The 130,594-nt window shown below is 39.2% G+C and overlaps 2 protein-coding genes across 2 annotated transcripts; both read left to right on the top strand.

Annotated features, from left to right (window-relative positions):
* The first annotated feature begins 37,386 nt into the window (after nucleotides 1-37,386).
* On the top strand, nucleotides 37,387-75,271 carry LOC121453926 (cytochrome P450 2C26-like). Its single transcript, XM_041660978.1, has 9 exons — nucleotides 37,387-37,590; nucleotides 45,702-45,864; nucleotides 46,336-46,485; nucleotides 57,638-57,798; nucleotides 61,089-61,265; nucleotides 65,477-65,618; nucleotides 70,324-70,511; nucleotides 73,738-73,879; nucleotides 74,823-75,271. The coding sequence occupies exons 1-9, from the start codon at nucleotides 37,423-37,425 to the stop codon at nucleotides 75,002-75,004; spliced, it is 1,473 nt and encodes a 490-aa protein (XP_041516912.1). The 5' UTR covers nucleotides 37,387-37,422; the 3' UTR covers nucleotides 75,005-75,271.
* Nucleotides 75,272-78,778: 3,507 nt separating this feature from the next.
* LOC121454106 (cytochrome P450 2C25-like) lies at nucleotides 78,779-105,698 on the top strand. The gene is made up of 7 exons (XM_041661309.1): nucleotides 78,779-78,946; nucleotides 80,478-80,640; nucleotides 81,114-81,176; nucleotides 93,065-93,151; nucleotides 102,351-102,511; nucleotides 103,537-103,713; nucleotides 105,459-105,698. Exons 1-7 carry the CDS (start codon nucleotides 78,779-78,781, stop codon nucleotides 105,696-105,698), a joined length of 1,059 nt encoding a protein of 352 aa, XP_041517243.1.
* Nucleotides 105,699-130,594: the final 24,896 nt, after the last annotated feature.

Raw genomic sequence — 130,594 nt, 5'->3', positions numbered from 1 at the left:
GCTCCAATTTGGATCTCTGTCTATCTCGATCCATCGCCAGATGAAGGTTCTAAGGTGATATGCAAGATTTTTATCAGTATGGCTATAGGATAGGTCATTTCAGGTTCCCTGTCCTCAGTTGCTCAAGGTACTAGCTGGGGACATCTCCCTGGACACCTGCGAGCCACTCTAGAGTCAAGTCTCTTGCCAACCCTAATATGGCTCCCTTAATTAGGATATATATTTCTCTGCTCCCGTGTCCACCCTTCCTTTATCCCAACCATCCCATTCCCCAAGCTTCCCCCATTCTCCCCTTCTCACGTTTCTCACCCCTTTTCCCCTTAGCCCCATTCCACCTCACCCCCAAGTTCCCAGGTTTTGCCCTACAATCTTGTCTACTTCCCATATCCAGGCTGATGACTATATGTTTTTCTTTGGGTTCACCTTCTTATTTAGCTTCTCTAGGATCAGAAATTATATGCTCAATGTCCTTTATTTTGGCTAGAAACCAATTATGAGTGAGTACATCCCATGTTCATCTTTTTGGGTCTGGGATATCTCACTCAGGATAGTGTTTTCTATTTCCATCCATTTGCATGCAAATTTTGAGAAGCCATTGCTTTTTACCGCTGAGGAGTACTCTAATGTGTACATATCCAACACTTTCTTCATCCATTCTTCTATTGAAGGGCATCTAGGTTGTTTCCAGGTTCTGGCTATAAGAAATAATGCTGCTATGAACATAGTTGAACAAATGCTTTTGTCATATGATAGGGTATCTCTTGTGTATATTCCCAAGAGTGGTATTGCTGGGTCCAGGGGTAGGTTGATCCCGAATTTCCTGAGAAACCGAAACACTGCTTTCCAAAGTGGTTGCACAAGTTTGCATTCCCACCAGCAATGGATGAGGGTACCCCTTCTTCCACAGCCTCTCCAGCAAAGGCTATCATTGGTGTTTTTGATTTTAGCCATTGTGACAGGTGTAAGATGATATCTCAACGTTGTTTTGATTTGCATTTCCCTGATTGCTAAGGAGGTAGAGCATGATCTTAAGTGTCTTTTGGCCATTTGAACTTCTTCTGTTGAGAATTCTCTGTTCAGTTCAGTGCCCTTTAAAGTGCATTTTAAAGTCTAGTTTCTTGAGCTCTTTGTATATTTTGGAGATCAGACCTTTGTCTGTTGCGGGGTTGGTGAAGATCTTCTCCCAGTCAGTAGGTTGCCTTTTTGTCTTAGTGACAGTGTCCTTTGCTTTACAGAAGCTTCTCAGCTTCAGGAGGTCCCATTTATTCAATGTTTCCCTTAATTTCTGTGCTGCTGGGGTAATACATAGGAAGCAATCTCCTGTGCCCATCTGTTGTAGTGTACTTCCCATTTTCTCTTCCATCAGGTTCAGTGTGTTCAGATTGATATTGAGGTCTTTAATCCATTTGGACTTGAGTTTTGTGCATGGTGATAGATATGGGTCTATTTTCATTCTTCTACAGGTTAACATCCAGTTGTGCCAGCACCATTTATTGAAGATGCTTTCTTTCTTCAATTGTATGCTTTTAGCTCCTTTATCAAAAATGAGGTGTTCATAGGTTTGTGGGTTAAAATCCGGGTCTTCTATACAATTCCATTGGTCGACTTTTCTGTTTTTATGCCAACACCACACTGTTTTCATTACTGTAGCTCTGTAATAGAGTTTGAAATCAGGGATGGTAATGCCTCCAGAAGTTTCTTTATTGTATAAGATTTTTTTGGCTATCCTGTTTTTTTTGTTTTCCCATATAATGTTGATTATTGTCCTCTCATGAACTGTGAGGAATTTTGATGGGACCTTGATGGGGATTGCATTGAATATAAATTGCCTTTGGTAGAATTGCCATTTTTACTATGTTGATCCTCCCAATCCAAGAGCAAGGGAGATCCTTCCATTTTCTAGTATCCTCTTCAATTTCTTTCTTCAATGCCTTAAAGTTCTTGTCAAATAGATCTTTCACTTCCTTGGTTAGAGTTACCCCAAGATATTTTATGCTGTTTGTGGGTATCGTAAAAGGTGATGCTTCTATGATTTCCCTCTTTGCTTCCATATCCTTTGTGTATAGGAGGGCGACTGATTTTTTGGAGTTGATCTTGTATCCTGCCACATTACTAAAGCTGTTTATCAGCTGTAGGAGTTCTTTGGTGGAGTTTTTGGGGTCACTTATGTACACTATCATATCATCTGCAATTAACGAAAGTTTAACTTCTTCGTTTCCAATTCGAATCCCCTTGATCCCCTTATGTTGTCTTATTGCTATTGCTAAAACTTCAAGCACTATATTGAAGAGGTATGGAGAGAGTGGACAGCCTTGTCGTGTTCCTGATTTTAGTGGGATGGCTTTGAGTTTCTCTCCGTTTAATTTGATGTTAGCTGTCAGCTTGCTGTAAATAGCTTTTATTATATTTAGGTATGACCCTTGTATCCCTAATCTCTCCAAGACTTTTATCATAAAGGGATGTTGAATTTTGTCAAATGCCTTTTCAGCATCTAATGAAATGATCATATGATTTTTTTCTTTCAGTTTATTTATATGCTGGATTACATTGATAGATTTTCGTATGTTGAACCAGCCCTGCATCTCTGGGATGAAGCCTACTTGATCATATTGGGTAATTTTTCTGATGTGTTCTTGGATTCGTTTTGCCAGTATTTTATTGAGGATTTTTGCTCCGAAGTTCATGAGTGAGATTAGCCTGTAATTCTCTTTCTTGTTTGAATCTTTGTGTGGTTTTGGTATCAGAGTAACTGTAGCTTCTTAAAAGGAATTTGGCAATGCCTCTTCTGTTTCTATATTGTGAAATACATTAAGGAGTATAGGTATCAGGTCTTCTTGGAAGTTCTGGTAGAATTCTGCATTGAAACCCTCTGGTCCTGGGCTTTTTTTGGTAGGGAGGTTTTTGATAACAGTTTCTAATTCTTTGCGACTAACAGGTCTATTTAGATTGTTCACCTGGTCGTGGTGTAACTTTGGTATATGGTATTTATCTAAAAAAGTGACCATTTCTTTTGCATTTTCCAGTTTTGTGACATATAGGCTTTTGTAGTAAGATCTAATGATTCTCTGAATTTCCTCTGTGTTTGTGGTTATGTTCCCTTTTCATTTCTGATCTTATTAATTTGCATATTCTCTCTCTGTCGTTTGATTACTTTGGATAGATGTTAACCAATTTTGTTGATTTTCTCCAGGAACCAGCTTTTTGTTTCATTGATTCTTTGGATTGTTTTCTGTGTTTCTATTTTGTTGATTTCTGCCCTCAGTTTGATTATTTCCAGTCTTCTAGGCCTCCTAGGTGAGTCTGCTTCTTCTTTTTCTAGAGCTTTCAGGTGGGCTGTTAAGTCTTCAATGTTTGCCTTCTCCTTTTTCCTTTAGTGGGCACTTAGTGCTATGAACTTTCCTCTCAGGACTGCTTTCATAGTGTCCCATAAGTTTGAGTATGTTGTTTCTTTATTTTCATTGAATTCCAGGAAGACTTTAATTTCTTTCTTTATTTCTTCCTTAATCCAGGTATGGTTCAGTAGTTGACTGTTCAGTTTCCATGACTTTGCAGATTTTCTGGGGGTAGCATTGTTGTTGAATTCTAACTTTAATCCATGGTGATCTGATAAGACACAGGAGGTTACGAATATTTTTTTGTAACTGTGGAAGTTTGCTTTGTTACCGGGTATGTGGTCAATTTTCGAGAAGGTTCCATGAGTTGCAGAGCAGAAGGTATATTCTTTCCTATTTTGTTGGAATGTTTTATAGATGTTTGTTAAGTCCATTTGATTCATTACCTCCATTAATTCTCTAATTTCTCTGTTAGGTTTCTGTCTGATTGACCTGTCCATTGGTGAGAGAGGAGTGTTGAAGTCTCCTACTATTAGTGTGTGCGGTTTGATGACTGGCTTGAGTTTTAGTAATGTTTCTTTTATGTACGTGGGTGCTTTTATATTAGGGGCATAGATATTCACGATTGAGACTTCATCCTGATGAATTGTTCCTGTTATGAGTATAAAATGTCCTTCTCCATCTCTTCTGATTGATTTAAGTTTGAAGTCAACTTTGTTAGAAATTAGTATGGCCACACCTGCTTGTTTCTTAGGTCCCTTTGCTTGATAAACCTGTTCCCATCCCTTTACTCTGAGTAGGTGCCTGTCTTTGTGGTTGAGGTGTGTTTCTTGTAAACAGCAGAATGTTGGATCCTGTTTTCGTATCCAATCTCTTAGTCTGTGCCTTTTTATAGGTGAGTTGAGTCCATTGACATTAAGTGATATTAATGACCAGTGGTTATTAACTCCGGTCACTTTTTCAGTAGTAGAGTTTGTGTGTTTCCTTTCTTTGAGTTGTGCTGGTGAAGGGTCTCTAGATGTCTGAGTTATTGTGGTCATTGTTGGACTCCTGGGTTTGTGATTTTCCTTCTATTACTTTCTGTAAGTCAGGATTTGTGGCTACGTATTGTTTAAATTTGTTTTTATCCTGGAAAATTTTGTTTTCTTTATTTATAGTGAATGAAAGCTTGGCTTGGTATAGTAGTCTGGGCTTGCATCCATGATCTCCCAGTTTCTGCAGTACATCTATCCAGGACCTTCTGGCTTTCATGGCTTCCATAGAGAAGTCAGGTGTAAGTCTGATAGGTTTACCTTTATAAGTAACTTGACCTTTTTCCTTTGCAGCTCTTAATATTCTTTCTTTATTCTGTATGTTTTGTGTTCTGATTATTATATGGCGAGGAGATGGTTTTTTTTTTTTTTTGGTCCAGTCTATTCGGTGTTCTGTATGCTTCTTGAACCTTCAAAGGAATATCTTTCTTTAGGTTGGGAAAGTTTTCTTCTATAATTTTATTAAATATATTTTCTGGACCTTTGACCTGCACTTCTCCTTCTTCTACTCCTATTATTCTTAGGTTTGGTCTTTTTATTGTGTCCCATATTTTCTGAATGTTTTGTGATGAGAGTTTGTTGGACTTATCTTTGATAAGTGCGATTATTTTTCTATGTTATCTTCAGAATCTGAGATTCTTTATTCTATCTCTTTTATTCTGCTTGTTATGCTTGTTTCTGTAGTCTCTATGAGTTTACCTATATTTTCCGTGTCCAGCCAGCCCTCTTTTTCTTGAACTGTTTCCATTATCTGTTTGATTGTTTTTCCTTGGTTTCCTAGGGTGTCGTTCACTGCTTTATTCAGTTCTTCAAACTTTCTGTTATACTTCTAATCCATTTCTATATGGGCATTTTTTTACATGCTGTTTAAGGGTGGCAATCACTTTCATAAAGTCCATTTTTTCTACTTCTTCTTGATTAAGGTGTTCATGTCCTCCTGTTGTGAGGTCGCTGGGTTCTGGTGGTTTCATGTTGTTTTTCAGATTGTTGTGTTAATTCTTGCATTGGCGCCTACCCATCTCTTCCTCCGAATGCTCCCCTAAGGATCTTCTTTTACAGGATCAGGTCTCCTTGCCCACTGACGTACCTTCCCAGTGATGGCACTCTCCTGTGATGGCTCTTTAGGCGCCTCAGTGATGGCTCTCCTGGTGCCGAGATCAGATCTCCGTGCTGGTTGGGTAGCTCATAAACAAAGAGACTACCTTGCTTGCTGCAGGCAGGCTATTGAAACAAAGGAATTCCCGCCCGCCCGGCTGCCCTCTGGATTCCATCCCAGCATTCAGACAGGCTGAGCTGGGTGATATTATGTGCCCAAAAATGGCAGGGAGGCAGAAGTGGGGAGGGCTCTGGATGCATGCTGGGTGAGATAGGAAGAGAGAGGCAGTATGCAGGAGTATAGGCCCTGCAGGAAGTGGTTCCCTGTCCCGGCCTGCTGCCGTGGGTCAGAAACTCACCCACCTTAGAGATGGCTCTCCTGGTGCCCAGATCAGATCTCCATGCTGGTTGGGAAGCTCATAAACAAAGCGCCTACCTTGCTTGCTGCAGGCAGGCTATTGAAACAAAGGAATTCCCGCCTGCCTGGCTGCCTTTCGGATTCGATCCCAGTGCCCAGACAGGCTGAGCTTGGTGCTGTTATGTGCCCAAAGACGGCTGGGCTTATGTGCCCAAAGATGGCAGGGCCCCATTTTTTATTTAGAAAACTCTCTCTTTTAAGAAATTTCTCTTCAGAATTCCCAATTTTCTCTCCAAATGGTCCAATGATGATGATGATGATGTGAGGATGACGATTGCTGTGTCAACCATTAAAACTTGGCTATGTTTTAAAGCAACTTCCTAGTTTGGCAGCAGCCTGAGAAGGGAGAGAAGAAAGGAAAACCTAGCTGGTAGGGTGCTGCCTCTGACCACGTGTAGCTCCAGCTTTGCCAGTGTATGCAAAGCCACAGGCAAATGGCTTTTTTGTGACTTTGTACCCCAAAAGTTGGGCATCAGATGTAGCACCAGTTCTAGTTGGTCTTAATAATAAAATCCCAAAGATAGGAATAGGGGTTAATGAGAAAGAACAGTGAAGCAGAGATGCCAGCCACTAGAGTTCTTTTACCTCTACCAATGCTCAGTCAAATGGGGAAATTCTGTCCTCAGACTGCATCCACTGAATCTCAGACTGAAACAGTCTCTACTAAGCCTCAGACTGCACATAGCTCCTGTCTGCTTCCACCTTATATTCCTTTTTCCATCTAGCCGTATCACTCCTGTTTCTACCTCCCAAGTGCTGGGATTAAAGGTTGGGATCACCTTTGTGTGATCTCTTTCGCTTTCATATAGATTCAGTCTTGTGTAGCACAGTGTAGCCTTGAAGTTACAGAGCTCCCTCTGCTTCTGTCTCCCAAGTCTTTGGATAAAACATGCATGCCACCATTCCCTGGCCTCTAGTGACTTAGCTCTGCACTCTGATCTGCAGGCAAGCTTTATATATTAAAACATAAACAAAATATTGCTACATGCCATTATACATTATTTGGAATTTTCCCTTTGAGTCTCTTAATATTCTTTCTTTATTCAATATATTTAGTGTTTTGGTTATTATGTAATGAGGGGACTTCTTTTTTGATCCAGTCTATTTGGTGTTCTGTATGCTTCTTGTACCATCATAGACATTTCCTTCTTTAGTTTGTGGAACATTTTCTTCTATGATTTTGTTGAATACATTTTCTGTGAGACTGAGCTGGAGTTTTTGTCCTTCTTCTGACCCTATAATTCTTATGTTTGACTTTTTCATAGTGTCCCAGAATTCCTGGACAATTTTTGTTATGACTTTGTTGACTTTAATGTTTTATTTGATCAGTGAATCTATTTTCTCTATTGAATCTTCAATGCCTGTGATTCTGTCTTCTGTCTCTTGTGTTCTATATTCTTGCACTGGTGTCTACCCATCTCTTCCATCTCTTCCAAAGCTGCTGATGTCACAGTGGATGGTGGGGTTTGGAAGGAGAGTGGGGCCTGGAATTTGCAGGTTCAAACGGTAGTTGGTGGAGGAGAAGCCTTCTCGGGGATCCTTCCTTCCTTACTTTCTGGTGGTACTGAGATGGTTGGAGGAGGGGCAGGAGTTGTGCTCTGGGCCTTCAGTATTAGAGACTGGGCTGTCCATCTGGGAGGTCAGCCAGTCACCTGATGTGTGAGGCCCTTCTGTATGGTGTGAATATGTTTTATTACCATTGGTTAATAAAGAAGCTGCTTTGGCCTATGGGAGGGTAAACTATAGAATATAGTAGGAAATCCTAACAGCTACAGAAAGGAAGAAGGGAGAGTCAGTGAGACATTAGCAACTGCAGAAGAAACATGATGTGACGCAACAAATCGTGAACTATGTGGTAAAATGAAGTTGTAAGAGTTACATAATGAGAACCCTGAGCTAATAGGGCAAACAGTTTCTAATTAATGTTAAGCCTTAGAACGGTTATTTGGGAACTAGAAGGCAGGAGAGAAACCTCCAGTTATGCCCACCAATTGGTTTGATCAGTGCAGGCAATGTCTGTCTCAGTAAACCTCTGAGGTTTGCAGATGGAGTGGGACTTGTAGATTACAGGGTCTGATGTGGGTATGGTGGAGCAGCCTGCTGGAGGAGCCTTGCCTGATGACTGGCTAGTGGTGTTGTGATGGTTGGGGGATGGAGATGCAGTGAGCCCATTTCTTAGTGCCTAGGGACTGGGCTGTCCAGCTGGGAGGCCACCTACTCACCCCTTAGTCAGAGTGGTGCAGGCAATATCTGTCTCTTTACCCATTCTTGTATGTCAGATCTCCAATACACAATGTGTTGGCTGAATGTCTGGTATTAGAGCCACCTTCCTCTGTTTTGCGATTTTGAGTATTTGCTTCATATCACATTGTATCACTGTAGAGACCCTGATAAAAAGGGCAAATATCTCTCTTTAGGAACTCATATTTCTACATGACAGAAAATAAACAGAAAATTGTTTCTTCCAGATGATTTGAGCTTCAGTAAAAATATGAACATGATATAGCAGATAACTAGTGAGAGATGATTTTATTGTATAAGAAACTTACAAAAAGTGAAAGGTGGTAAGGATATTTAACCTGTTTTTTAGTGTTTCATTAAATGATGTATATTAGTCAAAAAGGAATAGCATGATATACCCCAACCTTCATAGTCTATTGCAGAATAATTAAAAATATTCTTAGAAAAACTCAGGACATAGCATGCTAAAATAGGAAGAAAAGATTATGGAAACTTGAGCTGGAAATAGAGAACACAAGAAATGTATCAATATTTCTAGAATAACATACAAGCTTGACATTTTAAAATAATATTTTTAATATGAGAATAATTAATAAATTGTTAATGTGAGGCTGGTAATTCTACTGCTCTTTGCTGTTGTATGTATAAGAAGGTAATAAGAAATTTGCCGTGTTTGCCTTTTTGTCTGTCCATGTGTACTGCCTTCCATGCATTCATCTAAAAGCCATCTGATATGTCATTAAGCACTCAAATTGTGTAGGGCCAGTAAAAAAACAGAAAACAAAAGCAAAAGCAAAATTTCTTATATAAAGAGTACTTGCTCTTTTTGTTTGCTGTCTCCAGAAAAAACTGGCTCCCCAGCAGTGTATAAACCATTCTTTAAACCTAACTTTTCCTGTATGGGCAACTGTATACCTTTGCCCACACTCTAAATCCCTGGTGTGCAACTATTCACTCAGCCAAACCCTTAGTTTTCATAGTCAAATCTACATAAAGTTAGGCCCTCACAATTATCCTTATTGACAGTATTCATTGATAAGAAAGGAGCCCCAAGTAGAAGGCACTGAGCTGAGAGACAGTATGTCTACTCTTCCTGAGAAACGGGTCTGGTTGGCCTTGAATTCTCTAGCAGCAGGCTCAGGAAGGTGTAATCTACTGGCCTTTAGCTCAAACATAATAAACTGTTAATATTCTGTGTTTACTCTTCATCTTGGTTTTATTTAACATAAGATCATAGCCCAGAAAACTAACTGCTTATGTGTTTACCCCTAGAGATACAGGACAAAGGCTTGAGTCACTAAACCAACTCCAGAGAAAGAAATTCCTCCTCACTTGTGTGCTGGCAGGCACACAGCTAGAATTGGAATCAGTCTCCAAAGAAATTCACTTTAAACTCAGGTAGCTAGATGCTAATGCAAATCAATTACTTTCATCTTCCGCCAAAGCTTGGGGTTACTATGGCTACCAACACTGTGTTCCCAGCCAGTGGGGATGGAAGTAGAAGTGCTCAGAAAGTGTAAAAGCATTGCTGCAGTTTTATACAATAATTAATCACTAAATTCTATCTTAATGGGTTATAGTTAAGAAATGTAGGTAGTGCACAAAAACTTCTTTTTAGAATTTTGAAATAATTTAAATTTAAAATCCTATCCTTATTCAACCCTCTGAGTGTCTGTTGGGGAGCTACACAGCCATGTCCCTTCTGAGACATAAGGCACCTCCTTGCTGGATTCATCTGGTTTTTGTGATTCTATGAGATGCATGGGATGGGTAGAACAACGTGGAACAATGAAGAGGAATGGTGAGAGAAAAGTAAAGAACAGCGAATTAGGGAACTAACAGGAAGAATCAGTGAGATATGATAGAGACTTATGTGAGCTGTAGCAGGAGGCTGCTTATTCGTTCCCAGCTTTTCAGATCTAAAATAACCACACAGAAACTATATTATTTAAATCACTGCTTGACCAATCACTTAAGCGTATTGCTAGCTAGCTCTTATATCTTTGATTAACCCATTTCTATTTATCTGTGTATTGCCATGGGGCAGTGGCTTACCAGCAAGATTCCAGCATGCCTGTCTCTGGCAAAGGCTACATGACTTCTCTTTGACTCCTCCTTCTTTTGCCCAGCATTCAGTTTAGTTTTCCCCAGTCTAGCTCTATTCTGCCCTATCACAGGCCAAGGTACCATCTTTATTCATTAACAAATAAAAGCAACACATATACAGTAGGACTTCTCACACCAGTGAAAATAAAATATATTTTTTAAATTTATCCTCAGATATCTTAGACAGTTTTCACCTGCTATAGTGATCCTTCTGAATCCTGAGAGGTTTATTGGCTCTAACCTCAACATAAACCTAAATCCAGAATTTTAAGCCAAACTTTTGTTTCACCTTAAGAGCTTTGAGTTTATTTTATTTATTTATTTTTTAATATTTATTTATTTATTTATTTATTATGTATACAATTTTCTGTCTGTGTTTGTGTCTGCAGGCCAGAAGAGGGCATCAAACCTCATTTCAGATGGTTGTGAGCCACCATGTGGTTGCTGGGAATTGAACTCATGACCTTTGGAAGATCAGGCAATGCTCTTAACCACTGAGCCATCTCTCCAGCCCCTTTGAGTTTATTTTAAGTGATCATGTATTAAGAGGCTGCTGGTTTGTTCTCAGCTGCCCAGATTCCTGAAATTAATCACACAAAAACTGTATTAATTACAACACTGTGTGGCCTCTTAACTTATACATCTTTCAAACTCACTCTTATCATTTAAATTAACCCATTTATTATTTTATATTTTACCTCGATGTTCTTGGGCTACCAACAAGATTTTAGCTGGCAGCTTACATCTTTCCCCTCTGGTGGCTAAATGGCATCTCCCTGACTCCTCCTTCTTTTTTCAAAACTGAGTTTAGTTTTCCCTGACTGTCTTTACTCTTGGGCCATTTGCAGGCCCAAGACAGCTTCCTTATTCATTAACCAATAAAAGCAACACATATACAGAAGGACTTCACACATCATGATCATAAAAATACAAAAATTATAAATATTCATGGATGCCATAAATTTTGATATAAGAAATCAGTTTATATGATGGATTGAGTAAAACAAGGAGAAACACATTTAGGCCAGGCATGGCTTTCCCTGTCTCTGATGGGAGGCTTAACTGCACCACAGAGCATAGTGATACCTGGGCCTGGGCTACTGCCAGGGCCCCTGTCTCAGTTCATTGCCCTAATGTATTCATGGTCTGTGTTGATGTCTGCGGCTCCTGACACCACAGAAAGCTGAAAGGGTAGGGCTGTACAGAGTTGGACACATCCCTCACTGGTCGCACCACTAGGAATACCTGGTCCTGCCCCTCACCAGCTGAAACACTCAGGAGAGGGGGTCCTACACCTCACCTGAGCAGGACAATAGAACTGTTGATAGGGGAATGGGAGAGTTGGCTATGAGGGTGTGAGAATGGGAGAGCAGACTGCACCCTTCTCATCTGCCATGTGGTGACGTAGGTGAGGAAAAGATGCCCTCCTCCCCTCATCCCTTGCCACCAGCAGCAATTGGGAGACCTGAACCAATACTCCACCAGATGCAGCTCATGGGAGAATAGGTCCTGTGTCTCATCTGGGCAGCAGAGTAGAGCTGGCCCTGTAGACAGGAGAGTGTATGAACTAGCCCTGAGTGTGTGATGGAGGAAAGCTAATACTATTTCTTAGTCTGCAGTGTGGTGATGGGGGTAAGGGAAAGATGCCCTCCTCCAACCCTTCTATAACTGGCACCAGTAGAAGAGTTGGCCCTGAGGTCATAAGAATGGGACAGTTGACCCTGTCCCTAGCCAGCTGCAGTACTCAGTGTAACAGGCCCTGCTCCTTGCCTTGGCAACACAGTAGAGCAGACCCTGTTGTTGAGTGATGCCATGTAGCTGCCAGAGGGAAAGATGCAAGCCACCAAGTGAAACTTTGCCCATAGGTGTGGTATAACATAAAATAACAGAAGTGGGTTAACCAAAGATTTAAGAGCTAGCTAGAAATACACTTAAGAAATATTCTTAATTGACCAAGCAGTGATTTTAAATAATATAGTTTCTGTGTGATTATTTCATGGTCTGGACAGCTGGGAGTGAAGAAGCGGCCTCCTACTATACGTTGTCCTTTCTATAATAGGGAATATTACTATAAAGAGTTAATATACCTCATTGTGGTTTTGATTAGTTCTTCCTCTATGTGTTTAACATTATTATTTCACAGCAAATGGCACTTTGTTTTTAAGTTTGCTGCAAGACAAACTCTGCAATGGAGTGTTTCTATATCACCACTAGAGGGGGACCTAAAGCTGTTTTGCCTTATACACAGGTCATGTATTTTTCAGAATGAACTGGGATACTTAAAGAGGTAGAGGATCACGAACTAGAGAAAAAATTATTGCTAATGTGGAAATAGTATAGCAAGATGGGAATCCTGTAAGGTATGACTAACATTGAAGATCTAAAGACATCACATATATGAGCTATGAAACATGGAGAAATCAATGTAATATTGATCTAGAAACTTCATCTCCATTGCTGACGGTGGTATCCATGCTACAAGAGGAGAAGGTAATCACTAGACTTTTTCACCTGTGTATGCTGTGAGCTGTAATAAAGACTACTTGCAAGGTATGCCTAGTGGTTCAACAGGGGTACAGACATCATGTAAATATCTGCTCTGCGATTGGATTTTAGGCCTTTTTCCCAGTACAGCTATTATTACCAAGAACCTGTGAAATATTCATTGGCCCTAATAGATGACAACTACTATTACTCTGCTAATGGGAAATAGAATTAAGTTAATTCTTAACAAATAACCATTATACCACAGTTTAGTGAATCTCTCAACCCTCATTATCGATAACACTTTTTTAAACAGTGGATTTCAGTAAATACAGAGAACCATAACTGTTACAAATAGAGAGAGTAAGTGACTGCTGGTTGTTAATTTATAAAGTAGACACCTATGTCACACACACACACACACACACACACACACACACACATCTGCCAAGACTCATAGATCATTGAGCAAGACTGAGTAGAAATAGTGTAAGAGCCAGGGATAGTAGACTATCACAGTGAAACAATGTTGTCCTGACTCACACATAGAAACTCAGAGCAGAGGTAATTATTTTGGGATATTAATTTGAGATGTGTTACATTTGTTTACACTGTGGAATATTTGTTTTTATATGGCAAAGATGTGTTGCATTCTTTTATGTTTCATTTGTTTTACTCCAAAATACCTGATGGTCTAATAAAGAGTTGAATGGCCAATAGTAAGGACTGAGAGGCAGAGAGAATAAGTAGATGGAGAAATATGGGAAGAGAAGGAGGAGCAAGAGAGAACAAGAATGAGGATGCTAGGGGTTGGTCACCAAGCCACCCAGCTTCCCAGGCAGCCACAGAGTGAAAGTAAGATATTCATAAGTAAGAAAAGGGAAAAGCCCAGAGACAAAAGGTAAATGGCATATTTAATTTAAGAAAGACTGTTTAAAATTAAGCCAAGGTAAGGCTAGGCATTTATAAGAAAGAATAATTCTGTGTCATGATTTGGGAACTGTGGTGGGCCCCCTAAAAGGATAAAGAGAAAAGAGTAAAAAACAGTAATAACAACAACATATTGGTGTGCAACATGGGGTTAGACTGAAAAAAAAAACCAACTACAAGTAATAACATAATTAGACCTGCACAAGTTCAAGCCAGTCAAAATCTCAACACGGTGTGGGCAATTGGCAGGAAACCACATACCTATCTGAGAAGCTATTGGTAATTGGTAACTTCTGGAAGAGCTATAGCTTTTTCTAAAGGTGTTGCCACTGGTAAGTGTAACACACTACAGTTGACTGTCACATACCCAAGCATATAGAGACAGCAATAATAGGAGTGAAAGGGTTATAAAAACCAAACAATGTGAATGAAGACACAAAGTTGGATTGTTTGAAATAAAAAGCAGATATGGGAGAATATGAGCAAAAAGGCTGAGCATCATCCAATTTAAAATATTTTTTTTGAAAATGGGCTAGTCTCTTCTCTGGATTGGAGTAGTCACCAAACTATCAGACAGTATGTAATGTTGCATGGTGATAGACATAGTAAATATGATTGTACCAGCAGTAACTCTAATAGGTCGCAGATCATAGCACAGCTGAATTTACAATGGAAATACCATTCAGGTCATAAAACTCAGCACATAGAAAGTACCACCTCCAAAAATGCAAACAGAGACCTAATCCACCAAAAAGACCAGTTCTGAGTAAGTCTGTATATGTATTAACTTTGTTTTTTTTTTTTTGGCTTCTGTAGTTATGTTTCTTCCTGCTTTTGTTAACTGAAGTATGCCAACCCAGAATAACGCTTTTGTGCACATACCTGCTTTGTGGGAGCCTAGGCAGTTTGGATGCTCAACTTACTAGACCTGGATGGAGGTGGGGGGTTCCTTGGACTTCCCACAGGACAGGGAACCCTGATTGCTTTTCAGGCTGAGGGGGGGGGGACTTAATTAGGGGAAGGGGAGGGAAATGGGAGGCGGTGGCTGGGAAGAGACAGAAATCTTTAATAAATAAATAAATTAAAAAAAAAAACAAAAAAAAAGCGCTCCTTGCGAAAGGTTTGGGGCTACCCTGGGATCCCAAACACCCAGTATAGTCACTAATTGGCTAATAAAGACTTTCTATAAGCTCAAACACGTGTCTAAGCAGTCATCTCTGGTTGATAGCCTAAAACAATAATCTTTTATGTTACAGCCTGGCACACACTTCCAATTTTTTCCTCTAAAGACAATTATTCTGTATTGTGCTTCCTACAGTTAGGGAAGGGATCGTGTGGTTAGCATGTTGGAAACCAGTGCTGATGTTCTACCCTATTGTGAACCCAATGCTGAGAACACCTGTGAGACCAGCTCAGCACTGGGGAAGGACCAAGGCCATGCTTCTTGTGTACCAGTTATCTCTAACTTTGATGGCTAGCTCAAGATTTGAACAGTAAGCCACAATAATTCTAGTGGGAAATATGATAAATTTAGAAATATGTCTCTATTTCATAGGCTCTGTCCTCAGCTAGTACTCAGGACATAGAAGCCATTAGCATCTCACCCAGTTAAGACTTATCAACTTTCAACACAGGTTTTAACATACAATCCTGTGCTTTCTAGTCAAGCCTATGTCTAGTAATTGTTTCTTTCTTGTTTATTTGGGATTTATGTCAATACGAATTAGAAAACAAATTCTGCTTACTTTGCTAAAGGTGACAGGGTAATAAGACTTTGTGTCACTAAAGGTCAAAAGACTATTGATATCAAACTTTTCTGACCTCCATGTCAAAATAAAGACCATCTAATTATTAACTAGATTTTAAAGATCATTAAAACCAGACTTTTCTGACCTCCATTTCAAAAATGATCATCTAATTATTAGCTAGATTCTAAAGATCATTAAAATCAAACTTTTCTGACCTGAATGTCAAAACTTGTTTTTAAAAATTATTTTTAATTTAATTACTGCAGTACTTATTAACTAAAGTCATGTTTGCTTTGAATGCCAATGACTAAGGTTGATATTGAGTCATAGTACACAGCTGAGGTTGGTGGATGGAATAGAACTGAATGTCTTTGTTAAGGAAACAGTGCAGTATGAAAGCTCAAACCCTGGTTTTACTATCAGTGGTTTCTGTCTGGCCAAAGCACTGAATCTCCAAGGCTCAGTTTTAAATCCCTAGAGGGAATCATATTGGCTTAGAAAGAGAAAAGAAAAAAGAATCAGAAGAAATACGGGTGTGAGCATTTCAAGAACATTCATATAATCCGTGTAATGTGATTTATGATATATAAATTACACATATAAATGATATATATGATTATATAAAGTGGTCTTACAAGACAATTTCCCATGCAATGAAAGCTTAGGAATATTGGCTTAGTCAGTTTAGAACAAATATAAAGATGTTTATGCATATCAACCTTTTTGCTTGTAGTTTGATGTTATAATTAGAATAATATATATCCTTCCACAAATACAATTATCTTTAGGATAACTCTGTCCTTACATTTCATTCTGTACAACCTCATTATTTTATAGCCTGATTTCAAACATCCCTAAGCTTCCACAATTTAACCAAGTCACAGAAGTTGATTTGTATTCAAACTTCCTCAGTGTATAATAATTTGAGAATTGTGCCAAGTATTTTTTTTGAGAGAGAAGAAAAAGAATATATACAGTTATAAAACGAGTAAAGTCTGTAAAGAGACAGAATACAGACAGTGCATAGATTAAAAGGAGTACAGAAAGAATAAGCCATGTAAAGATGAAATATACACAAAAAGTCTGGATTATGTATATTGTGTTTTCTTTGGGGTTTTTTGACCTCATAGAGACATTTGATTCTGGGATCTGTTAAGCTAAGCCAACATATATACTTTAAAGTTATCTTGACTTCAGAATTTGAGTTTAAGGATATGTTGCTTTGGAAAAGAGCTTCTTCTTTTGTTTCCACAGAGGATGAGAACCTGTGGATTCATTCTAGGCTAATGAGGTTTAATGGACCAAGACCCCTGAAAGGTTGTCTTGAACACCCCTCAAAAAATTACTTCACCTAATATAAAGCAAGAAGCAATTTGGAGAAGAACCACACCAAAATTCCCTAAATGATTGTTTATAAATGTTTCTTTACATTCAAGGGGGGGAATATGCTATAGAGAGGTATGAAACTTGGTTTATTGATAGAAATTTAAGACCAATTTTGTTATACTGGGTATATGTATTTCTCCTCTTGATTAAGGAATTGTGATTGTGCAACTCATTTAATAATGTAATGTATAGATAGCCTGCCTGCACCAAGCAAGGTAGGTGCTTTGTTTGTGAGCTCCCCAACGAGCATGGAGACCAGATCTCTGGGCACCAGGAGAGCCAACATTGGGGTGAGTTTCTGACCCCGTGGTGCCAGTCCCAGTCAGGGAACTCAGAAGTTCCGCAACCCTCTATCCTTCTTGGACTCTCTGCAGGGCCTCTATTCCCTGCATACTGCCTCTTTCTTCCTATCCCACCCAGCTTTCATCCAGAACCCTCCCCACCTTGGCCCCACTGCCCTCTTTCGACACATAACATCACCCAGCCCAGCCTGTCTGGGCACTCGGTCCGAATCCTCAGGGCACCCAAGCGGGCTGGTGTTCCTTTTTTTCTATAGCCTGCCTGCACCAAGCAAGGTAGGCATTTTGTTTAAGAGCCACCCAACCAGCACGGAGACCTGATCTCGGTGCCAGGAGAGCCAGCATTGGGTAGAGCCATCATTGGTCACGGAGATCTGATCTCGGCACTGGGAGAGCCATCACTGAGGAGAGCCATCACTGGGAATGTACATCAGTAGGCAAGGAGACCTGATCTGGTAAAGGAAGATCCATACGGGAGCATTTGGAAGAAGAAATGGGCAGACACCAATGCAAGGATTCGCCCAACAAGCTGAAAAGCAACATGAAGCCACCAGAAACCAGCAACCTCACAATGGGAGGACATGAACACCTTAATCAAGAAGAAGTAGAAAAGATTGATTTCATGAAAGTGATTGATGCCCTAAGTATGTAAAAGATGCCCTTATAGAAATGGATGAGAAATATAACAGAAAGTTTGAAGAATTGAATAAATCAGTGAATGATACCCTAGAAAACCAAGGAAAAACAATCAAATAGAAAATGGAAACAGTTCAAGACTTGAAAACTGAAATGGAGGCAAGGAAGAAATCACAAACAGAGGGTCGGCTGGACATGGAAAATTTAAGTAAACAAACAGAGTCTACAGAAACAAGCATAACCAACAGAATACAAGAGTTAGAAGAAAGAATCTCAGATTCTTAAGATACCATAGAGAAAATAAACACACTGATCAAAGAAAACAGCAAGTCCAACAAACTCTCATCACAAAACATTCAGGAAATATGGGGCACAATAAAAAGACCAAACCTAAGAATAATAGGAGTAGAAGAAGGAGAAGTGCAGCTCAATGGTCCAGAAAATATATTTAATAAAATTATAGAAGAAAACTTTCCCAACCTAAAGAAAGATATACCTATGAAGGTTCAAGAAGCATACAGAACACCGAATAGACTGGATCAAAAAAAAAACCATCCCCTTGATATATAATAATCAAAACACGAAGCATACAGAATAAGGAAAGAATATTAAGAGCTGCAAAGGAAAAAGGCCAAGTCACTTATAAAGGTAAACCTATCAGAATCACACCTGACTTCTCTATGGTAAGCATGAATGCAGAAGGTCCTGGATAGATGTACTGCAGAAACTGAGAGACCATGGATGCAAGCCCAGACTACTATACCCAGCCAAGCTTTCGATCACTATAAATGGAGAAAATAAAATTTTCCAGGATAAAAACAAATTTAAACAATACACAGCCAAAAATCCAGCCTTACAGAAAGTAATAGAAGGAAAATCACTAACCAAGGAGTCCAACAATGACCACAATAACTCAGACATCTAGAGACCCTTCACCAACACAACTCAAAGAAGGGAAACACACAAACTCTACTAATAGAAAAGTGACCAGAGTTAACAACCACTGGTCATTAATATCACTTAATGTCAATGGACTCAACTCACCTATAAAAAGGCACAGGCTAAGAGATTGGATAAGAAAACAGGATCCAACATTCTGCTGTTTACAAGAAACACACCTCAACCACAAAGACAGGCACCTACTCAGAGTAAAGGGCTGGGAAAAGGCACTGGAGTTACTGGCTATTAGGAGGAGAGAGATGTGAATGTTGGGATCTGAACTTGGGTTCCCTGCAAAAGCAAAATGTGCTCGTAACTGCTGAACAACATTTCCAGCCAAGGAATTATGTATTTTTAAACTTAGAGAGACATGCACAGAATATTTTCACTGCAGTTGCAAAAAATTTGAACAAACAAGTTAGAGTATCAAAGAAGGGATTGCAGTTGAGATTGCAATTTGCTCACAGCATTTATTATTTCATTTTCCTTCATGTACAATAACATTAATGTGAATTAATTAAAGGGTTCATTTGTGCAAAGAATCCCACTTGTTTTAAATGTGCGGTGCTCAAATAGGGGTTGAAATTATGCTAGGGATGTATCTCAAAAGCAAAAAGAACAGTTTTGAACAAATACAAATTTAGAACAAATTTGTTTTGCATCATTGGCAAAATAAAACTTCTCTTTAATATATTATTCATAGTGAACTATATCTCAGGAATGTTTATCATCATATAACAAAATCTCTATCAAATTTGATCATAATATAAATTAGACTAGTTAGAAACAGTTATTTACAACAACATATACATTTGAATATTGTAATTATTAATCGCATTCATTACGTGATTTGTTTTTAAGATGTGCATATTTTTGTTCTCTAATTAAGGTACAAAAGAGTGTTCAGTCCTTTGAATGCAGCACAGCTCTATTTACATAAATAGCCAGATGAGTTATCGGTTGCTAGGTAACAGTATTATCATAAACTCCATAGCTTTAAAACGACAAATATCAGCACATAGATTCTGTGTCTTAGGAGCAGGTACACTGCTTTATCTGGGCCATCTTCTGGGCTGGAATTAATGTTTCAGCATGGGATGAGGCGTGATCTGATGCATTTTAACTCATTTGATTATCTGAGCCATACTGACACCCAAAGAGGTAATTCATCTACAGGACCACTGTCAAGGGTTGTGATCATGGATACCACCCTAGAATCTTATCTACTATCAATGATGCCTACAAAACGGAATAAACATTTAGAATAAAGTATAGAACAAACTTCTTTTTTGGTTTATTACATATGAATTTGTCTCACATTAGAGAGATGTTTAAAATATTTTTATATATTCATTGTGGAGCATTACTCTTGATGCTTTCTTTGATCTTATTTATTTAATGGAAAGATGTTTGGTGTACAAAACATTTTAACTTCCAATGGCTTTTTAAAAAATTATTCTTGCGCATGTTTTATTCACTCATAATCATGATCATGAATTTTTGGTTGTTCTGAGAGAACACAATATTAAGCATAGATGTGTAATAATGTTCTTTAATATCCTTATTTATTATAAGCAGCTTATATGCTCATACTTATCTAAGAAAAACAAATGCAATTGCATTTAATAAAATGACATTTCGTTCTTTGGCTATGTCTTCACAAGGAAAGAAAAATATATAAAGATCTATCAAGTACAGCAAAATTTCCTTGGAGAGGTCAAAACTATCTGTTCATACTTCATTTCAGTTTGCTTATGAGATGGCATATGCCGCTCTGTCATCATTTGCATACCCTCATAATTAGCTTTAGTATTAGACAAATTTGAAATAAAATAGTCCATTCCAAAGAGCCCTTCAGTGATTGTATACATACCAAAATATAAATCTTCTACATTGCTCCATTTTCTAACGCAATTAAAAATTGTTCTCTATTAATTCTTAAAAGACTAACTAGCAATCTAGTTTCATACCACCATCTGCAAACCTAAAAGGAGGCTCTAGATTAAGTTTAAAGAAAATATTTTTAGCAGCAAAACTGATTTTGTATCTGCCACAATTGGGAAAATTTCAAAAACCAAAAATGTGAAGCTACTTGTTGAAAATCACTAATACAAGACAATTTCTCTGTCTGCGTTATGCACATACACATATTCATGTGTATTTATTCAGGTACACCTATGAGTATGATATGTTACTTTGAAAGACTTTGGGGCAAACACCATGTCCCTGCCTCTGCATTGCCATGGTAAATGGCTCCACTATTTGTTGTTTACTCAAAGAACGCATTGTGAGCCAGAGAGGAAATGTCTGTAATATTTTTATTAAAAGAAGTTTGTTGTTGAATATTTACATATAAGCCAGGTGAACAAAGAAGGTTGGTCTGTCTTTTGGGGTTGTGGTAGTCCCATACCTTTTCTACAGCCACCAGTCTGTGATCAGGACTTTAAGATTCTGCCTGACTTCAGGGAGGTTAACCATGAAGGTATAACTCTCCAGCATTTTCAATAAGGCCTGTTACCATCTACTGTTTTTTTCCCCACAAAGGATATTTGTGTTAAATTTTGCTTCCTGGCTTTGGATCCTGAATGATGAGGGAAGTCCTAAGGAGAGTCTGCTTTCCACCAAAACAATGTTCAGGTGTATTATGATATAAATAGCGACCTGTTGTTTAGTAATATGATGTTATAATATGTTACTTTTGCTCATGTTTCATTTGTTTAACTTTGTGAAGATGTGATACTTTATCTGTTTAGAAAACCTGAGAGTTTAATCAAGATCTGAGACAGGAGAAAGGATAGACAGGGTTGTCAGGCAGAGAGATTATATAGAAGAAGAAATCTTGGAGAAAGGAAGGAGTGAGAGATGGAGAAGGACATGGGGGGGCAGCCGTCCAGCTACAAACACTTATCTTGGGGTCAGAGTGAAAGTAAGATTTACAGAAGTAAGAGAACAGGGAAAGTCCAGAGGCAAAAGGTAAACAGGATAATATAAGTTAAGAAAAGCTGGTAGGAAACATGCCAAGCTAAAGCTGGACATTTATAACTAACTATAAGCCACCATATGATTTATTTAGGAGCTGGTAGGCAGACTTCCTGCAAAGAGCCAAAAGTGTGAAACATCAAACTGTAGTCAATGGTGTAAGGTGTATCTGTCCCATGGCTGCACAGACTCTATTTTTATTAGCACTATTTGAACACCAATCTGTTCTGTTAACCAGAAATTCAAATGGATACCCTGTAAAGAGGGGAAAGTGTAACGACCATCTTATTTTTATTTCGATCAGAAGGACAAAGTCTGCTTGAGAAAGAGAGAGGTTAAAGGTTATCTGATTGACCAGCCAGTGCTGTTCCAAAGAAGACATATTGATTCAGCAGGTAGTGTTATAAAAGCTCCATGCTGGCTGAGCACAGCTGTGTCAGGCAGAAGGATCTCCATGGATGCAGTTGTGGTCCTGGTGCTCAGCCTCTGCTGTCTGCTTCTCCTCTCACTCTGGAGACAGAGCTCTGAGAGAGCGAAGCTCCCTCCTGGCCCCATCCCTCTCCCAGTTCTTGGCAACTTCCTGCAAATAGATGTGAAGGACATCAGCCAGTGCTTGACCAATGTAAGTATTCTCTGTGCTCCTCCAGCACCTTGACAAAGAAGAGAAACTGACAGTTGCTTTAGATGAAAATCTAGTATCAGAGGCAATATAGTTATAAATAATTACAAAGTCAAAACTCTTGCGAAGTATTGTGTAACTTATGACACTTTTAGGTGACCATTGTCGGGAATTCAGTAATGAGTGAGGTTTCAGGTGAAAGGACATTTACTTCTTCACATTTTATAAAACAAAAAATTCCACAAAATTGCAAAATTTGTGAATATTTCCTATCTTAACAAAACAAAAAAAACACATCTTTTCCATTATTTTTGGATGAAGACCAATAGTGAGTAATGATTTATTCAATAAGTCATTAATAATAATGAAATAATAGAATTTTAGAAAAACATTTTATTCTAATTACATCTATTTGATGTTGCACTCTAACAAAGTAACTGATTCCTAATTTAACTAAATACCAAGGACAAGGAATAACACAAGAAATGCAACAGAGAAGCCAAGATTTCAACATATTTGGTGATGTTTGTATCCAGCCAGAGAAGGAACTATTTTTTTCCATGAAATATTGCATGCCTATGGTGCAGCTCCCTTGGTGCCCACTCTCTGTGTTTGTAGTAGCATTATGCCAAATCTGGTTCCTCAATAGAATCAACTGTAGTGACTTACAGATTTGTATTTTGAAAGTAAGTGGGCCTTTACATTGCTGCTTTATTGTTGCATCATTTTGTCTATTCCACTGGACCACTTGCCTATATTTGTGAGTACCAGACAGTTTCTATCACATAACTCTATAATATAATTTGGTATCAGTTATTGTTATATCTCAAACAGCATTTTTTACACCTTAGGAGTGACTTGACTATTCTTGGTCCTTTAGGTACTGTCATCTCCTCTTTATCTAAACCTGTAAATATGGCACCAGATATCTGATGTATAGCATTAAATTCATAAATATAGTAATATGAGTTTAGTAGTATGTGTGTTTGTTATTCGGTTTCTGTTTCTTCTCTGATCTTCTGACTGCAGTGGCCTGTGGTTGAGGAAAGTGTCTCCACCCCTGTGGGCTGGACTTCTGTAGGTCGGAGTGGAATGGCCTCTGTTCAAAGAGGGAGTTTCTGCCTGAGTTGGAGACTGGGACATGGTGGGAAAGATGGGAGGGTTGATGGTGAGTATGTTGGGCAGGCGCTGAGACAGAGGGGGCAGTCAGCAGGCATGTATATTTCCTGTATGGAGTTCTAGTGGTCAGCGTCCTGCTGAATGTTTTGGTGTGAAAATTCATTGTAATCCTTGTATGAGAACTACCTGAGTATTGAACCATTATATGGTTTTCTTTCTTTCTTTTTTTTTTGATGAAAAACCAGTTAGACATTTTATTTATTTTTTTTTGAGCTTCATTTTTTTTATTGAGAAAAGGAAGAAAAAAAAAACAAGTTTCCACCTCCTCTCAGCCTCCCATTTCCCTCCTCCTCCTCCCACCCTTCTCCCCCTCCTCCCATCCTTCTCCCCCTACTCCCACTCCTCTCCCCCTCCCTCTCCAGTCCAAAGAGCAGTCAGGGTTCCCTGCCCTGTGGTAAGTCCTAGGTACTCCCCCCTCTGTCCATATCTAGGAAGGTGAACATCCAAACTGGCTAGGATCCCACAAAGCCAGAACATGAAGTAGGATCAAAACCCCGTGCCATTGTCCTTGGCTTCTCATGAGCCCTCATTGTTCGCCATGTTCAGAGAGTCCAGTTTTAACCCATGCTTTTTCAGTCACAGTCCTGCTGGCCTTGGTGAGCTCCCAATAGATCAGCACCACTGTCTCAATGGGTGGGTGTACCCCTCGTGGTCCCGACTTCTTTGCTCATGTTCTCCCTCCTTCTGCTCCTCATTGGGGCCTTGGGAGCTCAGTCCAGTGCTCTAGTGTGGGTCTCTGTCTCTATCTCCATCCATCACCAGATGAAGGTTCTATGATGATATGCAAGATATTCGTAATGATTGCTCTAGGATAGGGTCATTTCTGGTTCCCTATCCTCAGCTGCCCAAGGAACTAACTGGGAACCTCATCTTGGGCACTTGGGAGCCCCTCTAGGTTCAAGTCTCTTGCCAACCCTAAGGTGGCGCCCTTAACTAAAAATTGTGCTTCGGTGCTCCCCTATCCAACCTTCCTTTATCCCAATCTTTTTTTCCCCCAAGTTCCCCCCATCCTTCCCTACTCCCTTATCTCTCCCCATTTCCCCTTACCCCCATCCCACCCCACCCCCAAGATCCCAATTTTCTCCCCGGCAATTTGGTCTACTTCCCATAGCCAAGAGGATAACTATATGTTTTTCCTTTGGTTCAACTTCTTACTTAGCTTCTTTAGGATCACCAATTGTTTACTCCGTGACCCTTATTTATGACTAGAAACCAATTATGAGTGAGTACATCCCATATTCATCTTTTTGGGTCTGGGTTACCTCACTCAGAATAGTGTTTTCTATTTCCATCCATTTGCATGCAAAATTAGAGAAGTCATTGTTTTTTACCGCAGCATAGTATTCTAATGGGTAGATATTCCACACTTTCTTCATCCATTCTTCTATTGAGGGGCATCTAGGTTGTTTCCAGGTTTTGGCTATTACAAATAATACTGCTATGAACATGGTTGAACAAATGCTCTTGTCTTATGATAGGGCATCTCTTGGGTATATTCCCAGGAGTGGTATTGCTGGGTCCAGGGGTAGGTTGATCCCGAATTTCCTGAGAAACCGAAACACTGATCTCCAAAGTGGTTGCACAAGATTGCACTCCCACGAGCAATGGATGAGGGTACCCCTTTCTCCACAGCCTCTCCAGCAAAGGCTATCATTGGAGTTTTTTATTTTAGCCATTCTGACAGGTGTAAGATGATATCTCAAAGTTGTTTTGATTTGCATTTCCCTGATGGCTAAGGAGGTTGAGCATGTCCTTAAGTGTCTTTTGGCCATTTGAACTTCTTCTGTTGAGAATTCTCTGTTCAGTTCAGTGCCCCATTTTTTAATTGGGTTAATTAGCATTTTAAAGTCTAGTTTCCTGAGTTCTCTATATATTTTGGAGATCAGACCTTTGTCTGTTGCGGGGTTGGTGAAGATCTTCTCCCAGTCAGTAGGTTGCCTTTTGTCTTAGTGACAATGTCCTTTGCTTTACAGAAGCATCTCAGTTTCAGGAGGTCCCATTTATTCAATGTTGCCCTTAATGTCTGTGCTGTTGGGGTTACACATAGGAAGCGATCTCCTGTGCCCATCTGTTGTAGTGTACTTCCCACTTTCTCCTCTATCAGGTTCACTGTGTTCTGACTGATACTGAGGTCGTTAATCCATCTGGACTTGAGTTTTGTTCATGGTGATAGATATGGGTCTATTTTCATTCTTCTACAGGTTGACATCCAGTTATGAAAACACCATTTGTTGAAGATGCTTTCTTTCTTCCATTGTATACTTTTGGCTCCTTTATCAAAAATGAGGTGTTCATAGGTTTCTGTGTTAAAATTTGGGTCTTCTATATGATTCCATTGGTCGACTTCTCTGTTTTTATGCCAGTACCACACTGTTTTCACCACTGTAGCTCTGTAATAGAGTTTGAAGTCAGGGATTGTAATGCCTCCAGACAATCCTTTATTGTATAGGATTGTTTTTTTTTTTTTGGCTATCCGGGGTTTTTTGTTTTTCCATATATAGTTGATTATTGTCCTCTCAAGATCTGTTAAGAATTTTGATGGGACCTTGATGGGGATTGCATTGAATCTATAAATTGCCTTTGGTGGAATTGCCATTTTTACTATGTTGATCCTCCCAATCCAAGAGAAAGGGAGGTCCTTCCATTTTCTGGTACACTCCTCAATTTCTTTCTTCAATGCCTTAAAGTTCTTGTCAAATAGATCTTTCACTTCCTTGGTTAGAGTTACCCCAAGATATTTTATGCTGTTTGTGGCTATGGTGAAAGGTGAAGCTTCTCTGATTTCCCTCTCTGCTTCCATATCCTTTATGTATAAGAGGGCGACTGATTTTTTGGAGTTGATCTTGTATCCTGCCACATTACTAAAGCTGTTTATCTTACATCTTTCCCCTCTGGTGGCTAAATGGCATCTCCCTGACTCCTCCTTCTTTTTTCAAAACTGAGTTTAGTTTTCCCTGACTGTCTTTACTCTTGGGCCATTTGCAGGCCCAAGACAGCTTCCTTATTCATTAACCAATAAAAGCAACACATATACAGAAGGACTTCACACATCATGATCATAAAAATACAAAAATTATAAATATTCATGGATGCCATAAATTTTGATATAAGAAATCAGTTTATATGATGGATTGAGTAAAACAAGGAGAAACACATTTAGGCCAGGCATGGCTTTCCCTGTCTCTGATGGGAGGCTTAACTGCACCACAGAGCATAGTGATACCTGGGCCTGGGCTACTGCCAGGGCCCCTGTCTCAGTTCATTGCCCTAATGTATTCATGGTCTGTGTTGATGTCTGCGGCTCCTGACACCACAGAAAGCTGAAAGGGTAGGGCTGTACAGAGTTGGACACATCCCTCACTGGTCGCACCACTAGGAATACCTGGTCCTGCCCCTCACCAGCTGAAACACTCAGGAGAGGGGGTCCTACACCTCACCTGAGCAGGACAATAGAACTGTTGATAGGGGAATGGGAGAGTTGGCTATGAGGGTGTGAGAATGGGAGAGCAGACTGCACCCTTCTCATCTGCCATGTGGTGACGTAGGTGAGGAAAAGATGCCCTCCTCCCCTCATCCCTTGCCACCAGCAGCAATTGGGAGACCTGAACCAATACTCCACCAGATGCAGCTCATGGGAGAATAGGTCCTGTGTCTCATCTGGGCAGCAGAGTAGAGCTGGCCCTGTAGACAGGAGAGTGTATGAACTAGCCCTGAGTGTGTGATGGAGGAAAGCTAATACTATTTCTTAGTCTGCAGTGTGGTGATGGGGGTAAGGGAAAGATGCCCTCCTCCAACCCTTCTATAACTGGCACCAGTAGAAGAGTTGGCCCTGAGGTCATAAGAATGGGACAGTTGACCCTGTCCCTAGCCAGCTGCAGTACTCAGTGTAACAGGCCCTGCTCCTTGCCTTGGCAACACAGTAGAGCAGACCCTGTTGTTGAGTGATGCCATGTAGCTGCCAGAGGGAAAGATGCAAGCCACCAAGTGAAACTTTGCCCATAGGTGTGGTATAACATAAAATAACAGAAGTGGGTTAACCAAAGATTTAAGAGCTAGCTAGAAATACACTTAAGAAATATTCTTAATTGACCAAGCAGTGATTTTAAATAATATAGTTTCTGTGTGATTATTTCATGGTCTGGACAGCTGGGAGTGAAGAAGCGGCCTCCTACTATACGTTGTCCTTTCTATAATAGGGAATATTACTATAAAGAGTTAATATACCTCATTGTGGTTTTGATTAGTTCTTCCTCTATGTGTTTAACATTATTATTTCACAGCAAATGGCACTTTGTTTTTAAGTTTGCTGCAAGACAAACTCTGCAATGGAGTGTTTCTATATCACCACTAGAGGGGGACCTAAAGCTGTTTTGCCTTATACACAGGTCATGTATTTTTCAGAATGAACTGGGATACTTAAAGAGGTAGAGGATCACGAACTAGAGAAAAAATTATTGCTAATGTGGAAATAGTATAGCAAGATGGGAATCCTGTAAGGTATGACTAACATTGAAGATCTAAAGACATCACATATATGAGCTATGAAACATGGAGAAATCAATGTAATATTGATCTAGAAACTTCATCTCCATTGCTGACGGTGGTATCCATGCTACAAGAGGAGAAGGTAATCACTAGACTTTTTCACCTGTGTATGCTGTGAGCTGTAATAAAGACTACTTGCAAGGTATGCCTAGTGGTTCAACAGGGGTACAGACATCATGTAAATATCTGCTCTGCGATTGGATTTTAGGCCTTTTTCCCAGTACAGCTATTATTACCAAGAACCTGTGAAATATTCATTGGCCCTAATAGATGACAACTACTATTACTCTGCTAATGGGAAATAGAATTAAGTTAATTCTTAACAAATAACCATTATACCACAGTTTAGTGAATCTCTCAACCCTCATTATCGATAACACTTTTTTAAACAGTGGATTTCAGTAAATACAGAGAACCATAACTGTTACAAATAGAGAGAGTAAGTGACTGCTGGTTGTTAATTTATAAAGTAGACACCTATGTCACACACACACACACACACACACACACACACACACACACACATCTGCCAAGACTCATAGATCATTGAGCAAGACTGAGTAGAAATAGTGTAAGAGCCAGGGATAGTAGACTATCACAGTGAAACAATGTTGTCCTGACTCACACATAGAAACTCAGAGCAGAGGTAATTATTTTGGGATATTAATTTGAGATGTGTTACATTTGTTTACACTGTGGAATATTTGTTTTTATATGGCAAAGATGTGTTGCATTCTTTTATGTTTCATTTGTTTTACTCCAAAATACCTGATGGTCTAATAAAGAGTTGAATGGCCAATAGTAAGGACTGAGAGGCAGAGAGAATAAGTAGATGGAGAAATATGGGAAGAGAAGGAGGAGCAAGAGAGAACAAGAATGAGGATGCTAGGGGTTGGTCACCAAGCCACCCAGCTTCCCAGGCAGCCACAGAGTGAAAGTAAGATATTCATAAGTAAGAAAAGGGAAAAGCCCAGAGACAAAAGGTAAATGGCATATTTAATTTAAGAAAGACTGTTTAAAATTAAGCCAAGGTAAGGCTAGGCATTTATAAGAAAGAATAATTCTGTGTCATGATTTGGGAACTGTGGTGGGCCCCCTAAAAGGATAAAGAGAAAAGAGTAAAAAACAGTAATAACAACAACATATTGGTGTGCAACATGGGGTTAGACTGAAAAAAAAAACCAACTACAAGTAATAACATAATTAGACCTGCACAAGTTCAAGCCAGTCAAAATCTCAACACGGTGTGGGCAATTGGCAGGAAACCACATACCTATCTGAGAAGCTATTGGTAATTGGTAACTTCTGGAAGAGCTATAGCTTTTTCTAAAGGTGTTGCCACTGGTAAGTGTAACACACTACAGTTGACTGTCACATACCCAAGCATATAGAGACAGCAATAATAGGAGTGAAAGGGTTATAAAAACCAAACAATGTGAATGAAGACACAAAGTTGGATTGTTTGAAATAAAAAGCAGATATGGGAGAATATGAGCAAAAAGGCTGAGCATCATCCAATTTAAAATATTTTTTTTGAAAATGGGCTAGTCTCTTCTCTGGATTGGAGTAGTCACCAAACTATCAGACAGTATGTAATGTTGCATGGTGATAGACATAGTAAATATGATTGTACCAGCAGTAACTCTAATAGGTCGCAGATCATAGCACAGCTGAATTTACAATGGAAATACCATTCAGGTCATAAAACTCAGCACATAGAAAGTACCACCTCCAAAAATGCAAACAGAGACCTAATCCACCAAAAAGACCAGTTCTGAGTAAGTCTGTATATGTATTAACTTTGTTTTTTTTTTTTTTGGCTTCTGTAGTTATGTTTCTTCCTGCTTTTGTTAACTGAAGTATGCCAACCCAGAATAACGCTTTTGTGCACATACCTGCTTTGTGGGAGCCTAGGCAGTTTGGATGCTCAACTTACTAGACCTGGATGGAGGTGGGGGGTTCCTTGGACTTCCCACAGGACAGGGAACCCTGATTGCTTTTCAGGCTGAGGGGGGGGGGACTTAATTAGGGGAAGGGGAGGGAAATGGGAGGCGGTGGCTGGGAAGAGACAGAAATCTTTAATAAATAAATAAATTAAAAAAAAAAACAAAAAAAAAGCGCTCCTTGCGAAAGGTTTGGGGCTACCCTGGGATCCCAAACACCCAGTATAGTCACTAATTGGCTAATAAAGACTTTCTATAAGCTCAAACACGTGTCTAAGCAGTCATCTCTGGTTGATAGCCTAAAACAATAATCTTTTATGTTACAGCCTGGCACACACTTCCAATTTTTTCCTCTAAAGACAATTATTCTGTATTGTGCTTCCTACAGTTAGGGAAGGGATCGTGTGGTTAGCATGTTGGAAACCAGTGCTGATGTTCTACCCTATTGTGAACCCAATGCTGAGAACACCTGTGAGACCAGCTCAGCACTGGGGAAGGACCAAGGCCATGCTTCTTGTGTACCAGTTATCTCTAACTTTGATGGCTAGCTCAAGATTTGAACAGTAAGCCACAATAATTCTAGTGGGAAATATGATAAATTTAGAAATATGTCTCTATTTCATAGGCTCTGTCCTCAGCTAGTACTCAGGACATAGAAGCCATTAGCATCTCACCCAGTTAAGACTTATCAACTTTCAACACAGGTTTTAACATACAATCCTGTGCTTTCTAGTCAAGCCTATGTCTAGTAATTGTTTCTTTCTTGTTTATTTGGGATTTATGTCAATACGAATTAGAAAACAAATTCTGCTTACTTTGCTAAAGGTGACAGGGTAATAAGACTTTGTGTCACTAAAGGTCAAAAGACTATTGATATCAAACTTTTCTGACCTCCATGTCAAAATAAAGACCATCTAATTATTAACTAGATTTTAAAGATCATTAAAACCAGACTTTTCTGACCTCCATTTCAAAAATGATCATCTAATTATTAGCTAGATTCTAAAGATCATTAAAATCAAACTTTTCTGACCTGAATGTCAAAACTTGTTTTTAAAAATTATTTTTAATTTAATTACTGCAGTACTTATTAACTAAAGTCATGTTTGCTTTGAATGCCAATGACTAAGGTTGATATTGAGTCATAGTACACAGCTGAGGTTGGTGGATGGAATAGAACTGAATGTCTTTGTTAAGGAAACAGTGCAGTATGAAAGCTCAAACCCTGGTTTTACTATCAGTGGTTTCTGTCTGGCCAAAGCACTGAATCTCCAAGGCTCAGTTTTAAATCCCTAGAGGGAATCATATTGGCTTAGAAAGAGAAAAGAAAAAAGAATCAGAAGAAATACGGGTGTGAGCATTTCAAGAACATTCATATAATCCGTGTAATGTGATTTATGATATATAAATTACACATATAAATGATATATATGATTATATAAAGTGGTCTTACAAGACAATTTCCCATGCTATGAAAGCTTAGGAATATTGGCTTAGTCAGTTTAGAACAAATATAAAGATGTTTATGCATATCAACCTTTTTGCTTGTAGTTTGATGTTATAATTAGAATAATATATATCCTTCCACAAATACAATTATCTTTAGGATAACTCTGTCCTTACATTTCATTCTGTACAACCTCATTATTTTATAGCCTGATTTCAAACATCCCTAAGCTTCCACAATTTAACCAAGTCACAGAAGTTGATTTGTATTCAAACTTCCTCAGTGTATAATAATTTGAGAATTGTGCCAAGTATTTTTTTTGAGAGAGAAGAAAAAGAATATATACAGTTATAAAACGAGTAAAGTCTGTAAAGAGACAGAATACAGACAGTGCATAGATTAAAAGGAGTACAGAAAGAATAAGCCATGTAAAGATGAAATATACACAAAAAGTCTGGATTATGTATATTGTGTTTTCTTTGGGGTTTTTTGACCTCATAGAGACATTTGATTCTGGGATCTGTTAAGCTAAGCCAACATATATACTTTAAAGTTATCTTGACTTCAGAATTTGAGTTTAAGGATATGTTGCTTTGGAAAAGAGCTTCTTCTTTTGTTTCCACAGAGGATGAGAACCTGTGGATTCATTCTAGGCTAATGAGGTTTAATGGACCAAGACCCCTGAAAGGTTGTCTTGAACACCCCTCAAAAAATTACTTCACCTAATATAAAGCAAGAAGCAATTTGGAGAAGAACCACACCAAAATTCCCTAAATGATTGTTTATAAATGTTTCTTTACATTCAAGGGGGGGAATATGCTATAGAGAGGTATGAAACTTGGTTTATTGATAGAAATTTAAGACCAATTTTGTTATACTGGGTATATGTATTTCTCCTCTTGATTAAGGAATTGTGATTGTGCAACTCATTTAATAATGTAATGTATAGATAGCCTGCCTGCACCAAGCAAGGTAGGTGCTTTGTTTGTGAGCTCCCCAACGAGCATGGAGACCAGATCTCTGGGCACCAGGAGAGCCAACATTGGGGTGAGTTTCTGACCCCGTGGTGCCAGTCCCAGTCAGGGAACTCAGAAGTTCCGCAACCCTCTATCCTTCTTGGACTCTCTGCAGGGCCTCTATTCCCTGCATACTGCCTCTTTCTTCCTATCCCACCCAGCTTTCATCCAGAACCCTCCCCACCTTGGCCCCACTGCCCTCTTTCGACACATAACATCACCCAGCCCAGCCTGTCTGGGCACTCGGTCCGAATCCTCAGGGCACCCAAGCGGGCTGGTGTTCCTTTTTTTCTATAGCCTGCCTGCACCAAGCAAGGTAGGCATTTTGTTTAAGAGCCACCCAACCAGCACGGAGACCTGATCTCGGTGCCAGGAGAGCCAGCATTGGGTAGAGCCATCATTGGTCACGGAGATCTGATCTCGGCACTGGGAGAGCCATCACTGAGGAGAGCCATCACTGGGAATGTACATCAGTAGGCAAGGAGACCTGATCTGGTAAAGGAAGATCCATACGGGAGCATTTGGAAGAAGAAATGGGCAGACACCAATGCAAGGATTCGCCCAACAAGCTGAAAAGCAACATGAAGCCACCAGAAACCAGCAACCTCACAATGGGAGGACATGAACACCTTAATCAAGAAGAAGTAGAAAAGATTGATTTCATGAAAGTGATTGATGCCCTAAGTATGTAAAAGATGCCCTTATAGAAATGGATGAGAAATATAACAGAAAGTTTGAAGAATTGAATAAATCAGTGAATGATACCCTAGAAAACCAAGGAAAAACAATCAAATAGAAAATGGAAACAGTTCAAGACTTGAAAACTGAAATGGAGGCAAGGAAGAAATCACAAACAGAGGGTCGGCTGGACATGGAAAATTTAAGTAAACAAACAGAGTCTACAGAAACAAGCATAACCAACAGAATACAAGAGTTAGAAGAAAGAATCTCAGATTCTTAAGATACCATAGAGAAAATAAACACACTGATCAAAGAAAACAGCAAGTCCAACAAACTCTCATCACAAAACATTCAGGAAATATGGGGCACAATAAAAAGACCAAACCTAAGAATAATAGGAGTAGAAGAAGGAGAAGTGCAGCTCAATGGTCCAGAAAATATATTTAATAAAATTATAGAAGAAAACTTTCCCAACCTAAAGAAAGATATACCTATGAAGGTTCAAGAAGCATACAGAACACCGAATAGACTGGATCAAAAAAAAAACCATCCCCTTGATATATAATAATCAAAACACGAAGCATACAGAATAAGGAAAGAATATTAAGAGCTGCAAAGGAAAAAGGCCAAGTCACTTATAAAGGTAAACCTATCAGAATCACACCTGACTTCTCTATGGTAAGCATGAATGCAGAAGGTCCTGGATAGATGTACTGCAGAAACTGAGAGACCATGGATGCAAGCCCAGACTACTATACCCAGCCAAGCTTTCGATCACTATAAATGGAGAAAATAAAATTTTCCAGGATAAAAACAAATTTAAACAATACACAGCCAAAAATCCAGCTTTACAGAAAGTAATAGAAGGAAAATCACTAACCAAGGAGTCCAACAATGACCACAATAACTCAGACATCTAGAGACCCTTCACCAACACAACTCAAAGAAGGGAAACACACAAACTCTACTAATAGAAAAGTGACCAGAGTTAACAACCACTGGTCATTAATATCACTTAATGTCAATGGACTCAACTCACCTATAAAAAGGCACAGGCTAAGAGATTGGATAAGAAAACAGGATCCAACATTCTGCTGTTTACAAGAAACACACCTCAACCACAAAGACAGGCACCTACTCAGAGTAAAGGGCTGGGAAAAGGCACTGGAGTTACTGGCTATTAGGAGGAGAGAGATGTGAATGTTGGGATCTGAACTTGGGTTCCCTGCAAAAGCAAAATGTGCTCGTAACTGCTGAACAACATTTCCAGCCAAGGAATTATGTATTTTTAAACTTAGAGAGACATGCACAGAATATTTTCACTGCAGTTGCAAAAAATTTGAACAAACAAGTTAGAGTATCAAAGAAGGGATTGCAGTTGAGATTGCAATTTGCTCACAGCATTTATTATTTCATTTTCCTTCATGTACAATAACATTAATGTGAATTAATTAAAGGGTTCATTTGTGCAAAGAATCCCACTTGTTTTAAATGTGCGGTGCTCAAATAGGGGTTGAAATTATGCTAGGGATGTATCTCAAAAGCAAAAAGAACAGTTTTGAACAAATACAAATTTAGAACAAATTTGTTTTGCATCATTGGCAAAATAAAACTTCTCTTTAATATATTATTCATAGTGAACTATATCTCAGGAATGTTTATCATCATATAACAAAATCTCTATCAAATTTGATCATAATATAAATTAGACTAGTTAGAAACAGTTATTTACAACAACATATACATTTGAATATTGTAATTATTAATCGCATTCATTACGTGATTTGTTTTTAAGATGTGCATATTTTTGTTCTCTAATTAAGGTACAAAAGAGTGTTCAGTCCTTTGAATGCAGCACAGCTCTATTTACATAAATAGCCAGATGAGTTATCGGTTGCTAGGTAACAGTATTATCATAAACTCCATAGCTTTAAAACGACAAATATCAGCACATAGATTCTGTGTCTTAGGAGCAGGTACACTGCTTTATCTGGGCCATCTTCTGGGCTGGAATTAATGTTTCAGCATGGGATGAGGCGTGATCTGATGCATTTTAACTCATTTGATTATCTGAGCCATACTGACACCCAAAGAGGTAATTCATCTACAGGACCACTGTCAAGGGTTGTGATCATGGATACCACCCTAGAATCTTATCTACTATCAATGATGCCTACAAAACGGAATAAACATTTAGAATAAAGTATAGAACAAACTTCTTTTTTGGTTTATTACATATGAATTTGTCTCACATTAGAGAGATGTTTAAAATATTTTTATATATTCATTGTGGAGCATTACTCTTGATGCTTTCTTTGATCTTATTTATTTAATGGAAAGATGTTTGGTGTACAAAACATTTTAACTTCCAATGGCTTTTTAAAAAATTATTCTTGCGCATGTTTTATTCACTCATAATCATGATCATGAATTTTTGGTTGTTCTGAGAGAACACAATATTAAGCATAGATGTGTAATAATGTTCTTTAATATCCTTATTTATTATAAGCAGCTTATATGCTCATACTTATCTAAGAAAAACAAATGCAATTGCATTTAATAAAATGACATTTCGTTCTTTGGCTATGTCTTCACAAGGAAAGAAAAATATATAAAGATCTATCAAGTACAGCAAAATTTCCTTGGAGAGGTCAAAACTATCTGTTCATACTTCATTTCAGTTTGCTTATGAGATGGCATATGCCGCTCTGTCATCATTTGCATACCCTCATAATTAGCTTTAGTATTAGACAAATTTGAAATAAAATAGTCCATTCCAAAGAGCCCTTCAGTGATTGTATACATACCAAAATATAAATCTTCTACATTGCTCCATTTTCTAACGCAATTAAAAATTGTTCTCTATTAATTCTTAAAAGACTAACTAGCAATCTAGTTTCATACCACCATCTGCAAACCTAAAAGGAGGCTCTAGATTAAGTTTAAAGAAAATATTTTTAGCAGCAAAACTGATTTTGTATCTGCCACAATTGGGAAAATTTCAAAAACCAAAAATGTGAAGCTACTTGTTGAAAATCACTAATACAAGACAATTTCTCTGTCTGCGTTATGCACATACACATATTCATGTGTATTTATTCAGGTACACCTATGAGTATGATATGTTACTTTGAAAGACTTTGGGGCAAACACCATGTCCCTGCCTCTGCATTGCCATGGTAAATGGCTCCACTATTTGTTGTTTACTCAAAGAACGCATTGTGAGCCAGAGAGGAAATGTCTGTAATATTTTTATTAAAAGAAGTTTGTTGTTGAATATTTACATATAAGCCAGGTGAACAAAGAAGGTTGGTCTGTCTTTTGGGGTTGTGGTAGTCCCATACCTTTTCTACAGCCACCAGTCTGTGATCAGGACTTTAAGATTCTGCCTGACTTCAGGGAGGTTAACCATGAAGGTATAACTCTCCAGCATTTTCAATAAGGCCTGTTACCATCTACTGTTTTTTTCCCCACAAAGGATATTTGTGTTAAATTTTGCTTCCTGGCTTTGGATCCTGAATGATGAGGGAAGTCCTAAGGAGAGTCTGCTTTCCACCAAAACAATGTTCAGGTGTATTATGATATAAATAGCGACCTGTTGTTTAGTAATATGATGTTATAATATGTTACTTTTGCTCATGTTTCATTTGTTTAACTTTGTGAAGATGTGATACTTTATCTGTTTAGAAAACCTGAGAGTTTAATCAAGATCTGAGACAGGAGAAAGGATAGACAGGGTTGTCAGGCAGAGAGATTATATAGAAGAAGAAATCTTGGAGAAAGGAAGGAGTGAGAGATGGAGAAGGACATGGGGGGGGCAGCCGTCCAGCTACAAACACTTATCTTGGGGTCAGAGTGAAAGTAAGATTTACAGAAGTAAGAGAACAGGGAAAGTCCAGAGGCAAAAGGTAAACAGGATAATATAAGTTAAGAAAAGCTGGTAGGAAACATGCCAAGCTAAAGCTGGACATTTATAACTAACTATAAGCCACCATATGATTTATTTAGGAGCTGGTAGGCAGACTTCCTGCAAAGAGCCAAAAGTGTGAAACATCAAACTGTAGTCAATGGTGTAAGGTGTATCTGTCCCATGGCTGCACAGACTCTATTTTTATTAGCACTATTTGAACACCAATCTGTTCTGTTAACCAGAAATTCAAATGGATACCCTGTAAAGAGGGGAAAGTGTAACGACCATCTTATTTTTATTTCGATCAGAAGGACAAAGTCTGCTTGAGAAAGAGAGAGGTTAAAGGTTATCTGATTGACCAGCCAGTGCTGTTCCAAAGAAGACATATTGATTCAGCAGGTAGTGTTATAAAAGCTCCATGCTGGCTGAGCACAGCTGTGTCAGGCAGAAGGATCTCCATGGATGCAGTTGTGGTCCTGGTGCTCAGCCTCTGCTGTCTGCTTCTCCTCTCACTCTGGAGACAGAGCTCTGAGAGAGCGAAGCTCCCTCCTGGCCCCATCCCTCTCCCAGTTCTTGGCAACTTCCTGCAAATAGATGTGAAGGACATCAGCCAGTGCTTGACCAATGTAAGTATTCTCTGTGCTCCTCCAGCACCTTGACAAAGAAGAGAAACTGACAGTTGCTTTAGATGAAAATCTAGTATCAGAGGCAATATAGTTATAAATAATTACAAAGTCAAAACTCTTGCGAAGTATTGTGTAACTTATGACACTTTTAGGTGACCATTGTCGGGAATTCAGTAATGAGTGAGGTTTCAGGTGAAAGGACATTTACTTCTTCACATTTTATAAAACAAAAAATTCCACAAAATTGCAAAATTTGTGAATATTTCCTATCTTAACAAAACAAAAAAAACACATCTTTTCCATTATTTTTGGATGAAGACCAATAGTGAGTAATGATTTATTCAATAAGTCATTAATAATAATGAAATAATAGAATTTTAGAAAAACATTTTATTCTAATTACATCTATTTGATGTTGCACTCTAACAAAGTAACTGATTCCTAATTTAACTAAATACCAAGGACAAGGAATAACACAAGAAATGCAACAGAGAAGCCAAGATTTCAACATATTTGGTGATGTTTGTATCCAGCCAGAGAAGGAACTATTTTTTTCCATGAAATATTGCATGCCTATGGTGCAGCTCCCTTGGTGCCCACTCTCTGTGTTTGTAGTAGCATTATGCCAAATCTGGTTCCTCAATAGAATCAACTGTAGTGACTTACAGATTTGTATTTTGAAAGTAAGTGGGCCTTTACATTGCTGCTTTATTGTTGCATCATTTTGTCTATTCCACTGGACCACTTGCCTATATTTGTGAGTACCAGACAGTTTCTATCACATAACTCTATAATATAATTTGGTATCAGTTATTGTTATATCTCAAACAGCATTTTTTACACCTTAGGAGTGACTTGACTATTCTTGGTCCTTTAGGTACTGTCATCTCCTCTTTATCTAAACCTGTAAATATGGCACCAGATATCTGATGTATAGCATTAAATTCATAAATATAGTAATATGAGTTTAGTAGTATGTGTGTTTGTTATTCGGTTTCTGTTTCTTCTCTGATCTTCTGACTGCAGTGGCCTGTGGTTGAGGAAAGTGTCTCCACCCCTGTGGGCTGGACTTCTGTAGGTCGGAGTGGAATGGCCTCTGTTCAAAGAGGGAGTTTCTGCCTGAGTTGGAGACTGGGACATGGTGGGAAAGATGGGAGGGTTGATGGTGAGTATGTTGGGCAGGCGCTGAGACAGAGGGGGCAGTCAGCAGGCATGTATATTTCCTGTATGGAGTTCTAGTGGTCAGCATCCTGCTGAATGTTTTGGTGTGAAAATTCATTGTAATCCTTGTATGAGAACTACCTGAGTATTGAACCATTATATGGTTTTCTTTCTTTCTTTTTTTTTTGATGAAAAACCAGTTAGACATTTTATTTATTTTTTTTTGAGCTTCATTTTTTTTATTGAGAAAAGGAAGAAAAAAAAAACAAGTTTCCACCTCCTCTCAGCCTCCCATTTCCCTCCTCCTCCTCCCACCCTTCTCCCCCTCCTCCCATCCTTCTCCCCCTACTCCCACTCCTCTCCCCCTCCCTCTCCAGTCCAAAGAGCAGTCAGGGTTCCCTGCCCTGTGGTAAGTCCTAGGTACTCCCCCCTCTGTCCATATCTAGGAAGGTGAACATCCAAACTGGCTAGGATCCCACAAAGCCAGAACATGAAGTAGGATCAAAACCCCGTGCCATTGTCCTTGGCTTCTCATGAGCCCTCATTGTTCGCCATGTTCAGAGAGTCCAGTTTTAACCCATGCTTTTTCAGTCACAGTCCTGCTGGCCTTGGTGAGCTCCCAATAGATCAGCACCACTGTCTCAATGGGTGGGTGTACCCCTCGTGGTCCCGACTTCTTTGCTCATGTTCTCCCTCCTTCTGCTCCTCATTGGGGCCTTGGGAGCTCAGTCCAGTGCTCCAGTGTGGGTCTCTGTCTCTATCTCCATCCATCACCAGATGAAGGTTCTATGATGATATGCAAGATATTCGTAATGATTGCTCTAGGATAGGGTCATTTCTGGTTCCCTATCCTCAGCTGCCCAAGGAACTAACTGGGAACCTCATCTTGGGCACTTGGGAGCCCCTCTAGGTTCAAGTCTCTTGCCAACCCTAAGGTGGCGCCCTTAACTAAAAATTGTGCTTCGGTGCTCCCCTATCCAACCTTCCTTTATCCCAATCTTTTTTTCCCCCAAGTTCCCCCCATCCTTCCCTACTCCCTTATCTCTCCCCATTTCCCCTTACCCCCATCCCACCCCACCCCCAAGATCCCAATTTTCTCCCCGGCAATTTGGTCTACTTCCCATAGCCAAGAGGATAACTATATGTTTTTCCTTTGGTTCAACTTCTTACTTAGCTTCTTTAGGATCACCAATTGTTTACTCCGTGACCCTTATTTATGACTAGAAACCAATTATGAGTGAGTACATCCCATATTCATCTTTTTGGGTCTGGGTTACCTCACTCAGAATAGTGTTTTCTATTTCCATCCATTTGCATGCAAAATTAGAGAAGTCATTGTTTTTTACCGCAGCATAGTATTCTAATGGGTAGATATTCCACACTTTCTTCATCCATTCTTCTATTGAGGGGCATCTAGGTTGTTTCCAGGTTTTGGCTATTACAAATAATACTGCTATGAACATGGTTGAACAAATGCTCTTGTCTTATGATAGGGCATCTCTTGGGTATATTCCCAGGAGTGGTATTGCTGGGTCCAGGGGTAGGTTGATCCCGAATTTCCTGAGAAACCGAAACACTGATCTCCAAAGTGGTTGCACAAGATTGCACTCCCACGAGCAATGGATGAGGGTACCCCTTTCTCCACAGCCTCTCCAGCAAAGGCTATCATTGGAGTTTTTTATTTTAGCCATTCTGACAGGTGTAAGATGATATCTCAAAGTTGTTTTGATTTGCATTTCCCTGATGGCTAAGGAGGTTGAGCATGTCCTTAAGTGTCTTTTGGCCATTTGAACTTCTTCTGTTGAGAATTCTCTGTTCAGTTCAGTGCCCCATTTTTTAATTGGGTTAATTAGCATTTTAAAGTCTAGTTTCCTGAGTTCTCTATATATTTTGGAGATCAGACCTTTGTCTGTTGCGGGGTTGGTGAAGATCTTCTCCCAGTCAGTAGGTTGCCTTTTGTCTTAGTGACAATGTCCTTTGCTTTACAGAAGCTTCTCAGTTTCAGGAGGTCCCATTTATTCAATGTTGCCCTTAATGTCTGTGCTGTTGGGGTTACACATAGGAAGCGATCTCCTGTGCCCATCTGTTGTAGTGTACTTCCCACTTTCTCCTCTATCAGGTTCACTGTGTTCTGACTGATACTGAGGTCGTTAATCCATCTGGACTTGAGTTTTGTTCATGGTGATAGATATGGGTCTATTTTCATTCTTCTACAGGTTGACATCCAGTTATGAAAGCACCATTTGTTGAAGATGCTTTCTTTCTTCCATTGTATACTTTTGGCTCCTTTATCAAAAATGAGGTGTTCATAGGTTTCTGTGTTAAAATTTGGGTCTTCTATATGATTCCATTGGTCGACTTCTCTGTTTTTATGCCAGTACCACACTGTTTTCACCACTGTAGCTCTGTAATAGAGTTTGAAGTCAGGGATTGTAATGCCTCCAGACAATCCTTTATTGTATAGGATTGTTTTTTTTTTTTGGCTATCCGGGGTTTTTTGTTTTTCCATATATAGTTGATTATTGTCCTCTCAAGATCTGTTAAGAATTTTGATGGGACCTTGATGGGGATTGCATTGAATCTATAAATTGCCTTTGGTGGAATTGCCATTTTTACTATGTTGATCCTCCCAATCCAAGAGAAAGGGAGGTCCTTCCATTTTCTGGTACACTCCTCAATTTCTTTCTTCAATGCCTTAAAGTTCTTGTCAAATAGATCTTTCACTTCCTTGGTTAGAGTTACCCCAAGATATTTTATGCTGTTTGTGGCTATGGTGAAAGGTGAAGCTTCTCTGATTTCCCTCTCTGCTTCCATATCCTTTATGTATAAGAGGGCGACTGATTTTTTGGAGTTGATCTTGTATCCTGCCACATTACTAAAGCTGTTTATCAGCTGTAGGAGTTCTTTGGTGGAGTTTTGGGGGTCGCTTATGTACACTAGCATATCATCTGCGAATAATGAAAGTTTCACTTCTTCCTTTCCAATTTGAATCCGCTTGATCCCCTTATGTTTTCTTATTGCTATTGCTAGAACTTCAAGCACTATATTGAAGAGGTATGGCGAGAGTGGACAGCCTTGTCGTGTTCCTGAGTTAAGCGGGATGACTTTGAGTTTCTCTCCGTTTAATTTGATGTTAGCTGTTGGCTTGCTGTATATAGCTTTTATTATATTTAGGTATGACCCTTGTATCCCTAATCTCTCCAAGACTTTTATCATAAAGGGATGTTGAATTTTGTCAAATGCTTTTTCAGCATCTAATGAAATGATCATATGATATTTTTCTTTCAGTTTATTTATATGATGGATTACATTGATAGATTTCGTATGTTGAACCAGCCCTGCATCCTTGGGATGAAGCCTACTTGATCATAATGGATAATTTTTCTAATGTGTTCTTGGATTCGGTTTGCCAGTATTTTATTGAGGATTTTTGCGGCGATGTTCATGAGTGAGATTGGTCTATAATTCTCTTTCTTAGTTGAGTCTTTGTGTGGTTTTGGTATCAGAGTAACTGTAGCTTCATAAAAGGAATTTGGCAAGGCCCCTTCTGTTTCTATATTGTGAAATACATTAAGGAGTAATGGTATTAGGTCTTCTTGGAAGTTCTGGTAGAATTCCGCATTGACACCATCTGGTCCTGGGCTTTTTTTGGTAGGGACGTTTTTGATAACCTCTTCTAATTCTTTGCGACTAACAGGTCTATTTAGATTGTTCACCTGGTCCTGGTGTAACTTTGGTATATGGTATTTATCTAAAAAAGTGTACATTTCCTTTACATTTTCCAGTTTTGTGGCATATAGGCATTTGTAGTAAGACCTAATGATTCTCTGAATTTCCTCTATGTCTGTGGTTATGTCCCCTTTTCCATTTCTGATCTTATTAATTTGCAAATTCGCTCTCTGCCGTTTGATTAGTTTGGATAGGGGTTTGTCAATCTTGTTGATTTTCTCCAGGAACCAGCTTTTTGTTTCATTGATCCTTTGTATTGTTTTCTCTGTTTCTATTTTGTTGATTTCAGCCCTCAGTTTGATTATTTCCAGTCTTCTACTCCTCCTAGGTGAGTCTGCTTCTTTTTTTTCTAGAGCTTTCAGGTGGGCTGTTAAGTCTCCAATGTGAGCTTTCTCTGTTTTCTTTAAGTGGGCACTTAGTGCTATGAACTTTCCTCTTAGCACTGCTTTCATAGTGTCCCATAAGTTTGAGTATGTTGTTTCTTTATTTTCATTGAATTCCAGGAAGACTTTAATTTCTTTCTTTTTTCTTCCTTAATCCAGGTATGGTTCAGTAGTTGACTGTTCAGTTTCCATGAATTTGTAGGCTTTCTGGGGTAGCATTGTTGTTGAATTCTAACTTTAATCCCTGATGATCTGATAAGACACAGGTGGTTACTAATATTATTTGTAATTGTTGATGTTTGCTTTGTTACCGACTATGTGGTCGATTTTTGAGATAGTTCTATGGGTTGCCGAGAAGAAGGTATATTCTTTCCTATTTGGTTGGAATGTTCTATAGATGTCTGTTAAGTCCATTTGATTCATTACCTCCATTAATTCTCTAATTTCTCTGTTAGGTTTCTGTCTGATTGACCTGTCAATTGGTGAGAGAGGTGTGTTGAAGTCTCCTACTATTTGTGTGTGAGGTTTGATGGCTGCCTTGAGTTTTAGCAATGTTTCTTTTATGTACGTGGGTGCTTTTATATTACGGGCATATATATTCAGGATTGAGACTTCATCCTGTTGAACTGTTCCTGTTATGAGTATAAAATGCCCCTCTCCATCTCTTCTGATTGATTTAAGTTTTAAGTCAACTTTGTTAGATATTAGTATGGCCACACCTGCTTGTTTCTTAGGTCCATTTGCTTGATAAGCCTTTTCCCAGCCCTTTACTCTGAGTAGGTGCCTGTCTTTGTGGTTGAGGTGTGTTTCTTGTAAACAGCAGAATGTTGGATCCTGTTTTTTTTTTATCCAATCTCTTAGCCTGTGCCTTTTTATAGGTGAGTTGAGTCCATTGACATTAAGTGATATTAATGACCAGTGGTTCTTAACTCCGGTCACTTTTTTAGTCGTAGAGTTTGTGTGTTTCTCTTCTTTGATTTGTGTTGGTGAAGGGTCTCTATATGTCTGAGTTATTGTGGTCATTGTTGGACTCCTTGGTTAGTGATTTTCCTTCTATTACTTTCTGTAAAGCTGGATTTGTGGCTGTGTATTGTTTAAATTTGTTTGTATCCTGGAAAATTTTATTTTCTCCATTTATAGTGATCGAAAGCTTGGCTCGGTATAGTAATCTGGGCTTGCATCCATGGTCTCTCAGTTTCTGCAGTACATCTATCCAGGACCTTCTGGCTTTTATGGTTTCCATGGAGAAGTCAGGTGTAAGTCTGGTAGGTTTGCCTTTATATGTAATTTGGCCTTTTTCCTTTGCAGCTCTTAATATTCTTTCCTTATTCTGTATGCTTCGTGTTTTGATTATTATATGGCGAGGGGATGTTTTTTCTTTGATCCAGCCTATTCGGTGTTCTGTATGTTTCTTGAACCTTCAAAGGAATATCTTTCTTTAGGTTGGGAAAGTTTTCTTCTATAATTTTATTAAATATATTTTCTGGACCATTGAGCTGCACTTCTCCTTCTTCTACTCCTATTATTCTTAGGTTTGGTCTTTTTATTGTGTCCCATATTTCCTGAATGTTTTGTGATGAGAGTTTGTTGGACTTGCTGTTTTCTTTGATCAGTGTGTTTATTTTCTCTATGGTATCTTCAGAATCTGAGATTCTTTCTTCTAACTCTTGTATTCTGTTGGTTATGCTTGTTTCTGTAGACTCTGTTTGTTTACTTAAATTTTCCATGTCCAGCCGGCCCTCTGTTTGTGTTTTCTTCTTTGCCTCCATTTCAGTTTTCAAGTCTTGAACTGTTTCCATTATCTGTTTGATTGTTTTCCCCTGGTTTTCTAGGGTATCATTCACTGATTTATTCAATTCTACAAACTTTCTGTTATATTTCTCATCCATTTGTATAAGGGCATTTTTTACATACTGTTTAAGGGCGTCAATCACTTTCATGAAGTCAATCTTTTCTACTTCTTCTTGATTAAGGTGTTCATGTCCTCCCATTGTGAGGTTGCTCGTTTCTGGTGGCTTCAGGTTGCTTTTCAGCTTGTTGGGCAAATTCTTGCCTTGGCGTCTGCCCATCTCTTCTTCCAAATGCTCCCTTATGGATCTTCTTTTAGTGGATCAGGTCTCCTTGCCTACCCACGCTGGCTCTCCCCAATGTTGGCTTTCCCCAACGCTGGCCCTCCTGGTGCCCCAACGCTGGCTCTCCTGGCGCCGAGAGATCAGGCCTCTGTGCTGATGGAGCAGCTAGCAAACAATGCGCCTACCCTGCTTGGTGCAGGCAGGCCATGGAACCAAAGGAACTCCCACCTGCTTGGGTGCCCTGAGGATTCGGACCCAGTGCCCAGACAGGCTGGGCTGGGTGATGTAATGTGCCGAAAGAGGGTGGTGGGGCTGAAGTGGGGAGGGTTCTGGATGGAAGCTGGGTGGGCTAGGAAGAAAGAGGCGGTATGCCGGTAGTAGAGGCCCTGCAGAGATCCCAAGAAGGATAGGGGAACAAAGAACCTCTGAGCTCCCTGTCCCAGGCTGGCGCTGCTGGGCCAGAATCTCACCCCAATGCTGGCTCTCCTGGCGCCGAGAAATCAGGCCTCCGTGCTGAAGGGGCAGCTCGCAAACAAAGCGCCTACCCTGCTTGGTGCAGGCAGGCCATCATTATATGTTTTTCTGAAGGTGATCGGTAAAACCATTATATGATATAAATAGGCTTCACAACCATTTGAAATTGAGCTTTGCCTGACTAAAAATATTAAAGTACAGTGTGTGATATTATCAATGTGAATGAGGTTGACTCCATGGAGATTAACATGGCTTTTTTGCTAGTATTTACATTTTTCTTTTCTATTTTTAGTTCTCAAAAGTCTATGGCCCAGTGTTCACTCTGTACTTTGGCATGAAACCCACTATAGTGTTGCATGGGTATGAAGCAGTGAAGGAAGCTCTGATTGATCATGGGGAAGAGTTTGCTGGAAGAGGAAGCTTTCCAGTGGGTGAAAGAATTAATAAAGGTCTTGGTAAGTTACTATACATGTTCATATGAGGGATGCAGTGTTTCTGTTGAAAGTGAAGACTGAAAGGAGGGGTGGAACTTCTTCCCCTAGGTACAGGTTGGACCTCTCTGTGGTTTCCACCCATCAAATCTCTCATTTGTTCCTAGAATATTTTTCTAGTGCTTTACCATTTATTTTTTATGATATTTTATTTTTTATAAAAACTATCTTTTTTCAATGTACATACCAATCACAGTTCCCACTTCCTCTCTTCCTCCTACTCCTTCGAACTTCCCCTCCACCACACCCTCATCCACTCCTCAGACAGTGTAAGGCTTCACATGGGGAGTCAACAAAGTCTAGCACATTGCTTCGAAGCAGGACCAAGGCCCTCTCCACTATATGTAGGCTGAGCACGGTATCCCTCTAAAGAGAATATATTTCTGAAAGCCAGTGCAAACAGTAGGGAGAGACCCTGTTTTTCCATTTCTTTAGGCATTATTTTGAGCAATGGAAACAGATGGAAAGAGATAAGGCGCTTCACTCTCACAACTCTGAGGAATTTGGGCATGGGCAAAAGGAACCTTGAAGACCGTGTTCAAGAGGAAGCACAGTGCCTTGTGGAGGAACTGAGGAAAACCAATGGTAAGTGCAGATTTCTGCATTTGCATTTTAGTCAAGGTGTGTGTGTATGTATGTGTGATGTTGATCACACCTATTCTAAAATTTTCTTTGTTTTTAAATCAGAAACGATGAATATATGTTTCATGCTAATTTTCTTTTTAGCTGAATAATTGTGCATTTCCAGGAGCACAAGTGTACTTTGTCTTTGTGGATCGTTCCATCATGGAATAACTGCTATTGATAATAGTGGCAGAGCCCAATCAAAGGATATTTGTTTTCATTTTCTTGGATTACAGAGCTTTGAGGAAGTTAACTAAGCAGTACAGGGACTCTTCTAGGCCAATGTTTACAGTCCTGGGTAACATGCAATTTACACTTTCCTTTTCTTAGCCTAGTATAATAGAATTTTCATCAATTATTTTGTCTGCTGTAGCATGATCTTAAAATTGTATTTTCATTTGTTTAAAAATTATTAACTACATTGAGAATTTTATACAATGTGTTTTTATCATGATCATCCACTATCTCTACTGAGACACACCCTAGTTTTCTATCTATTCTACTTGGTGTTGTCTATTTAATAATCACCTAACATGATTTGTGCTTGACCTATAAGATTTTTTTTTTATTGAGAAAAGGAGAAAAAAAAAACAAGTTTCCACCTCCTCCCAGCCTCCCATTTCCCTCCCCCTCCTCCCCCCCTACGCCTCCTCCTCCCACCCTTCTCCCCCTCCCCCCACTCCTTTCCCCCTCCCTCTCCAGTCCAAAGAGCAGTCAGGGTTTTCTGCCCTGTGGTAAGACCTAGGACCTCCCACCTCCGTCCTTATCTAGGAAGGTGAACATCCAAACTGGCTGGGCTCCCACAAAGCCATCACATTACGTAGGATCAAACACCCGTGCCATTGTCCTTTGTGTCTCATCAGCCCTCATTGTTCGCCATGTTCAGAGAGTCCAGTTTTATCCCATGCTTTTTCAGTCACAGTCCAGCTGGTCTTGGTGAGCTCTCAATAGATCAGCTCCACTGTCTCAGTGGGTGGGTGCATCCCTCGTGGACCCGACTTCTTTGCTCATGTTCTCCCTCCTTGTGCTCCTCATTGGGACTTTGGGAGCTCAGTCCAGTGCTCCATTGTGGGTCTCTGTCTCTATCTCCATCCATCACCAGATGAAGGTTCTATGATGATATGCAAGATATTCATCAGTATTGCTCAAGGATAGGGTCATTTCAGGTTCCCTATTCTCAACTGCCCAAGGAACTAACTGGGGACCTCAGCTTGGGCACCTGGGAGCCCCTCTAGGCTCAGGTCTCTTGCCAACCCTAAAGTGGTTCCCTTAACTAAGAATTGTGGTTCCATGCTCCCCTGTCCAACCTTCCTTTATCCCAATCCTCCCGCTTTCCCAAGGCCCGACCTCCTTCCCTTCTAACTTTTCTCTCCCCATCTCCCTTACCCCCAACCCACCCCACCCCAAGATACCAATTTTCTCCCCGGCAATTTTGTCTACTTCCCTTAGCCAAGAGGATAACTATATGTTTTTCCTTGGGTTCACCTTCTTACTTAGCTTCTTTGGATTCACCTATTGTAGACTCCGTGACCCTTATTTATGGCTAGAAACCAATTATGAGTGAGTACAACCCATGTTCATCTTTTTGGGTCTGGGATACCTCACTCAGGATAGTGTTTTCTATTTCCATCCATTTGCATGCAAAATTCGAGAAGTCATTGTTCTTTACCGCTGAGTAGTACTCTAATGTGTAAATATTCCATACTTTCCTCATCCATTCTTCCATTGAAGGGCATCTAGGTTGTTTCCAGGTTCTGGCTATTACAAATAATACTGCTATGAACATAGTTGAACAAATGCTTTTGTCATATGATAGGGCATCTCTTGGGTATACTCCCAAGAGTGGTATTCCTGGGTCCAGGGGTAGGTTGATCCCGAATTTCCTAAGAAACCAAAACACTGACTTCCATAGTGGTTGCACAAGATTTCATTCCCACCAGCAATGGATGAGGGTACCACTTCCTCCACAACCTCTCCAGCAAAGGTTATCATTGGTGTTTTTTACTTTAGCCATTCTGACAGGTGTAAGATGATATCTCAAAGTTGTTTTGATTTGCATTTCCCTGATTGCTAAGGAAGTTGAGCATGACCTTAAGTGTCTTTTGGCCATTTGAACTTCTTCTGTTGAGAATTCTCTGTTCAGATCAGTGCCCCATTTTTTAATTGGGTTAATTAGCATTTTAAAGTCTAGTTTCTTGAGTTCTCTATATATTTTGGAGATCAGACCTTTGTCTGTTGCAGGGTTGGTGAAGATCTTCTCCCAGTCAGTAGGTTGCCTTTGTGTCTTAGTGACAGTGTCCTTTGCTTTGCAGAAGCTTCTCAGTTTTAGTAGGTCCCATTTATTCAATGTTGCTCTTAATGTCTGTGCTTCTGGGGTTATACATAGGAAGCGATCTCCTGTGCCCATCTGTTGTAGGGTATTTCCCACTTTCTCTTCTATCCTTTTCAGTGTGTTCGGGCTGATATTGAGGTCTTTAATCCATTTGGACTTGAGTTTTGTGCACGGTGAAAGATGTGGGTCTATTTTCATTCTTCTACAGGTTGACATCCAGTTGTGCCAGCACCATTTGTTGAAGATGCTTTCTTTCTTCCATTGTATACTTTTAGCTCCTTTATCAAAAATGAGGTGTTCATAGGTTTCTGTGTTAAAATTTGGGTCTTCTATACGATTCCATTGGTCGACTTCTCTGTTTTTATGCCAGTACCACACTGTTTTCATTACTGTAGCTCTGTAATAGAGTTTGAAGTCAGGGATGGTAATGCCTCCAGAAGATCCTTTATTGTATAGGATTGTTTTGGCTATCCTGGGTTTTTTGTTTTTCCATATAAAGTTGATTATTGTCCTCTCCAGATCTGTGAAGAATTTTGATGGGATCTTGATGGGGATTGCATTGAATCTATAAATTGCCTTAGGTAGAATTGCCATTTTTACTATGTTGATCCTCCCAATCCAAGAGCAAGGTAGATCCATCCATTTTCTGGTATCCTCTTCAATTTCTTTCTTCAATGCCTTAAAGTTCTTGTCAAATAGATCTTTCACTTCCTTGGTTCGATTTACCCCAAGATATTTAATGCTGTTTGTGGCTATCGTGAATGGTGAAGCTTCTCTGATTTCCCTCTCTGCTTCCCTATCCTTTGTGTATAAGAGGGCGACTGATTTTTTGGAGTTGATCTTGTATCCTGCCACATTACTAAAGCTGTTTATCAGCTGTAAAAGTTCTTTGGTGGAGTTTTGGGGGTCGCTTAAGTACACTATCATATCATCTGCGAATAACGAAAGCTTAACTTCTTCCTTTCCAATTCGAATCCCCTTGATCCAATTATGTTGTCTCATTGCTATTGCTAGAACTTCAAGTACTATATTGAAGAGGTATGGAGAGAGTGGACATCCTTGTCATGTTCCTGAGTTAAGCGGGATGACTTTGAGTTTCTCTCCGTTTAATTTGATGTTAGCTGTCGGCTTGCTGTATATAGCTTTTATTATATTTAGGTATGACCCTTGTATCCCTAATCTCTCCAAGACTTTTAACATAAATGGATGTTGAATTTTGTCGAATGCTTTTTCAGCATCTAATGAAATGATCATATGGTTTTTTTCCTTCAGTTTATTTACATGCTGGATTACATTGATAGATTTTCGTATGTTGAACCAGCCCTGCATCTCAGGAATGAAGCCTACTTGATCATAATGGATAATTTTCCTAATGTGTTCTTGGATTCGGTTTGCCAGTATTTTGTTGAGGATTTTTGCGTCATGTTCATGAGTGAGATTGGCCTGTAATTCTCTTTCCTGGTTGAGTCTTTGTGTGGTTTTGGTATCAGAGTAACTGTAGCTTCATAAAAGGAATTAGGTAATGACCCTTCTGTTTCTATATTGTGAAATACATTAAGGAGTATGGGTATTAGCTCTTCTTTGAAGTTCTGGTAGAATTCCGCATTGAAACCATCTGGTCCTGGGCTCTTTTTGGTAGGGAGGTTTTTGATAACAGCTTCTAATTCTTCGCGACCAACAGGTCTGTTTAGATTGTTCACCTGGTCCTGGTGTAACTTTGGTATATGGTATTTATCTAAAAAAGTGTACATTTCTTTTACATTTTCCAGTTTTGTGTTATACAGGCTTTTGTAATATGATCTGATGATTCTCTGAATTTCCTCTGTGTCTGTTGTTATGTCCCCCTTTTCATTTCTGATCTTATTAATTTGCAAATTCTCTCTCTGCCGTTTGATTAGTTTGGATAGGGGTTTGTCAATCTTGTTGATTTTCTCCAGGAACCAGCTTTTTCTTTCATTGATTCTTTGGATTGTTTTCTGTGTTTCTATTTTGTTGATTTCAGCCCTCAGTTTGATTATTTCCAATCTTCTACTCCTCCTAGGTGAGTCTGCTTCTTTTTTTTTCTAGAGCTTTCAGGTGGGCTGTTAAGTCTGCAATATGTGCTTTCTCTGTTTTCTTTAAGTGGGCACTTAGTGCGATGAACTTTCCTCTTAGCACTGCTTTCATAGTGTCCCATAAGTTCGAGTATGTTGTTTCTTTATTTTCATTGAATTCAAGGAAGACTTTAATTTCTTTCTTTATTTCTTCCTTAATCCAGGTATGGTTCAGAAGTTGACTGTTCAGTTTCTATGAGTTTGTAGGCTTTCTGGGGGTAGCATTGTTGTTGAATTCTAACTTTAATCCATGGTGATCTGATAAGACACAGGTGGTTACTTATATTTTTTTGTAACTGTGTAAGTTAGCTTTGTTACCGAGTATGTGGTCAATTTTCGAGAAGGTTCCATGATCTGCAGAGAAGAAGGTATATTCTTTCCTCTTCGGGTGGAATAATCTATAGATGTCTGTTAAGTCCATTTGATTCATTACCTCCATTAATTCTCTAATTTCTCTGTTAGGTTTCTGTTTGATTTACCTGTCCATTGGTGAGAGAGGAGTGTTGAAGTCTCCTACTATTAGTGTGTGTGGTTTGATGGCTGCCTTGAGTTTTAGTAATGTTTCTTTTACATACGTGGGCGCTTTTATATTAGGGGCATAGATATTCAGGATTGAGACTTCATCCTGATGAATTGTTCCTATTATGAGTATAAAATGTCCCTCTCCATCTCTTCTGATTGATTTAAGTTTGAAGTCAACTTTGTTAGAAATTAGTATGGCCACACCTGCTTGTTTCTTAGGACCATTTGCTTGATAAGCCTTTTCCCAGCCCTTTACTCTGAGTAGGTGCCTGTCTTTGTTTTTGTGGTGTGTTTCTTGTAGACAGCAGAACGTTGGATCCTGTTTTCGTATCCAATCCCTTAGCCTGTGCCTTTTTATAGGTGAGTTGAGCCCAGTGACATTAAGTGATATTAATGACCAGTGGTTGTTAACTCCTGTCAATTTTTTAGTAGTAGGGTTTGTGTGTTTCCCTTCTTTGAGTTGTGCTGGTGAAAGGTCTCTAGATGACTGAGTTATTGTGGGCATTGTTGGACTCCTTGGTTAGTGATTTTCCTTCTATAATTTTCTGTAAGGCTGGATTTGTGGCTACGTATTGTTTGAATTTGTTTTTATCCTGGAAAATTTTGTTTTCTCCATTTATAGTGAACGAAACTTGGCTGGATATAGTAGTCTGGGCTTGCATCCATGATCTCTTAGTTTTTGCAGTACATCTATCCAGGACCTTCTGGCTTTCATGGTTTCCATAGAGAAGTCAGGTGTAAGTCTGATAGGTTTACCTTTATAAGTAACTTGGCCTTTTTCCTTTGCGGCTCTTAATATTCTTTCTTTATTCTGTGTATTTTGTGTTTTGATTATTATATGGCGAGGGGACGTTTTTTTTTGATCCAGCCTATTTGGTGTTCTGTATGCTTCTTGAACCTTCATAGGTACCTCTTTCTTCAGGTTGGGAAAGTTTTCTTCTATAATTTTATTAAGTATATTTTCTGTACCGTTGAGCTGCACTTCTTCTCCTTCTTCTACTCCAATTATTCTTAGGTTTGGTCTTTTTATTGTGTCCCAAATTTCCTGAATGTTTTGTGATGAGAATTTGTTGGTTTTGCTGTTTTCTTTGATCAGTGTGTTTATTTTTTCTATGGTATCTTCAGTGTCTGATATTCTCTCTTCTATCTCTTGTAATCTGTTGTTAGTACTTGTTTCTGTCATTCCTGTTCGTTTACCCAGATTTTCCATCTCCATTCTTCCCTCGGTTTGTGCTTTCTTCATTGCTTCCATTTCATTCTTCATGTCTTGAACCGCTTCCCTAACCTGTTTGATTGCTTTTTCTTGTTTCTCTTGGTTTTCTTGCGTGTCTTTGAGCGATTTATTCATTTCCTCTACCTTTTTGTTTGTAATCTCTAATTGTTTATGGCAGTTTTTCACCTCCTGTTTAAGGTCCTCTATTATTTTCATATAGTTCACTTTTGAGTCGATTTCTTCTATTTCTTCAGGAGTAGGGTGTACAATTCTTCTTATTTCGGGATCCCTGGTTTCTGGTGGTGTCATGTTGCCTTTCAGATTGTTGGAGGAATTCTTGTATTGGCGCCTTCCCATCTCTTCCTTCAAATGGAGCCAGGAGATGCCTGGTCTCTTGGTCCAGACGTTGCTGTGATTGACTCTCAGTGTATATCTCTTCAGTGTAGAAGCAGGAACCGTTCCCGTCCTGATGGGATTCCTCAGCAACTAAACAGGGCCGTCCGTAGCCCAATGATCCAGGGCCAACAGGATGAATGGAGCCGGGGGGGGGGGGGGGGGGGGGGGTGGTATCCAGGAGCGCACAGGAAGCCTGGTGCCGGAGCTGAAGGTGCCCGGCTCCCTTACAGGGGACCCTGAGGCCTGCCGGGCTGGCAGGCACTCACTGCTCTGGGTGGGTCGCCTTAGTTTAGGAGCTTAAGACTGTAGTTGAGCACTGGTCCTAGCATACAGCAGGGCAGGGTTGGGGAGGGGTGCTGGGTCATGCGAAAGAAAGCGACCTATAAGATTTTTGTAAGAAAAACTTTATTAGTGCTTTCAGAATTTGGTACGTGTTTGAAAATATGTTTTAAATAAAATAGAATTACATAATTCCTCCTGTTTTCTTATTCTATCATTTTTTCAGATGCCCTCCCGTGCCTTCTTCTAATGCCTTCTCCACTGTCAAGTTGATAGCCTCTTTTTGTTTGATTATTGTTATACACACACACACACACATGTCTCTCTGTGTGTTTTTTGTGTTTGTATACACACATATATAAACAACCTCTTGAGTAATCTTTGTTGTTGGTTATCATATATATGGTTTTGGGGCTGATTCTAGTTCTTATAATCTTTCTGCCTTTTCTGCTGTGATGTTCCCTTAGTCATAGATGTGGCAGTTATGATGTATTTGTTTCAGTTAATGCTGGGAGCGCCAAAATCTGTTGGTGTCTGCATTATGTCCAATTGTGGCTTTCGGTGATGATCTCCATACACTGTAAAAAGATAACTCTTTAATAAGGTTCGGTAACTACGTTTACCTATTCATATAGGGGTATGATCCTGAATACAATTAAGAATTATTGCAGTCAAGCAGACTAGGTAGTATATAGCCTTTTCTACAGTCTATCACCTTACTAGCCCTACACAGTTGTCTCAATTTTGATCACATTCATCCTTCTCCCTCTAATTCTTTTCATACATACCCATCTTTTCTTCCAAACACTTTTTTTTGTAATTTTCCTTAAAAAACAATTGTGCTTGTCAAAAATTCTTCTATGTGTGACCTTCCACCAAAACATGACCGACTTATTAGGGGCTTAGGAGGAAATTGGCCCTTCCTCTTCCAGAAGTTAGTAATTGTCAATAACTCCTCCGTTATTGGTAGGACAACATGCCCAAATTCTGTGTCCATGAAAGGATCTTTTCTGGCATTGGTTTGCACAGGTCTTGTACATCCTGTCACATTTTCTGTGAGTTCAATCGTGCTCTTCCCTGCTGCACCCAGAGGACACCATTTCCTAATAGATATCTACCACCTCTGGTTCTTAAGATCTTTCTGTCTCTTCTTCTTCAGTCATCCCTAAGTCTTATGAGGAATCGGTAAAGTACATAATTTATATTTAGGGTTGAACTGAATTTAGCCTATTCTCAGCACCTTTATCTTTTGTAGCCTCTGTATTTGTCATCATCTACTGTAAACAGAAACTTCTATGATGGTGTATGAGCAATATCCTGTATGTGTGGCTTTCTTCTGAATTATGTTTGACTTATGAGAAGTTACATTTTTAAAGAAAAATGACTTACCTTCTCTTGAGAGCTAAGAAGTGCCAGTAGGTTCTTAACTACTGATGGGACTTTGTACCCACCTACCCTCTTCATACTGTGATATGGTCTGGCTTAAACTTACATGAGTCTTGTGTATATATATTAGTTGTAGTTGATTAATATTAACAGATTCATCTGTTAATAATCTGTTTAAAAAGCCATCATGTGTACTTCTCAAATTATTTTGTAAAATAGAAAATGATGAAACACTTCCAAAAATCTTTGTACAATGTTGGTATTTTCATGATATCAAAACTAGACAAAGCATAAAAGAAAGGCAAAAATGAAGGAACAAAGAAAGAAAGAAAAAAGTAAAGGAACAAGGAAGAAAAAAGTAAAGAAAGAAAGAAAGATTATAGGCTAACATTTCTGATGAACATGAAGAGCAATTTTTCAATAAAGTACTTATAACCAAATTCATATTGCATCAAAACGATTATCCAGTGTAATCTAATTGGATTTATTCCCAAGCTCTAGGAATGGTTAAATGTATGTAAACCAATAAATGTAAACAACTTCATTATTTCTTCTTACATGGCACATCTGTTTTGAATTACATTCTATCAAAACACATATGACAGTACAAATATGCAAGATGCACAAAGAGAAAACAAGAAAATTATTTATTAATTAAATTAAGTCTTTAACTAAACATGAACTACTTTTGCTAACCTGTTGACTCTGTCTTTTATCCTGCCAGTCATTCCTGCCCAAGGTCAAAATTCTTTTGTATGTGTTTGTAGAAAATGAATCACTTTCTTATGCTACTGCTATAAATGCTACTTACCTAAGACGTTCTTTTTTTGTTTTACTTTTTATTTATTTATTTATTAAAAATTTCCATCTCCTTTCCTCCTCCCATTTCCCTCCCACGACCCCTCTCCCAAACCCTCTCTAGTCCTAAGAGAAGTCAGGGTGCCCTGTACTGTGGGAAGTCCAAGGCTCTATCCAGGTCTAGGAAGACCTAAGAAGTTCTTGATGTGAAAAATTGCATTAATTATTTCATTTCTAAGGATTTCAAGTTTTTTTCCCCAAATAAAATGAAAGGAAAGACTAAAAATCAAATTTAATCTGTGAACAGCATGTTTACACATAAGAAAAGTTCTTTCATCCTTCACTGTTTTTGACTTAAATAAATCATTTCCTGATAGCATATAATATAATCATGTTTTTATACCCTGGCATATGTACAGTAATATTAAGGAGCTTCATGTTATTCAACTGTTTAATAATTTATCCAGAACACTGTTTTTTTATTTGATCCTTATGTGAGGTCTACAGATTTAAATTTTGGATCTGCTTGGATGTAAAGTCTATTTATGATATGTTCAAAGTCATTTTACTATAGAAAAGAGATCAGAAGAAACTGTCCTGAGAGCTGGAGAGATGCTTTATCACTTGAGAGAGAATGCTCCTTTGAAGAATCAGTAATGGGTTCCAAGTGCAGGTGTCAGGCACCTCCATGAGATCTGACATGCTCTCCTAGCTTCCACAGATAACACACACACACACACACACACACACACACACACACCTGTGAATTCATGCACACAAATGAAAATAAGTCTAAAAAAGAAATTTTATTATGAATTTTGACCTGTAATATCATGTGTGTATGTATGTTACAGAAATTTTAAGCATTATATTGCATAGTAATCTAATAATGGTGATTTTGAGAGATGTTTATAAATCTATAAACTGCACTCTTTCTCAAATATGTTGTGTAGAGTTTGATTGAGCATAATCACTGTTTACTTCTTTTAAACAATAAACATTATTGTTACTAATACTGTATATATTGTGGGCTTCATATAGATATTTCACATGAGGGTAACATGTGCTTCGAACAAATCTTCCTACCATCACCTTTCTGGCCACCCCATTCCCATTTTTTTCTATTGTATCCTTCCCTGGGACTCTTCATTTTAATTAAAAAGATTGGTTTTTTATGTGTATAAATGTTAGCCTGCAAATACATGTGAGAACCACTTGTGTACCTGGTTCCAAAGAAAGAAGAAAATTGTGTTATATTCCTCTGGAACTGGGGTTACAATAAGTTATGAGCCCCTGGGAGGCTCCTCAGAACTCAACTTTGGTCCTCTAAAACAACAGAGAGTACTTTAAAAGCAGAGCTCTCTGTCTAGCACTGACCTTGTTATACTTTGTGTCTACTTTTCGAAAGTTGTGTTTACTTTTTCTGGATAAGATTCCTTTTTTTAAATGATGAAATGAGAAAAGGGAAGTCTCTATCACTGCTCTCTTGTTGTCTCCCCTCTTGGAATTTAACTGTAATAAGAAAGTTTTCATTTTATTTAGTAATGCAAACAAATCCACATGGAAGTTGCTGTTCTTGAAATTACACATTATTCTCAAGTAACAAGGAAAAATTCTCCACACATTTTTTCTTCTAATACCAGAACTCACCTGCAGTGGGGTTCCTCCTTCCTAGGATCAATACTTGTTTCTTTGGTTTACTCACTGTGGCTGCAGACCTTCCAGGTGTACACTCTTCTACTTTCATCTGAGTGTTACATGGAAACTAGACATTCTAGTAAGAAGTCGTTCTGTTCTGAACACTAGAAATTTTAGGTTTACAAAATCTTTTGTTTTCTTGCAAGTACCAGATAGTTTAAAGTGTAAACATTGCTATATCAGATATGGTCTGTTTTTCTATAGCTACTGAGGATGAGGCCACCTCAAATTTAAGATTAAAGTGATACATTGATTCTACATATAATGAATGCTTAGCTGTTAAAAAAATTGTAGATAGGATATGGTTTACAACTTCTAAAGACTCCTTACATGTTCACAAAACCAAAACAATCTCTTTGTCCATTTTAATGGTATTTTTTTTTATTGTTTGTTCAGGTTTACCGTGTGACCCCACGTTCATCTTGAGCTGTGCTCCGTGTAATGTCATCTGCTCCACTGTTTTCCAGAATCGTTTTGATTATAAAGATCAGGATTTTCTTAACTTGATGGAAAAATTAAATGAGAATGTCAGGATTCTGAGCTCCCCCTGGATGCAGGTGAAGTCAAGATCTTTTCCTCCTAAAATCATATTTTTGGTCTTTCATTATCACAAATCAAATTCAATATGTACTGAGAATTGAGGTGGCCTGACAACATAGTTTTGAATAACATATTATGGACAGAATATCAGGAAGGCCGGTCTACATCCTTTGTTATACAAATAGCAAAACTAAATGGCAGTTTCCAGATTGGTTCAAGGCTGCTAGTTTTGTACCCCTTGGTTTTCCACTTGATATCCAGAGAAGTTTTTGTATATTGCATTCATATCTGGAAGTGTGGCCAGTTGTTCACAGGACATTCTTCTATGCATAATTCTTATCTTTTTGACTATTAAACACATCCTTATCATATTACTAGGCAGGAATATTTTAGTTTAGAAAGAACATTCCATAAAAGGAGAAAGAATATTAATGACAATGAAATCTGACAGGAAACACTATTTCCAGTGGTTTCATGTGTCTGCTGGACACATTTGCCCTAGTTGACAAATAGACAGGTTGAAATGTGAAGAGGAGTGTGGCCCACATACATCTTACCAGAGTTATCCTAGACTGAACTGGCATCTCCTGAACTCTCCACAAGAATGGCTGTATTCCAGACTGCCCAGTAAATCAAGACACCAGGCAGTCAGGCACTACTAAGGTGAGCAAATGTATGGTGTGGTATGGGAGAGACAGAAAAACAGTTCATGTTTTCTGGAGAGAGAGGCACACCTGAATAGGGGAAACAGTGAGGAGTGGGCTGAAGTGGGTTACTTGGTTGCTAACCAGGGCTATGGTGATGTCTGGGACTTGGCTGCCGCCAAGGTTCATGTCTGGGTACATGAACATGCTGCAGCCTTGATCTGTGTGGATGTCCATAGCTCCTGAAACCACCTAAGGCAAAGAGGAAAGGGCTGTACAGGGTTGATTCTGTCACTCACTGTCTGAAACACTAGGAAGAAAATGGGTCCTGCACCTCCTCCTGGCAGCACAGTAGATCAGGTCCTGTTGATAGGAGTGTGGGTGAGCCAGGTCTAAGAAGCTGAGCTTGGTGGATTTTACCCTGACTGCTCCTTATCTTCCCTATGGTACAATGGGTAGGGGAGATACGCTGCCATCTGCCTCTGGCAGAGGCGAGAGCTGTCTAGGAGGTCACAAGATTGTGAGAGTTGCCTTTGCCCCCACTACCTGCGGAGTTCAAGAGAGTGGAGCCAGTACATGGTTTGGGCAGCACAGTAGAGTCGACATTGTTTATAGGGGTATGGGCGAATCATCCCCGAAGGTCTGAGTGTGAGGGAGCTGTCTTCACTACTCATCTGTCAGGGCGTGATATGGTTGGAGGAGAGATGTCCCCTTTATCATTATCCCCTCACTGCCGGAGGCACATGAGTGAGCTGACCCTCCCCTTTACGAGCTGCAGCACTCATTGAAGCAGGCTGTGCTTCTAGCCTGGGCAGCACACTAGAGTGGACCCTGTTTACAGTGGCACAGGTGAGCTGGCCCTGAGGTTGTGAGAGTGGAATAGCTGGCCACACCCACTAATCTGCCATGTGGTGGTAAGGGCTAGGGAAAGATGTCCTCCTCCCCTTGCCACCGCCACCTGTGGTGTGCAAGAAACCTGACACTCCTCCTTACCAACCTCAGCACCTTCTAAAGCTGGTCCTGCATCTCCACAGGCAGTACAACAGAGTCGACTCTATTGCCCCTATTGATTGGGGTGCAGGGCTGCAGGTGAACCAACCTAGATAATGTGAGTATGTGAGATTTGGCTTCTCCCCTCATCTGTCTTATGAAAGTATGTGTGGAGGAAAGATTGCCTCCCCTCCTTTGTAGCCTGTGGCAAGTTGCAGCGCTGATCCTGAGGTCATAATATTAGGAGAGTTGCCTCTGCCCCTTATTAACTGCAGCACTTGGGAGATTGCCCCTGCAGCTAGCCTGGGTAACAGAGTGGATCCTGCTGTGATAGTGTAAGTGTAGGAGAGCCAACTCAGAAGGTATGAAAGCAGCTCTTCCATTATAAAGGCTGAACTAACCAGAGCAATGCCAGGGAATTCATCCTAGTCATGAGGATAGGGGAACTGGCCAACAGTGCAACTACCTAGGCTCGGATCTAGTGTCATGAGTTGATGCACCTCAACATCCATCCCAATGGTATTCTGTTGGAGAATGTGGAGGAGCTGGTCCTACAGATTAAGGCTGCAAGATCGTCACAGTGCAGGGCAGCAGCAGGATATCTACAAAGTAAGGGCCAGTATTGATAGTGTAGGAGAAAGCAGAGACCCTGAGACAGTCAATGACTCTGTGCAGTGAACACTTGCCAAGCAATGTTATATGGGTAAAAGGGTGTACTGTCTGACTCACTTTGTCACAATACAGCTTCCATGATAAAACTTTTTCTTTTTACTCTTAAATTTTATTCTGTTTTATTTTGGGGTGAGTTTAAGGACTGAGGTTGGATATGTGGGGTTATGGGAGTAGATGGGTTTGAGATGTATGGTGTGAGGGACACAAATAAATAAATAAATAGCAAGTTAAAAAAGGAATACCTGTGAGCATAGAGAAACCCCTACAGGCTATGTCACACTTTTGCTTTCAAAGTCTCTTGGAGCCCCACCCACTTCTGATTATTTATTCCATGTGTCTAGTTTATAAGAGTTAAATATGCATGTGCTACTTTTTTTCTATAAATTAAGTTTCATAACTCTTTTCACTACAGCCATCATCTAAAAAGTGTAAACGACAATTATTTACATAATTTCATACTTAAGACTTGTAGAGAATAAATGGTATAAACCATCAGTCAGTTCTCACAAATAGCCTTTATATCAAAAAATGATTCATACATGTTGAAACTTGATCATTATCTTTCCTCATTCAGACAGGAATACCCTCCCACCCCAGGTCTCTCTGTTATCACAAAGAATTGCTGTATGTATGAAATAAAACAACTCTTCCTTTTGCTGAACTTATTTTTCATTCATTTCTGAATCTACAAATCCATGTTGGTCTTGCTGTATATTGTGGATATGTTTCCTTATTTAAAAAGTTCTTTGTCAAGGACTGGAGAGATGGTTTAGTGGTTAAGAGTGTATGTTTATCTTCTAAAGGACCTAAGTCCAATTCTGAGCATCCATTTTAGATGGTCCAACACCACTAGCTTCAGGTGATCTGATATTTTTGGCCTCCAGTCTACCCACACACACATGCCACACACATGTATGCATGCATACATAACATATACACATCACATACATGACTAAAAGTAAAATAATATAGCTCAACAAAAAATTTTTCTGATTTTGTAGGTCTGCAATAATTTCCCTTCACTAATTGACTATTGTCCAGGAAGTCATCATACAGTATCAAAAAATGTTGAGTATATCAGAAATTACCTATTGGAAAGAATAAAAGAGCATCAGGAATCATTGAATGTTGCAAACCCTCGGGACTTCATTGATTATTACCTGATTAAACTAAAGCAGGTAAAATATTAATATAAATTTATTTATTGTCTGAGTGTGTTGTGGTTTTTTGAATCCTGAAATGTTTGTCAGAGATGGTTTAAGTCATTATCATTTGAAAAACTGTTTTAGTATTTATTATGTGTTGGGATGCACCATATGGATACTGATAATATAAAGGGAATTTGTTAACTAGAACACATTGGCTCTGTTCTTTAAAAACTGTAGGGGAGAACAGTCATACAAAGGGCAGGTAATGTGGGAAAAATTCTAATCAAGTGAAAATAGCCAACTATCATGGCAGTGTGAATAGTTTCACCATAAATGTGCATATTGTGTGGCTAGAATTCCTGCATAGCTAGTGAGTTAAAATAGATCTGGCCAAATTTTTACTTTAAAAAGATAGATAGAGGAGTTAGTTTCAGAAGGACTGAGTGATGTATAGAGAGGTATGTGGTGGGAAGAGAAGGTGTATGGAAGAATGAAGCTTTGAGTACAGTTCAAGTTAATTTTCACAAAAAGGGGTTAAGGATTGGTATCTATTAGGTATCCTGACAGCATGAACTGCATTGGCATTGTGTAGTTTATTGAAAAGGTAATTTTCCATATAATTTTCTTGGAACTCAGAAAAAACACTTGACTCTAGATTATTGGGTTTGGTGTGGGCATTGATTCTACTCCACTGGTCTTATGTATAGTAATACTTAGTAACCTGGCTGCTGAGTGACCCGTTCTTGCTGGGTTTTCTAGACCAGACTATTTTTTCTAGTTTTTGCATTTTGTCTGGCTTTTAGAGACAGGGTTTCTCTGTGTAAAAGTCCTGGCTGTCCTCGAACTTGATTTGTAGGCCAGGCTAACCTCAAGCTCACTGAGATCTGCCTGTCTCTGCTTCCCAAGTGCTGAGATTAAAAGCATGCACCACCACTGCCTGGCTAGTTTGTAAAATATAGCTCACAGAATTAGTCCACTGAGTGTAAAGTGGTATCTCAGGATCCTAGCCACATATCACTTACATTATGTTGGTACCATATGTGGTTACAAAGTACTGCAACTTCCAGCTCCTTTTAGTTGGAAAGCAATTTCTTACCATATAAAACACACTACACCACTACTGGTCAGTCCTTTCCATTCACACCATGTTTAGCAGTTGTTAGTGTGGTTTCTGTATGTCCAGACTTGCCTACGATCAATGGATCATCTAAACTGGCTCAGTATATGTGGCATCTAATTTCTGTTTTCTTCCATTTGAATGAAATCTTGGACATTCATCTAAGGTCACCTTGTTTCACTACTTCCTACTTTTTTTGCAACAAACTTCATTTTCATGCATTAATAGAACAATGCACTCATTCCTAACTGATGGATATTTGTTTTATTTCGGCCTGAGGCTTCTCTAAGCTATATATATGAACAAATATTGGTATCACTTCCTCTGACTATATCTCCAGGACTGGGGTTTCTGAGTCAAATAATAATATCTTTATTGTTTTCTTTTTTGAGAGGCTGCTTAAAAAGTTACATTAATACCATATTTCATATCTTTAAGATCCACTATTTTCCAAATAGCTGGCGAAGTTGTAATTTTGAAATTTAATTATTAACAATTATAGTATGAAGTGGTACCTCAGGACTGATTTGATTTGTATCTCCTTAAACAGTGAGAATGGACATCTTTTAATGTGCTGTTTTGCCTTTTCATGTCTTCAGAGAATTTTAATTCTAAAATTTTTGCCCATTGGACTGCTTGCTGCATGGAGCTATACACTTATGTATTTATATAGGTAGAAACCTTTCCACATGATAGCATAGAAACATATTTCCATCCTGTAGGTTGTTATTTGCACATTCTTAGTTATGTCTTGAATGCATTAACATTCTGTTATGGGTGAAGTCTTGTTTATCTAGGTTTTGATGTTTTGATCTGTAATCTATGAGTACAAATCATAAAGAATGAGGCTTATCCTTGTCCATGTTTCTTTACACTTCTAGCATCCTTCTTTCATGTAGGTATTCTGTTGTTCTGTCATCATCTGATACAGACTCTTCCTTTAGATGGAGCAGTCATGGAACTCAGTTTAAAACATTGGCTGTAGGTGTTTAGGTTAACTCCTTGCTATCAAAGCTCGATTGGTATTGATATTGATTTGTGTGTCAATACTTCATTACACTCATTACTGTAGTTCTGCAATAAGATTATTAAACAATCATTCTATGTTTGATGCATTTTTGTTTTTATTTTTTGCAATATTTTTTTTTAATTCTTTGACAATTTCATGAGATGTAATTTGAACATAATCCTCAACTTTGGTTACCCTCCTCTTTATCCTCTTAACTCTTCTCACCAAACTTTGTGATTTCTCTTTTCCCCTTTTCAGCATTGAGTCCAATGTCTGTTGTTCACCTAGCCTCAGGCCTGACATGTAATCAAACTACTGGGGAGGCACATTATTGTAGGAAATTTACTACCCCTTCCCATGAACTAATCATCTAGAATTGGGGGGGTCATATTTCTCCTCAATCTTTGTTGTATTTTTATCTGATGGAGCCTACACAGTTTTTGGGCAGGCTGTCACAGTCATTGTGAGTTCTCATGTTCACCTGTCCTTTTGTATCCAGAAAACACTGATTCCTTGATGTTATTGATCACAAATGAATCCTACATTTCTGCCCCCTCTTCCACAAAGATCCTTAACCTTCTGGGGAGGAGTGTGTTCTTGGTGCGGGACAATTGTCTATATTCTGTCAATTATATTTTAAATGACCCATGGCCAGGCAGGAACTATAGAAAAGATAGTAAGACAAAGTAGAGGCAGGTCAACGAGAACAGGGAAATTCTGGGAAGAGGGAAGCTCCCTCTGCAGTCCTGTTTAAACACAGAAGCAAGATGTGACTATGCCACTGAAAAAGGTATTGACCCATATGGCCAACACAGATAAGAATAATGGGCTAATAATGTAAGTTAAAAGAGTTAATAAGAATCCTGAGCTAATGGGGCAATCACTTTATGATTAATGCAGACCTCTGTGTGATTTTTTTTTTTGGATTTAACAACTGTGGGAATGGGTCAGGACTTAGGGGTAATCATGATTTAGGGGTAATCAAGAAACAATGCTTTATTCTGTGTACATTTAACCATTGGGTATCTCTGTATTAATTGCTGTCTCCTGAAAGGAGAAGTTTTTCTGATCAAAAGTAAGAGATCTATGTTCTATGAATATAGTAGTAAGTCATTAGGAATCATTTTAGCATTATTCCCATTAGTCTATTAGAGTAATAGTTTTGACCACCAATTCTTAGACACATAACTGTGACAGATATGGGTCTTATGTAACATGGTGGCTCTTAGACCCAATCTGCGCTTATATCCAAAGAATATCAGCATAGGAAAAGGCACTTGTACATTTGTGTTTGTTTCCTGCTGTGTTTCTCAAAATAGCTGAGATAATCAATCCAGAAGTCATCAACGGATTGATGGGTGGATAGATAAGAACTGTGGGATACACATGCAAGGATATGTTACTTTTCAAAATAAGAGAAAATTTAGTAATTAATGCATTAAGATTGAATAGGTTTATTTAATTCAAGAACAAAAAATCTTATTACAGACCTATTTAGTTTAATAGAGAATGCTCAGAGATAGAATCAAATGTATTCCACTGTTCTTTACCATATTGAGAACACAGGACTTCAATTTTATGTATAAACCTGTATATATCCCCAAATTAGACCCATCTCACATTATTCTTCTTACAGTATTGAGAGGACAGAATACATAATGAATAAAATGTTTCCTTTATGTTTTTAAGGCATGAGTGTACAAAACCGTATATGTTTAAGTGCAGACAATCACATCATTGCAAGAGTTAGGCTAGTCAGGAATTTAGGGTGAAATAGAAATTTATGAAAACCTGTGCCACAGATTTTGAAATTATTTGTTAATTTCTTCTCTACTCTACATTTAAGTATCTTTGTTGGCAATAAAATAAAATAAAGTTTTTTGTTGAAGTCCTATTATTAAAAAACTTGCTCATAAATAAAACATTATGCCATTAACTAGACCCAAAATCTATACGACTCAGTAAACTTCTATACAGTTAGAATAACCATTTGGAATGAATGTTACGGAGTTTTATTTAAATTTTACACTTCCAGTGAACTTGAAACTATAAAGTCATTGTAATTAGATGTTGCGATAAAGAATTTATCAGATCATTGCATCAAATTATTCATAGGCAAGCCACAATGAACAATCGGAATTTACACTTGAAAATCTGCCAGTGACTTTGTTTGACCTGTTTGCTGCTGGGACAGAGACAACAAGCACAACACTGAGATACGCTTTACTGCTCCTGCTGAAGCACCCTGATGTCACAGGTGAGGACACAGGTGGTGACCACAGTGTTCTTATAAGATGGTAGAAAGACTCTGCTAGTGTCTGTGTGTTGTTTTCCTTAGAGAATTCTCAGTCCTTCACTGTCTATGCCATTCACTGACTGTGGTAAACAGCATGACGAAGAGAAACAGACTGTAAGACAAATAATCAAATTCTAGTCAGTGTGTGAGATTTCTGGAGGGTAATATGAAATAGGCATGACCAGCATACATTGTCCTTCAGATACATGTCCTTTTATTCTTAAGTCATGTTTTTAGGTCAGCTAAAATCTTCTAGATTTCTTCTTTCATTCTTATGAATCAACTTTGGGAAGGAGAAAAGAAAATTCATCTCACTGAAACCTAGACTTTACTGAGTCTGGCTGGGATAATGTGCATTCTGAGAAGATTTCAAAACATTTAGATTCTCTAGTAAGATTTTGATCGATGAAGAAAATGTAGATTAAGAAATTTTGTCAGTTAAGAAATCCATTTTCTTAAACTTTTGTTGAACAATAATCTTTTCAACTGTACCAATAATGTTTTCTTTCGCATTGCAGTTTAAAACAGATCCAGTGGTCCAACACATACAAAACACACCCTCCCTTCTGTGCGCAATACATGATAAAAGCACAAACATGAATCATATTTTTTAGGATAGGAAGAGATAACAAGCAGCTAAGAATGCTTCACTAAATTACTAAAACATTACTATGAGGGAATAGAAAAATATAAAACAGGAAAGATGATCTTGAAACATAAATGTTAGATGAACATACATGAAGTAAGACACACAAGCTGTGGATATATAACTACAGACATGTAAAGATTCTGATTCCAAAGGAATAGCAGCTTAAGAAGAGAACAAAGTTGAATATAGGATGCTGGACTTGTTGAAGTTCCCTTCCTCTTCCCATTCAGCATGTTACACCCCTCCAGGAAAATAAAATTCTTAAAAGAAACTGAGTCTAAGAAGCCCTTTAACTGATACATTGATGAATGACAAAGGACTGAGCAATATATAGGGATGAACGTGGAAGCTGGCAGCATTTGAGTCCCCAAATTCTAGATCTTAGAGCCCCTTCTCTACCTTGTTCCATGAATGTGAGCAGTGGCATCACTCATCCAGACAAAAGGAATAAATCAGCACTCCTTATTTCATCAATATAATAGACAACATTTTCCATGTATTTACCACTATGGATTGAAAACACCAATCCAAGACACAGACTCATGGTGTTTTCAGGACTGAACAGAAGCATGGAACCCTTCAGGGAAATACCTGAGTCACACATAAACTTTTCCCATTGAGACTAGACCAGAATTCTCAAAATCATCTGGCTTCTTTTGTGTTTATAAAATAAAAGGCAGAAGAAACCTCTAGGTCAACCGTTAGTTTTGTTCATTTTTTCATTTCTACATAAAATTTGAGAGATAATATTTTATCCTATTATCTGAAGTAAAGTAACAGGAAGTCATAAGATCCAGGAATCTGAATAGCAGTTGTCAGAGGGTAATAGTATCATAGCAGTTGTTGGGTACCACCTCTGGGAAGCTCCCAATTCAACATTTCCCATATGGGTGCTGTAGGTGTGAACATAAAGAGGGAATGAAAGAGAAACAACTGTAGTGTAGTGCTCTGTTAATTGAGAATATATTCCCAGCATTTCAAAGTATCTACTAAAATTTCCAATAAAATTACAACTCAAAAAAGGAAAATTACAAAAAACCCTCAAAACCCCCCTAAAAACAAAAAAAAAAACAATAAAGGAAAATTACAAACAGGTAAAATATAATCAGATATAAGAAGGCTGCTAAAATTCAAAATAATTATACTTCTATGCTAATAAATAATATTTATGCAAGTTTAATTAATCTAACAAAGAATATTGTTATTACAAAGTATTATAATTCAATCTGCTGTTTTTCCCTTTTAGTGAAAATGGATTTTTTTCACATAATTTATCATGATTGTGGTTTCTTCTCCCTCTACTCCTTCCTGAAATTTCCACCTTCTTTCACACCCATATACCTTTTTTTCTGCTTCTCATTAGAAAACAAGCAGCCTTCTAAAGAATAATATATAAAATAATTGAATGTAATAGATATAATATGACAAACAAAAATAATACTTTAAAATTAGACAAAAGAAAGGGAAAGAACTCAAGAGAAGGCATAGGAAAGAGAAGCCATTTCTTTTGCATGCAAAGAATTCCACAATAACAATAAACTGGAAGCCATAATTTAATGCAAAGGACCTATTACATACCTGTACAAGCTCTATTCATGCTGCCTCGATCTCCACGAGTGCGTATGTCCTTTGATTATTTTGATTTTAGAGAGCCTTTTATTCTTAATACCCTCCATCCCCTCTGATTTTTGTGCTCTTTCTGCCTCCTGTTCCACAGTGTACTCTGAGCACTATGGGAGGAGTTAAATGGAGACATTCCATTTAGGATAAGTATTCTGAGATCTTTCACTCTGTGCATAATGCCTGGTTTAGGGTCTCTGTACTTCTTGCTCTCTGCTGCAAGATGAATATTCTCTAAAATGACTGAGCAAGATGCTGATCAATGAGTAGGGCAGAATGTCATCAGGATTCATTTTATTGCTATAATTTTTGTTTTATGTTTTGTTGTTTATGCTTTTTGTTTTAATACAGAAGTATTTGGTTTTACTATAGGTTTCAGGGCTATCTAGTCTCCCATTATAGCCACCCAAGCAGTTTGAGGAATGGGTGTGATATCATGGAGTGAGTCATAAGTCAGATAAGTTCTTGGTTGGTTTTGTGCCTCTATTGCCCTCGCATATCTAGGAGGCAAGACACCATTGTTGATTAAAGACTTTGTGGCTGGGTTGGTGTTTGTTTCTCTTTTGACAGTAAGCAGAGTATATTCCTCTACCAAAGATCCTGGAATATATGGGTGAAGTTTCCTTGTAAACATTGACTTGACTTCTCAATGTCCCAGAGTTTTGTACAATGAGACCTTGCTGTCAGTTTTGGAGAGCAACCTATGTCTTGACAATAGCCTGGGTTGTTTGGAGATTTTCTGGGAACTTCTTTGATCAAAACTCAATTAGATGTAACCTAATGCTGGTGTTAGAAGTTTCATTTGGTGAAAAGTGTTGTTTAGTTGGGACTCTACCTTACCTTCATATTATTTGGCTATTTCATTAGATCACCTTTGTATATGTTTCATATATATATATATATATATATATATATATATATATATGAAGTTTCCTCTGTATTAAGATTCCATACATTCCCTCAAATGATGCTGAAGTTTACATGTCTCTACCTGTATTTCAACATATATGTCCCGTCTCTTCACCACTTAAAGCCTTGATTTGAGCACCACACCCAGTACATCCATAAACATTTATTCTATCTCTCTTCCTAACAAGGTCTTTCTGTCCTTCATAGTTCCATACCTAACCTCAGTGGTTCTACAGGTTGTAGCTTGGTTATTATTGATTTAAGAGCAATGTCCAAGTTTAAGTGAATACATATAATTGTCCTTGTGTGGTGTGGGAAATTCTTCTGTATATGTGTGACTTTATTGGTTAATGAATAAAGAAGCTGTTTTGTCCCTGTGACAGGGTAGAATAGAGTTAGGCAGAGAAGACTTAACTGAATACTGGGAGGAAGAAGGTAGAGTCAGGGACATGCCGTGTAGCCCCACCACAATGGACAGAATATTGCCGGTAAGCCACAGCCATGTGGTAATACATAGATGAATGAAATGGGTTAAGTTAAGATGTAAGTGCTAACCAATAAGAAGCTAGAGCTAATAGGCCAAGTAGTGATTTAATTAATACAGTTTCTGTGTGATTATTTTGGAGTTGAGCAGCTGTGCGATTATTTCAGGGAACAAACTAACAGCCTCCTACAACAAATTGAAACTCCAATATGTGCTAGTTAAATCCACATAAAAACTGAGAGGGCATGCAAAGGAATTCTAGACACTAAAATCAAAGTTTACCTGCAATTTTCCGGATTGGCTCTGCTTGCTGGCAGCATGCCACAGCTTCTTTAAGAGAGTCTTCCTGATTCAGTGGTAGTAAAAGAAAAATAAAAGGCAGTTTTGAAATGGTGTCTTCCTGGGTCATGCTGCCAGCAGAAACTCTGACTCTTTCAGGAGGCCCTGATATGGAGCATTTAAATGGGGTTTGTGAACAGAGTGATACAACTTGCTTAATAGCATCACAGACCTACTGCAACCTGACCCAAGATCTGGGGTTGAAAGAATGGCTCTCAGAGGCAATGAATGGATCTCTGACATGCTGGACTGGGCAGAGACAAAAGGCAAAACAGCATTAGTCCTAATAATAGTGCTTAACATTTTGAGAGGCACTCCTGGACAAAAAAAGTATTTGAGATATATAATAAGACATATTCAGACATAAAAGACCTCCAAATAATTATATTGTTTTATGATATTTTAATTACTTACAGTTTATTTATTGTTACAGCTACTAAGTAATAAGTATATCCTGATCTATCCTAATATCTGTAGGGGATAGTGATATAAATCCACAACACAGCATTTCTGTATAAATATATGTTTAAATACTTTTATATATGAATGAAAAACGCACATTTACACTTATTTTGGAATATTCACATAGTGCTGTATATGGCCTGACATTGTGCCAAAAATGTTATTTTTCTCCTGTTTTCCCTTTTGTCACTGTGACCATATAGCTAAAGTCCAGGAAGAGATTGATCGTGTGGTTGGCAGAAACCGCAGCCCCTGCATGCAGGACAGGAGCCACATGCCCTATACAGATGCCGTGATTCATGAGGTCCAGAGATTCATCAACCTCATCCCCATCAACCTGCCCCATGCAGTGACCTGCGACATTAAATTCAGGAACTACGTCATCCCCAAGGTGAGCTTGTCTCTTCTCTGCTGCACCTCTGTGCTCTTGATGCTCACAGGTTCACAGTGTTGTTACAGTCCTCTGAGTTATCTGGTGCTGCTGATGGCTTCTACTGCTTCACGGTGAGGGAGCAGCTCTACCGCAGGTGCAGCTAGAACTGGTAATGACACTTCCACATTTGCTCTCTTCCAAAAACTGTTCGGCAAAGTTTAGGCATCTCTGTTTGAAGGTCCACATTCTGTCAATTTTCCAAAAGTCCTTTCTGACTTTTTATTTATTTTTTTATTAAAAAATTTCCGCCGCCTCCTCCTCCCCCCACTCTCCTCTTTCCCCACTCCATTCCCCCTCCCTCTTCAGTCCAAAGAGCTGCCAGGCTTCCCTGCCCTGTGGAAAGTCCAAGGTCCTCCCCCCTCCATCCTGGTCTAGGAAGGTGAGCATTCAAACAGCCTAGGCTCCCACAAAGCTAGTACATGCAGGAGGATCAAAACCCAGTGCCACTGTCCTTGGCTTCTCATCAGTCCTCATTGTCCGCCACGTTCAGAGAGTCCGGTTTGATCCCATGCTTTTTCAGTCCCAGTCCAGATGGCCTTGGTGAACTCCCAATGATCAGCACCACTGTGTCAGTGGATGGGCGCACCCCTCGCAGTCCTGACTTCCTTGCTCATGTTCTCCCTCCTTCTGCTCGTCATTGGGACCTTGGGAGCTCAGTCCGGTGCTCCATTGTGGGTGTCTGTCTCTATCTCCATCCAACGCCAGATAAAGGTTCTATGGTAATATGCAAGATATTCATCAGTATGGCTATAGGATAGGGCCATTCCAGGCTCCCTCTCTTCAGCTGCCCAAGGAACTAGCTGGGGACATCTCTATAGACACCTGGGAACCCCTCTAGAGTCAAGACTCTTGCCAACCCTAAGATGGCTCCCTTAATTAAGATATGTACTTCCCTGCTCCCATATCCACCCTTCCTCCATCCCATTCCCCCAAGCTCTCCCCATCCTCCCCTTCTCACTTTTGTTTCCCCATCTCCCCTTGCCCCCATCACACCCCACCCCCAAGTCCCAAATTTTGCCCGGTAATCTTGTTTACTTCCAATAACAAATTTCAGGAAGAAAAACAATGAAGAGAATTTTCTTAAACTAGAAGTCATAAGCAATGTGTAGTGGAGAAATCCATTATAAATATGTGTTTATACCATATACAGTCGGTGATCAAAAGTATACAATACATAGAACCATAAAATGAGCATAAAGAACAATTTTGAAAATAATGTACAGACTTTTGTGAATAAAATTCATCTCAAAGTGAAAATCAGTGTCCCTGGGCCATACTCAGACATAATTGGTTCCACAGTAAAGTAGCTCATATTCCATTCTCTTCATAGTTTTTTTTCCTCAAATTTGATAGAATTATTACATTAAAACCAAGCTTTTGCCTTAAAAAGGAGTTTAAATTGATTCCTGATGTCATTATGTTTGTACTTATTTCATTTCTGTGGCCAATTATTGCTATTTTGAAGACATCACAAACTGCAGATGAAAAATGTAGAATTTTTATAGTAGTAATTTCTTTCAGAAAGTATGACATTGGTCCTCCTGGGATTCTTCTCTTTTGCAGGGAGGGTGGAGTGGGGCAAAATGATTTTGGTAAGGTTCCAGTTACTAACATCATGTGCTGATAATAGAACTTACTTCTCCAATTGACAGTAGGTTTTCTGTATCATAACAGACTTAGTATATGGGTTAGTGTATCTGTTTGGCTAAGGGACATTCTCAAGGTAAGATTGTTGATGTCTATGGTTAATATACAGAACTTAGTTATGTTTATATACTTAGAGCTAACTAACTAATAAGTATAACAAAGGTCAAAATAGGAATGGCACATTTACTCATATCTTTCTTGGGTTTAAAGCCTAGTTTGAGGTGAGTGTTGTATCAGCCAAACTTATACTCCATCATCCCTCTCCTTCAGGTTCATGACACGACAGGTTTCTTTAAGATCTAGAAAGTAGAATATTCTATTGTTCTACTTTATGAAACAACCAAGTTGATTCTTCATTCTGAGAAATAGGATAAATGATTTCATAGATGAGAATAGAGCCACTGATCTCATCAAAACAAATAGGATAAGAAGGAACCAATGATCTTTGCCATATTCTGGCAGATTTTAGCCTTTCTAGGCCAAGAAGATTGTGCTGCCCCTTCAGAAACTCTCTTGTAGCAGAGAAGCAGTCACAGGCAACATGTAAACAAATGATTATGAATATCATTCATATCAATGTTCAATGCCTATTGATACTAGAACTTAATTTTCACATAATTTACATATATCATTAATGGTCTTTTGAGTTTTAAAATTTTAGACATATTTAGATAAACTGCTTTCTAATATGTGTTGGCAGCCTTGAAAAAGATTGTAGACCACATTTCTAGAAAGTGTAAAATGATATGAGGTTTGTTTTTGTCCTAGTTAAAGAGAACTTGCCTGCACCAGCTCCCAGCAATTTCTGTGTCTTCAGAAGTTTTATTGCTTTAGCTGTCTCCAGATCATCTTACCTTCATCATACATTGTTTTATTTTATTGTCTCCCTCTTCTCCCCATTCCATTCCTCTTTTTTTCTCCCAAATAATCCTCATCTTGCATTTCTGACACACACATATATATTTATGCATATATATGTATGCATTTCTATATTTATGTTTGTACATTCACATAAACAGATTATATATAAGACTGAACACATATACTTCTGCACATAGCACTGCATTTTGTTTCTTATAATATAAATACAAATATAGATTCTGTAAGTGAGAGAAAAGGAGTGCCGTTTGTCTTTCTAAATCTTCCTTTTTGTACTTAATGAATGGTCTCCTATTCTGTTCAAAACACTCAATGAATTTTTCTACTTATAACCTGATTCACATGAAGGGTATGTAGACATATGTGATGAAGTAGAGCAGTCGGTGTTCAGAGAAGCATGAGTTCAATCTTAAGGAAAGGGAGAGGAGACTCAGAAATTTTAGTCCAAGTACTCATGTGAACATCATTGAAGTCACATCAGCTACAACACTGTGACTGACTTCCTCCCTGCTGCTTACTGTTCTGCCTGTTGAAATGTCCCTACTGTTCTTTGCACTTCATCCCAACTATGGAGCAGAAGGTGAACCCAGATATTTTCCTGATTTGTCTTAGCTCTATGATTTCTTTTAACTTTATTTGTTTCTGTGTGTTGTTACAGGGAACAACGGTAATAACATCACTGACATCAGTGCTGAATGACAGCAAGGAATTCATTAACCCAGAGATATTTGACCCTGGCCACTTTCTAGATAAGAATGGAAACTTTAGAAAAAGTGACTACTTCATGCCATTTTCAACAGGTAATAGAAATTCATTTCCATGGATGCAGGGACGTGAGGATCTGTAGCGACTTATCTAGTGGCTCCCTAATGGCCAGTGATCAGGAGTATGACTTTCAGTGTTTATGCATGTCATGATAAAGAGATTTCTTCTTTGTCAGGTTATGAAAGTGAGGCTTTAATTGTTAATCCACTGTTCAAAACTCAGAAAGCTGGAGTACAGTGTGTTTGTATTCTTCCTTTAGCTACATCACAGAAATACCAAAGAAAGCAAAGGCCATTTAAACTTTACTCACCGTGAAAATGGAGATGTCATAATTTACATTCAGGTCTTCTTTGCTGTGTCACTCACCTCCATACTCAACTATGTAATTACAAGTCTCCGCAATACCAAAAATTACTGAAGCATCCCAAGTGGACTTGGGAAAAAACACAAATGAATAATGCTTCTTAAATTTCAGTTAAAGTAGGCCAATGAGAAAGACTCCCAGATCTCTGGGTTATTGGGGGATATCAATACATTTATCTTTCCAACTTGATATCTTAGTGCAAAAAATGGAACACCATTCTAATAAATGATTCCCTAGTTGCCTCAAAATTCATGGGTTGTGGAGAATCATAAGAAGAAATCACTTATCATTAATAGAATTTCATGAAGAGATCAGAGAGTTATTTGTGTTAACACAAAATTCCTCCTCAGTCTCCTAGGCAGCCTGATTATAGATGTGAATAACTATAACTAGTTAAAAAGTATTTTTGAACAATGTATTTCTTAATAGTATAGGTTATCTGAGAAACAATTGTGTTCCACATTTTTCTATTTGCCAAATTAATTGTTCTTTCATGCAGCCAAACGTCTATCCATTCACCTAAAACTTACCCTTCATTCATTGTCTCAGTTACAAATGCAGCGATTCTCAAATTTGCAAATGAATATAGTAATCTTTGATTTTATCCCCCCTAGGAAAACGGATTTGTGCAGGAGAGGGCCTGGCACGAATGGAGCTGTTTCTATTCATCACCACCATTTTACAGAACTTTAAGCTGAAATCGCTGGTTAATACTGAGGATATTGATACAACCCCGGTGCTCAATGGATTTGCCTCTGTGCCACCCCAATACCAGCTCTGCTTTATTCCTATCTAAAAAAGAGAAGATTGCCTAGCCCAAGCTGCATTGTTTTCTGTAATTCTCCTCTAGATCATCATTCACCTCCTTCCCCATCTTGGACAAGATGTCCTTCCCTCCTCTCATGTATTCCCATTCTGTACCCAGGAAACACCTGTTAACTATTTTGCAACTTGTTGAATCACAGTAAAAATACATTGTTATATTCTGTTCTCTACCACAGTGTTATTATTCCTTTTGCTAATGTGTATTTGGTCTTTAATTAAAATAGAACTTTACTGCAAATCATGTAATACGAGAATCCATGGTCATTTTCTTCTGTATGTTTTCAGTAATAAATAAGTTTGATTTGTGCACCTGTTTTTAGACAGTTTGGTAAGAAGCAAAATAAAATAAGAGTTTCCTACACATCATGTTGGTCCACATATCATGAAGCATAGAGAATGTAAGAGTGAGTGCTAGAGAGATATTTCATCCACAGAAGTGCTTGCCCATTAATCCTGAAGACATGGTGGTGTGTTCTTGTTGTACCAACACTGGGTAAACAGAACAAGAGATCCTGGGAGCTTGCTAGACATCCAATCCAGCCTAATTAGTGAGCCTTGTTCCCAAGTGTTATGCCCTGTCTCTGAAAACAAACTTGTCAGCTCCCGAGAAACAACATACAAGGTTCATTTCTGACATCCACATATGTATGTGCACATGTATAGACATTCTCTTACATATAGGCACTTGATTATGCATACATTCACATAACCACATACATACAAGAAATGCAGAGTATGAAGAGGAAGATGATACAATGCTCTTTGGCTGAACATCACTTAGACTCACTGGAAGTATTTGTATTTGAAACAAATAACCAGTGTCCAAGAGTAGCTCCAGTTAGAGGATAAGTCACAGGGAGGGGTGCAATTGCAGGGTCAGGTCATGCCTTGCTTTGCAGATAGTGTCAATAAAAGATAAATGTTTAAACACACTTTTGCCTTGATGTTCTTAGGTTAGAACTGAGCATGCGTTTTTTTTTCTCTATTGTTAACCATGAGTTCCATGTGCATCACTTCCCTTCCCCAAAAAATAATAGTCCCAGGAGGAGTCAAATTTCTATAATTTCTAGATGAATTATACCCTTCCCACTGCATTACAAGTAATCTAATGAGAAATGTCATTACTGATTATCCCTTCTCTAACTTAATCTTAGATTAGTCACTTTGTCTGGAATTGCTAATTCCTACCCTGGGTTCTACTGCAGATTTATATCTGCACATACATTAGTGCACAAGCACACATTCACAATGCTATTTGATCTATAATACAGATTGTTGTGCTACAAAATGTGACTTTTTGTTAAAGTGGGTCAACGTACTAATATTTTTACGTTTATGTATTTTCCTAGTTTCCTAAGAACACTTTACACCACTATTCTCAGGCCTTTATACCTGCATTCAGACTTGCAACCTGTTTTCCTGAGTATTTGTGTTGCAGTCAGATTACATAGGAAATTATCAGTTATAAGACCGTGTGTAGCAATGGCTTTAATAAATTAGTTCTCATTCATCTATTACCTTTATGTCTCTCTATCATCCCCCTCTCATATATGTATGCATTTTGTCTCTCCTTTCTCTGTCTATCAACTTCTGCTTCTGCTTTTTTTTAATTTTTTAATTTTTTTATTGAAAAAAATTTCCGCCTCCTCCCAGCTCCCACTCCTCTCCTCCTCCCCCCACTCCTCTCCTCCTCCCCCCACTCCTCTCCTCCTCCCCCCACTCCTCTCCGCCTCCCCCCACTCCTCTCCCCCTCCCCCCACTCCTCTCCCCCTCCCTCTCCATTCTGAAGAGCAGTCAGGGTTCCCTGCCCTGTGGAAAGTCCAAAGTCCTCCCCCCTCACTCCTGGTCTAGGAAGATGAACATCCAAACTGGCTAGGCTCCCACAAAGCCAGAACATGAAGTAGGAACAAAACCCAGTGCCATTGAACTTGGCTTCTCAGCAGCCCTCATTGTCCACCATATTCAGAGAGTCTGGTTTTATCCCATGCTTTTTCAGTCACAGTCCAGCTGGCCTTGGTGAGTGCCCAATAGATCAGCCCCATTGTCTCATTGGGTGGGTACACCCCTTGTGGTCCTGACTTCTTTGCTCATGTTCTCCCTCCTTCTGCTCCTCATTGGGACCTTGGGATCTCAGTCCGGTGCTCCAGTGTGGGTCTCTGTCTCTATCTCCATCCATCGCCAGATGAAGGTTCTATGGTGATATGCAAGATATTCATCAGTATGGCTTTAGGATAGGATCATTTCAGGTTCCCTACCCTCAGATGCCCCAGGAACTAACTGGGACCTCGCCTTGGGCAGCTGGGAGCCCCTCTAGGTCCAAGTCTCTTGCCAACCCTAAGATGGCTCCCTTAATTAAGATATGTGCTTCCCTGCTCCCCTATCCAACCTTCCTTTACCCCAATCATCCCGTTGCCCCAAGTTCTCCCCATCCTACCCTTCTCACTTTTCTCTCCCCATCTCCGCTTTCCCCCTCCCACCCTAGCCCCAAGATCCCAATTTTTTTCTTTCTTTTTTTTAAAATATTTTTTTATTGAGAAAAGGAGAAAAAAAAACAAGTTTCCACCTCCTCCCAGCCTCCCATTTCCCTCCCCCTCCTCCAACCCTTCTCCCCCTCCTCCCATCCTTCTCCCCCTCCTCCCACTCCTCTCCCCCTCCCTCTCCAGTCCAAAGAGCAGTCAGGGTTCCCTGCCCTGTGGTAAGTCCTAGGTCCTCCCCCCTCTGTCCATATCTAGGAAGGTGAACATCCAAACTGGCTAGGCTCCCACAAAGCCAGCAAATTGCATAGGATCAAAACCCCGTGCCATTGTCCTTGGCTTCTCAGCAGCCCTCATTGTTCGCCGTGTTCAGAGAGTCCAGTTTTATCCCATGCTTTTTCAGTCACAGTCCAGCTGGCCTTGGTGAGCTCCCAGTAGATCAGCTCCACTGTCTCAATGGTTTGATTTCTAAATTCTTCCAACTCTGACCTGTGAGACACTGGCAGTGCTTTATTTTCCATTACCTTTACGGGAAAACAAAGATCTTTCATGGTTGAACTACACAACACTGAAACACAAACACCTTTCTTCAGATAAACTTAATATATATTTTCTGATTGGAGATGTATGGCTAATAGCTATGTTTTGTTACCTTAGTTTTATAAGTGACCAAAGAGTGAAATAAGGAGCTATTAGACTTACATTGCTTAACAAAATATGTCCAACTGTACTGTTTAATATAGGAAAGAAATATTTTAAATATACATGACCATGGAAGGTGCACAGATATATTGGAAAGAATATAGCAAAATAAATGTCAATTTGAGGTCAACTTAAGCTGCACAGTAAGACTATGTTGACAAATAAATATATTTCATATCACATATAAACTATCCATAATCTTAAATTTCTACCTGGTCACTAACCTGAGAATATAAATGTTGAGTTGTTTTTCTTACATCTCAAAATTAATCTATTGCTTCTCAGAAATAGTTGCTCGTTATAAATGTTTGTTTATTTTTATTAGCACTATTTGGACACCAATCTGTTTTGTTAAACCAGAAATTCAACTGAATACCCTGTAAAGAGGGGAAAGGGTAGTGAACATCTTATTTTTATTTCTATCAGAAGGACAAAGTCTACTTGAGAGATTAAAGATTATCTGATTGACCGGTGAGTGATGTTCCAAAGAAGGACATGTTGATTCACCCTGTAGTGTTATAAAAGCTCCATGCTGACTGAGCACAGCTGTGTCAGGCAGAAGGATCTCCATGGATGCAATTGTGCTCCTAGTGCTCAGCCTCTGCTGTCTGCTTCTCCTCTCACTCTGGAGACAGAGCTCCGAGAGAGCGAAGCTCCCTCCTGGCCCGACTCCTCTCCCAGTTTTTGGTAATTTCTTCCAAATAGATGTGAAGAACATCAGCCAATGCTTGACCAATGTAAGTATTCTTTGTGCCCCGCCAGTACCTTATAAAGAATTTAAACTGACAGTTGCTGTAGATGAAAATCTAGTATCAGAGGCAATTTAGTAATAAATAGTCACAAAGTCAAAACTCTTTCAAAGTATTGTGTATCTTATGACTCTTATAGGTGGCCATTGTCGGGATTTCAGTAATGAGTGGGGTTTCAGGTGAAAGGACATTTACTTTGCATTTTCTAAAACAAAAAATTCCACAAAATTGCAAAATTTGTGACTATGTCCTATCACGACACAACAACAACAAAAAAAAACAAAACCTTTTCCATTATTTTTGGTTGAAGATCAATAGTGAGTAATGATTTATTCAATAAGTCATTAATAATAATGAAATAATAGAATTTTAGAAAAACATTTTATTAAGGTTATCTATTTGATGTTGCACTCTAACAAAGTAACTGATTCCTAATTTAACTAAATACCAACGGACAAGGAATAACACAAGAAATGCAACAGAGAAGCCAAGATTTCAACATATTTGGTGATGTTTGTAACCAGCCATAGAAGGAACTATTTTTTTTCCAGGAAATATTGCATGCCTATGGTGCAGCTCCCGTGGTGCCCACTCTCTGTGTTTGTAGTAGCATTATGCCAAATCTGGTTCCTCAATAGAATCAACTGTGGTGACTTACAAATTTGCATTTCGAAAGGAAGTGGGCCTTTACATTGATGCTTTATTATTGCAACATTTTGTTTATTCCATTGGACCACTTGCCTATTTTTGTGAGTACCAGACAGTTTCTATCACATAATTCTATAATATAATTTGGTATCAGTTGTTGTTATATCTCAAACAGCATTTTTACTCCTTAGGAGGGCCTTGACTATTTTTGGTCTTTTTAGGTACCATATGATGTCCTCTGCTCTTTTTCTAAACCTGTAAATATGGCATCAGATATCTGATGTGTAGCATTAAATCTATAAATGTAGTAGTATGAGTTTAGTAGTATGTGTGTAGTTACTCAGTTTATATTTCTTCTCTGATCTTCTGACTACAGTTGCCAGTGGTTGAGGAAAGTGTCCCCACACCCGTGGGCTGGAGGTCTGTAGGTCAGAGTGGAATGGCCTCTGTTCAAAGAGGGTGTTTGTTCCTGAGTTGGGGAACTGGGACATGGTGGGAAAGATGGGAGGCTTGATGGTGGTTAGGGTGGGCAGGCGCTGAGACAGAGGGGGCAGTCAGCAGGCATGTATATTTCCTGTATGGAGTTCTGGTGGTCAGCGTCCTGCTGAATGTTTTGGTGTGAAAATTCATTGTAATCCTTGTATGAGAACTACCTGAGTCTTGAACCATTATATGGTTTACTGCAGGTGATCAATAATTTATATTCACCCTAATATGATATAGTCTTCACAACTATTTATAATTAATCTTTTCCTGAATAAAATTATTAAAATAGAGTGAGTGATATTATCAGTGCGAATGAAAGGTTGACTCCATGGATATTAAAATGATTTTTTTTGCTAGTATTTACATTTTTCTCTCCTATTTTCAGTTCTCAAAAGTCTATGGCCCTGTTTTCACTGTGTACTTGGGCATGCAGCCCACTGTGGTGTTGCATGGGTATGAAGCAGTGAAGGAGGCTCTGGTTGATCATGGGGAGGAGTTTGCTGGAAGAGGAAGCTTTCCAATGGGTGAAAGAATTAATAAAGGCCTTGGTAAGTAACTATACATGTTCATATGGGGGGGGGTGCAGTGTTTCTGGTGAAAGAGAAGACTTAAAGGAGGGGTGGGACCTCTTCTCTAGGTACAGGTTGGACCTCTCTGTGGTTTCCACCCATCAAATCTCTCATTTGTCCCTAGAATATTTTTCTAGTGCTTTACCATTTATTTTTTATGAAATTTTATTTTTTATAAAAACTATATTTTTTCAATGTACATACCAATCACGGTTCCAACTTCCTCTCTTCCTCCTACTCCTTCCAACTTCCCCTCCACCACACCCCCATCCACTCCTCAGAGAATGTAAGGCTTCCCATGGGGAGTCAACAAAGTCTAGCACATTGCTTTGAGGCAGGACCAAGGCACTCTCCACTATATGTAGGCTGAGCACGGTATCCCTCTAAAGAGAATATATTTCTGAAAGCCAGTGCAAGCAGTAGGGAGAGACCCCGTTTTTCTATTTCTTTAGGCATTGTTTTGAGCAATGGAAACAGATGGAAAGAGACAAGGCGCTTCACTCTCACAACTCTGCGGAATTTGGGCATGGGCAAAAGGAACCTTGAGGACCCTGTTCAAGAGGAAGCACAGTGCCTTGTGGAGGAACAGGAAAACCAATGGCAAGTGCAGATTTCTGCATTTGCATCTTAGTCTAAATGTGTGTGTGTGTGTGTATGTGTGTGTGTGTGTTGTGTGTGTGATGCTGATCATACCCATTCTAAAATTTTCTTTGTTTTTAAATCAGAAACAATGAATATGTTTCATGCGAATATTCTTTTGAGCTGAATAATTGTGCACAAGTGTATTTTGTCTTTGTGGATCATTTCACCATGGTATGATTGCTATTTATAATAGTGGCAGATCCCAATCAGAGGATATTTGTTTTCCTTTTCTTGGTTACAGAGGTTTGAGGAAATTAACTGAGCAGTACAGAGATTCTTCTAGGCCAATGTTTATAGTCCTGGGTAACAGTGATATAATTTATAATTTTCATTTCTTAGCCTTGTGTAATAGAATTTTCATCACTATTTTGTCTGCTGTGGCATGATCTTAAAATTGTATTGTCATTTGTTTAAAAATTATTAACTACATTGCGAATTTTATAAGTGTGTTTTATTATTTTTTTATTTTTTTTTATTGAGAAAAGGAAAAAAAAAAGTATCCGCCTCCTCCCAACCTCCCATTTCCCTCCCCTTCTCCCACCCTTCTCCCCCTCATCCCAAACTCCTCTCCCCCTCCCTCTCCAGTCCAAAGAGCAGTCAGGGTTCCCTGCCTGTGGAAAGTCCTAGGTCCGCCCTGCTCCATCCATGTCTAGGAAGGTGAGCATCCAAACTGGCTAGGCTCCCACAAAGCCAGTACATGAAGTAGGATCAAAACCCTGTGCCATTGTCCTTGGCTTCTCATCAGTCCTCATTGTTCACCATGTTCAGAGAGTCCGGTTTTATCCCATGCTTTTTCAGTCACAGTCCAGCTGGCCTTGGTGAGCTTCCATTAGATCAGCCCCATTGTCTCAGTGGGTGGGTACACCCCTCGTGGTCCTGATTTCCTTGCTCATCTTGTCCTTCCTTCTGCTCCTCATTGGGACCTTGGGATCTCAGTCCAGTGCTCCAGTGGGTCTCTTTCTCTATCTCCATCCATCACCAGATGAAGGTTGTATGGTGATATGCAAGATATTCATCAGTATTGCTATAGGATAGGGTCATTTCAGGTTCCCTATCCTCAGCTGCCCAAAAGACTATCTGGGGACATCACCCTGGGTTCCTGGGAGCCATACTACGGTCAAGTCTCTTGCCAATCCTAAGGTGGATCCCTTACCTAAGAATTGTGTTTCCAATGCTCCACTGTCCAACCTTCCTTTATCCCAACCCCCCTGTTCCCCAAGATCCCCCCTCCTTCCCTTCTCACTTTTCTCTCCCCATCTCTTCTTACCCTCATCCCACCCCACCCCCAAGATCCCAATTTTCTGCCCAGCTATTTTGTCTACATCCCATAGCCAAGAGGATAACTATATCTTTTTCCTTGGGTTCTCCTTCTTATTTAGTTTCTTTAGGTTCACCAATTGTAGTCTCCCTGACCCTTATTTATGACTAGAAACCAATTATGAGTGAGTACATCCCATGTTCATCTTTTTGGGTCTGGGATACCTCACTCAGGATAGTGTCTTCTATTTCCATCCAATTGCATGCAAGATTCGAGAAGTCATTGTTTTTTACCGCTGAGTAGTACTCTAATGTGTATATATTCCATACTTTCTTCATCCATTCTTCCATTGAAGGGCATCTAGTTTGTTTCCAGGTTCTGGCTATTACAAAGAATGCTGCTATGACCATAGATGAACAAATGCTTTTGTCATATGATAGAGCATCTCTTGGGTAAATTCCCAGGAGTGGTATTGCTGGGTCCAGGGGTAGGTTGATCCCGAATTTCCTGAGAAACCGAAACACTGACTTCCAATGTGGTTGCATTCCCACCAGCAATGGATGAGGGTAACCCTTCCTCCACAGCCTCTCCAGCAAAGGCTATCATTGGTGTTTTTGACTTTAGCCATTCTGACATCTGTAAGATGATATCTCAAAGTTGTTTTGATTTGCATTTCCCTGATTGCTAAGGAGGTTGAGCATGACCTTAAGTGTCTTTTGGCCATTTGAACTTCTTCTGTTGAGAATTCTCTGTTCAGTTCAGTGCCCCTTTTTTTAATTGTGTTAATTAGCATTTTAAAGTCTAGTTTCTTGAGTTCTCTATATATTTTGGAGATCAGACCTTTGTCTGTTGTGGGGTTGGAGAAGATCTTCTCCCAGTCAGTAGGTTGCCTTTTTGTCTTAGTGACAGTGTCCTTTGCTTTACAGAAGCTTCTCTCTTTTAGTAGGTCCCATTTGTTCAATGTTGCCCTTAATGTCTGTGCTTCTGCGGTTATACATAGGAATCAATCTCCTGTGCCCATCTGTTGTAGGGTACTTCCCACTTTCTCTTCTATCCTTTTCAGTGTATTCGGGCTGATATTGAGGTCTTTAATCCATTTGGACTTGAGTTTTGTGCACGGTGATAGATATGGGTCTATTTTCATTCTTCTAAAGTTTGACATTAAGTTGTGCCAGCACCATTTGCTGAAGATGCTTTCTTTCTTCCATTCTATACTTTTAGCTCCTTTATCGAAAACGAGGTGTTCATAGGTTTGTGGGTTAAAATCCGGGTCTTCTATACGATTCCATTGGTCGACTTCTCTGTTTTTTTGGCAGTACCACACTGTTTTCATTACTGTAGCTCTGTAATAGAGTTTGAAGTCAGGGATGGTAATGCCTCTGATGGAGGAAGGTCATTGGCTAATAATGGAACTGCCTTGGCCCATTTTATTGGTTGGAAGCTAGGTGGGAGGAGTAGGCAGAACAGGACGCTGGGAGGAAGAGGAAGTGAGCTCAGTCTCTCGACAGCTCTCCTCTTGGGAGCAGATGCCGGAGAGAGACGCCATGCCCCGCCCCCGGGAAGAAGCTCCGACCCAGGATGGACATAGGCTAGAATCTTCCTGGTAAGCGCACCTTGGGGTGCCATACACAGATGATTAGAAATGGGCTAAATTAATATGTGAGAATTAGCCTAGAAGAGAATGGGCCAAGCAGTGTTTAAATGAATACAGTTTGTGTGTTGTTATTTCGGGCATAAGCTAGCCAAGCAGGCGGCTGGGGTGTTGGGGATACAGCCCCGCCACTCTTATTACTACATATGGCACCCCACGTGATGGACTAAACCCACTTAAAAAACCTGAGAAGGCTTAAAAATAAGGGAGAGAGAGTTTAACACAGATTTTTGCTGTTTGTTGGTGGCGTGCTGTAGAGAGATTTCCTGATTAGGCAACAGTAGCAGAAAAAATGCTGTGTCATTTTAAAGCGTGACTTCCTGGGGCTGTGCCGCCATTGAGATCTCTGTCTGGCTCCTGCGGGAGACAGAGCTTTTGAATAGAGCATTTGGAGTAAAGTGCTACGATTTGTTTGACGGCAACTAGACTCGCTGTGTTCTCGGTTCTGCTCTGCTTGTTAGAGGCAAGCATGCACTTTCATCGAAGAGAGGCTTCCTGACTCAGCTTTAAGTGCAAAACCCTGCATCTCATTAAGAGGTCCTGCCACGAAATACTTAAATGGTGTTGACGAAAAGCTGAACGCATGCTTTTCGGTTTTCAGCCATAGCAGGAAAAAAGCTGTGCCGTTTAAAAATGCCAGCTTTCTGTGCTGTCCTGCCAGGGCAAACTCTGACTCTTTTACGCAGGCGGTTTGTGCGGTTTGCAAGCACAGGCTGCTGAAGCTCGCTTGCTGGCTACAGCCACTACCTCAGCCATGAGGCTGGAAAGCTAAGGAATGGACTGGATCTAGCTGACAAAGCCACACCTTTAATCCTACCCATATTGCTCAGTAATTTAAAGGCTCGTGTGGTCAGAAAAAGAGAGATATACAGTAAAGAGAGTTTCAAAGACAGAAAATTTCTGAATGGTTTAAAGTGTGTTAAAAATATATGCAGACTAAAAGTTGAAGTTCTTAAAGTACAAAACAAAAAAAGGAAGAGAGTTGTTGTGTGTGGTAGCACACGCCTTTAATCCCAGTGCCTAGAAGGCAGAGACAAACAGATCTCAGTGAGTTCAAGGTGTAGTAGTGTACACCTTTAATCCCGAATGCCTGGGAGGCAGAGACAGGCAGATTTCTGAGAGTTCAAAGAGAGCCTGGTCTACAGAGTTACTTCAGGTCAAAGATACAGAGAACCTGTCTCAAAAAGCAAAAAGTTAAAAGTAAAAATAAACAAACTAGAGGTTAAAACAAAGCTGTACAAAGATGGAAAATACACAGAGAATCTTGATACTGTATGCTATTATGCTCTCTTTGAATTATTTGAATGCTGAGGAAGGAGCAACAGCTGCTAAAAGATATTTATTTATAAATACTGCTGAACTAATCCAATATAGATATTTTGAATTTGGATCTAAGGATATGATACTTTGGAAAGGAGTTTCTTATTTTGTTTTCACAGAGGATGAGACGCTGTTCATTTCTTCTATTCCAATTTGGTATGATGGACCACGTCCTCCTGAATGGTTCCTGTGCACGCCTTCAAAAAATTGCTTCGCTCAACTGCCAACTGAGATGAAACTAGCACACAGGTTATACCATGAAAGACCTAATTAACGACGCCCCCATTCAGCAGGAAGCAGTTTGGAGAGAAAAAACTGCGCCCATGTTCCCAAATATGGTTTATAAACGTTCTTTTACTTTTAAAGGGGGATATGATATAGGTATGAATAATTTGCATTAGTATAGATTTTGCTTTTAGTATAGATAGAGATTTAAGGTCAATTTTGTTATATGTATAAGTGTTTCTGATTTTGATTAAGGTATTGTGATTGTGTAGTTCATTTAAATATGTACTGTATAATTAAGAAATATAGGTTGTTAATGGATAATCATCGATAATAGTAAAGCTTGTAGTCATGTTAGATTTTCTAGATATATAGAGATATATTTTAGATAGACATTCTTCATGTCTTTCAAAGATTACAGAATAGGACATTTAATGTCTTAATAACTGAGGACTTTTCATGACAATGAGACACTCTGCTCCTGGCACCACCAATGTACATCAAGAGGAAGATGGGCATCGAAGAGGCACCTTATGGAGTTTGATAGCCATTTGGGCAAGAAACTGCTCTTGCCTGGACTATTGCATAAACTGGACACAGAGAACCCGCAGAGAGTGGACTACTGAACTTGCCTAAGGTGAGATGATCTTTCGGGGTTCCTGATTCATTTTGAAAGAGTCTGCGAGACATTCTTCAGGACACAACAGATAGTGACTAAACTGTCTTTGAATTTTCCTGCTTTATGGAAATGTCTGCTGGATACCATGGGCCTGGAGGCTGAAGATGGATGCCCCAATGGTACAAAAGAACTTTGGGTGACTGTCCAGGCAGCGAGATGTCTATGTCATTTCTAGAGTTTGAAGTTTCTTAGTTCTTGTTTACTTAGGTAATATTATATCTTTCTGGAGTCTTTGATGGAGTTAAGAATAGTTAGTTATAGTTATAGTTTTCCTTAGTTATGATAAAGATTATTGTAACTTTTACTTGATAACTGTTTTGTTATATGTAATTTTGCTATGTTAAAGTTAAAGCCTTTTTTTTTTTTTGTTTAAACCGAAAAAGGGGAATTGATGGAGGAAGGTCATTGGCTAATAAAGGAACTGCCTTGGCCCATTTTATTGGTTGGATCTAGGTGGGAGGAGTAGGCAGAACAGGACGCTGGGAGGAAGAGGAAGTGAGCTCAGTCTCTCGACAGCTCTCCTCTTGGGAGCAGATGCCGGAGAGAGACGCCATGCCCCGCTCCCGGGATGAAGCTCCGACCCAGGATGGACATAGGCTAGAATCTTCCTGGTAAGCGCACCTTGGGGTGCCATACACAGATGATTAGAAATGGGCTAAATTAATATGTGAGAATTAGCCTAGAAGAGAATGGGCCAAGCAGTGTTTAAATGAATACAGTTTGTGTGTTGTTATTTTGGGCATAAGCTAGCCAAGCAGGCAGCTGGGGTGTTGGGGACGCAGCCCCGCCGCTCTTATAACTACATGCCTCCGGAGGATCCTTTATTGTATAGGATTGTATGGCTATCCTGGGTTTTTGTTTTTCCATATAAAGTTGATTATTGTCCTCTCAAGATCTGTGAAGAATTTTGATGGGATCTTGATGGGGATTGCATTGAATCTATAAATTGCCTTAGGTAGAATTGCCATTTTTACTATGTTGATCCTCCCAATCCAAGAGCAAGGGAGGTCCATCCATTTTCTGGTATCCTCTTCAATTTCTTTCTTCAATGCCTTAAAGTTCTTGTCAAATAGATCTTTCACTTCCTTGGTTAGATTTACCCCAAGATATTTTATGCTGTTTGTGGCTATCGTGAAAGGTGAAGCTTCTCTGATTTCCCTCTCTGCTTCCATATCCTTGTTGTATAAGAGGGCGACTGATTTTTTGGAGTTGATCTTGTATCCTGCCACATTACTAAAGCTGTTTATCAGCTGTAGGAGTTCTTTGGTGGAGTTTTTGGGGTCGCTTATGTACACTATCATATCATCTGCAAATAACGAAAGTTTCACTTCTTCCTTTCCCATTCGAATCCCCTTGATCCCATTATGTTGTCTTATTGCTATTGCTAGAACTTCAAGCACTATATTGAAGAGGTATGGCAAGAGTGGACAGCCTTGTCGTGTTCCTGAGTTTAGCAGGATGGCTTTGAGTTTCTCTCCATTTAATTTGATGTTAGCTGTTGGCTTGCTGTATATAGCTTTTATTATATTTAGGTATGACCCTTGTATCCCTAATTGCTCCAAAACTTTTATCATAAAGGGATGTTGGATTTTGTCAAATGCTTTTTCAGCATCTAATGAAATGATCATATGGTATTTTTCTTTCAGTTTATTTATATGCTGGATTACATTGATAGATTTTTGTATGGTGAACCAGCCCTGCATCTCTGTGATGAAGCCTACTTGATCATAATGGATAATTTTCCTAATGTGTTCTTGGATACGGTTTGCCAGTATTTTGTTGAGGATTTTTGCGTCGATATTCATGAGTGAGATTGGCCTGTAATTCTCTTTCTTGGTTGAGTCTTTGTGTGGTTTTGGTATCAGAGTAACTGTAGCTTCATAAAAGGAATTTGGCAATGCCTATTCTGTTTTTATATTGTGAAATACATTAAGGAGTATAGGTATTAGGTCTTGTTGGAAGTTCTGGTAGAATTCCGCATTGAAACCATCTGGTCCTGGGCTTTTTTTGGTAGGGACGTTTTTGCTAACAGTTTCTAATTCTTCGCGACTAACAGGTCTATTTAAGTTGTTCACCTGGTCCTGGTTTAACTTTGGTATATGGTATTTATCTAAAAAAGTGTCCATTTCTTTTACATTTTCCAGTTTTGTGGCATACAGGCCTTTGTAGTAAAATCTAATGATTCTCTGAATTTCCTCTGTGTCTGTGGTTATGTCCCCCTTTTCATTTCTGATCTTATTAATTTGCATATTCTCTCTCTGCCGTTTGATTAGTTTGGATAGGGGTTTATCAATCTTGTTGATTTTCTCCTGGAACCAGCTTTTTTTTCTTTGGTTCTTTGTATTGTTTTCTGTGTTTCTATTTTGTTGATTTCAGCCCTCATTTTGATTATTTCCAGTCTTCTACTCCTCCTAGGTGAGTCTGCTTCTTTTTTATCTAGAGCTTTCATGTGGGCTGTTAAGTCTCCAATGTGTGCTTTTTCTGTTTTCTTTAAGTGGGCACTTAGTGCTATGAACTTTCCTCTCAGGACTTCGTTCATAGTGTCCCATAAGTTTGAGTATGTTGTTCCTTTATTTTCATTGAATTTGAGGAAGACTTAATTTCTTTCTTTATTTCTTCCTTAATCCAGGTGTGGTTCAGTAGTTGACTGTTCAGTTTCCATGAGTTTGTAGGCTTTCTGGGGGTAGCATTATTGATGAATTCTAACTTTAATCCATGGTGATCTGATAAGACACAGGAGGTTATGAATATTTTTTTGTAACTGTGGAAGTTTGCTTTGTCACCGAGTATGTGGTCAATTTTCGAGAAGGTTCCATGAGCTGCAGAGAAGAAGGTATATTCTTTCCTATTTGGTTGGAATGTTCTATAGATGTCTGTTAAGTCCATTTTATTCATGACCTCCATTAATTCTCTTATTTCTCTGTTAGGTTTCTGTCTGATTGATCTGTCCATTGGTGAGAGAGGATTGTTGAAGTCTCCTACTATTAGTGTGTGAGGTTTGAAGGCTGCCTTGAGTGTTAGTAATGTTTCTTTTACATACGTGGGTGTTTTTATATTAGGGGCATATATATTCAGGATTGAGACTTCATCCTGATGAATTGTTCCTTTTATGAGTATAAATTGTCCCTCTCCATCTCTTCTGATTGATTTGAATTTGAAGTCAACTTTGTTAGAAATTAGTATGGCCACACCTGCTTGTTTCTTAGGTCCATTTGCGTGATAAACCTTTTCCCAGCCCTTTACTCTGAGTTCGTGCTTGTCTTTGTGGTTAAGGTGTGTTTCTTGTAAACAGCTGAATGTTGGATCCTGTTTTCGTATCCAATTTCTTAGCCTGTGCCTTTTTATAGGGGAGTTGAGCCCATTGACATTAAGTGATATTAATGACCAGTGGTTGTTAATTCCTGTCACTTTATTAGTAGTAGTGTTTGTGTGTTTCCTTTCTTTGAGTTGTGCTGGTGAAGGGTCTCTTGATGTCTGAGTTATTGTGGTTTTTGTTGGACTCCTTGGTTTGTGATTTTCCTTCTATTACTTTCTGTAAGGCTGGATTTGTGGCTACGTATTGTTTAAATTTGTTTTTATCCTGGAAAATTTTGTTTTCTTCATTTATAGTGAACAAAAGCTTTGCTTGGTATAGTAGTCTGCGCTTGCATCCATGTTCTCTTAGTTTCTGCATACATCTATCCAGGACCTTCTGGCTTTCATGGCTTCCATAGAGAAATCAGGTGTAAGTCTGATAGGTTTACCTTTATAAGTAACTTGGCCTTTTTCCTTTGCAGCTCTTAATATTCTTTCTTTATTCTGTATGTTTTGTGTTTTGATTATTATATGGCGAAGAGATGTTTTATTTTTGGTCCAGTCTATTCAGTGTTCTGTATGCTTCTTGAACCTTTGAAGGAATATCTTTCTTTAGGTTGGGAACATTTTCTTCTATAATTTTATTAAATATATTTTCTGGACCGTTGAGCTGCACTTCTTCTCCTTCTTCTACCCCTATAATTCTTTGGTTTGGTCTTTTTATTGTGTCTCAGATCCTGAATGTTTTGTGATTTGAATTTGTTGGTTTTGCTGTCTTCTTTGATCAGTGTGTGTATTTTCTCTATGGTATCTTCAGTATCTGAAATTCTTTCTTCTATCTCTTGTAATCTGTTGGTAGTACTTGTCTCTGTATTTCCTGTTCGTTTACCCAGATTTTCCATCTTCATCCTTCCCTCGGTTTGTGTTTTCTTCATTACTTCCATTTCATTCTTCATGTCTTGAACCACTTCCCTTACCTGTTTGATTGCTTTTTCTTGTTTCTTTTGGTTTTCTTGGGTATCTTTGAGCGCTTTATTCATTTCCTCTACCTTTTTTTTTGTGATCTCTAATTGTTTATGGCAGTTTTTCACCTCCTGTTTAAGGTCTTCTATTATTTTCATATAATTCACTTTTGAGTCGATTTCTCTAATTCTTCTAGAGTAGTTTGTACAATTCTTCTTATTTCGGGATCTCTGGATTCTGGTTTTGTCACGTTGCCTTTCAGGTTGTTGGAGGAATTCTTGCCTTGTCGCCTTCCCATCTCTTCCTTCAAATGGATCTAGGAGAGGCCTGGTGTCTTGGTCCAGTCTTAGCTGTGACTGACTCTCTGATTGTAACTCTTCAGTGTAGAAGCAGGAACTGTCCAGTCCAGATGGAACTTCTGAGCACCAAATCATAGACGCCTGGTAGTCCAATGACCCGCGGACAAAAGGGAGAACTTGGGGGGGCAGGGCGGAGACGAGTAGAACACAGGACACCCTGCAGCAAAAGCCGAAGGTGCACATGCTCCCTTTGGGGGAAGTCCTTGAGGCCTGCCTAGTAGGCAAGCACTCACCTCTCTGGGTGGGTAGCCTTCGTGTAGGAGCAGAAAACTGTTCCTGAGCAAAGGACCTAGCAGATAATGCAGGCTTGTGTGGGGGGGGAGTTGGGTGTAAGAAAGACAGCCCTGCAGAAGGAGCTGGGGGAGGGGGGAGTTTGTGGTCTCTTCTGGGTCAATCCACCCCTGGATAGCACACACTCACCCGTCCAGATGGAACTCCTCAGTACCTAAACAGGGCCACCTGGTAGCCCGATGATCCGGGGACAAAAGGAAAAAAACCTGGCAGGCGGGGCGAGATCTGCTCTGGGTGGGTCGCCCGTCCAGATGGAACTCCTCAGTACCTCCCTAGTGGAATTCTTAAAGTCATGTACGTATGCTATTATATCATCTGTAAATAATGGTATTTTGACATATTCCTTTCCAGTTTATATCCCCTCGATGTCCTTTAGTTGTCTTATTGCTTTAGCTAGAACTCAAATATTTTACTGAATAGATATGGAGAGAGTGTGCAGTCTTATCTTGTTCCTGATATGGGTAAAATTGCTTTGAGATTCTCTCCATTTAATTTGATGTTGGATACAGGCTTGCTGTAAAGTGTCTTTATTATGCTAAAATATGCTCTTTATATCCATAACCTCTCCAGTGTTTTTTTTTTTTTATCTTGAGGGGGTGTTGGATTTAGTAAAGGCTTTTTTATTGCAATCTATAGAGATAATCATGTGTTTTTTCTTTAAGTTTTATTCATATGGTAGAGATTATATTGACAGATTTTTGTATGTTTAACCATCCTTGCTTCTCTGGGATGAAACTTACTTGGTCATGATGAATGATCTTTATGATCTATTCTTGGATTCAGTTTACCAGTAATTTATTGAGTATTTTTCATTTGTGTGGATAAGGGAAATTGGTTTGTAATTCTCTCTGTTTTTGTTGAGTTTATTTGTTTTGGGCACCAGGGTAACTATGGCCTCATAAAATGAATTTGGCAATATGCTTTTGTTTCTACTTTGTAGAATAATTTGAGGAATGTTGGTGTTAACTCTTATGTAAAAGTCTGGTAGAATTCTGCACTGAAACCAGGTGTTGTCTGTGGATAAGTTAGGCTGTGAGCTATAGCAAAGAGGAAGGGAGAGAAGGATAAGGTAGGATGGTCTGTGGGATCCACAGGAGGCATGGATGAGGGAAAATGAACAGCAGCTGGTATGCTGTTTCAGTGCTAAGGGGAACTATCAGAACTGTTTCTGGAATAGCAGAAAGAGTGAGGAAGGTCTGTGTACAGCCTCCAGGTAGCCTTTTGGTAGTCAAACACTAACATCTTTTTGCTCCATTTTTAATTAGTTTTTTATTTTCCAGTTTTCAAAAGTCTATGGTTCCGTGTTCACTCTATACTTGGGCAGGAAGCCTACTGTGGTGTTGCATGGATATAAAGCTTTAAAAGAAGCCTTCATTGATCATGGAGATGAGTTTGCTGGAAGAGGAAACTTTCCAATGGCTGAAAAGATTGGTAAAGGTCATGGTAAGTGCCCATGTGCCTACAAGTTCATGCATCTATCTCTCCATACACCTATGTGTTCATGCATGTATGTTGGGCTGTGGTCACAGGGAATTTGAGAATGGAATGTAATCTTGAAAACTTGTTCAGACCCAACTTGGCTTTCTGTTTGGCAGCCACCCATCAGCCCCACTACCTTATTTGGGAATCTTCCTACTCATATCTGTTTTTTCTTTTAGGCATAGTTTTTAGTAGTGGGAGAACCTGGAAGGAGATGAGGTGCTTCTCACTAATGACTCCATGGAACTTTGGAATGGGGAAGAGGAGCATTGAGGACCGTGTTCAAGAGGAAGCTGGCTGTCTTGTGGAGGAATTGAGGAAATCCAATGGTGAGGGTTACTCATCATAGACTTCTGTCTTGTTTTTATGTCTTTGAGTAGTTTTGAGGGTGGCTAGAGCTTTCATTCTGTGTTTTGGCTCTGTTTTCATATGGAAAGTGTGACTTGCAGTAAAAAATTTAGGAGAGCTTTTATATCTGTGATTTTTGTTTTATGAAGGGATTCTGCCAGTTGTAGAGGATCTAAGTCATCATTTTCTTTAGATATTTTTCACCTGTTTTTAAAATCCAAAATGTCTATATAAATTTTTGTTTTTGAACTTACTTTCTGATGTTTTAAGGAAGAATAATTTTCCTCAGCATAAACATTAATTTCAGTAGCAAATACTTGGTATGTGAATATGCATCACGGTTGTATAGAGCAGAAACCTAGTGGTAAAATTGTTCTTAAGTGGACTATGTTGTATAGCTGACACATGTCATGCCCAGGCATAAAGTTCTGGTGGATATTGCTTTGTAACACATTTTTTTACATGACAATATCTTAATAAAGGCCTATTGGTTCATTCTCTTCTAAAACCATAGCATAATTTGTACAAGACAGAATGTACTCTTTCTAATATTTTATGGTTTTGATTCACAGTTTTGAACAAATATATCATTGCATGATTCTGTAAAATTAATGTTCAGTTTTCAGTAATGTATGCAGCTAGGCTCCACTATTGGTTCCATCTTCATTTATTCATCTCATCTCCCTCTGTTTGCTGTATTTACAGTTATATGTTTATGAAAATAATTGTATTTTTTTTTTGCTCTCAAGATTACAATTGCTTGACATACTTTTCACAATGAAACATGACCTGTTTTTTAAATGCTATCTTTTAAATTAAGTGAAAGGAAAAAAGAGTGATATTTCTTTTCTGAGTCACATACACCCACACTCACATATACTCGTAGCCGCTTACCCATATCCATGAGTGTAATACATTTTAAAAATAAACTTCTCATGGCGCCAGCCTGGGACGGGGAGCTCGGGGGTTTCTTGGCCCCCTGTCCTGCTTGGGCTCTCTGCAAGGCCTCTACTCCCTGGGTGCTGCCTCTTTCTTCCTGGCCCACCCAGCTTCCGTCCAGAGCCCTCCTTACTTCGCCCCCACTGCCCTCTTTTGGCGCATGGCATCGCCCAGCCCAGCCTATCTGGGCGCTGGGTCCGAGTACCCGGGGCTCCCGGGCAGGCAGCAGTTCCTTTGTTTCTGGGGCCTGCCTGCACCAAGCGGGGTAGGTGCTTTGTTTGCGAGCTGCCCAACCAGCACGGAGGCCTGATCTTTCGGCGCCAGGAGACCCAGCATTGGGAGAGCCAACATTGGGGAGAGACAGCGTTTGGTAGGCAAGGAGACCTGATCCGGTAAAAGAAGATCCATAGGGAGCATTTGGAAGAAGAGATGGGCCGACGTCAAGGCAAGAATTCGCCCAACAACCTGAAAAGCAACATGAAGCTACCAGAAACAAGCGACCTCACAACGGGAGGACAAGAACCCCTTAATCAAGAGGAAGGAGAAAAGATTGACTTCATGAAAGTGATTGACACCTTTAAACAGCATGTAAAAAACGCCCTTATAGAAATGGATGAGAAATATAACAGAAAGTTTGAAGAATTGAATAAATCAGTGAATGATACCCTAGAACACCAAGGAAAAACAATCAAACAGATAATGGAAACAGTTCAAGACTTGAAAACTGAAATGGAGGCAAAGAAGAAAACACAAACAGAGGGCCGTCTGGACATGGAAAATCTAGGTAAACGAATAGAGACTACAGAAACAAGCATAACCAGCAGAATACAAGAGATAGAAGAAAGACTCTCGGAATCTGAAGATACCATAGAGAAAATAAACACACTGATCAAAGAAAACAGCAAGTCCAACAAACTCTCATCACAAAACATTCAGGAAATATGGGACACAATAAAAAGACCAAACCTAAGAATAATAGGAGTAGAAGAAGGAGAAGGGCAGCTCAATGGTCCAGAAAATATATTTAATAAAATTATAGAAGAAAACTTTCCCAACCTAAAGAAAGATTTTCCTTTGAAGGTGCAAGAAGCATACAGAACACCGAATAGGCTGGATCAAAAAAAAACATCCCCTCGCCATATAATTATCAAAACACAAAGCATACAGAATAAGGAAAGAATATTAAGAGCTGCAAAGGAAAAAGGCCAAATTACTTATAAAGGTAAACCTATCATACTTACACCTGACTTCTCCATGGAAACCATGAAAGCCAGAAGGTCCTGGATAGATGTACTGCAGAAACTGAGAGACCATGGGTGCAAGCCCAGATTACTATACCCAGCCAAGCTTTCATTCACTATAAATGGAGAAAATAAAATTTTCCAGGATAAAAACAAATTTAAACAATACGCAGCCACAAATCCAGCCTTACAGAAAGTAATTGAAGGAAAATCACTAACCAAGGAGTCCAACAATGACCACAATAACTCAGACATCTAGAGACCCTTCACCAACACAAAACAAAGAAGGGAAACACACAAACTCTACGACTAAAAAAAAAAATGACCGGAGTTAACAACCACTGGTCATCTATATCACTTAATGTCAATGGACTCAACTCACCTATAAAAAGGCACAGGCTAAGAGATTGGATAAGAAAACAGGATCCAACATTCTGCTGTTTACAAGAAACACACCTCAACCACAAAGACAGGCACCTACTCAGAGTAAAGGGCTGGGAAAAGGCCTATCAAGCAAATGGACCTAAGAAACAGGCAGGTGTGGCCATACTAATCTCTAACAAAGTTGACTTCAAACTTAAATCAATCAGAAGAGATGGAGAGGGGCATTTTATACTCATAACAGGAACAGTTCATCAGGATGAAGTCTCAATCCTGAACATCTATGCCCCTAATATAAAAGCACCCACGTACATAAAAGAAACATTGCTAAAATTCAAGGCAGCCATCAAACCGCACACACTAATAGTAGGAGACTTCAACACTGCTCTCTCACCAATTGACAGGTCAATCAGATAGAAACCTAACAGAGAAAAAAGAGAATTAATGGAGGTAATGAATCAAATGGACTTAACAGACATCTATAGAACATTCCATCCAAATAGGAAAGAATATACCTTCTTCTCTGCAGTTCATGGAACCTTCTCGAAAATTGACCACATAGTCGGTAACAAAGCAAACATCCACAGTTACAAAAAAATATTAGTAACCACCTGTGTCTTATCAGATCACCATGGATTAAAGTTAGAATTCAACAATAATGCTACCCCCAGAAAGCATACAAAGTCATGGAAACTGAACAGTCAACTATTGAACCATAGCTGGATTAAGGAAGAAATAAAGAAAGAAATTAAAGTCTTCCTGGAATTCAATGAAAATAAAGAAACAACATACCCAAACTTATGGGACACTATGAAAGCAGTCCTAAGAGGAAAGTTCATAGCACTAAGTGCCCACTTAAAGAAAACAGAGAAAGCTCACATTGGAGACTTAACAGCCCACCTGAAAGCTCTAGAAAAAAAAGAAGCAGACTCACCTAGGAGGAGTAGAAGACTGGAAATAATCAAAATGAGGGCTGAAATCAACAAAATAGAAACACAGAAAACAATACAAAAAATCAATGAAACAAAAAGCTGGTTCCTGGAGAAAATCAACAAGATTGACAAACCCCTATCCAAACTAATCAAACGGCAGAGAGAGAATTTGCAAATTAATAAGATCAGAAATGAAAAGGGGGACATAACCACAGACACAGAGGAAATTCAGAGAATCATTAGATCTTACTACAAAAGCCTATATGCCACAAAATTGGAAAATGTAAAGGAAATGGATACTTTTTCAGATAAATATCATATACCAAAGTTAAATCAGGACCTTGTGAACAATCTAAATAGACCTGTTAGTCGCGAAGAACTAGAAGAGGTTATCAAAAACCTCCCTACCAAAAAAAGCCCAGGACCAGATGGTTTCAATGCGGATTTCTACCAGATCTTCCAAGAAGATCTAATACCTATACTCCTTAATGTATTCCACAAGATAGAAACAGAAGGGTCATTACCAAACTCCTTTTATGAAGCCACAATTACTCTGATACCAAAACCACTCAAAGACTCAACCAGGAAAGAGAACTACAGGCCAATCTCACTCATGAATATCGACGCAAAAATCCTCAACAAAATACTGGCAAATCGAATCCAAGAACACATCCGAAAAACTATCCATTATGATCAAGTAGGCTTCATTCCTGAGATGCAGGGCTGGTTCAACATACGAAAATCTATCAATGTAATCCAGCATATAAATAAACTGAAAGAAAAAAACCATATGATCATTTCATTAGATGCTGAAAAAGCATTTGACAAAATTCAACATCCATTTATGTTAAAAGTCTTGGAGAGATTAGGGATACAAGGGTCATACCTAAATATAATAAAAGCTATATACAGCAAGCCGACAGCTAACATCAAATTAAACGGAGAGAAACTCAAAGCCATCCCACTTAACTCAGGAACACGACAAGGCTGTCCACTCTCGCCATACCTCTTCAATATAGTGCTTGAAGTTCTAGCAATAGCAATAAGACAACATAATGGAATCAAGGGGATTCAAATTGGAAAGGAAGAAGTTAAACTTTCGTTATTTGCAGATGATATGATAGTGTACATAAGCGACCCCAAAAACTCCACCAAAGAACTTTTACAGCTGATAAACAGCTTTAGTAATGTGGCAGGATACAAGATCAACTCCAAAAAATCAGTTGCCCTCTTATACACAAAGGATATGGAAGCAGAGAGGGAAATCAGAGAAGCTTCACCATTCACAATAGCCAAAAACAGCATAAAATATCTTGGGGTACATCTAACCAAGGAAGTGAAAGATCTATTTGACAAGAACTTTAAGACATTGAAGAAAGAAATTGAAGAGGATACCAGAAAATGGATGGACCTCCCTTGCTCTTGGATGGGGAGGATCAACATAGTAAAAATGGCAATTCTACCAAAGGCAATTTATAGATTCAATGCAATCCCCATCAAGATCCCATCAAAATTCTTCACAGATCTGGAGAGGACAATAATCAACTTTATATGGAAAAACAAAAAACCCAGGATAGCCAAAACAATCCTATACAATAAAGGATCTTCTGGAGGCATTACCATCCCTGACTTCAAACTCTATTACAGAGCTACAGTAATGAAAACAGTGTGGTACTGGCATAAAAACAGAGAAGTCGACCAATGGAATCGTATAGAAGACCCGGATTTTATCCCACAAACCTATGAATACCTCATTTTTGATAAAGGAGCTAAAAGTATACAATGGAAGAAAGAAAGCATCTTCAACAAATGGAGCTGGCACAACTGGATGTCATCCTGTAAAAGAATGAAAATAGACCCTTATCTATCACCATGCACAAAACTCAAGTCCAAATGGATTAAAGACCTCAATATCAGCCCGAACACACTGAACCTGATAGAAGAGAAAGTGGGAAGTACCCTACAGGAGATGGGCACAGGAGATCGCTTCCTATGTATAACCCCAGAAGCACAGACATTAAGGGCAACATTGAATAAATGGGACCTACTTAAACTGAGAAGCTTCTGTAAAGCAAAGGACATAGTCACTAAGACACAAAGGCAACCTACTGACTGGGAGAAGATCTTCACCAACCCCACAACAGACAAAGGTCTGATCTCCAAAATATATAAAGAACTCAAGAAACTAGACTTTAAAATGCTAATTAACCCAATTAAAAAATGGGGCACTGAACTGAACAGAGAATTCTCAGCAGAGGAAGTTCAAATGGCCAAAAGACACTTAAGGTCGTGCTCAACTTCCTTAGCAATCAGGGAAATGCAAATCAAAACAACTTTGAGATATCATCTTACACCTGTCAGAATGGCTAAAATCAAAAACACCAAGGATAACCTTTGCTGGAGCGGCTGTGGAGGAACGGGTACCCTCATCCATTGCTGGTGGGAATGCAATCTTGTGCAACCACTGTGGAAGTCAGTGTTTCGGTTTCTCAGGAAATTCGGGATCAACTTACCCCTGGACCCAGCATTACCACTCCTGGGAATATACCCAAGAGATGCTCTATCATATGACAAAAGGATTTGTTCAACTATGTTCATAGCAGTATTATTTGTAATAGCCAGAACCTGGAAACAACCTAGATGCCCTTCAATGGAAGAACGGATGAAGAAAGTATGGAATATATACACGCTAGAGTACTATGCTGTGGTAAAAAACAATGACTTCTCGAATTTTGCATGCAAATGGATGGAAATAGAAAACACTATCCTGAGTGAGGTGTCCCAGACCCAAAAAGATGAACATGGGATGTACTCGCTCATAATTGGTTTCTAGCCATAAATAAGGGCCACGGAGTCTACAATAGGTGAACCTAAAGAAGCTAAGTATGAAGGGGAACCCAAGGAAAAACATATAGTTATCCTCTTGGCTAAGGGAAGTAGACCAAATTGCCGGGAAGAAAATTAGGATCTTGGGGGTGGGGTGGGATGGGGGTAAGGGGAGATGGGGAGAGAAAAGATAGAACAGAAGGAGGGGGGACTTGGGGAATCAGGAGATTTGGGATAAAGGAAAGGTGGATAGGGGAGCACGGAACCACAATTCTTAGTTCAGGGAACCACTTTAGGGTGAGCAAGAGATTTGACCCTAGAGGGGCTCCCAAGTGCCCAACATGAGGTTCCCAGTTAGTTCCTTGGGCAGCTGAGGATTGGGAACCTGAAATGACCCTATCCTAGAGCAATACTGACGAAATTCTTGCATATCATCATAGAACCTTCATCTGGTGATGGATAGAGATAGAGACAGAGACCCACACATGAGCACTGTACTGAACTCCCAAGGTCCCAATGAGGAGCAGAAGGAGGGAGAACATGAGCAAAGAAGTCGGGACCACGAGGCGTGCACCCACCCACTGAGACAGTGGAGCTGATCTACTGGGAGCTCACCAAGGCCAACTGGACTGTGACCGAAAAAGCATGGGATAAAACCGGACTCTCTGAACATGGCGAACAATGAGGGCTGATGAGACGCAAAGGACAATGGCACGGGGTTTTGATCCTACTTAATGTGCTGGCTTTGTGGAAGCCTAGCCAGTTTGGATGTTCACCTTCCTAGATATGGACAGAGGGGGGAGGACCTAGGACTTACCACAGGGCAGGGAACCCGGACTGCTCTGTGGCCTGGAGAGGGAGGGGGAGAGGCGTGGGGGGAGGGTGAGAAGGGTGGGAGGAGGGGGAGAAGGGTGGGAGGAGGGGGAGGGAAATGGGAGGCTGGGAGGAGGTGGAAACTTGTTTTTTGTTTATGTTTTTTTTCTTCTTTTCTTAATAAAAAAATTATAATCACAAAAAAAATAAACTTCTCACTCCTTGACATAATAAGTTATGTATTGAAATAGCACTTTCATGAATGCTATAGTGTTTAAAAGCATATGGCATTCAAACAACTAACTCAATTTATTATTGTCAAATGTTCTATTACTTATCTGAGGTACTTTTGATTCAAGATATTTTTATTTTAGGGTCTATGAGTTTGATTTTTGTAAGTGCTTTATATAAAAGTGTAACCGTTTGAATTTGATTATGGAGACATCCACAAAGAATACACAAATGTTAAAATGTAAGGAATTTAGGGGATGATGAACAATGTTAGTTATTTCACCTGCTGCTGTAATAAAATACCTGGTTAAAGCAACTGAAGAAATGAAGAAATTATTTGGGCTTATAGTTTTAGTTTTAGTCTATTGTGATGGAATTGTGTCTTGGTCACCCTATAAGTTTGGTGAAAGCAGAGATAAGAATTCTCCTAATTGGCCAGGTTTCTTCCATTTATGGAGTCTAGCACCAAAGACTAAGGAATGGTGACCTCCTCATATAGGATCGATCTTCCCAGCTCCCTAGCATGTCCAGAAGCCACTATGCCTGGTGATGCTAAATCCTGTCAAGTTGGCAATCAGTATTAATCATTACAGACATTTATTTCCTATGAAAGGGAGAAAATCAGAGGGATTTGAGACATTGAAGTGAGAATTAAAAACCATCTTTTTCTACTTTTGTTTTCTTTCTTTTGAGGGCATATTTCAAGCAAAGGTTCTCATCTTAATTTTACCACAAGAAATCCATTTTATGTTTAATGTTTATTAATACAAATTTCAGTTCATATAACATAGATGTGTTTCTTTTACATATTAGCTTTCTGAATATATGAAGTCAACACGTTCTCTCTATTTATTTATTATACTCTACTTGCTAAGGACACGAGCCTTTAATCCTATATATAAATTTTCCTAAGTTCCTATCATTCTTTCCCTTTCTTCTTTTTTGGGCGCAGATGCTTTTCCCCCTTTACTTTTGTTTGTTCTTCAAGAAGTGTGTACAGTGCATTTTGATCATATTCACACTCCACCTCTTCCCAGATCCCCCTGCCTTTCATTCCCATGCATCTTTGTATCATGTTATCCAGAGGCATCACAAAGAGACTCGGATCTCCCCAAAAGTCTTGAATTGCTGAGGGTTTAAAAAGTCTCTTTTCCAAACCTCCGAGGAGATAGGCAAGTCAATAAAGGGGTGAGATAAAGACAGTATACTCAATGTCATGATTTGGATAGGTGGTCAGATCAATGAAACCATATAAAATATAAAAATGATGTACAGATGTAATGCATATTGTTATGTCTACCAGCCATCTGTGGGTAAGACTTGTCACAAGTTCTTTTACCTATTAGGTGATAGAGTGTTTTACACACATTTATTTCAGTGGTATTAATGTTTGATTTCCTTCTGCATGCTGTGAATATGTTTTATTATCATTCCTTAATAAAGAAACTGCCTCAGCCGATGGGAGGGCAGAATAAAATCGTGTGGGAAATCTGAACATATATGTGTATATATATATATGGAGAGAGAGAGAGAGAGAGAGAGAGAGTTGGAGTCAGAGAGACGCCATGTAGCTGCCAAAGGAAAAAGATAAAAGATGCCAAAACTTACTGGTAGGCACAGCCTCATGGTGATTCATAGATTAGCACAAACATGGATTAATTTAACACATAAGAGCTACATAGAAATATGCCTGAGTCATCAGCTAAGCAGTGTTGTAATTAATATTGTTACTATGTGATTATTTGGGTCTGGGTGACTGGGAAACAAAAGTTAATCTCCGCTTATGTGACGTTTTGCAATTTTTCCCAACTCTTCAGGTTCACCCTGTGACCCCACCTTCATCCTGGCCTGTGCTCCTTGCAATGTCATCTGTTCCATTATTTTCCAGAATCGTTTTGATTATAAAGATCAGGAATTTCTCAACTTCATGAATGTCCTAAATGAAAATGTAGAGATTCTAAGTTCCCCTTGGATGCAGGTGAGCTCAAGCTTCTTTCTTTAAAAATAAAACAAAACAAAAACCAATAAAACCCCCAAACCTCTTCTAGATATATGTTTTCTGAAATTCCAAATATATTTTTAGACAAATGAAAGCCTGACTGTAGGTTGTTTCATTAAATCTCAAATCACTTTCTCTAAAAATCAATGCTCAGAAGATCCCGACATAACTCAGTGGACATCTGTTTTAGTTTTGAAATCTGTTAGCAACAAGGCTTATGTTTCATTTAATACTTTAGAGATCTTGTCAAAAACACTTTGGAGGAATTTCATAGTGAGAATATTTTCTTCAAGTTGGGACAGTGTATGGAATCATTGAAACTGCCAGTACCCCTGAAGTATGGCAGTGTTTATTAAATATTAAATAGTAAGCAGCTGACATCCTAAGTAGCAATATGTCTGCATAGGAGTGATAAAATGTTTAAATGGTGTTTGGATCCCATCACATTTATTCCTGTGTTGAACTGCGTTAATAATTTGTCTAAACAATTTTGAAGAAATCATCCGGCTGGTCTGCGCAGGTTCACAATTATACTTAAAAAATTCTTAAGACTCTCACTGCTAAAATTCTTATTCTGTGTCTGAGAGTGACTGATGGAAATTAAGTAGCAAGTATGACATCAGTGCATCTATTCAGGATATCCCAAGTTCCTTTATCTCTGTTGCAGTCTAAAAAATGTAAATCATATCAATTCATGGTGTTTTGTATTCAAGGTTGTAGTGAAGAAGTTGTGGAGAAAATGAAGGAGCTGGTGTAACATTTATGTATGGAATAAAGATTGTGTGAGATTTTGTGCAGTGGTTATCACGTGTGAGCTGGTTCATTACGCTCTTCTATCGACATCTTCACAAGCAAAGAGAATTTTTGCATGCACCATAAAAATACTTCATCTAAATGGAAAATATATTTTATTTATTTTGTGTTTATACTTTCTGGCCAAGGTCCACTATAAGGCACACTTATATACATCTCATGTTTTAAACTTTCATCATTTTCTTTTGTAGATTTGCAACAATTTTCCTGCTATTATTGATTATCTACCAGGAAGACACAGACAATTATTTAAAAATTTCACTTTTACAAAACATTATTTTTCATCAAAAATAACAGAGCACCAAGAATCACTGGATATTAACAATCCTCGGGACTTTATTGATTGCTTTCTGATCAAAATGGAGCAGGTAAAATGATAACAGACCTTCAATTTAGTTATTTGTTTGCTTGAGTATATTTTGTTCCATGAATAAAATATTCATGTTTTACAGTGATATTCAAATGGTAAAGGCCAGTAATGTTTGACAAGCACTTTGTGTTCATAACATATAAATGAATTAGTTGTACGTATCCCAGATAGCATAAAGTTAAGTAATTTGAATATATTGAGCCCAAGTTTTAGACCAAAATAATCTTATAATGCAATAGGCCCATGGAATCAAAACATTTCTAAACCTCTCAGAAAAAAATGTCATGACATAATAGAAAAATGAAAGTTGTCTTTGCAGACAATGTATGAAAACTTAAAAAAAGCAGCTCAAGCTAGCCAGACTTTCTACAGCATCTGCATATTGAACTAAAGTTTAAAATATTAGCTATGGACAGCTGAGTGAATTTCAGACGAATTATTAATTGTAGCATGTGGTGTGAGAAGGGAATGATTAGTGCAGAAGAGTAAAGGTGACTTAACTGAGTATAACTTCAAGTGGATTCACGTGGACGTGAAATTAAAGATTGATGTGTATTGGGTACCTATATGAATAAATGCTCCTTCTGTCATGGCTCCGTTTGTTGTAAAGCCACTATTCTCATTGAACACTATTGGAACTTATCTTAAAAGTAAGGTGTTTGTTTGTTTGCTTTGTGATCTCTCTATTCTGTTCCACTGAACCGTACCCTTATGCTAGTTGTGTCCTGGATTTAGTATTCTTTTTTTTTTTTTTTTTTTTTTTTGGTTTTTCGAGACAGGGTTTCTCTGTCTATTTGGAGCCTGTCCTGGAACTAGCTCTTGTAGACCAGGCTGGTCTTGAACTCAGAGATCCGCCTGCCTCTGCCTCCCGAGTGCTGGGATTAAAGGCGTGCGCTACCGCCGCCCGGCTGGATTTAGTATTCTTATTCAAGCAGTATACTTCTCCCATGAGACTCAGGGACTTCCCATCTTTCTTTACTACATTTACAATTGGGAGGTTCATCTTTGGGAATATCCCTAACACAATGTACTATTTGACTTTTCTCCTCCTTTTCTTTTTATGTGTATTTGATGTGGGAGTCCCCTTTGTGTTCTGTGATTACCACTAATGAATGAAGAAAGTGCTTTGGCCTATTGATAGGGCAGAATTTAGGTAGGCGGGGAGGACTAGACTGAATGCTGGGAGAAAGAAGGGTGGAGTCAGAGAGATGCCATGGAGTCACCCCCAGAGTCAGACATGCCGAAGAAACTTAAGCTGGTTAGCCATTGTCACGTGGTGATACAGAGATTACTAGAAATGTGTTAATTTAATATGTAAGAGTTAGCCTATAAAAATTTATAGCTAATGGGCCAAGTAGTGATTAGTTAATATAGTTTCTGTGTGGTATTTTGGGTTCTGGGCAGCCAGGATAAACAAGCCGCTCCATTCAACATGTATTTTGAGTAAGACATCAAAAAATGAAACGAGGCTTTAATTCTTTCACTTTTGTCTCTTTGGGAAGATGGTACACTGTATGGTTCACATGATTGAAGAGTCTCATGAAAAAATTTTTCCAGACAAGACACTGGGTGTAGGAGGTAAAGATGGGTCAGTGGGTTTCCATATTTCTTGAACACATGTCAGTTTCTTCTTCTATGGCATGCTGTAAGGTCTGTCATGTTAAACTCAGCATATGCAAGTCATTTTATTCACTCTGTACATTGACAAAATTTTGCTGGCTAACACTGTAAAATCATTCCTAGGAAAAGAACAACCCAAAGACAGAGTTTACCTGTGAAAACTTGTTCTTCTCAGCAGCTGACCTGTTTTCTGCTGGGACTGAGACAACAAGTACAACACTGAGGTACTCTCTGCTGCTCCTGCTCAAGCACCCAGAAGTCACAGGTAAGGACACAGGTGGGAAGCAAGAAATTCAGAAAGGAACTGGAAGAAACACATGGAGTCCTGTGTTTTGTTTTTCTCAGGGAAGCCTCAGAAATTAACTGTGTGTGCCATTGCAATCTGCTACATATATCAAGAGGACTGAAGTAAGGTGTCTCAGCTCTTAGCAGAGCTCATATTTCATAAAAGTGAGGTTGGAAGGCAGGAAGAAAGACCAATAAAATATTGTTCCAGAGCCTGAGGACTTTTTTTTTACTTATTCTGACAATTCTTTTGTTGGAATAGAAACTCTCCTCACAGAAGAAGATATACCAATTCTAGATTTTTAATGAGACATAATCCTGGAAATTATTCTAAAAGTTTAGGTCCATTAAAAAGGCTTTGCCATTTTGCCAGAATTTCTAAAGGGATTTCATTTATTATTCTAGAAGTAAGTTTTCATAAAAATATACAGCATAGCACAGATTATTGGGGGAGTATCCTATAATTGTGTCTTTTTTATTTCTTTTTTTAAAAATTTATTTATTTATTATGGATTAAAGACCTATAATTGTATCTTAAATTAAAAAATATTCTATGTATGTGAATGTTCTTTTGTTTTGAAAAATGCCTTTATATATGGAATATATACACGCTAGAGTACTACGCTGCGGTAAAAAACAATGACTTCTCGAATTTTGCATGCAAATGGATGGAAATAGAAAACACTATCCTGAGTGAGGTGTCCCAGACCCAAAAAGATGAATATGGGATGTACTCACTCATAATTGGTTTCTAGCTATAAATAAGGACCATGGAGTCTACAAGAGGTGAACCTAAAGAAGCTAAGTAAGAAGGTGAACCCAAGGAAAAACATATAGTTGTCCTCTGGGCTAGGGAAGTAGACCAAATTTCCGGGGAGAAAATGGGATCTTCGGGATGGGGTGGGATGGGGGTAAAGGGAGATGGGGAGAGAAAAGGTAGAAGGGAAGGAGGGGGGACCTGGGAAACAGGAGAATTGGGATAAAGGAAAGGTGGATAGGGGAGCACGGAACCACAATTCTTAGTTAAGGGAGCCAGTTTAGGGTGGGCAAGAGACTTGACCCTAGAGGGGCTCCCTAGTGCCCAAGATGAGGTTCCCAGTTAGTTCCTTGGGCAGCTGAGGATTGGGAACCTGAAATGACCCTATCCTAGAGCAATACTGACGAATATCTTGCATATCATCATAGAATCTTCATCTGGTGATGGATAGAGATAGAGACAGAGACCCACACAGGAGCACTGGACTGAGCTCCCAAGGTCCCAAGGAGGAGCAGAAGGAGGGAGAACATGAGCAAAGAATTCGGGACCACGAGGCGTGCATCCACCCACTGAGACAGTGGAGCTGATCTACTGGGAGCTCACCAAGGCCAGCTGGACTGTGACCGAAAAAGCATGGGATAAAACCGGACTCTCTGAACATGGCGAACAATGAGGGCTGATGAGACACCAAGGACAATGGCAGGGGGTTTTGATCCTACTTAATGTGCTGGCTTTGTGGAAGCCTAGCCAGTTTGGATGTTCACCTTCCTAGATATGGACGGGCGGGGAGGACCTAGGACTTACCACAGGGCAGGGAACCCGGACTGCTCTGTGGCCTGGAGAGGGAGGGGGAGAGGAGTGGGGGGAGGGTGAGAAGGGTGGGAGGAGGGGGAGAAGGGTGGGAGGAGGGGAAGGGAAATGGGAGGCTGGGAGGAGGTGGAAACTTGTTTTTTGTTTATGTTTTTTTTCTTCTATTCGCAATAAAAAAAATTAAAAAAAAAAGAAGAAAAATGCCTTTATTTGTTTTCAATCAAATCCAAATCCAGCTATATCTATGATTATTGAGATATAATTCTTTTTTTCAACTTTATACATTTTAAAAAAATTTTTGCTTATTTTACATATCAACCACAGTTCCTCCTCCTCTTCCTCCTCCCTCTTCTCCCACAACTACCCCCAAATCACTCCTCATCCACTCCTCAGAAAGGGTATGGCCTGACATAGTCAGGTGAGACAGGACCAAGACACTCCCCACTGCATCAAGGCTAAGCAAGATATCCCACCATCTGGAATTGGCTCAAAAAGCCATCTTATACACCAGGGATAGATCCTGGTCCCGCTGCCAGGGGTCCCACAAACCATTCAGGCTACACAAGTGTCTCCCACATGCAGAGGACCTAACTGACTTTGGGTCAGTTGTCTGTGGATTTCCCAGCCACGCTCTTGATCCCTCTTGTTCATGTAACACCTCATCTCTCTCGTCTTTTTTTTTTTTAAACAGTTTCTTTTTCGTTTCAAATCTGTATAAGTGATTGTGCTGGTCTTGAAGCAGAAATGAAAACACTTGATGGTTTCTGGCCTCGGAATTTTTCTTTCTGAGAATGTCTCTGAATAACTTCTATCAAGAGTCAGAGGGAGAGAGACAGAGAGAGAGAGAGAGAGAGAGAGAGAGAGAGACACAGAGAGAGAGAGAGATAGAGAGAGAGATATGCTTTATCTGTGCAGTTGATCACAAGCATGCGTACTACAGTTTCATCAGACAGAATGGATGCCAATTGTGGCGGCACAGGTTTAAAACCCCACTCTGGGGAGGCAGAAACATGAAGAACCGTGTGGACTTGCTAGCCAGCTAGCCTGGCCTAACTGGTGCACTGCAGACCAAAATGACTGTCTCAAAGAAGGCAAACAATATTCCTGTGGCTGATTTTTTTTTTAATTTTTTTTTTATTGAGAAAAAGAGAAAAAAAAACATAAACAAAAAACAAGTTTCCACCTCCTCCCAGCCTCACAATTCCCTCCCCCTCCTCCCACCCTTCTCCCCCTTCTCCCACCCTTCTCCCCCTCCCCCCACTCCTCTCCCCCTCTCTCTCCAGTCCAAAGAGAAGTCCAGGTTCCCTGCCCATGTGGTAAGTCCTAGGTCCTCCCCCCTCCGTCAATATCTGTGTTTTTTGTTTTTCCATATAAAGTTGATTATTGTCCTCTCAAGATCTGTGAAGAATTTTGATGGGATCTTGATGGGGATTGCATTGAATCTATAAATTGCCTTAGGTAGAATTGCCATTTTGACTATGTTGATCCTCCCAATCCAAGAGCAAGGGAGGTCCATCCATTTTTTGGTATCCTCTTCAATTTCTTTCTTCAATGCCTTAAAGTTCTTTCAAATAGATCTTTCACTTCCTTGGGTAGAGTTACCCTAAGATATTTTATGCTTTTGTGGCTATCGTGAAAGGTGAAGCTTCTCTGATTTCCCTCTCTGCTTCCATATCCTTTGTGTATAAGAGGGCGACTGATTTTTTGGAGTTGATCTTATATCCTGCCACATTACTAAAGCTGTTTATCAGCTGTAAAAGTTCTTTGGTGGAGTTTTTGGGGTCGCTTATGTACACTATCATATCATCTGCGAATAACAAAAGTTTAACTTCTTCCTTTCCAATTCGAATCCCCTTGATCCCCTTATGTTGTCTTATTGCTATTGCTAGAACTTCAAGCACTATATTAGAGGTATGGCAAGAGTGGACAACCTTGTCGTGTTCCTGAGTTTAGCAGGATGGCTTTGAGTTTCTCTCCATTTAATTTGATGTTAGCTGTCGTCTTGCTGTATATAGCTTTTATTATATTTAGGTATGACCCTTGTATCCCTAATCTCTCCAAAACTTTTATCATTAAGGGATGTTGAATTTTGTCAAATGCCTTTTCAGCATCTAATGAAATGATTGTTGCAAGAGGAAATACATTAAGGACTAGACACGGGGAGGATTCCACATTAAGTGTTGTTATTCCTGTCCCTGAATTGTGTTACTCTGAACATAAACTCTTGTCATTCCAGCTCATGATTATTACCTAGAACCAAATATGAATTCATGCTTTTCCACAGGAAATCCTGTGCTCTATGTATTATCCTTCTCTACCAAACAACACCAAAGTTCTTTAAAAAGTCTCATCAGTTTATTTTCTTAATTTCCACACATTGTATGATATCAATTTGATGTTATAATTGTGAAATCATTGACCTTATATGATCACTGGAAAATACAAAAATGCATATCTAGTTATCACTAAATTCTTGTCAACATTTTCCTTTCTTTCAATCTGACATCAGATTTTAAAGTTTATTTCTAAGAGGTAACTACTTGCCATTCCCTTTATCATAGCTGTACAGACAGTGCTTGTTGGAGTCAAACATAAGGATTTAATTAAACCCATTTGTAGGAGGAGGGTCAGCTTTTTTGTCCCAGAGGCCTGGAACCAACTTAATCACACAGAAACCATATTATTTAAATCACTGCCTGACCAATTAGCTCGTTTCTTATTGGCTAACTCTCATATTAATTTAACCCATTTCACTGAGTGGTGGTGGTGCATGCCTTTAATCCCAGCACTCGGGAGGCAGAGGCAGGCAGATTTCTGTGAGTTCGAGGCCAGCCTGGTCTACAAGAGCTAGATCTGGGACAGGCACCAAAGCTACAGAGAAACCTTGTCTCAAAAAAAAAAAAAAGAAAAAGAAAAAAGAAAAGAAAAAAAATTAGCCCATTTCTATTAATCTGTAAATGCAACATGGCAGTGGTTTAGCGGCAAATATTTGACATGTCTGACTCTGGCGGCAGCTCCATGGCATCGCTCTGACTTTGCCTTACTTTCTCCCAGCATTCAGTACAACCCTCCTTGCCTACCTAAGTTCTGCCCTATCAACAGGCCAAGGCAGTTTCTTTATTCATTAATGGTAATCTCAGCACACAGGGGGACTCCCACATCACCTCCCTTTTTTTGTTTAAATAAAAAGGAAGGTTTTAACTTTAGCATAGTAAAATTACATACAACAAAACAGGTATCAAGCAAGAATTACAGTTACAATAGCCTTATAATGCAATGTTGAAATTAGATCTCCATTAAATTCCCACTGGGATTTGAATATCTATGTGCCCTGTTTTATTAAGTTTTTTCTAAGTCCTATATCATTGCATTCATACTGAACAGCTTTTTAAGAGATAAACCAAGAACTATCAAAATGAGAAGGATTATCAAAATGATAATTAACAGTATGCTAATCTTGGTTAAGTTGATTATCCCCTCATTTAATCATTCCATTTTAAAATAATTCATTACATAATTATATAGAGACCTAATTTTCTTTATCATCATTGTGTTTCCCATTTTTTTAAATTTTATTTTATTTTATTATTTTTTTTTAGTTGTTGCAAAAAAAATTTCTGCCTCCTTCCTGCTTCCCATTTCCCTCCCCTTCCTCACACACATCGCCCCCTTTCCCCACTCCCCTACCCCTCTCCCCCTCCCCCCCACTCCATTCCCCCTCCCCCTCGAGAATGAAGAGCAGTCCAGATTCCCTGTCCAGCGGGAAGTACAAGGTCCTCCCACTTCTATCAAGTACCAGGAAGGTGAGCATCCAAACAGCCTAGGCTCCCTCAAAGCCAGTTCATGTATTAGGATCGAAACCTAGTGCCATGTCCTTGGCTTCTCATCAGCGTTCATTGTCCGCCACGTTCAGAAAGTCCAGTTTCATCCCATGCTTATTCAGTCCCAGTCATGCTGGCCTTGGTGAGCTCCCAATAGATCAGTTCCACTGTCACAGTGGGTGGGTGCACCCCTCGTGGTCCTGACTTCCTTGCTCATGTTCTCCCTCCTTCTGCTCCTCATATGGACCTTAAGAGCTCAGTCTGGTGCTCCAATTTGGGTCTCTGTCTATCTCGATCCATCGCCAGATGAAGGTTCTAAGGTGATATGCAAGATATTCATCAGTATGGCTATAGGATAGGTCATTTCAGGTTCCCTGTCCTCAGTTGCTCAAGGTACTAGCTGGGGACATCTCCCTGGACACCTGCGAGCCACTCTAGAGTCAAGTCTCTTGCCAACCCTAAGATGGCTCCCTTAATTAGGATATATATTTCTCTGCTCCCGTGTCCACCCTTCCTTTTTCCCAACCATCCCATTCCCCCAAACTTCCCCCATTCTCCCCTTCTCACATTTCTCACACCATTTCCCCTTAGCCCATTCCACCTCACCCCCAAGTTCCCAGGTTTTGCCCTAAAATCTTGTCTACTTCCCATTTCCAGGCGGATGACTATATGTTTTTCTTTGGGTTCACCTTCTTATTTAGCTTCTCTAGGATCAGAAATTATATGCTCAATGTCCTTTATTTATGGCTAGAAACCAATTATGAGTGAGTACATCCCATGTTCATCTTTTTGGGTCTGGGTTACCTCACTCAGGATAGTGTTTTCTATTTACATCGATTTGCATGCAAAATTCGAGAAGTCATTGTTTTTTTACCGCTGAGTAGTACTCTAATGTGTACATATCCCACACTTTCTTCATCCATTCTTCTATTGAAGGGCATCTAGGTTGTTTCCAGGTTCTGGCTATAATAATGCTGCTATGAACATAGTTGAACAAATGCTTTTGTCATATGATAGGGCATCTCTTGTGTATATTACCAAGAGTGGTATTGCTGGGTCCAGGGGTAGGTTGATCCCGAATTTCCTGAGAAACTGCCACACTGATTTCCAAAGTGGTTGCCCAAGTTTGCATTCCCAACAGCAATGGATGAGGTTACCCCTTCCTCCGCAACCTCTCCAGCAAAGGCTATCATTGGTGTTTTTGATTTTAGCCCTTCTGACAGGTGTAAGATGATATCTCAAAGTTGTTTTGATTTGCATTTCCCTGAATGCTAAGGAGGTAGAGCATGATCTTAAGTGTCTTTTGGCCATTTGAACTTCTTCTGTTGAGAATTCTCTGTTCAGTTCAGTGCCCCGTTTTTTAATTGGGTTAATTAGCATTTTAAAGTCTAGTTTCTTGAGCTCTGTATATATTTTGGAGATCAGACCTTTGTCTGTTGCGGGGTTGGTGAAGATCTTCTCCCATTCAGTAGGTTGCCTTTTTGTCTTGGTGACAGTGTCCTTTGCTCTACAGAAGCATCTCAGTTTCAGGAGGTCCCATTTATTCAATGTTTCCCTTAATGTCTGTGCTGCTGGGGTTATACATAGGAATCAATCTCCTGTGCCCATCTGTTGTAGTGTACTTCCCACTTTCTCTTCTATCAGGTTCAGGTGTTCAGATTGATATTGAGGTCTTTAATACATTTGGACTTGAGTTTTGTGCATGGTGATAGATATGGGTCTATTTTCATTCTTCTCCGGGTTTACATCCTGTTATGCCAGCACCATTTGTTGAAGATGCTTTCTTTCTTCCATTTCATGCTTTTAGCTCCTTTATCAAAAATGAGGTGTTCATAGGTTTGTGGGTTAAAATCCGGGTCTTCTATACAATTCCATTGGTTGACTTTTCTGTTTTTATGCCAGTACCACACTGTTTTCATCACTGTAGCTCTGTAATAGAGTTTGAAGTCAGGGATGGTAATGCCTCCAGACAATCCTTTATTGTATAGGATTGTTTTTGGCTATCCTGGGTTTTTTGTTTTTCCATATAAAGTTGATTATTGTCCTCTCGAGATCTGTGAAGAATTTTGATGGGACCTTGATGGGGATTGCATTGACTCTATAAATTGCCTTTGGTAGAATTGCCATTTTTACTATGTTGATCCTCCCAATCCAAGAGCAAGGGAGGTCCATCCATTTTCTAGTATCCTCTTCAATTTCTTTCTTCAATGCCTTAAAGTTCTTGTCAAATAGATCTTTCACTTCCTTGGGTAGAGTTACCCCAAGATATTTTATGTTGTTTTTGGCTATCGTGAAAGGTGATGCTTCTCTGATTTCCCTCTTTGCTTCCATATCCTTTGTGTATAGGAGGGCAACTGATTTTTTGGAGTTGATCTTGTATCCTACCACAATACTGAAGGTGTTTATCAGCTGTAGGAGTTCTTTGGTGGAGTTTTTGGGGTCATTTTTATACACTATCATATCATCTGCAAATAATGAAAGTTTAACTTCTTCGTTTCTAATTCGAATCCCCTTGATCCCCTTATGTTGTCTTATTGCTATTGCTAAAACTTCAAGCACTATATTGAAGAGGTATGGAGAGTGTGGACAGCCTTGTCGTGTTCCTGATTTTAGTGTAATGACTTTGAGTTTCTTTTCATTTAATTTGATGTTAGCTGTCGGCTTGGTGTAAATAGCTTTTATTATATTTAGGTATGACCCTTGTATGCCTAATCTCTCCAAGACTTTTATCATAAAGGGATGTTGGATTTTGTCAAATGCTTTTTCAGCTTCTAATGAAATGATCATATGGTTTTTTTTCTCTCAGTTTATTTATATGATGGATTACATTGATCGATTTGCATATGTTGAACCAGCCCTGCATCTCTGGAATGAAGCCTATTTGATCATAATGGGTAATTTTTCTAATGTGTTCTTGGATACGGTTTGCCAGTATTTTATTGAGGATTTTTGCGCCGATGTTCAGGAGTGAGATTGGCCTGTAATTCTCTTTCTTGATTGAGTCTTTGTGTGGTTTTGGTATCAGAGTAACTGTAGCTTCTTAAAGGAATTTGGTAATGCCTCTTCTGTTTCTATATTGTGAAATACATTAAGGAGTATAGGTATCAGGTCTTCTTGGAAGTTCTGGCAGAATTCTGCATTGAAACCATCTGGTCCTGGGCTTTTTTTGGTAGGGAGGTTTTTTTTTTTTTAACATTTTATTTTTTTTATTGTTTTTATTTGTTTATTAAAGATTTCTGTCTCTTCCCCACCACCGCCTCCCATTTCCCTCCCCCTCCCCCAATTAAGTCCCCCCCCCCCTTCAGCCCGAAAAGCAATCAGGATTCCCTCTCCTGTGGGAAGTCCAAGGAACCCCCACCTCCATCCAGGTCTAGTAAGTTGAGCATCCAAACTGCCCAGGCTCCCACAAAGCCAGTGCATGCAGTAGGATCAGAAACCCATTGCCATTGTTCTTGAGTTCTCAGTAGTCCAGTTTCTAATTCTTTGCGACTAACAGGTCTATTTAGATTATTCACCTGGTCCTGGTTTAACTTTGGTATATGGTATTTATCTTAAAAGGTGACCTTTTCTTTTGCATTTTCCAGTTTTGTGACATACAGGCTTTTGTAGTAAGATCTAATGATTCTCTGAATTTCCTCTGTGTCTGTGGTTATGTCCCCCTTTTCATTTCTGATCTTCTTAATTTGCATATTCACTCTCTGCCATTTGATTAGTTTTGATAGGTGTTTATCAATCTTGTTGATTTTGTCCAGGAACCAGCTTTTTGTTTCATTGATTCTTTGGATTGTTTTCTGTGTTTCTATTTTGTTGATATCTGCCCTCAGTTTGATTATTTCCAGTCTTCTACTCCTCCTAGGTGAGTCTGCTTCTTTTTTTTTCTAGAGCTTTCATGTGGGCTGTTAAGTCTCCAATGTGTGCTTTCTCCTTTTTCCTTTAGTGGGCACTTAGTGCTATGAACTTTCTTGTTAGGCCTGCTTTCATAGTGTCCCTTAAGTTTGAGTATGTTGTTTCTTTATTTTCATTGAATTCAAAGAAGACTTTAATTTCTTTCTTTATTTCTTCCTTAATCCAGGTATGGTTCAGTAGTTGACTGTTCAGATTCCATGACTTTGCAGATTTTCTGGGGGTAGCATTGTTGTTGAATTCTAACTTTAATCCATGGTGATCTGATAAGACACAGAAGGTTACAAATATTTTTTTGTAACTGTGGAAGTTTGCTTTGTTACCGAGTATGTGGTCAATTTTTGAGAAGGTTCCATGAGCTGCAGAGAAGAAGGTATATTCTTTCCTATTTGGTTGGAATGTTCTATAGATGTCTGCTAAGTCCATTTGATTCATTACCTCCATTAATTCTCTAATTTCTCTGTTAGGTTTCTGTCCGATTGACCTGTCCATTGTTGACAGGGGAGTGTTGAAATCTCCTACTATTAGTGTGTGTGGTTTGATGGCTGGCTTGAGTTCTAGTTATGTTTCTTTTACGTACGTGGGTGCTTTTATATTAGGGACATAGATATTCAAGACTGAGACTTCATCCAGATGAATTGTTCCTGTTATGAGTATAAAATGTCCCTCTCCATCTCTTCTGATTGATTTAAGTTTGAAGTCAACTTTGTAAGAAATTAGTATGGCCACACCTGCTTGTTTCTTAGGTCCATTTGCTTGATAAACCTTTTCCCATCCCTTTACTCTGAGTAGGTGCCTGTCTTTGTGGTTGAGGTGTGTTTCTTGTAAACAGCTGAATGTTGGATCCTGTTTTCATATCCAATCTCTTAGCCTGTGCCTTTTTATAGGTGAGTTGAGCCCATTGACATTAAGTGATATTAATGACCAGTGGTTGTTAACTCTGGTCACTTTTCTATTAGTCGAGTTTGTGTGTTTTCCCTTCTTTGAGTTGTACTGTTGAAGGGTCTCTAGATGTCTGAGTTATTGTGGTTATTGTTGGACTCCTTGGTTTGTGATTTTCCTTCTATTACTTTCTGTAAGGCTGGATTTGTGGCTACGTATTGTTTAAATTTGTTTTTATCCTGGAAAATTTTGTTTTCTCCATTTATAGTGAATGAAAGCTTTGCTTGGTATAGTAGTCTGCGCTTGCATCCATGTTCTCTTAGTTTGTGCATACATCTTTCCAGGACCTTCTGGCTTTCATGGCTTCCATAGAGAAGTCAGGTGTAAGTCTGATAGGTTTACCTTTATAAGTAACTTGACCTTTTTCGTTTGCAGCTCTTAATATTCTTTCTTTATTCTGTATGTTTTGTGTTTTGATTATTTAATGGCTAGGAGATGTTTTTTTTTTTTTTTTGGTCCAGTCTATTCGGTGTTCTGTATGCTTCTTGAACCTTCAAAGGAATATCTTTCTTTAGGTTGGGAAAGTTTTCTTCTATAATTTTATTAAATATATTTTCTGGACCATTGAGTTGCGCTTCTTCTCCTTCTTCTACTCCTATTATTCTTAGGTTTGGTCTTTTTATTGTGTCCCATATTTCCTGAATGTTTTGTGATGAGAGTTTGTTGTACTTGCTGTTATCTTTGATAATTGTGATTATTTTCTTTATGTTATCTTCAGAATCTGAGATTCTTTCTTCTATCTCTTGTATTCTGCTGGTTATGTTTGTTTCTGTAGTCTCTATGCGTTTACCTATATTTTCCATGTTCAGCCAGCCCTCGTTTGTGTTTTCTTCCTTGTCTCTAATTTAGTTTTCAAGTCTTGAACTGTTTCCATTATCTGTTTGATTGTTTTTCCTTGGTTTTCTAGGGTATCATTCACTGCTTTATTCAATTCTTCAAACTTTCTGTTATTCTTCTAAACCATTTCTATATGGGCATTTTTTTACATGCTGTTTAAGGGTGGCAATCACTTTCATAAAGTCCATTTTTTCTCCTTCTTCTTGATTAAAGTGTTCATGTCCTCCTGTTGTGAGGTCGCTGGGTTCTGGTGGTTTCATGTTGTTTTTCAGATTGTTGTGTTAATTCTTGCATTGGCGCCTACCCATCTCTTTCTCCGAATGCTCCCCTAAGGATCTTCTTTTACAGGATCAGGTCTCCTTGCCCACTGATGTACCTTCCCAGTGATGGCACTCTTCTGTGATGGCTCTTTAGGCGCCTCAGTGATGGCTCTCCTGGTGCCAAGATCAGATCTCCCTTCTGGTTGGGTAGCTCATAAACAAAGAGCCTACCTTGCTTGCTGCAGGCAGGCTATTGAAACAAAGGAATTCCCGTCCACCCGGCTGCCCTCCGGATTCGATCCCAGGGTCCAGACAGGCTGAGCTGGGTGATGTTATGTGCCCAAAGACGGCAGGGAGGCAGAAGTGGGAGGGTTCTGGATGCATGCTGGGTGAGATAGGAAGAGAGAGGCAGTATGCAGGAGTATATGCCCTGCAGGAAGTAGTTCCCTGTCCAGGGCTGCTGCCGCGGGTCAGAAACTCACTCACCCCAGAGATGGTTCTCCTGGTGCCTAGATCAGATCTCCATGCTGGTTGGGTAGCTCTTAAACAAAGCACCTACCTTGCTTGCTGCAGGCAGGCTATTGAAACAAAGGTATTCCTGCCCACCTGGCTGCCCTCTGGATTCGATCCCATTGTCCAGACAGGCTGAGCTTGGTGCTGTTATGTGCAAAAAGACGGCAGGGCTTATGTGCTCAAAGACGGCAGGGCCCCATTTTATATTTAAAAAACTCTCTTTTAAGTAATTCCTCTTTAGAATTCCCAATTTTCTCTCCAAATGATCCAGTGATGATGATGATGATGATGATGATGATGTGAGGATGATGATTGCTTTGTCACCTTGGCTATGTTTTAAAGCAGCTTCCTAATTTGGCAGCAGCCTGAGAAGGGAGAGAAGAAAGGAAAACCTAGCTGGTAGGGCGCTGCCTTGACCACGTGTGGCTCCAGCTTTGCCAGTGGTTGCAAAGCCACAGGCAAATGGCTTTTTTGTGACTTTGTACCCCAAAAGTTGGGCATCAGATGTAGCACCAGTTCTAGTTGGTCTTAATAATAAAATCCCAAAGATAGGAATAGGGGTTAATGAGAAAGAACAGTGAAGCAGAAATGCCAGCCACTAGAGTTCTTTTACCTCTACCAATGCTCAGTCAAATGGGGAAATTCTGTCCTCAGACTGCATCCACTGAATCTCAGACTGAAACAGTCTCTACTAAGCCTCAGACTGCACATAGATCCTGTCTGCTTCCACCTTATATTCCTTTTTCCATCTAGCCTTATCACTCCTGTTTCTACCTCCCAAGTGCTGGGATTAAAGGTTGGGATCACCTTTGTGTGATCTCTTTCACTTTCATATAGATTCAGTCTTGTGTAGCACAGTGTAGCCTTGAAGTTACAGAGCTCCCTCTGCTTCTGTCTCCCAAGTCTCTGGGTAAAACATACATGCCACCATTCCCTGGCCTCTAGTGACTTAGCTCTGCACTCTGATCTTCAGGCAAGCTTTATATATTAAAACATGAACAAAATATTGTTACATGCCATTATACATTATTTGGAATTTTCCCTTTGAGTCTCTTAATATTCTTTCTTCATTCAATATATTTAGTGTTTTGGTTATTATGTAATGAGGGGACTTCTTTTTTGATCCAGTCTATTTGGTGTTCTGTAAGCTTCTTGTACCATCATAGACATTTCCTTCTTTAGTTTGGGGAACATTTTCTTCTATGATTTTGTTGAATAGATTTTCTGTGAGACTGAGCTGGAGTTTTTGTCCTTCTTCTAACCCTATAATTCTTATGTTTGACCTTTTCATAGTGTCCCAGAATTCCTGGGCAGTTTTTGTTATGACTTTGTTGACTTTAATGTTTTATTTGATCAGTGAATCTATTTTCTCTATTGAATCTTCAATGCCTGTGATTCTGTCTTCTGTCTCTTGTGTTCTATATTCTTGCACTTGTGTCTACCCATCTCTTCCATCTCTTCCAAAGCTGCTGATGCCACAGTGGATGGTTGGGTTTGGAAGCAGAGTGGGGCCTGGAGTTTGCAGGTTCAAACGGTAGTGGGTGGAGGAGAAGCCTTCTCGGGGATCCTTCCTTGCTTACTTTCTGGTGGGACTGAGATGGTTGGAGGAGGGGCAGGAGTTGTGCTCTGGGCCTTCAGTATTAGAGACTGGGCTGTCCATCTGGGAGGTCAGCCAATCACCTGATGTGTGAGGCCCTTCTGTATGGTGTGAATAGGTTTTATTACCGTTGGTTCATAAAGAAGCTGCTTTGGCTTATGGGAGGGTAAACTATAGAATATAGTAGGAAATCCTAACAGCTACAGAAAGGAAGAAGGGAGAGTCAGTGAGACATTAGCAACTGCTGAAGAAACATGATGTGAAGCAACAAATCATGAACTTCGTGGTAAAATGAAGTTGTAAGAGCTACATAATGAGAACCCTGAGCTAATAGGGCAAACAGTTTCTAATTAATGTTAAGCCGCAGAACGATTATTTGGGAACTAGAAGGAAGGAGAGAAACCTCCAGTTATGCTCACCAATTGGTTTGATCAGTGCAGGCAATGTCTGTCTCAGTAAACCTCTGAGGTTTGCAGAAGAAGTGGGACTTGTAGATTACAGGGTCTGATGTGGGTATGGTGGAGCAGCCTGTCTGGAGGAGCCTTGCCTGATGACTGGCTAGTGGTGTTGTGATGGGTGGGGAATGGGATGCAGTGAGCCCATTTCTTAGTGCCTCGGGACTGGGCTGTCCAGCTGGGAGGTCACCTACTCACCCCTTAGTCAGAGTGGTGCAGGCAATATCTGTCTCTTTACCCATTCTTGTATGTCAGATCTCCAATACACAATGTGTTGTCTGAATGTCTGGTATTAGAGCCACCTTCCTCTGTTTTGTGATTTTGAGTATTTGCTTCATATCACATTATATCATTGTAGAGACCCTGATAAAAAGGGCAAAATATCTCTCTTTAGGAACTCATATTTCTACATGACAGAAAATAAACAGAAAATTTTTTCTTCCAGATGATTTGAGCTTCAGTAAAAATATGAACATGATAAAGCAGATAACTAGTGAGCGATGATTTTATTGTATAAGGAACTTACAAAAAGTGAAAGGTGGTAAGGATATTTAACCTGTTTATTAGTGTTTCATTAAATGATGTATATTAGTCAAAAAGGAATAGATTGATATACCCCAACCTTCATAGTCTATTGCAGAATAATTAAAAATAGTCTTAGAAAAACTCAGGACATAGCATGCTAAAATAGGAAGAAAAGATTATGGAAACTTGAGCTGGAAATAGAGAATACAAGAAATGTATCAATATTTCTAGAATAACATACAAGCTTGACATTTTAAAATAATATTTTTAATATGAGAATAATTAATAAATTGTTAATGTGAGGCTGGTAATTCTACTGCTCTTTGCTGTTGTATGTATAAGAAGGTAATAAGAAATTTGCCACGATTGCCTTTTTGTCTGTCTATGTGTACTGCCATCCAAGCATTCATCTAAAAGCCATCTGATATGTCATTAAGCACTCAAATTGTGTAGGGCCAGTAAAAAAAAAAAAAAAACAAAAGCAAAAGCAAAATTTCTTATATAAAGAGTACTTGCTCTTTTTGTTTGCTGTCTCCAGAAAAAATTGGCTCCCCAGCAGTGTATAAACCATTCTTTAAACCTAACTTTTCCTGTATGGGCAACTGTATACCTTTGCCCACACCCTAAATCCCTGGTGTGCAACTATTCACTCAGCCAAACCCTTAGTTTTCATGGTCAAATCTACATAAAGTTAGTCTCTCACAACTATCCTTATTGACAGTATTCATTGATAAGAAAGGAGCCCCAAGTAGAAGGCACTGAGCCGAGAGACAGTATGTCTACTCTTCCTGAGAAACGGGTCTGGTTGGCCTTGAATTCTCTAGCAGCAGGCTCAGGAAGGTGTAATCTACTGGCCTTTAGCTCAAACATAATAAACTGTTAATATTCTGTGTTTACTCTTCATCTTGGTTTTATTTAACATAAGATCATAGCCCAGAAAACTAACTGCTTATGTGTTTACCCCTAGAGATACAGGACAAAGGCTTGAGTCACAAAACCAACCCCAGAGAAAGAAATTCCTCCTCTCTTGTGTGCTGGCAGGCACCCATTGCGTTGGAATCAAAGTCTCCAAAGAAATTCACTTTAAACTCAGCTAGCTAAATGCTAATGCAAATCAATTACTTTCATCTTCCGCCAAAGCTTGGGGTTACTATGGCTACCAACACTGTGTTCCCAGCCAGTGGGGATGGAAGTAGAAGTGCTCAGAAAGTGTAAAAGCATTGCTGCAGTTTTATACAATAATTAATCACTAAATTCTATCTTAATGGGTTATAGTTAAGAAATGTAGCTAGTGCACAAAAACTTCTTTTTAGAATTTTGAAATAATTTAAATTTAAAATCCTATCCTTATTCAACCCTCTGAGTGTCTGTTGGGGAGCTACACAGCCATGTTCCTTCTGAGACATAAGGCACCTCCTTGCTGGATTCATCTGGTTTTTGTGATTCTATGAGATGCATGCGTATTAACTGTGTGTGTGGGTGTATATCCTAAAAACCAATTGGGATGGGTAGAACAACGTGGAACAATGAAGAGGAATGGTGAGAGAAAAGTAAAGAACAGCGAATTAGGGAACTAACAGGAAGAATCAGTGAGATATGATAGAGACTTATGTGAGCTGTAGCAGGAGGCTGCTTATTCGTTCCCAGCTTTTCAGATCTAAAATAATCACACAGAAACTATATTATTTAAATCACTGCTTGACCAATCACTTAAGCGTATTGCTAGCTAGCTCTTATATCTTTGATTAACCCATTTCTATTTATCTGTGTATTGCCATGGGGCAGTGGCTTACCAGCAAGATTCCAGCATGCCGGTCTCTGGCAAAGGCTACATGACTTCTCTTTGACTCCTCCTTCTTTTGCCCAGCATTCAGTTTAGTTTTCCCCAGTCTAGCTCTATTCTGCCCTATCACAGGCCAAGGTACCATCTTTATTCATTAACAAATAAAAGCAACACATATACAGTAGGACTTCTCACACCAGTGAAAATAAAATATATTTTTTAAATTTATCCTCAGATATCTTAGACAGTTTTCACCTGCTATAGTGATCCTTCTGAATCCTGAGAGGTTTATTGGCTCTAACCTCAACATAAACCTTAATCCAGAATTTTAAGCCAAACTTTTGTTTCACCTTAAGAGCTTTGAGTTTATTTTATTTATTTATTTTTTAATATTTATTTATTTATTTATTTATTTATTATGTATACAATATTCTGTCTGTGTTTGTGTCTGCAGGCCAGAAGAGGGCATCAAACCTCATTTCAGATGGTTGTGAGCCACCATGTGGTTGCTGGGAATTGAACTCATGACCTTTGGAAGATCAGGCAATGCTCTTAACCACTGAGCCATCTCTCCAGCCCCTTTGAGTTTATTTTAAGTGATCATGTATTAAGAGGCTGCTGGTTTGTTCTCAGCTGCCCAGATTCCTGAAATTAATCACACAAAAACTGTATTAATTACAACACTGTGTGGCCTATTAACTTATACATCTTTCAAACTCACTCTTATCATTTAAATTAACCCATTTATTATTTTATATTTTACCTCGATGTTCTTGGGCTACCAACAAGATTTTAGCTGGCAGCTTACATCTTTCCCCTCTGGTGGCTAAATGGCATCTCCCTGACTCCTCCTTCTTTTTTCAAAACTGAGTTTAGTTTTCCCTGACTGTCTTTACTCTTGGGCCATTTGCAGGCCCAAGACAGCTTCCTTATTCATTAACCAATAAAAGCAACACATATACAGAAGGACTTCACACATCATGATCATAAAAATACAAAAATTATAAATATTCATGGATGCCATAAATTTTGATATAAGAAATCAGTTTATATGATGGATTGAGTAAAACAAGGAGAAACACATTTAGGCCAGGCATGGCTTTCCCTGTCTCTGATGGGAGGCTTAACTGCACCACAGAGCATAGTGATACCTGGGCCTGGGCTACTGCCAGGGCCCCTGTCTCAGTTCATTGCCCTAATGTATTCATGGTCTGTGTTGATGTCTGTGGCTCCTGACACCACAGAAAGCTGAAAGGGTAGGGCTGTACAGAGTTGGACACATCCCTCACTGGTCGCACCACTAGGAAGACCTGGTCCTGCCCCTCACCAGCTGAAACACTCAGGAGAGGGGGTCCTACACCTCACCTGAGCAGGACAATAGAACTGTTGATAGGGGAATGGGAGAGTTGGCTATGAGGGTGTGAGAATGGGAGAGCAGACTGCACCCTTCTCATCTGCCATGTGGTGACGTAGGTGAGGAAAAGATGCCCTCCTCCCCTCATCCCTTGCCACCAGCAGCAATTGGGAGACCTGAACCAATACTCCACCAGATGCAGCTCATGGGAGAATAGGTCCTGTGTCTCATCTGGGCAGCAGAGTAGAGCTGGCCCTGTAGACAGGAGAGTGTATGAACTAGCCCTGAGTGTGTGATGGAGGAAAGCTAATACTATTTCTTAGTCTGCAGTGTGGTGATGGGGGTAAGGGAAAGATGCCCTCCTCCAACCCTTCTATAACTGGCACCAGTAGAAGAGTTGGCCCTGAGGTCATAAGAATGGGACAGTTGACCCTGTCCCTAGCCAGCTGCAGTACTCAGTGTAACAGGCCCTGCTCCTTGCCTTGGCAACACAGTAGAGCAGACCCTGTTGTTGAGTGATGCCATGTAGCTGCCAGAGGGAAAGATGCAAGCCACCAAGTAAAACTTTGCCCATAGGTGTGGTATAACATAAAATAACAGAAGTGGGTTAACCAAAGATTTAAGAGCTAGCTAGAAATACACTTAAGAAATATTCTTAATTGACCAAGCAGTGATTTTAAATAATATAGTTTCTGTGTGATTATTTCATGGTCTGGACAGCTGGGAGTGAAGAAGCGGCCTCCTACTACACGTTGTCCTTTCTATAATAGGGAATATTACTATAAAGAGTTAATATACCTCATTGTGGTTTTGATTAGTTCTTCCTCTATGTGTTTAACATTATTATTTCACAGCAAATGGCACTTTGTTTTTAAGTTTGCTGCAAGACAAACTCTGCAATGGAGTGTTTCTATATCACCACTAGAGGGGGACCTAAAGCTGTTTTGCCTTATACACAGGTCATGTATTTTTCAGAATGAACTGGGATACTTAAAGAGGTAGAGGATCACGAACTAGAGAGAGAAAAAATTATTGCTAATGTGGAAATAGTATAGCAAGATGGGAATCCTGTAAGGTATGACTAACATTGAAGATCTAAAGACATCACATATATGAGCTATGAAACATGGAGAAATCAATGTAATATTGATCTAGAAACTTCATCTCCATTGCTGACGGTGGTATCCATGCTACAAGAGGAGAAGGTAATCACTAGACTTTTTCACCTGTGTATGCTGTGAGCTGTAATAAAGACTACTTGCAAGGTATGCCTAGTGGTTCAACAGGGGTACAGACATCATGTAAATATCTGCTCTGCGATTGGATTTTAGGCCTTTTTCACAGTACAGCTATTATTACCAAGAACCTGTGAAATATTCATTGGCCCTAATAGATGACAACTACTATTACTCTGCTAATGGGAAATAGAATTAAGTTAATTCTTAACAAATAACCATTATACCACAGTTTAGTGAATCTCTCAACCCTCATTATAGATAACACTTTTTGAAACAGTGGATTTCAGTAAATACAGAGAACCATAACTGTTAAAAATAGAGAGAGTAAGTGACTGCTGGTTGTTAATTTATAAATTAGACACCTATATCACACACACACACACACACACACACACACACAGACACACACACCTGCCAAGACTCATAGATCATTGAGCAAGACTGAGCAGAAATAGAGTAAGAGCCAGGGATAGTAGACTATCACAGTGAAACAATGTTGTCCTGACTCACGCATAGAAACTCAGAGGAGAGGTAATTATTTTGGGACATTAATTTGAGATGTGTTACATTTGTTTACACTGTGGAATATTTGTTTTTATATGGCAAAGATGTGTTGCATTCTTTTATGTTTCATTTGTTTTACTCCAAAATACCTGATGGTCTAATAAAGAGTTGAATGGCCAATAGTAAGGACTGAGAGGCAGAGAGAATAAGTAGATGGAGAAATATGGGAAGAGAAGGAGGAGCAAGAGAGAACAAGAATGAGGATGCTAGGGGTTGGTCACCAAGCCACCCAGCTTCCCAGGCAGCCACAGAGTGAAAGTAAGATATTCATAAGTAAGAAAAGGGAAAAGCCCAGAGACAAAAGGTAAATGGCATATTTAATTTAAGAAAGACTGTTTAAAATTAAGCCAAGGTAAGGCTAGGCATTTATAAGAAAGAATAATTCTGTGTCATGATTTGGGAACTGTGGTGGGCCCCCTAAAAGGATAAAGAGAAAAGAGTAAAAAACAGTAATAACAACAACATATTGGTGTGCAACATGGGGTTAGACTGAAAAAAAAAACCAACTACAAGTAATAACATAATTAGACCTGCACAAGTTCAAGCCAGTCAAAATCTCAACACGGTGTGGGCAATTGGCAGGAAACCACATACCTAGCTGAGAAGCTATTGGTAATTGGTAACTTCTGGAAGAGCTATAGCTTTTTGTAAAGGTGTTGCCACTGGTAAGTGTAACACACTACAGTTGACTGTCACATACCCAAGCATATAGAGACAGCAATAATAGGAGTGAAAGGGTTATAAAAACCAAACAATGTGAATGAAGACACAAAGTTGGATTGTTTGAAATAAAAAGCAGATATGGGAGAATATGAGCAAAAAGGTTGAGCATCATCCAATTTAAAATATTTTTTTTGAAAATGGGCTAGTCTCTTCTCTGGATTGGAGTAGTCACCAAACTATCAGACAGTATGTAATGTTGCATGGTGATAGACATAGTAAATATGATTGTACCAGCAGTAACTCTAATAGGTCGCAGATCATAGCACAGCTGAATTTATAATGGAAATACCATTCAGGTCATAAAACTCAGCACATAGAAAGTACCACCTCCAAAAATGCAAACAGAGACCTAATCCACCAAAAAGCCCAGTTCTGAGTAAGTCTGTATATGTATTAACTTTGTTTTTTTTTTTTTTTTGGCTTCTGTAGTTATGTTTCTTCCTGCTTTTGTTAACTGAAGTATGTCAACCCAGAATAACGCTTTTGTGCACGTACCTGATTTGTGGGAGCCTAGGCAGTTTGGATGCTCAACTTACTAGACCTGGATGGAGGTGGGGGGTTCCTTGGACTTCCCACAGGACAGGGAACCCTGATTGCTTTTCAGGCTGAGGGGGGGGGGACTTAATTAGGGGAAGGGGAGGGAAATGGGAGGCGGTGGCTGGGAAGAGACAGAAATCTTTAATAAATAAATAAATTAAAAAAAAAACAAAAAAAAAGCGCTCCTTGAGAAAGGTTTGGGGCTACCCTGGGATCCCAAACACCCAGTATAGTCACTAATTGGCTAATAAAGACTTTCTATAAGCTCAAACACGTGTCTAAGCAGTCATCTCTGGTTGATAGCCTAAAACAATAATCTTTTATGTTACAGCCTGGCACACACTTCCAATTTTTTCCTCTAAAGACAATTATTCTGTATTGTGCTTCCTACAGTTAGGGAAGGGATCGTGTGGTTAGCATGTTGGAAACCAGTGCTGACGTTCTACCCTATTGTGAACCCAATGCTGAGAACACCTGTGAGACCAGCTCAGCACTGGGGAAGGACCAAGGCCATGCTTCTTGTGTACCAGTTATCTCTAACTTTGATGGCTAGCTCAAGATTTGAACAGTAAGCCACAATAATTCTAGTGGGAAATATGATAAATTTAGAAATATGTCTCTATTTCATAGGCTCTGTCCTCAGCTAGTACTCAGGACATAGAAGCCATTAGCATCTCACCCAGTTAAGACTTACCAACTTTCAACACAGGTTTTAACATACAATCCTGTGCTTTCTAGTCAAGCCTATGTCTAGTAATTGTTTCTTTCTTGTTTATTTGGGATTTATGTCAATACGAATTAGAAAACAAATTCTGCTTACTTTGCTAAAGGTGACAGGGTAATAAGACTTTGTGTCACTAAAGGTCAAAAGACTATTGATATCAAACTTTTCTGACCTCCATGTCAAAATAAAGACCATCTAATTATTAACTAGATTTTAAAGATCATTAAAACCAGACTTTTCTGACCTCCATTTCAAAAATGATCATCTAATTATTAGCTAGATTCTAAAGATCATTAAAATCAAACTTTTCTGACCTGAATGTCAAAACTTGTTTTTAAAAATTATTTTTAATTTAATTACTGCAGTACTTATTAACTAAAGTCATGTTTGCTTTGAATGCCAATGACTAAGGTTGATATTGAGTCATAGTACACAGCTGAGGTTGGTGGATGGAATAGAACTGAATGTCTTTGTTAAGGAAACAGTGCAGTATGAAAGCTCAAACCCTGCTTTTACTATCAGTGGTTTCTGTCTGGCCAAAGCACTGAATCTCCAAGGCTCAGTTTTAAATCCCTAGAGGGAATAATATTGGCTTAGAAAGAGAAAAGAAAAAAGAATCAGAAGAAATATGGGTGTGAGCATTTCAAGAACATTCATATAATCCGTGTAATGTGATTTATGATATATAAATTACATATATAAATGATATATATGATTATATAAAGTGGTCTTACAAGACAATTTCCCATGCTATGAAAGCTTAGGAATATTGGCTTAGTCAGTTTAGAACAAATATAAAGATGTTTCTGCATATCAACCTTTTTGCTTGTAGTTTGATGTTATAATTAGGATAATATATATCCTTCCACAAATACAATTATCTTTAGCATAACTGTGTCCTTACATTTCATTCTGTACAACCTCATTATTTTATAGCATGATTTCAAACATCCCTAAGCTTCCACAATTTAACCAAGTCACAGAAGTTGATTTGTATTCAAACTTCCTCAGTGTATAATAATTTGAGAATTGTACCAAGTATTTTTTTTTTGAGAGAGAAGAAAAAGAATATATACAGTTATAAAACGAGTAAAGTCTGTAAAGAGACAGAATACAGACAGTGCATAGATTAAAAGGAGTACAGAAAGAATAAGCCATGTAAAGATGAAATATACACAAAAAGTCTGGATTATGTATATTGTGTTTTCTTTGGGGTTTTTTGACCTCATAGAGACATTTGATTCTGGGATCTGTTAAGCTAAGCCAACATATATACTTTAAAGTTATCTTGACTTCAGAATTTGAGTTTAAGGATATGTTGCTTTGGAAAAGAGCTTCTTCTTTTGTTTCCACAGAGGATGAGAACCTGTGGATTCATTCTAGGCTAATGAGGTTTAATGGACCAAGACCCCTGAAAGGTTGTCTTGAACACCCCTCAAAAAATTACTTCACCTAATATAAAGCAAGAAGCAATTTGGAGAAGAACCACACCAAAATTCCCTAAATGATTGTTTATAAATGTTTGTTTACATTCAAGGGGGGGAATATGCTATAGAGAGGTATGAAACTTGGTTTATTGATAGAAATTTAAGACCAATTTTGTTATACTGGGTATATGTATTTCTCCTCTTGATTAAGGAATTGTGATTGTGCAACTCATTTAATAATGTAATGTATAGATAGCCTGCCTGCACCAAGCAAGGTAGGTGCTTTGTTTGTGAGCTCCCCAACGAGCATGGAGACCAGATCTCTGGGCACCAGGAGAGCCAACATTGGGGTGAGTTTCTGACCCCGTGGTGCCAGCCCCAGACAGGGAACTCAGAAGTTCCGCAACCCTCTATCCTTCTTGGACTCTCTGCAGGGCCTCTATTCCCTGCATACTGCCTCTTTCTTCCTATCCCACCCAGCTTTCATCCAGAACCCTCCCCACTATGGCCCCACTGCCCTCTTTCGACACATAACATCACCCACCCCAGCCTGTCTGGGCACTCGGTCCGAATCCTCAGGGTACCCAAGCGGGCTGGTGTTCCTTTTTTTCTATAGCCTGCCTGCACCAAGCAAGGTAGGCATTTTGTTTAAGAGCCACCCAACCAGCACGGAGACCTGATCTCGGTGCCAGGAGAGCCAGCATTGGGTAGAGCCATCATTGGTCACGGAGATCTGATCTCGGCACTGGGAGAGCCATCACTGAGGAGAGCCATCACTGGGAATGTACATCAGTAGGCAAGGAGACCTGATCTGGTAAAGGAAGATCCATACGGGAGCATTTGGAAGAAGAAATGGGCAGACACCAATGCAAGGATTCGCCCAACAAGCTGAAAAGCAACATGAAGCCACCAGAAACCAGCAACCTCACAATGGGAGGACATGAACACCTTAATCAAGAAGAAGTAGAAAAGATTGATTTCATGAAAGTGATTGACGCCCTTAAACAGTATGTAAAAGATGCCCTTATAGAAATGGATGAGAAATATAACAGAAAGTTTGAAGAATTGAATAAATCAGTGAATGATACCCTAGAAAACCAAGGAAAAACAATCAAATAGAAAATGGAAACAGTTCAAGACTTGAAAACTGAAATGGAGGCAAGGAAGAAATCACAAACAGAGGGTCGGCTGGACATGGAAAATTTAAGTAAACAAGCAGAGTCTACAGAAACAAGCATAACCAACAGAATACAAGAGTTAGAAGAAAGAATCTCAGATTCTTAAGATACCATAGAGAAAATAAACACACTGATCAAAGAAAACAGCAAGTCCAACAAACTCTCATCACAAAACATTCAGGAAATATGGGGCACAATAAAAAGACCAAACCTAAGAATAATAGGAGTAGAAGAAGGAGAAGTGCAGCTCAATGGTCCAGAAAATATATTTAATAAAATTATAGAAGAAAACTTTCCCAACCTAAAGAAAGATATACCTATGAAGGTTCAAGAAGCATACAGAACACCGAATAGACTGGATCAAAAAAAAAAACCATCCCCTTGATATATAATAATCAAAACACGAAGCATACAGAATAAGGAAAGAATATTAAGAGCTGCAAAGGAAAAAGGCCAAGTCACTTATAAAGGTAAACCTATCAGAATCACACCTGACTTCTCTATGGTAAGCATGAATGCAGAAGGTCCTGGATAGATGTACTGCAGAAACTGAGAGACCATGGATGCAAGCCCAGACTACTATACCCAGCCAAGCTTTCGATCACTATAAATGGAGAAAATAAAATTTTCCAGGATAAAAACAAATTTAAACAATACACAGCCAAAAATCCAGCTTTACAGAAAGTAATAGAAGGAAAATCACTAACCAAGGAGTCCAACAATGACCACAATAACTCAGACATCTAGAGACCCTTCACCAACACAACTCAAAGAAGGGAAACACACAAACTCTACTAATAGAAAAGTGACCAGAGTTAACAACCACTGGTCATTAATATCACTTAATGTCAATGGACTCAACTCACCTATAAAAAGGCACAGGCTAAGAGATTGGATAAGAAAACAGGATCCAACATTCTGCTGTTTACAAGAAACACACCTCAACCACAAAGACAGGCACCTACTCAGAGTAAAGGGCTGGGAAAAGGCACTGGAGTTACTGGCTATTAGGAGGAGAGAGATGTG

The sequence above is a fragment of the Microtus oregoni genome, unplaced genomic scaffold, assembly GCF_018167655.1.
Source record: "Microtus oregoni isolate MIOR12 unplaced genomic scaffold, Mior012 000012F_ref0000307, whole genome shotgun sequence".
Classification (NCBI taxonomy): Eukaryota; Metazoa; Chordata; class Mammalia; order Rodentia; family Cricetidae; genus Microtus; species Microtus oregoni.
Note: the sequence above shows the minus strand (reverse complement) of the source record. Positions and strands in the feature narration are given on the sequence as shown.

Excerpts from the sequence above, each read along its gene's own strand:
- LOC121453926 (XM_041660978.1), top strand. The coding sequence starts at position 37,423 with ATGGATGCAGTTGTGGTCCTGGTGCTCAGCCTCTGCTGTCTGCTTCTC. Across the intron at positions 45,865-46,335 it reads AAGAATTAATAAAGGTCTTG|GCATTATTTTGAGCAATGGA; the intron begins GTAAGTTACTAT and ends CCATTTCTTTAG. Across the intron at positions 70,512-73,737 it reads GGAACTACGTCATCCCCAAG|GGAACAACGGTAATAACATC; the intron begins GTGAGCTTGTCT and ends GTGTTGTTACAG.
- LOC121454106 (XM_041661309.1), top strand. The coding sequence starts at position 78,779 with ATGGATGCAATTGTGCTCCTAGTGCTCAGCCTCTGCTGTCTGCTTCTC. Across the intron at positions 93,152-102,350 it reads GGAATTGAGGAAATCCAATG|GTTCACCCTGTGACCCCACC; the intron begins GTGAGGGTTACT and ends CCAACTCTTCAG. Across the intron at positions 102,512-103,536 it reads TAAGTTCCCCTTGGATGCAG|ATTTGCAACAATTTTCCTGC; the intron begins GTGAGCTCAAGC and ends TTTCTTTTGTAG.